Here is a 142,465-nt window from a genome sequence, read left to right as displayed (position 1 = left end):
AGTTTTATTTCATTCAGTTTTTTTTATTAGGTATGTTAGAGCTATCTTTTTTTTTAATTTCCTGGAAAATTATTTATGAGAGGCAGTAATAGTGAATCATCATGCATGAATACTTTTGGGAATTAGCATGCATGCATTTTTTTTCTTTTATTGGTTAACTCAGTATTATTATTATTATTATTATTATTATTATTATATGTACTTATACTGTTACTTTATACTGACGTCACAGGTTTTAGATGTTACTGTTTAAATTTACTTTGAGTAAATTTAAAGTAACTTGCACATTAGGACTTACTGTTAGCCTCCAGCTCACGGTAGGAACAAACGTCACTCTCTTATTTAAAAGGGGGAGATTAGTTTGATTACACAGAAATGAAGACACACCTAAGTAACTGTGGACATTGAACCTTTGGGTTGTGTTCAGAGACGTGTGATCTTTCTTTCAAGGTTTTTCCGCCAGCTGCTTTGTGTGATCAGTAGCTAAACGAGTGAAAGCTAAGCTCCAAAGAAACTGACGGAATTAACTTTTTTAAGTTTGGATGTAGCGGCTGTTACGATGTCGAGAACAAACTTTAGGGCGCGGCTGCAGTCTTCACCTCATCATAAATTATAAAAGTAGAGGATTCCCATGCGTGTGAAATGGCTTTGTTCACAGTTTGTGTCACATCAGTGCATGTTCAACTAGGCAAAACAAAAGCTTTTCAATATTTTAGTGCACAGGGACCAACAGAGTGAAGAGAGACATTATTGTACTGCTGTTCCTGCCTGTCTCGTCCTTTCCTAACTGGCGTCCTGTCCTCTCCCATCCTCTGAAGTACTCTCCTCTTCTCTAAGATTACAGCACCCCCTCTCCATGTCAGACTAACTTTTGCACAGCAAGTATTGACTCACATCCATCCCTCTTCCTCATTTATCATTGCTCTCCATCTGCCCTATGTCATAGGCACCATAAGCTTCAGTGTACAGCCTTTTTTTTCTTGCGCAGTCAACTGAGTTTGAAGCGTGTTAATCAAATTTCCTACAGGTACATCAAGATTTTGGGTCTCAGAGGTCCAGTAAAAATGCAGAACTGTAAAAATGATCAACAGGGGAGGGGCTATTGAACAGATGTGGAAACAGAGATTCTGAGAGTAGATTACAGAATAAGAGAACAGCTTCCCTTCACATTTATTTATATTTCATTCGTATTTGCAGTTAAGCGAGTGGACTTTCCATCAGATCGCCAAATTTTTTTTGTATACTTTCACTGAGTCCATCAGGGGGAAGGTTTCTACATCTCCCTACGATCCACTTTGTGTGCTTGTCCAAGGATTTGTCTGATTAGGCACTGCCTAATTAGGTCTGACTAGGCAAGCTTTTTAGTCACATGCCATCACGCATGAGATATGGTTAAAAGATAGATGGGCAGGACATTAACTGTCAACATGGAGGAACACTGCTGGTGGGACTTTCACTTCTTGGTAGTAGTGAACTCCACCCTGCTTGTCCTGATGGGAGAAAACATTGAAACAATATTTAATTGTTTGTTTTTTGCAAAAGAGTGCAGTTGATCCTTTTGTTAAAGCAATGTCACACCTAAGGATTACAAACTGAGATTCCTTTAAATGCCTCAAAAGGCCACATGGGCGTCATCTTTTGATTGTGGTTTACATTTTTCTGTGTATTATTGGTTAAATATATTTAAATGACACAGTACTAGGCAAGCGTTAAGCAAACTCCTCATTTATTTATGTATTTTTTATTTAATTCAACAACATAATTTTTAGGATATATCTACAGAAGCATCTTTATCTAAATGTACCATGAAGCGAGTCATCACAGGTGCAAAGGAGCAAAGAGGGGTTCTTCAGTTCTTATGAATTAGGTCTTCCCACTGGTTGAATCTTTTCCCCCGCTGATGCAGCAACACTGCACAAAGCTGGAAAAGCAGCTAAAGCAGAGACACGGATAAGTGACAAAACAGCCAAGCGCTCAGATATTAATCGAGACATTTTAACTTTGTCATGAGAACATTTGCAAGCTGCAAGGCGCTCTGCTGATGTTTAGCCTGAGGCTGTGACAGACAGGAGGGGATGTTATGCTATCACAGCGTTTGATCACCGGCATCACGGGAACACAGGTATCAGAGAGAGACTCGTATCTCTCACAGCTGTTCAGATTCTGTCGTGGGGCTTGTTTAGATATTGGTGTAAATGGGATGAGGAAGATTTAACTTTGAAGATATGAGATTAATTTTTTCCCCCCCCCTTCTGATCTCTTTCAAAAGCTGTGCGCTGTGAGTCTGAGCATTTTTTTATTTTTTATTTTTTGCTTTTTTTTTAATGAAATAAATGGTTGAGGAAAATAAATTTGCATGACTCAACAGAAAAAATATTTTCCAGAGCTCTGTGTGTTAATAGGCTTCACAGTACAATTACTTGGCCTGTACATAATGGAAGTGCAATCAATGTATGGATCCTGCCCCCTACTGTCAATGATGGAAATGGCATCTATAATCAATTAGTGGTGACTCAATGTTAGAGGGCTGCAGGCTAACAGCGATTAACAAAAACTTTGCTTTTTGGTGGGGGAGATTTGTTGTCCATTGCCGCCAATTATCTCACATGTTACAACACACTGGGATTTGCTTTCGATATTTTGTTCCTGGTTTATTTTCAGCATGTCTGCTTCATTTTTTCAAGGAGCACAAAGCACAGATAATTTTCTTCAGTTGTAGTATTTTTATTATCAGCTCTTCATTGTTATTTCCTCTTTATCTCATAGAAACCCCCCCACCCTGGAATCAGTGCAGGCCTCATGTTATATGCAGGGAACACAGCAACCTCTTCTGGCCAAAAGTGAACGCAGCAGAGAGTGTGTGCTGAAGCCAGCATATAACAAGTGAGTAACACCTATTATCACTGTTGACAGCAGTACTTGACAAAACTAGGTTTGCAGAAATTATGACGCCTCGGGAAATGAAGTGGCATTTTATTGTCAGTGCCACATTGTTGCCAAACAGTTAAGAGTTTGAAATGGAGCCACTGACTCTAACTGACATCTCATAGGAAATGTTAAAACCCCAGATGCCTGGTATCACATCTCAACAGATAACCGACTAGTAATTTGACTAGAGAAAAATCATATTATTGCCTGGGGAAGCATTAAAAAGTATTCCATGATCAATGTATCTGATTAGTTTGCTTTGACGGTACACTGGTGAGCTAATCAGGCCAAAGGGATCAATAGAGCACTTGACACTCTGTCTTTCATTCCTTCTGTCTTTGGATAACTACAATGTAAATGACTGGGTACTAAAGGAAACCCTACTGGGACGAATACTAAACTCTGCCTGTGCTGCATTGTGCACAGGGGAATCTCTGCAGACACTTAGCCAGTTCTTAATCAGTAGCACGCAAAAAATAGGTCCCTATTACACAGCCCTCTCTGAGTCTCTTATCATCATATTTGTCAGAGCTGCTTTATTCATTTCCAGATCAGTTTCCTCATACTGTAAACTTTCCAGCCTTCATAGCAAATCCTTGAGGTGTGATCCTTATTGTTCCTGATTGGCTCTGAACCTCTTTTTTCCCTCCTTTTCAGGCTCTGTGTTCCCGTTTCTTTCTCTGTGTCAGGCACTGAGAACTACGAGGATACCAGATGCCGTCCCAGCCTATTTGTCTTATCCGTTTTCACAGACAAACTAATTGCTATACAAAAGGTGCTGGCGTGTCCTGTCGAGGGCCCTTGTAAATGCTTTACATCCACCACTCCATTCTGCCTGCCAGTAAACTGGCTAATTATAAAAGGATCACAAAAGAGTGTGATTAGGGATACAGAAGAGGGGGAGGAGGTGCGGTCCCACACCAGTGTAAATGGAGCACCTGAAACTGTTAGCTTAACATTAATGAAACCTCATTTTTGAAGCCGCCCAAACAGAAACTTAAGAGGAGAAAATAAGCGTTTTATTATTGTTGGAACATTGTTTGTTTAGAGGTTCTAGTGCCACCTGTTAATATAAGACACGCACACACACAGGTAGAGCAGATCCTTATTTTTTATTTTTTTCAAACACAGTGTAATAAATTATTTTAACTTAGATTTTTTTTAATGATTTTTCCATCAGTTGAATAAAAAATTCTCAATAAAATGCCATCAAATTCTTTGATTTTTTCAGCAACTATTAAAAAAATATATAATGTATTAAGCAGATCTTTATATACTGTAACACACATTTTTGTATCATGAGTACTTTTACTTGTTATGGAGTACATCTATATTTCAGCTTTTAGTATAATAAGTATATATATATGGATAGGTTTAACTAATGCATTAATGTGTAAGCAGTGATTTGTTGTTGTTTGTTGTTGGATCTTCTTTTATCCTGTTTCAGGTTTTATGAAGTGATGGTAAGTTTTGCTTGAAAAATTAACAATTAAAGAAATATAAGGAATAATATATGCATAAGAAATTTTGCATTTACAAAGCACTATTGGACAATCTTGTTGGCTCTTAATGTGCTTTTTTAAGCCCCCCCAAAAACAGCTGTGCACATGATATGCAGGAGCATTGAAGGCAGTCCAGTAAAATAACACTACTAACTTTGGCTTTAAAGAACAGATTGAAGAAGGATGTTGGGACTCACATGTCAGTAAAGTTCAGTGAATGTCTCACATAGCTGTGCTGATCATGTTAGCATCATCTGTCCACAGACAAAGAGAAATAAACAAGAGCCTAAGCATTCTGCTCAAAACTGCCGTTGTGTTAGTTCCAGCGACTGTAGGTGCCTCCCAGATCCTGCTAAGCCATTAAGAGACACAAAGGCAGAGTCTCGTGGCAAAAACAATGCAGATACATTGTCGCTGCTGGTAATAAAAACCTCTCTATTTGCCAAATGTCAACAGAGCTATGGACAAGCATCAGAAAGATAGTATTTCTTTCTGGGCTATTTTGTTTCATGTTGTGTTGCTGTAGGAATGAAAACATTTTTTCTAATCTGTGGTCATATAAATGCTTTGTCCTGCCTCCAGATTTGTGAAAACGTCTCAAATAATCTGATGTGTTCAAGCATGTGTTTCTGTGTGTGTGTGTCCGTGTGAGCCTGTCTGTGTACAGACCGAGAAAACAGAGAGCCCTTGACTCCCCATCTTGACAAAGTTGGGTAATTAACGACAGAGCCTATTAAAGGGAGAATATTCAGCCAGTGATAAATGGCTTTAATAACAGGCCCATGTTCTCTCTAACAGAGATAGATCCTGCCGCCACAGTCTCCCTGCCCACCAGATAAAACTACCCATACTCCCATCTCACCACCCTCTTCATCTTGCCTTTTCCCATCGGCAGTCTCGCTCTTTTTCTGTTTTCTCTGGCTTTGTGGTTTTTTTCTCACTAACTTTTAAATCATTTTCCCTTCTATCTCAAAGACTTGCATTGCTCTGTCGGACAATGCAGCTTTCCGTGAGCTCTGCTTGCAATTTCAGGCTGAAGCCACGTCAAAGCAATCGTATCAAACAAGCTCAAATGTTTTTCATGTGCGCACAACAGGCATTCTGTGCATCCTCCACATTACGCGAAGCTCTACGATATTTAATAAGCTCAACCAGGTCATCTACCTGCATGCATGTTTGTGTTGCTGCAGTTGCGCTTATGCATGTTTGTCTTGTAAAACATCGTTAGCCTCTTTGTGTAGGGGCCATGCAAATTGGACAGTTAAGAAACGCCAGGGCCGATTTATGTTCCAGTGCAGCCCTTTAACAGGGGCTGTGCTACGGCTTTATGTGTCCTGGTGGGTTTAGGGGCAAGGACTGACCACAGGGGTCACATTCGTCAAAGCCCCCGTATTGTGAGATTGGTCCAGATGTCGGTCCTCATTAGAACAGGCCACGCTGAAAGAGAGGAAATTCAAATGGGTGAGAGTTAAGCACTCCCACTCCCATCCACAAGGCTGAAAATGTGATTGTTGATTGTTTTCTATGCATTTCAGCTCCCTTTAAGTACAGAAAAAATCATTCTTAGCCAAAAATGGATTGTACCAGTTTTGTCTGTTTTATTTGTTCAACTTTTGAGATATATATACCTCTGGATGAACAAAATTTCAATTTCAAAATTGTGTTTCACAGTGCCCCTATTAGTCTGGATGATCCACATACCTCACTCAAACTCCTTTTCCTGCAGAAGTGCTTATGAAAAAATGACAGGGTTTTGTGATTTGCACACTGTAAAGGAAAGATCCTGAAAGACATAGTCTGACATAGAAGTATAAACTATTTGCCATTGAAATGAAATTCAAATATTAAAGCAATTTTTAGGGGAAATGGATGTGTTACAACTTTAAAAATGATCTAAATACTGAGGTTCTGTAAGGTCGAGGGAAAAGAAAAAAATCATTCGGTTTAAAAAAAAAAAATCTTCTTTTTATGTAAAGTAATATCAACATAAGGTCAAGAAGGTATGCATGATGCATGTATAATACTTTTAGACTCACTGGACTCTAAAAGTTTGGCTTCAGGTTTGGGTTGTGTTAAGCACACACTCCTTGTCTCTCTCTTACACACACACACAGATATTACTTGACATGTCCCTCTCCAAAGTCCCCCCTGCGTGTGAAGGGTTCTTCATACAGAGGTTGTAGCATCAGGCACTTTCTATCTCACAGAACTAAAGGCAGCAGGTCCATTAAATACACATGAGAGTCTAATTAGGGCCCCCTTTGTGCAGCTGACTTGGAGGTAGGAGTCATTGGGGAGCAACTGTGCCAGGACCCTGACACCCAGAGAACACACTGTGCAAATTAATAGAGAATGACCAAGGAGTAGCTCTGTGACTGACTGGGACCTCTGCTTCCTTGGAGGCAAAAATGTTCAGAGCTGATTGCTCTCATTAAATTTGTTATAGTGATATAATTATGATAATATGCCTGGGAAATGTGAAGACTCTTAGTGTGTGGTGAGTTTGCGTACCATGGTAAATTTGATATGAATGTTTAATATTTATATGGTCCATGTGACCTTTAAATTAAACCAGGGAGAAAATATTGTCAAACTGTGTGTTTTTAGTTTGTGGCCTCAATTTTACGAACTTTCAGTGGTCATTAAAAAAACAACACGGTATCTTTGTTGTCTCGATGTGACTAATCGTCACCCCCTTTGAACAAAATTAAAATAACTGATCATTTTGCCTATTTGCTCCGAAATTCAAACAGGAAAGGGGATTCAGCTAGCTTTCCTATTATAATTAGGTTGATAATAATGTTGAGTGAGTTATTGCACTTTTGTTATTCAGGGGGAAAGTCTTTCCTCTGCTGTGTCACATGAGATATTGGTGTGGACATAATTCTTATTCTGGCAGCAGCACATTGACTGATATTATTTAAATTACACCTCCTTGGGCTAAGTATTCGGAAATACTTTGCAGATGGGAATTCATCACCAAACGGTGTTGAGAATAAAAGGGACATCGACTCTTGATTACACTGACAAAAATGGCTTTTTTTTCCAAAGGGAAATGACTAATGTTGTTAAGGACAGACGCAGGTTTACTGCACGCTAAACACTGGTTGAATTTAATCTATAGATGATAAATGAAAGGAAATTGAATGTGGCATTCCTGGCACAAAGCAGGAGAATAGGCCCATGATCTCAAAATAAGTGTAACGTGCAAACTACTTGTTTCCAAAGTATTTGCTACCCCTACATCCCTATTTCATTTAAACACCTTTAACAAGTGTAAAAAAAAAAAGAATTTAAGAAATGTTTAGTGAAATTGCCCATAAAAAGCCTCACCTGATTAAATTTGGATGATCTTCCCTTCAATCTTGTCTCTAACTGCACGCCTGCTATATTTCTAAAGCACACCACACCACTACACCAGTCACATCAGTCTCTGCAACCTCTGACTCTATCCTGGGTCAGCCCGACTTTTCCTGCACCTGGAACGTCTCTCTCTCTCTGTGCTGTTGGTATTTTTCCTCTTAACACCAGGACTTGAGACTGCTGTTTTTAAGGCAGAGCCTTATGAGGTCAATTTAAATGACGACCTATACTTGTGCTTAGCTTCTGCTAAAAACCTCTCTGCTAGGTCTCTGTTATCAGTCAGTGCGACTGCCTCCTAGTCTCAATTCTAGTCTAATACCTAACTTTTTCACCAATATGGTGATGATGCCAGTGTTGATCTGGTTCTGACTTGGCGCCTTTTCAGATCCGGCTCAATTTTACTATTTGAGAACCAACTGGGTCATTTACATGCAAAGACAAATTACAGTAGACCGAATCCATTGGTTACAGCTTCAAATCGTTGATGACTTTTTCATTGTAGCACCTCCTGTGGCCAATGATGTCAGTGAGACAGATCGGCTTTTTAGTTTTCTTTGGAAATATATGGAACTACCTGTACATTAGACACTACATTGGTGGAAATGAGGAACTAATAGATCAGTCCATCTCTGATCAGCCTACCTCAGTCTGCCTTCAGGCTCAAGCCCATCAGCTGAACCAGCCTTGCATTCCTCTAGGTTGGCTTCTGGTCCTCACCTGAGCAGGCTATCCCTCATCCCTCTTCAGCAAAACAGCCATGAGCTGCCAACAGAACAAAGGTTTACACCATCCCATGGAGCACCTGAGGGTCATTTCCACTTCACTCTCCAAATCCTCCACAATTTACATATTCTCACTCACATCATGGGGTGACAAGATCCAGCAAAACTTCAAAGACAATGTGGGAAACATTAGTAATGTAATATCTAACTTAAAAGTAAACATATGGAAACAATGGAGGTTACAGGTTTGCCATTTAGTATGTATACAAATGTATTTCATTTGAATTCAACTTTCCAACACTGTTTCTATAGTCAGGGGTCAAAGAAGGCTGAGGGTCAGTGGGACGAGGCCAGTCCCAGCTCCAAGTAACAGGCCCCCCAGCTCCACCCCAGTGGAGCAGCCGACTAACATCTTTCTCCCCGATCTGCCTCCACAGGTCCCGGCAGCGGCAGGCACTGTTTCCAACCCATGGAGGGCCGCACCAGTGCCATGGCAGGATTGTGATGGGAGTGTCCTTTGATGGATGTTGGCCAGGTGTTCTTCATTGCCAGGGCTTCAACACCCTCTTCCTGACCAGGAGGAAAATACAGCGTACCAGAAAGATGCCAACAATATGCATTGTTGGAGTCAGAGTGGGTGGTCAGTTGTGTGCATGGGGACATTCAGCGGCATCCTGTAGTGCTGCTGCAGATAAAGTTTAAGGGAAAAAAACACACAGAGTAAAGGTTGCAGCCCAGCAACGTCAGGAGCTCTTGTACAACAGAGGGACTAGACTTAGGCAACTGCTCCCTTCTTTCATCACAAAATTACTGTTGCTGAGTGGGTGATGTCCACTATGAGGTGGTGCGGTCGGAGAGGGGAGGAGCCACAGCGATATTTCACCTCAGCCTCCTCAAAGCCATAGTAGGCTGCATATGCTGCTGCCTACTTGATGCCGACGTCAACTATTTTCGCTATTACCTCCTGGGTCATTAACCGCATGCTCAGACCACGCCCCGCTGTAGAGGCTCCACCACATTATGTATGGATGCCAACCCCCGGATCAACCTGTGGTATCTGGCTTTGCAGTCCTTTAAGTTGAAGGTAATCCATAGGCCAGGGGCACAGATTGCTGTGGCCAATTTTCTCTCCCACTGGTCGGGGGGTGAGTAGGCTTAGCCGGATGGGTCCCCAGCATCAGTAGAGGTGGAGGTGTGTGGCAGAGGTGTAATCTGCAGCTCCACTGCAGGGAAGGGGTGGTGCAGTGGGGTGGAGGGCCAGTGGAGGCTGGCAGGGCAGCTGAAAGCAATTCATTAATTACGCTCTCCCTATTTTAGTGACGCCAAGACCTGGAGGAAAAAAGAACAGGTGGAGACAGGTGGAAAGCTGTCGGGACGAGGGGCACAAATAATTGTAAATAAAAAACACTGTCACAAGTACGCTGACTGTCTTAGCTCCTCACTGAGGTCACACAGTCCTTCAAAAGTCTCTTTGCAGACTCATTCAGTTGTAAAGCTGCACCTAGCAGATTTACAGCTACATTTGACAAAATCAATCTGCCGCTTAACCTTTAGCCATACTCCAGGCAATGTAGAGTGTTCTTTTGTCTTACACAGGTGTAGCACAGTCAAGTAAAATCCTTTGACTACTGAATGAGAACTTAATGCTGTACCCAACTGGCTGAACCAGCAGTGATTTAGCTTCTGTCCACTGACATATTGAAGGGACTAAATATGAATTTTACATTTTATACTTGTACTTGTATTTCACCTTGGGGAGATGTGTTTTCACTCTGACATTAAGGGTCAATTTTTGATTAGTAATTGCCAAAAAGAAGAGCCATTATAATATGTCACTTATATATTTTTTGCTGAAAAATGATTATGTGTGAAATTACAGTAAATCATGATACCTTTAAAAGGCATTAACCTTCTTTTTTTTTCTTTTTTTTTAGTAAGGAGTGAGAAAGAGAGACTCACCTGACTCACCTGTACAGCTGGCATTGAGTTCTTTGAACTCCAGCAGCCTCCCACACTTCTCTCCACTACGCTACTCTTTTCTCTTCTCCTGCTGTGACAGCTTTGGCCTTTAAGCTCAGCACTGTTATCACATTTTAACAAGCGTGTCATTAACGTTGTCTCGCCGAGCTTTCTGTCGTAGTGACAGACAGCTGTTTTGACACACCCTGCCTCTTGCAGTTGCAGGGCTGACTTACAATAATGCATTACTAAAAATGTCAGTGGCTCCATTTAACTTTATTCGTTTTAAAGCCAGTGGTAAAGGTTTTTATTACCCACTTTATTGAACACCTTACGGTGAGATGGTGCTGTCTAAATTGTATTATACATTATAAACTTCTACAAGTATGTGGCAGCAGCTGCACAGGAATGTAGAGCACACATTTGCTCTTTATGGTACACAGTCCAATGGAAATGACTGTACAGATAATGTGTTTGTTCTTATTCGTGGATCACTGTGCACTCACATATATGACCACGCTGGCCAAATGATAGTCTGCTCTGTTCACCTTTTGAATGCCAATATTTCTTAAGCATGGCTTACCTGAGCATAGAGTTACAGTGCACATTAAGGGATCTTTAACCTCAGATTTCTGGCCAACAAGCAATAATCCAACACCATCTTACTCTTTTCAGTTTCTAATACTGTTCTATAACAGTTCCATTTCTGAAATTACTCTAATGTAATGGTAGGCTGTTAGTTTTTAACATAAAGCTACCATTCTTGCAATATTATAGCCACTTGTGAAGAAGGTTTATGTGTCTAGGCAGTTCTACACTTTTTGATAATACCCGTCCTCAATCTTGTCTGTGTGTTCCTTTATGTAATGTAATTATGAACAGCAGTACCCATCAATGTACCAGCTGTCTCACTACAATATCTCCTTAGTCTGGACTTTCTCACTGACCCTGAAGATGTCGGTATTCTAAAAAAAAAAAATTAAAAACTAATGGTAAAATGGAATCATCAAACAAAATCCTCTTTATAAAAGCCACAAAGCATGCGTCGTCCCATTTCACCAACATATTAAAGATTTTGCTATGGAGCAAACTCCGTTTCTCCAAGTACCCAAAATGAATTACATTGTGGATTATCGTGTAATTATGGATCTTTCGAAAGACTGATAGAACCGGAAAATTGAGTTCTGAATATTTCATAATGCATAGCACCATCTTTGTAGAGGAAATTATTTAGGGATAGCATGCTCATTTGCAGAATGGATAAAGGTTCATTGCGAGTCACTAGAGTGCAGTAATTGGAAAGCTCCTGTGATTCAAAGGAATCATTCAGAGATGAGCATGTCTCCTGGATAGCTGTGTAGTACTCCATTAATCTTCAGTCACACACCCAAAACTATCAGCTACCATCCAAACCTATCAAGCTGTTGGTATATACCATATTTGTGCCGCATATGAATCACAGTTATACAACAAATGTGCACTTTATCCTTTTTTTATCCCTCTGCAGATGAGCTCTGGCGCCCTCCCAACCTCAGCCACCATGAACACAGCAAGGAAACGGTAACTCTTGTAATCTTACATATGACGTTTTTTTGTAAGTCTTTATTTATTTCTTTTTCTTAAGTGTGGATCCTTTTAATGCACAGACAAGTAGAATTATCACAATATCAGCATCACATTACATGAAATATTGTCATCACCAAGGACAGACCAAACAATTTAAGGTTGGATAAACTACTCACTTAGGTGAACACTCTGACTGGGATCTAAAAGGATAATTTTGTCGCCTCTAGAAAACATATGAAGAAATGCCAGCTTTGAAAAATGTCATCTTTAAAAGGCAAATCTAAATGTCAGAGAGATAGATCCTTTACACAAAGAGAGCACTGCCTTCTGGGTAGTACACAGAAAGGCTTGAGAATAATATATTTTTTTCCCCCAGTTGAAATGTACTACAATTACCCATCATCAAGCATATAAAGCAGTACCCTCGCATTCACAGTCTCATAGCCTGGGGTGGAGAGTGGTCACTGTTTGCAACATTAGTCAGGGAAAAAAACAAAAGGAAAAATATGTTTTGCTTTGTCACGAAAAAAATTGACTTTGCTATGTTGTGATGTGAAGTATGTCACTGAGATGTTATGGAATATACTGAATTCATATAATGGACTAGAGGCAGGTAGTGTTAGGTGCTGCAAAGTTTTAAATAGGATGTTAACATAGGCTGGAGGAGGTTTAACAAAAGTTAAACAAAATAAGCTCCAGGCAAGCTTCTAATAATTGACCTCCACCTATCAGTCCTTGTAGTTATGCATTTTCTATCACCTGCCCAGGTTAGGAAGTGGGGATAAAAACTCAAGTAATCAAAGAATATTTTCATTAATTGCAAAAAGACTAAAGGTGAAACTTTTTTCCTCTTCCATTCACCATAAATATGGAAACATACACTGTGCATTCGTATTTTGATCAATGTCAGTGACTGTAGCATCTCCTACCCCATTCTCCCACACTGTGCCTGCTCAGGACACAGTCATATATTTATGATTGCTGATTGGCAGCTGATTTCCAAGCAACAAAGTTAAACTGCAGAAGGAAAACAGGAAAAATAATTAGCGAAACAGCAGCTCAGCCCAATTTAAACCTGATGACACTAGCATAAAGGCAAACTCATAATCTGATCCATAATCAAGCAGAGCACTTTTAATGGGAGCAGGTCACAGTAAAAAGGGGGAGGGAACAACCTCTTTTGCAAACATAACACAACATTTGTCAGGATAGAGGATGAGTTTGAGATAGCGAGAAAATTAATCCCACAATACTTTGTGTAATTTCAAAAAAGGAAAATCATTGTTCTAGTTTTTGAATTTGTTTGATATTTAAACTGTTTGTGATCATTATCATGTATCTGCAGAAACAAAAGTTTTTCACAAGGCCTTCTCTTAAGATTTTTTATGTAGTTTTTGTTTGGTTTGGTTTGGTTTGGTTTGGTTTGGTTTGGTTATTTTTACATCCCACTCCCCTTGTAAGGGTGCCCACAAGGAGAAGTTGCTTACAGCAACATTGCTGTGTGTTTTAAACTATAAATTAAATATTGCATTTTGATACAAAACAGAGAGTGTTGGCTTAAAGTGGTTTACATCTCTGGGCTTAACTGATTCATCAAAGTTTGCAGCTAAAATATTTCATAGTACAGAATTTTCTTTTCTAGTTTTTTCTTCTTCTTTTTTTTAATCTGATGCATGAAAGCCATGTTGTGTTTCTTTTTTCTTTTCTTTGTGTGTATGGTGGGGTGGGGGGGGATCACAGCTCAAGCAAGCAGAGCAGCATGCTTTATTTTAGTTTATATTTTACAAATTGACAAATGTACAAATAGGAAATGAATACCTGACTACATCTTTCTTTGGTCATCAGTTTCAAAGTTGGAAACCATGATTCCTGATACTCCTCAGTGGGAAAATATCTGAAAAGAACTGACTGTCAGTCAATGTAGGTAAGTAGCTGAATGAAGATTTGAAAAAAGGCAGAAGAAGAAGAAATGCATGAAGAAAAGAAAAGTGAGGTGGAAGTGGAGATGAAGACGGGAAAAGACTGGAGTCAAAGACTAAGACGGGAGAGATGGTGATCGAGGCGAAAGAAAGCAAGCCTCTGCTCCGACTGTCCTGGGTCACATGTTTTTATATTAATGGTTGAGGTCTTGTGTCAGGTCAGGGACAGCTAATCTTAACTCTCTTGCTGGAGGGCACCTTCAACCCACGGGGCATCTGGGTATCTCGTCAACCCAACAGTGAACCACCGGGCTCTTCTCTTAGCATGCAAATGAGACAAGAACAAATGTCCCATCACTTCTGGGGCTCCATGTCCCAAAGTGCTTAACACTCTTCCTGTCAACCCCCCACACCCCACCCCACTCCAGCTGCTTCAAAAAGCCCCTCCTGCACATCCTTCACTCTTTTTTTCTCCTCCCTCTGATGTTCTTTAAATGAGCTTCCCAACTCCACTTCTTTCTCACAATTCAATTTTACAAGGCCATTATCCTGGGTGTAATGTGGAGGTTAAATATATCGGGGCAGACATTATGTGAAAATAATTAGTGCTAATGAATAATGCACTCATTCAGCTGATGAAGGATGGTTGTCAGGGTAATGGAGTACAAGGGAGGGGCCCCTCTGACAAATGAAATTAAAATATTTAAACACTGTTTTACGATATTATCAGGCCCTCACACTCTTTCCCTGTTACGCACTTGCTATATGGAGCAGGCGAGCCTCCATGTGACATGATAGTTGTGCCATTACTCACGCACAACATCTGTCTCACCAGAGGCCCAGATACAAGGCCCATGCTTTTGCAGTACCTCACACCACAGCTCATCATCCCTGCCCTGATAATCACGCTGATGGCTTTAGAGATGGCGCTCTTATTGACAGTCGATGTCACCCTGCCAGATTATATTTTCTTCACTTTATTTATTGCCACTGCACTCATTCTGCCTCTTAGGATCTCATTCTGCGCCCATCATGTGACAATGAAGGATGTAGGTTTTAAATCGCCTGGTTTACAGCGCCCTCCCAGTCAATTGGCCTGTTCCAATCAATAATGGTGGACTAAGCACTCTGTGACAGATAAATGGTAAAGCATCAACACAACCATAATGGGTAGATGAAAATATAGGAAAGTGCCTTTGACAGAGGACAGAAAGTGCATGAACTAATAATATATATTGCTTATTTCTTCATGCACCAAACTCTGCTTGATGAACCTTCAAGCACCTATTTCCACCTACACCTACTTCAGCCATTCTAGCACTTTGGTTTACTCTGGTTTCAACATAAAGTCTCTAAGATTGTGGTTAGTAATCCAATATATCAGAGTCGTCAAAGGCTACTCATTTTTGGAGCTGACAGAATGTGGTGTATGTTTAAATAAGACTCCAGCCTATCCCCATTGTTTTGATTTAACCATGCTCCTGTGTAGTGATGAACACATTCCCCTTAAACACAAAAGATCCCTGGTTCAAGACCAGGACAAGACGCAAACCCAATAATATACTCCCATTGCTGGTCCCAAGACCAGAAAAATGGGAGCATTGCATCAGGAAGGGAATATGGTATAGATCAAACTTGCAGATCCACCACTGTGGTGACCCCCTCCAGAACTATAGTAGGTGAAAACAACAGTGGTTGCTGGTGCAACTAATGTCAGTTAGTTGTAATGGAAATGTGAATAGGCTCAGGCTGTACTTGCTGACAGTGACAACACTATCATGCTGATGTGATGGTAGCCCTCTTAATTTATTTTCTTTGTAAGTATGCTAAACATGTAAACATTAAACAATGTAAACATTATGTCAAAGAGTAACAAATTACAGATTAAAATTTGGACCTGAAGATGTTATGAGGATTCGTTCTAAAGAGAGCAGATATATTTGCTGCAAAACTTTAAACCTGTGGGTGCTAAAAGTTGTTATTAAGTTCAACAGTCGAAGTGAATGGGCTTATCTGCGTTCTTGCCTGTGGTCACACGTTCTTGGTATCAACTGAAAAAAAAGATCAAGGATGTAAAAACTCACAGGTTTTCCAAACTGGAAGCTATCAGAACATTGGAGATATCATCAGATCTTCCAGAGACAGATAGATGCCCTGGTCATGCCACACATGACAAGAAGAGCTGATGCTGCTACATTGCAAGCCCCAATCTGAGCAGCAATGAACCTCCTGGGAGTGATGGAAAACTCACCTGCTGATGTGACGGTCCAACGCTCAGCTGGAACATCCACTCGACAAAGGTGTTACTTTCCTGCTGAAACACAGACAGGGAGGAAGCAACTGTTTGCTCCTCCTGTCACACGCCAGCATGCCCTGAGCATAGCATGAGGCAAACTGTGTGTTATAACTGCATGTAGGGTGTGTTTACCTTTAGCTGTGTTTAGTTTTTTCCATTCCCTGTACAACCATGTTTGGTGATGTCTGCCAGGGCTGCCATTTGTCTCTGATTCTTTTTATAACTTTTAAGATCATAATTTCTAGGTGTAGCCAAAGGGTGGAGGGTGGTTTTAGGATATGATCTCTGTTTTTCTCAGATGATGTGGTTTTGTTGGTTTTACACTGGGGCATTTTCCAGCCAAGTGTGGGGTGGATGGGATGAGAATTAGCATCTCCAAGTCTGAAGCTATGGTTCTCTGTTGGCAACGAGTGGAGCACTGATTCAGGGTTCGGAATGAATTGCTGCCCCAAATGAAGTAGTTTAAGTAAGAGTAGTTTAAATAAGTATTACACCTACTGATGATAATACTGCGCTGGTTGGTTGTGGTGAAGAGAGAGCTGAGCATGAATGTGAATCTGGTGATTTAACAGCTGATCTGTGTTCTTGCCCGCCCCTGTGGTCACAGGTTCTGGGTATCAACTGAAAAAAAAGATCAAGGATGCAAGCAGCAGAAATGATTTTTCTCTCAAGGGTGTTGTAAATAGAGGCATTTGGTCATTTAGGAGTCGCTCAGAGTAGAGCCACTACTTCTCCTCATCAAAAGGTGTTTTGGGCATGCAATGGAGGTCCCGGAGCAGACCCAAGTACACGCTGGAGAAATTATATCCCCAAGCTGGCCAGTTGCATATTTATTTCAGTTATTTTATATTTGACTGATATAATCCACGAATCCAAGACAAATAGTGTTTACTGAAATTATTTAAAAAATTGTGATACTTCAATAGACAAAAGCTAAATAAGCTGATAAATAACAATGTAGTTTGTATTTGTAAATCTGAAAGTAATATTACATAAACTGTGCAAAAATACTGGCAGATAATAAAAAAGCTACTTTTTTTTCTTTAGATGACATTAATTACATAAGTAATAAGACTTTAAGTAGAAATAAGGTTTGCTATTATTATTTTGCTGTTATATTTAATTTCATACAGTAAATTATTCTTGGGGTCCCAGGGTACCTCTGTCGGTAGTCCACGTATGTTAACTATGTCGGTAGGATGAGCGTTAACAAATTAAAGGTGGGTCTGTGGCTGAGTAGGAACAACCCACACACCATACCCTGCTACATCTTGCAACTTTCTTTTCTTAACTCTTATTTTGCATTTTGGCACCACATACATTTGACTTGCAAAACAGACCTAATTACAGGGCCTGCAGTATGCAAGCCACACATCAAACATTAAGTTACAGTAGAAGCCTGTGATCCCAGTCACATACTCTCTCCCTCTTTTTTTTTCTTCTGCCCTCCCTTGCCTCTGCACACCAGAAACACTGATTGTAACAGGGACATTAAAGGGGAATTACAGCGAAACAATTTACACTTAATGTAGCAGTCGTATGAACGGGGAAGAAAGATGGACAAAGATATAGCCGTATTAATAATACATGTTTTAATTAAGCAGCTGGGAATGCAAGGAGCAGGATCAAGGGAACAGACAGACAATGAAAGAAGAACTCGAAAGGAGGGAAGCGGTGAGAGAAAGACGGACGAAGAAAAAGAACTGAAAATGAGAGAGCGAATGACAGAGAAAGTGTAAAACAAAGCGGAGCATAAAAAGTAGAGGAGGGAGGAGGATCGGAATATGGTGCTGCGCGTTTCCTGCAAACCGTGATTCATGGGCAGTAAATATGCAAAGCCTGATGGCCATAAGGCAATCAGAGGAGCGCCACTCATCTACATGTTGCACAGTGGGCTATAATCCATCTGAGGGGCAAGGAATAATGATACCAGGAAGCAGGAATAAGAGCAGGGTCTGTTTATTACCTCAGACAGATCCATAATGCATACAGATGTGAGGGAGGCACACAGCTGCCTCTGGCCAGAGAACTCTATTGAAAAGTAGAGACAGTAATATTGTGTTTAGTGTAATGAAAGACAATCTGATTGAAGCACCTATTAAGGCAAATAAGACTGCTGTCGTATGAGGTTTAAGTGCCGGAGCTGTAATGATCACTGACAGGGTGGAGAAGAGCTGGGATGGATACCAAAGGAGAAGGAGGCACCGATCCAACACCTCAAAGGCAACAGCAAGGTCACCAATAAATAACATGGGTAATGCAATATGAATGTGCACTCGTGCAAAGTGAAATGTAAGGTAATAATATGGTCCAAATATGCACATTTAAGACCTTGCTCGCTGTTAAGAGCATACCAGCGCAGATAAAATGTACGACCGGCAATAAAAGTAATTTGAATTCTTTGGTGTCATTGTGTTTACTTTTCTTTATTTGCAAAGACACCCGCACACTCACACGCACTCTCGAACACAAAGGCCTTCTTCCCCATCTCCTCACAGAGGACATTAACACCAGGATCCTAGTGGTGCTAGAGTAAAGTAATAAATTGTGTTGAACATTGATAAACTAATGCAATTACCTGCAGGGCAAGCCAGTCAGCTAATTTAAAGATACCAGGTTTGTTCATGGGGTGGGAGGCACTGAATAGGCCCCAAGGGTGAAAGATGGCGCCTTTATTACATCTGAGAGGTCAGCTTGGTAGCAGTGTATTAGGATTGATCTTTTGATCCCAGCCTGGAACCCACCCCCCCAAAAAAAATGTACCAACCCCATATGGCTGAGGAAAAACACAGCTTATCTGGCGCAAAGGGTTAACTCTGCCAGCCAGGCAGCCTAATTGAGCGCCACACATCTCAGCTACACAGCAGAAACAGGAACCTGGAGGGTCGTAACAAGCCAGGCGTGACTTATTCACATAATAAACCAAGCAGATATCTAAATGAGCCATTGAGCCAGCCAGAGGGAGGGAGGCCATTAGGCCGCGCGGACCATGGGTACATATTTGTATATCTACAATTGCCCAATCATTTGCATATGTGGCTGGCTATAGACAGTGCTCGCACCCAAGGGGCCAATGACACAACATAAAAACTTTGTACTCATTCACAGCATCATAAACAAGTCAGAGACTCATTTGTTTTATCAAAACACGAAATTTACAGGAGACATTAATCGAGATATTTAAAACCATCCTGGCTGCAAAATACAAAGACGCGGTCTTTGTCGGTCTCTGAATGGATATTCTTTCAGTGAGGCCTTACTTCATAGACTGATGTTTCATTTAATGTACCAGTTAAATCTAATCTAACACTCGTGTAACTCTAGTGTTGGTTATCCTCAGATAAAAGCAGACCTAACCTGTGAGGCTCTCAGTAACTTACTGTAAAATTTCCATTTCATTTCTGTTTTTTTACCAAAACACTGTCACATCCTAAACATTCACAGACTGTTTTTTCCACGGGCGTCATACAGTATCTGTGATGTGAATGAATGCAGCATGAGTCAGAGGAGGAGACTGATACCTCTCTGATATCCGTCTGTTAAATATTAGTTGCAGCCAGCAGCTGGTTAACTTCTCATTAAGACTTAAAATCACAGTCGTAGCTCAGCCCGGCTCTATCTAAAGGCAACAAAATCCAACAATTCTGTGAACACCTCAACAGTAAGCTGCTGAAATGCATTACCAATGAGCAAACACAATGACACTGCAAGGGTCATCCTCAAACAGAGCATTTCAATTTTATAATATTAATGAATGGTGGGGATGAATGAATGTTTTTTGTGTAAAAGTACAAATACTGATAATGGTTGGGTGTCAAAGGTATCAGCAGCAAAAGTGCCCTCATGTTCTGGTGGACAGCCATGAACTGATGACACTGCATATAACCAGCAGCTTAGAGCAGCATATGAGTAAATATTGTCCACACTCCAGTGACAGGTACACACAGGCCTCTCATTCACTGTGGAAATATCGGAGTTCAGCAGTGTTACAGTTTTTTGCAAAGAAACTGTTTCTTCATCTGCTGTGAGGGATGACCTGAAGCTTGCCTGATAGGAGGAGCACACACAGATTGTTATGCACTTAGGCACTAAAGTGTAGCAGATGTTATGTGCCCGACTGTTTCTGTTTTGGGTTGAGTTTTTTTTTTTTTCTCACTAGTCTCACTGCTAAATTAAGCTATCCAGTCCTGATTGTGACATCAGAGCCAAACAGTTATGGTCACACAGTTGTATTGTGTGGCTTAAAACTGTGATGGTAACCAATAAATGTACATTTAATTAAAGCTGTGATTAAAATTATTGAGCGATGTCCTTCATTTCAACATTTTGTGTGATTTTTATTTCTTTCAGATAATACTTTTTATGGATTCCTAAATGACAAACACAAAGAAACAGATGTAGAACAGATGTCCAAATTACCAAGCAAATGCAAGACATTCACACATACTTTTTTTTATAAATAATGCAACAAGCTTGTAAAACTGTATTATTCCAATGCATCCACTGTAGAGTGCTAGTAAAAAAAAAAAAAAGTCAGGCAACAAAAGCTGATAACATAACATTTGAATTCTCATTTCCTCTGAAAATCCAATTTATTGCATCACTTTACTGCGTCCTCCTACTCGCCTGTTATGTTGCTTAGTTTAAACAATAACAAAAGGTTATCACTATCATTCTTGGTAATGGGTCAAGGGGTCAGCCTTTAATATGACCTCTGACACATAATTAAATTGCCATCTTTAACCTCAGTTACAGCCTGTCACAGAGCATTGGATTACATGCTGCAAATCACTGTACTGATCAATAGCAGAAGAGAATACAGGGGGCGTGGCCTGCCCTGTCCAGAGGAGTCTGCGCAGAGATTATCTTTAATGAAGTTGAACTGTGCAGTGATCATGTTAATGTGTAGTCTTATTAGATTCTGAATGACGTACTGAAACACACAGTTATCCTTGCAGGGATGAGAAGACTGCAGATAAGGCATCAAAGAGCAACTTGTAGTGTCCAGGCACATGACTAGCTTTCACTTTAGCTGTTAGTCATGCATCTTCTTATGTACTTACCCTTGTGTCTCAGATTTGGCCTCAAAGCATGCACTTCATACAGGTTTTGAAATATGAGTATGATCAGATTTTATTGTGACTGAGAGGCTTTTTCTATTGAAGAAATTAAGAAATTTCCCAGTAGGAGAAGCACAGGTTTAAAAAAATTGATGACAGTGTAACATGAGGGTTCATTATATGGTACTAAATCTCTCTAAGTTATTAGAAAACAGCAAGATGAAGACCTTTCCTCTTGCTACACTTTAACAACACAACCTTGTTTAGACTCCCCATGTAACTTCACTAACCAATGAGCAGCCAGGAAGTCCTACAATTAGGTAAATATGGAAAAATAAACTAAAAATAAGATTCAACACAATTTATTATTACTGATTTAAAATAATATGTGTAAATGTATAAATATCAAACCATTAAATATAAATGTAAATGTGTATATAATTAGCCTTGTAACATGAAAACATGTACATATATAAAATGAAACATAGATTTACTTCTGCGCCTCACAACAGCTTCAGGTGAGGTCAGTTTCAGGGTCCTAGTGCTGCACAGCGTGCTTACAGGGACAAAGTAGGACTATTAGTTAAACTCACATCTCTCTATGTCAAGTTAAAATGTGAAATACATACATACATGCAAACAATATTTTTTTTAAATCACATTTTATTAATTATCATATAATTACATTTAATTTGTATGTTATTAATTAGTTATTGATATGTGGATGACAATGTGTATTTGTCAATAACAAATATTGTGAAATTGAAGAATAACAGGTAATTATCACCCTTGTTTATCCTATATCAATGAGTTGAGATCTTAATAACCAGATCTTAAATAGGCTTGTTGGTATGATGTAACGTAAAGAGTGTATGGAAGAAAAAACACATACATAGGTCTAAATTTACAGAAACAAAGAAACAAAGCAGTTCTGTTTCAGTGAAACCAAAAAGCAAGAGTTCAGCTCCAGGTGTTGCCTTGTTTTCATATCTAAACAGATTAGCTGCAGCACTGCAATCTCAGCACAGTGACTAAAGGATCAGCTCTTTCTGATCTGCGGTTTCGGGGCAGCTGTGTCTTGATTCTGTGTTGTCTGAGAGAGTGATATCTGTAATCTGCAGTCAACAGATGACGTCACGGGGCTTTGTTAAGTCTAATACAGCAATATTTCTGAAAAAAACTGGCACTGATGGAAAGCCATATCTAACAAAAACAAAAGTTTTGTCTTGTCTGTGGCTTCCATCCACAAACCCACTGATTCTACACCAGAACTGCAGCTGCTGTTACAGAAAAAATGAGTCCCCAAACTCAAATAATCCTGAATGACTGTGCTGATTATGATTTAGAGGCTGCTAGTTTTGTTTCAAACTGTGCCTTGCTTTGTGGCCGGGGGCCTTGTGTTGTTTAAAGGGTTGTCGGGGTATAAATACTAAATTAATCATGCTTTGGCTCAACTTGCTAGGGACTGAAATTTGCTTATGGAAGCTCGTGATCGCATAAAATATTAATAGTGTTACAGAGAACTGGCATTGTAGCAATAGGAGCGAGGCGTGTGAAAGCTCAGAGCAGCAATGTCGGGAGGGGTCATAAGTGATTTAAGATCAGAAACACTTTCTACAGATTGCCACCTTAAATTGATAAAGCAACACACAATTAAGTGACCAAAAGATTGCATTAGCACATCCATTAGGATCATTTTTGTACATCTACCAAATTGCCATAGTAGTAATTGGTATTAGCTGGCATGCAGCAGTGTTTTTGTGTTGTAAAAAAGGCAGGAATATTATTCAAATTAATCTGAATACATTACAAGTCACTAATGTGATGCATTTTCCTAGATGATTCATATCTGTGTGACCGACTTCTTGAGGCCCTTAGGGCTTCAAAAAGAAACTACAATCGCTTTCACTGACAGGCAGCTTATCTCCAAGCAAACAAAAGTGGGGCTTTCAACACACATATCTTGTCTTTTTTTAAGTTACACATTCAACCCTATTTTTAACAAAAAAAAGTCAAGGCATTGTGTAAAATGTAAACAAAAAACAGAATGAAGTGACTATTTTATTATTTTAAGTCCATATTTCACTGAAAATAGTACAAAGATAATGTATCAAGTGTTGAGAATTAGAGATGTGCCATTATTGTGGTTGTTGTTTTGGGTTTTTTTTTGTTTGTTTAATTCTTTGCTGATCTATCTGTATCAGAATTTATAAAACCTGATAAATAAAAGAAATGATAAAAAGTAAAGTAGAGATGAGGAAAAACACCCTTCAACAACGTTATGAGTGTTGACATTGCTTAGTTTATCCACCAGAGGGCAGTCAGCAACATCCCTGCTGGCAACACTGTTCCACAAATACAACAACAGGCTAATCTGAGAAGAGGAAAGGAGCAAAGTATATATATAACTACTGTAATAAATGTTAGAGAAATCTGTTACTACTAAACAATTTCCAAATCTGATATTTCGCAAAAAGCTGATTTTTTTTAATTAAGGTGCCAAAATACAATTATCTACTTGCATTCCTGAACAGAAAAAATATGATTACGTGTTATGTTTGATTAATTTCTGACTTCTCTGAGGTGTCCAATGTGGCCACTCAAATTTGGCAATAAAAACTGTTTTGTCAGTAACAGTTTGTTACTGAATTCAAATTATTATATGCCTGAAAAATAACAAGTACATTTTAACAGTTTCTACACAGCTGTTAAATTCTTACATTTATTAACTTTGTCGTGTTACAAGATTTATTAGTAGTAGTAGTAGTATTCTCTAAACGGAAGAATGACCTTGCAGTTGGGTTTCGCTGAACAATTCAAAAGAGAGCATCTAGAATCATATGGAGGAGCATTAGTGCATTAGGCATTGAAAACATGTGAAGGCACCATCAATGCTTCACTTTCTGCTTGTATTTGGTAGTGGGAGATGTGCTCAATGGACATGTCTGTAATCTGTAGGTGTCACATGTTAAAATAATTTGAGGAATTATAAAAGAAGAAGACAAAGGCGCCAAAATGTCAAAAATGAAAACAATGAATATTTGTTTCCACATTTTAAATGTTCTCTCTTAAATGTTATATTTCAATTAGTAATATTATTAATAATATGAGCAATAATGTAATTGACAATATTGTAATTAATTGGAAAGCTTTGCAAATCATTGCCACTGGTTTTGCATTTTGCACATCACAGTAAAAGGATTTTATTTTTCCGTTTCTATATAGGAGAAAGAAAAAAACAAGATGGAGTTTATTCCAAGTTTTGATGCCATTTGTCTCTTTGACACAAATCAGAAAGTAAAATTGTATATAATGGATGACATGGAGGCTGTAAACTTGTTATCCCATATTTTCAGAGCTCACATGGAGCGTATAAATAGACTCTTCCGACTGAGACACAATAGGGAGGCAGGTTCGGACATTTCTGCATGCTGGTCACAGCTGCAGACTGCCTGGGACACAAACTCCAAATTTTCATTCATTCATACAGCTGTTCCATGAAGTGCTATTAAATAACTGTCAGGAAAATCCATGTCAATCAAAGCAGTGACTTCACAAGTTAGATCTACCAGGCCTTGCTTCAAGAACACAAGTGTGCAGGTCAAAGCACAGCTGGTTGTGTTATCAAAGAATACGACTGCATGAGTTTTGGTGGCACCATAGGTAAACGAGGGCAGGAGGAGGCGGAAGCACTCCCATACTGAGAGATCGAGGGATGAGGGAACGTATTTCTGGTGGTGGCACAGGGGGAAAGGGTTTAAATGATGAACAGCAGATATTCTAAGAGAGCAAATCTGATTTCTCACAATTATCTCTGCAAGCCTGACAGGCACCGGGGGTGGCAGAGGAACAATGAACTAGAAAACGCTGATTGGGTTATTTGTCCCATCTCATTCATGGCTGAGGGATTGTGAAGTGCCTCTCTGCAGGTGTAGTGCATGCTACAAACACCGTACAGTAAGCAAAATTCCTGTTAGCCAAACACCGCCACTCACATTCATTGATGTTTAAAATGAAGGGTCTAAGTAAGCACACATTAGCCGTTATTTTCACATCCTTGATGTAGTTTTTAGCTTCCCAACATTTTCTGGCCTTCTTTCATATAATGTGTCTTGTTTTGTGACAGGTCTGTGTAATCCACACAGATTGTGGGTCTGTGTCATCTTGATCAATTAAGCAAGGCCTACCCTGAATAGTTAGGTCTGTAACTGTTTGGTACACCGGCACAGTAGATTTTTCAATCAAAAATCGAGGTAAAGTGGAGCCTTTCAGCTTTGAATCAACTTTTATTAAGTTTTTATACATTGCTTTCATTTTCAGAGGCTCAAAAGCAACTGAACAAAAGATAATAATCCTCAAATATAAGGATTTGTATCAATACTTGAATGAAAATCCTTTGCAGTGAATTACTGCCTGAAGTCTAGAACACATGGGCATCCCCAAATGTCTCACTTAAGATGTTCTGCTAGGCCTGCACAGCTGCAGTTACCTTCAGGCGCTGCTTGTTCGTGAGTGTTTTTGTCATCGGGTTTGTCTTCGCTAACTGTAAAGCATGTTCTTTTGAGTTGGGATCAGGTGACAGACAATGACGATTTTTTTTCCTCTTACAGTATGTTTTAGGTGATTATCCATCTGCACTGTGAAGCACTGATCAGTTTTACAGCATTAGGAAATGTGAGCAGAGGGTAAAGGCCTGTGCATGCCACAGTTCATCCCGCTACTTCTATCAGCGGTTACATCAATAAACACTAGTGACTTGATTCCACCAGCAGCCATACACGCCCATGCAATAAAAATTGCCTTAGTTATTTGATAGATAATGTGGCATGGTTCTTGTATCACTTGTATCATTTTTATCCATTTCATTTATCATGAAATAACAAGGAAACAGGACTCACCCGACCTTTAAACTGCTAGTCAGTCAAGTGTCTAATTTTTTTGTGCCTCTAAAAATGGCTTTGTTAACTTAAAAGTTAACGTAATGCTTTTGCTAAACCCCTAAATTAAAGCAGAAAGTCTGAATGTTATTCACTTTGTTTGATTCAAAGCCCACTGTGGAGGTACACAGTGGCAGAACAGCAAAAAATGTGTCAGCCCAAAAACGAACCCACCAAATTATACGACACTCTCTTATGGCCCACGTTGCTCAAAGACTTTTGGTATTGAGGCTCACCATGAACACTGCCGTGGTTTAAATGGATACCTGCATTTGACTGCTACTATCAGTAACAGGCTCGTCCTTTAACAGAGGCCAAAAAGCACAAAAACCTAAAGTGGAACAGATGACTGCTCTGAAAGTTTTTTGGTACAAGAACAAAATCCAGAATTACATGTAATGTCAACACTAAGCTATTACACAGATTCATAAGGCTGTTTCATCAAAATGATGCATCATTACAGAAAACAAAACTGTTACTTTGTATTCAGTTTTTAAACACAATAATTACTCCAGTTACAAACAGCACAGCAGTGTGCGATGTAAACAAGTTCTCTCAAACTCAAACTTTTCGCATATATCTTAATGTCACACAATAATCAATCCTCAATTCATAAAATATTTCTGTATTTTAATACAGCATCACATTGAGCTTGGCACCAAATAAAGACTGATACAGTCGATACAACATGACAAAATTAGCGTAAAATGTTGACGCTTCTTAGAGAAGGATGTGTTGAAGCTGCAGCACAGTGACAGCTCCTACAAAAAAAAAAAAAAAACATTTTTAGAGATTGAATCAGTTTCTAAATTATCAACATTGCAGTCAAGCTATGCAAAAGACTTTTTTTTTTTTTGCAAAAACAGATATACAGCATGATGTCTGCCTTACCTTTATATGCCATTTGGTGCTACATAGCACTTACCAGTTCCAGTTAAAGCTGTTGAGTTTGTTTGGTTTTTTTAGGAAGTTTGCTCTTAGGTGAAGATGAAGGGCTTTTTTTGTTTTTTGAAATGGTCTTTTTTCAGCTTTTTTTGGCTGCTTTCTTTTTTTTTCCCCACTGCCAATTGTTTTGTTTTGTTTTTTCTTTTGGGAAACGGGGGAGGGATTTTATTTTTTTTTGGGCAGCATGTTTTTAGACCATTTCAATTCTTTATTTTTTTGTACAATCCAAAGTAAAGCAAAGAACTTAGAAGCCAAGCTTTCATACAAATCACTTAAACTCATTCATAAAATATTTACACACAAGCGTTTAAACCAGTCAACCTAACACTATTCTGCAAAAGCTACTGTCATTCGTTTAAATTATAACACAGCTTTTTTTATTTTTAGGAGCTCAAAAAAATGTGTCTTTCAGTGATCAGCTGTCATATGTCCCAACAAACTAATTGTATTCTGTGAACCCAAATAAGAAAGGAAAAAACTGTCTACATTAAGAGCAATAAAAAAAAATCAGCACTGTTGCATCTGGTATACACAATGAAATTCATTAAACTTGTACATGGTTTTTCTGCCAGTTACAGAAATTCTAGGGGAAAAAAACACATCTAGCCAAAGTGAAATGTGTCTTGCTGATTTATAAGCAAGCATTGAAATCTTCTCTAAAGTTCCACTTGTCCTCCACACCAGTGTAACCAGAGGAAGAAAAGAAAACAAACAAACAAAAAAACAGCTGAGTGAGCCTCATCTGCGCCAGGGGCGAGGCTCGTTGTCGTCTTCTTCCTCATCGTCGTCCGCCAGCAGCGCATCATCACTTAGAGACTCTTCTGGGTACTGATAGGACAGAAGAAAAGAAACTGAGATTACTACACGTGCTTAAAAAGTGCAGAAAACTCCACAAGACATCCGTTTCTTTCTAAAAAGGTCCTAAGACAAACTAAATTCTCCATCTGAGAGTAATCAAGGTATGAGGGGTTGTGCGAAATTCACTGGCCAGCACTGTTATTGTGGCTGATCAGTGTGATCAGCCACAATATTAAAACCACAAACAGATAAAGTGAATCAACAATGATCATCTAGTGAAAATGCAATACTCTGATGGGAAACCCTGGGCAGTCGTGTGAGAATACGCAGAAGCGTGACATCTACAACAACATTTTTTCATCCCCAGAAATGTCCAAAATGATGTCAGCTGGGCCGAGGAGTGTTGGTATGGACTGGAAGAAATCCTGATCCACAAATTGACATTGCCATTGAATCTATTGCCAATGTAGCCCAGTGCCATGATGGGTTAAGTATGGGAGAGAGTAGGGGTGATGGGATGCAATATTAAGCAGCTGGTTTTAATATTTTGGCAGATCAGTACAATCCTAGTACAGTTCCTGCATTGATGTGTAAGAGCTCCCCCTTGTGGATGTTAAATACAAGAAACATATTTGATAAGTTTTACTGAGATGAGCACATCTAAAAACGTCCTCACTAAAGAAAATATTTCCAAGTGGATTTAATAGCAGCATGAGGAAGAAATAAGTCTAATGCTCTCCTCGTGACTCATGTGTCAGAAAATCCCCCACACTGAATCAACAGTGCCAACACTAAGGCAAGGTGAGAAACATCCACAAACCTCATCTTCCTCTGGTTCTGCTTCGTCAGCATCCGCAGTAGTGAGAGTGGTGACAGGCTTATGCCAAGCCAGGCGCAAAGTCTGGTTATTAAATTTCACTCCGTGAAGAGCCGCCTGCAGGTGGACAACATAAAGCAGACAGAGGGGGGGCGGGTGTCAACATCAGGCTTAGCTGCTGGTCTTTGTGCCTTATCCTTGCTAATCCAAGGACGAGCCAAAATGCAGAAAAAAATGAAACAGACATTTCACTGTTTGAATGTTAAAGTGCATCACCTGCTCTGCTTCCGCTCTCGTCTTGTACGTGATGACCGCGGACAGGTTACCCTCATCAATCTGGCAATCTTCAATTTCTCCAAATTGCTACAGGATTGGGAAAGCAAAGCATTTTGGTCATTGAACAAACTAATACATCACAACAGTGAGGAAAATGTTCCTAACAAACCAGCAACATGGCCTGCTGTTAACCTACAGCTGGTTTAAAATGCAGAGGAACCAGTGTAGACAGTGTTAAGCCCACTGGAAATTATGAATATGGAATATTTTTTACACCTTATATAACACAGCTATATACTAAACAGAGTGTCAATATTTTTAATATCTTCTCTTAAATGTATAAGAAAATAAGATGATTATCTTTAGATGAGCACTGTATGCTCACCAAATGTAAAACTTTAACATCCTGTCATTTTACACTGTTACACAGCACAGAGGCTGCTATCAAATGTCTGTTTTTTCAGTTTTAGGTTGACTTACAGCAAAGTGTGGTAGCAAATCTATGCGGTCTGTGTCATTGAAACCAGAAATTTTCAGCGCTCTTGGTCGATGATCCACGACTGCGTGCAGCGGCACACCTCTTCCTCGCCCCCTAGAGCCCCTTCCCCGAGCCCTGACGGCACCGCGGCCCCGAGGATGGACACCCCGGCCTCGCCCTGGTGACAGCAGCCCCCGTTTAGCTGCCTGAAAGAAAACAATCAGAGCACATCAGAACACAGCTGGAGTGTTTCATCATTTGAAATTCCAAGAACAAGTCTGCCCTCAAGTGGCTACTGTGCAAGCAGCATTTTTATACATGGTTTCAAGCTTGCCCTCTTTCTTTTTTTAATTCAATACCTCAATTTGCAGCTGGGTATATTTGATCTTCAACAGAGCTGTGTCCTCTCCAGCCTGAGTCTTCTTATACAGATCCAGCTCTGCATCCAGCAGTTCTTTCTGCGCCTGTGAGTGAAAGCAGATTTAATAAAAATAAATGCTGGCCATCAACTAGAATTTTAAATTAAAACAGAAAACAAGCAAATATATCAAGTGTATAGGGTTTGCAATGTCAGGAGAATCTAACAGCAAGAGCAAGTTACAACCATTTTCTGTGATATACTAGAAGAAAAAGGAGAGAAAAAACTCAATCACTGAAATCAAGATCAAATCAATAATAATCCATCAGGTTCTTATCAGTTGGCTTTTGTTTGAACATATCGTGTATTTCTTCTTTTAGTCTTTTAGTCCATACCTGGGCCTTGCTTTTTGCTATCCGCAGTGGGTTGCTGTTGCTTGAGATTAATTTTATCTCCTCTTGCAGTTTGGTGATGCTCTTGGTTAACATGTCCAAAGTTTCCATGATCTTGGCTTTATCCTCTGCCTTCATTGATTTGTTCTTCTCAAGTTTGGATATCAGGAGCTGCGGCAGACATGAGCAGAGAAATACAAGTTTAACATTTGCTGATGTCTCCATATTTGAATAATTACTAAACACTTGAGGTGACAATAAATTTAAAAAAAAAACATAATAATCTTACTCAAAAACATACAAATCTATGCAAATTAACACTGAGCAACAGAAGCCTTTATTCCTTCTGCATCTTACCTTTTGTGTCTCAATGTGCTTCTCCAATATTTCCTGCTTCTTCTTCCTCACATCTTGCTGCAGTTTTAGAGCTTCCTGTGTAATCAAAAATGGGGATTGGATACAGGTTTTTTTTGCTTGACTTATAAATCACTGCCCCTCCAAATTTCCATCCATTTCTCACCTGTTTCTTCTTCAAAGCTTCCTCTGAGGTCCTTTGTGCTGTCTTCAGGACAGCAGGATTGTACACAGTCTTTGTGAGTCCCATGGATGTTGAACACACCTGAAACTGAGAGAAAACAATTACATTTGCAAGAGAAGGAGAACATTTTAAAAGGGACACAAAGACTTCTGAACACAGAGTGGAGACTTACTTTTTCTATTGGAGCTGCTGGTTTTGTACAGAAGCCTAGACGATCCTTCACTGACAGCTTAGTGGGATTCTGCACAGAAGGGGTGTGGGGAGGGGGTCAAAAAGGGGGGAAATGTTTATACAGACCTTGGGCAAATTTTGACAAGTATACGCAACAAAACACATCCTCAGCAAGACCGCCTACACACACCTGTGAGGCTGCACTGAAATCCTGACCGGGCTCTGAATTCTGGGGCAGCATGGGTCCCAGACGGTCTTTGACAGACTGCTTCAGGGAAGTGGCTGGAGGCTGCTGAAAAACAAAGACGGTGTTACAATTGTGAAATGGAAGGCATTTTAACGGATAAATAGGCTGTCCCTCTTCCAGATTTGCCTCCGCTGCATTAATTTTTTTAGACAGCAAAACAAGTTCTTTGTGCTGTGCGTGCAGAAAGGACAGGTATTACAGCCGCCGAGTTTTCTACATTGCAAAAAGAGAGCCAAGAGAAGACAATGTGACACAGTGTCTAGTTCTTGCAAATTATCAAAATATACCCTTAAAGCAGGAAATACATTTCACACCTTAAAAGATTAACATTGGCTGTGAATTTATGGCAGTGTGTTCTTGTTTAAGCTGATGAAGTTAGAGGAACTTGTATTACTGTGAATCTGTAATCACAATGAATCCACTGGTTTGCAAGTGCCTCCTATTTTAAAGAAAATTACAGGAAAAGAAGCTGCTTGTGTAAAGATAGCAGGTTGCAAAAGCGTGTTATGAGAGATGGCTGACTTTAACAGTGGCTACCTGTGACTGTAACTGCTGCTGTAACTGAGACTGGCCCTGGGCATCGTTTCCATCCTCACGAAACCAGTGTACCCTGATGAAACGGTTGTTGAGAACCGCCTCAGTGCTTTGCATGGCCCGCTTTGCCTCATCAGGAGAGGAAAACTGTATCAGTGCCCCCTCGGGGTCACTCTGGTAGGCCACCTGTAAAAATATTTAAAACCATTTTTAAAACAGACAGAGGACAACACATTACAATCTGAAAACCACAGTCACTCAAGGGGATAGCAATGTGTGTGTGATGAGCTGTGGTCAGCTAAGTCACTCGCAAACATCAGCTTCACTCATGACACAGATTTATCTTCAGCTTTAGCTGAACTTACAGAAATATAGCAGCTTAAAGCCAGTATCTGGATATTTGCCTTAACAGTAGCACATAGAAATGCTGAAAGTCAGTTTTCTTGCAAACAAACCTGATAACACAACGAGGGGCTTTATTGGACTCTGAAATGTTAACTCTTTACATCTTGAAAGCCTAGTAGGGTTTTCAAGATGTAGTGAGTGGTTTCCGTTATACTTCAGGCCTCCTTATAAAACAAAATAATTCGGTGTGCATTAGAAGTTAGCGAGGGTAGTTTCTGCCTATTCTGCTTTCAGGAAACGTCTTGACTGATATATACTGAGGTGTCAAAACTTGTCGTTAAGGGTAGAGGGGAAGCTATCAAAAGTCACCTTTATGAGATAAAGAGTTAATTCAACATTATTTGATTCCTAAACGGACACAAGAGCAGTCTGATGGTGTTAGTTCCACCTGATCATCCCAAGAGTCATTATGTTTACCATTCACTGTCCTATCCTTCAAAACCTAAAACTACATAAATGCATTTTGTAAAAGAGTACGCAGTTATTTTTGAAGATACCTTAGCAGTCAATCTATTATTTTGACATGTGATATCTTTATTGATATTGCCGGTCAGATTTATGTTGGACCAGAGTTGTTGCAAATCATGTTACTCAAATAGCTTTATGGCATAATTTTATTCTGCCATAAAATTTCTAAAAGACAACCTAGAAGATTAATCTAAACCACTAGACAAACCATGTGTGACTCTTTAACCTTTTAATACCAGATCCATGCATGCATACTGTTCACACATCAATCACCAACTGAACAGCACCTATGATTGCGCTATACTGTGGTTACACATGTTAATAACCAACGATGATCAAAGCCGGGACATCCATATCCGGGAACTGACCTGCAGGTTGACGATGGTTCCAAACTTGCTGAAATGCTCGTTGAGTTTGCTGATGTTGTTGAGCTCAGGGGGAATTTGCCGAACAAGCAGCTTGGCATTAGGAGCGAACTGAGCCCTTTTGTGGCTGCCCTGGTGGTTGGGTTTGTTAAAGTTGATTCTGAGCAGAGAGGAGAAAATTAACCAATTCACATGTGTCAAATTATATCCCTCTTTACATGTGCTGTTGTTACATTCTATAGAAAAAATACAAACCAAAACAAAGTGTTTCTTACTTGTCAAACCAAGGTTTCTTGGTGGGCAGCCCTCCATCATGAGAGGGAGCGGGTCTCTTCCTCGAATCAGATTCCATGACAATTCTCATACTGTTGTTGGGAATCTTGTCTGCTGGAACAATCACTGACAGGTTAATTTCTGAGACCAACACATGTGGCTCATAAAAGGAGAATACAAGTCTAGAGAAACACTTCTGATTGCAGTAGATGAAATGCATATATAACTGAGGACAGTCTTTTCAAAGTTCAAATGGTTTAAAATACCTCTGTGTGGCTGATCGACCTCCCCCATAGTGAGACCAATCAGGTTGGGTCTCTGGGCATTGACCCGGTGACGATAGATCTGCCTGGAAGTATTGGTGATGCTGGGGGCCTCGGGATTGTACACATCTGTGTCATAGTGATCTGATCAGCAGAGAGAGGATCATTTAGCTCATAAAATACTGGGGTAAAGTACAGCAACCAATTTATAAATCTAAAATTATACAGACTACATAAGAGATTAGAGACATTACCAGAGTTGAAGAGTGGCCCTGAGGGCGGTGGAAGCGAGGAGCGCATCCCAGAGGTGACAATGGTGGGAACGGAGCTGGTGATGGAATTGGGAGGACCATCCATGCCTGCTGGCTGCAGTGGAGGAAGAGGAGGAGGGGGGCCTGTGCCAGATAAAGCAAGAGTTAACATCTTAGATAGCCTTTTTCTGTAGCGATATATCACTTTGTAGTTTTAAGCATAAAGAATTTATTTGATGACTTAAAAAAGTCCCTAAACTTTAAAATTGCTTTAATGCTAATTCAACCTATTAGTACTTTTTAAAACCCTGAATCAAAGTGCCAGAAAAAAAAGAAAATACAGCAATTATTATCTGAATCTCTACCTGCAACGGGTGGGAGGCTAGGTGGAAGGGCACCTGGAGGGGGCACAGGTGGCCGAAGGTTCACAGGTGGTGGGTTCATGAGAGGCGGTGGTGGTGGGAGGCCTGGGGGTGGTGGTGGCTCCACACCTGGAATTGGTGGAGGTTGGAAGGGCAACATACTGGGCAAATTGACATCCTCCACTACAACGGGATCACTTCCGTGATCGAAAGGACACAGATCCCCCTGCATGCAGAATCCCTTTTCTGCAAAAGGAAACAGAGCTATGTAGAACAAGCAAATATACAACGTCCAAGAACAAAACAGATCACATTTAATCTTCTTTTTTTTTTTTAATGTTTAATATCAGCTGTCCTTACCGTCATAGTCACGGCATCGATTTCTCAGTTGAGGGGGAGGCCCCCTGTTGAAAGGGACCCGATCCATAGGGTGCTCGGGACGGAAGTCTGACCAGCTCTCTGTGGTGTTGTTGCTATGATGATGTGTGGGAGCAATGACTGTAATAATGCTGCTCAGTGTTGGCACAGGGAAGTGTGAAGTGGTTGCAGTGGAGACAAGAGCAGCTGGGGTATAACCATCACCACTCTCTGACCTGTCCCCTCGTTCATGATCATACTTCAACTTTCCAGAGTCTCGTTCTAGAGAGAAAAGAAAGGCCACATGGCATTAAATCACTAACACATATACAAAAGTGACAAATCAGACCTGTGCACCAGGTACACAGCTTTTTAGTTTGATCCTTTCCTCTTTAACTGCTCAGCACTGGTAGATCATCATATACAGTGAACTATTCAGGAAATCCTATTGAATTCTTAAGATTAGGTAAATTCATGCCAGAGGAAATACACACCTATACCAAACAAATACATCTCCAGGAAAAATAAGATGTTCTAAGACGCTCATCTGTAATATCAAGTTGGCATGCTCGCACATTTAAAGAAAAATACTGATATTTTTACAACCTGAGTTAATCAAGTTCTTACCTCGACTCCTGCTTCTCGACCGAGTTCTGCTGAGGGACCGGCTCCTGGTGCGATCTCGATCCCTGTCTCTATCACGGTCTCGGATACGGTCTTTGCTCCAGCTCCTGCTTCGGCTACGACTGTAACTGCGGCTGCGGCCTCTTCTGCGATTGTAGCGTTCACGGTAAGAGTCCCTTCTCGGCGGGTTGCGATCATAATCCCTCTTCCTGGAGCGATCGTCTCGCTTACGGTCATCTCCTCTCCTGAAGATATATTTTTTTAAAAAACAATGAGTGAAATGAGTGAAAGAAAAACACATGTTGACATGGTTTTTGTTTTGTTTTTTCTAAATGGGAACAGGCCAACACACACCTGCTATCTCTGCTGTAGCGAGAACTTGATTGTGGGGGACTGTGATTCACGCGTCGTGAAAATTTCTTGTCTCGTTCGTCTTCTCGATTTGCCTGAACAAAAAAAAGGTGCTTATTTAAACTGGTTGCTCATACTGTTTAGCAAGTGTGCATTTAACTGATTTTAATAATCTTTGGGTACTCAGGCTGTTTGAAACTCTTGACATTAAAAGAAGATAACCTCATCTTTCTTCTGCTCTTCTTTCTCAACTTTGATCACAGAGGGTGGCTGCTCAAGCTGTGGGAGGTAGCTTTTGTTGTTAACGGCTTCAAACAGCTTATCCACAAATGGCTGGGTTTCTGGAAAGAAAAAAAAGTCATAGAATAATATTTTAAACCAGAGTCAAATAACATGCAGGATCACATGATAAAAGTAATGGGGCTTGGAAAATAAAGCTTTAATAATTACCTTTCTGAAGAAATACATCCAACTGGTCTATACAAAGGGCTTTAAGTTCCTTTTCACTTTTGTCCTTCTTCACCAACGCAACAACATACTTGGCGAGCGCAGAAGGGTCTGCATCACAGCTGCAATCGTTAAGAAAGAAATCCATATAACACATGAACAAGATTTACTTTTAAAACCAGACAATCTGTGTGTGACAATACGTGTTGGGAGGACACAGTCGTTTATGAAAGCTGCAAAATGCAGGTGAGTTAACAAACTGTATCCACTGAATTTACAATACACCACAAAAGCAGGCAGTAGCTTTGCTGTTGTTGGTAGGAAATGTTATTGGTTCTGGCTCATTTAAAGCTTAAATAACATAAATAAATAACTGGCTCAGTTAGTACTTTGCTTAGCTTTTCTTATAAGTGATACCAGAAATTAAGAGTTAACAACATATTATTTGCAACTCTGTGCTGCCTTGATTTATTACATCTCCTTATCGTTCTCTATAAAGCTGCTTGGTTATGTGACGTGCATTTTTAATGTTACTGAATCAAGTTTGGGGACACAGTGTGACAGTTTTGTTATTTAATCTGGTTATTCCTAGGCTGGCTGTACTGAGGAAAGCAGTTATATAATTATATATTTGACCAGTGGTATTTTGCACATGCAGCAGAGTTTAAGCAAAAGGGACTTAGTGCTGTTGTGCTATATTGTGCTGTAGTGCTATATTAAGGACACTTTTTCGTAGACTAATTATGTTCTAATCATGTCTGTTATATTATAGGACATGGTTAACCACCATATTATCACCACATCATTACCATGTAACAGCTTTTCCTCTTCCTTACCCTTTCAAAGGCGCAACACATTATGTTTACTCGGAGTACATTTTAATTTGGCAACTTTTTTTCACAACCAAAATGAATTTTTACTTCAGTAAAATGTCAATAAAGCAACGGGACCTTTACTGGAGCAAATTTACTCTTTCAAACCCCCATTCATTTAAGTAGTTTGTGTAACTCCGATTAAACTAAATTTACTAAAGCTGTTTGGCTAATGGCTAACCATACTTACATGGGCTCGAGGGTTTCAGACAGCCATGTTTTCAAGGCATCGAGGTTTTCAATGATCATCTTAGATGCAAAGGAGCCTTCCCTCGACCACCGCCACAGTTAAAGCTAATCGGGGCTGATGCTGTTTATCTGTGTAAAAGCACAGCTGACATTAGCTGGTGAAACTAGCAGCTTCAGTGGACAGACTGTGATGCTAAACGTGACGTTAGCTTGACTGCCGCGTTAACGCAGCGTAACGTTGGCTAGACTAGCACACGTCTTTCCAGGCCCCGAGCGTGCTGCACAATCCCGCCACCCTTCTGCTGTGTTTATTATCGAAACGCCGGTGGTGGAGGGAGGTCTGTTGCCTCTCAACGCTGAAGCTGCTAACTCTGAAGTTTACAAGCGATTTCAGTTCGATGAATTAAATAGCATCCGCGCTTAAATTGCTATTTCGTCCCCTCTCACTAGTGGTTACTATGCCATGAATACTATTTACTTCCGGTTGAATTCTCGTTGGAAAAATCGCGAGAGGGCAACTCCGAAAGCAGTGTCTATCACTGCTACGTTATCGACGTAAAAAGTGCGAAATTTCTGCTCATTTAACCGCTGTGTTTTGTTTTCAGTGTGTCCCAAAAGAAAGAAATATGCAATTTATTATTATTCCAAGCTCAGATTCCTTGCATGTGGTTCATTTTCACAACATAGACAATAACAAGTTTCCACTTACTTCTCTCTGCACCCTACCACCACCCCCTACATATTTATATTGCACATGTGGTCCACTAGACTCGTGGGTAGGTGCTGTGTCCCTTCACTCTCTTCTCCTCCTCCATGCCCTGCTGTGTGTGTGGAGTGATGGGGTTGTGTTTGTGTTTCGTCCTTCTGCTCCTGCTTTTTCCACACAAGGTCCCAACATTGTTAGACTACAAGCACCTACACCTCTCCCCTACAATATTCCTACACATTTTTCCCTTCAGTACAGGAAGGCTAGACTCTTTGACAAAGTAAAACCTAATTAGAGTCTGACAGTCAGTTTGAAAATGAGGAGGACACTGGCTATAAGATGGCTGTAACACAGTTGCTAACAAGGGGAGAAATGTGGATAAAAATGGTGAACCAGAATGCCCTCCTTCCCCGAGCATCGAGGCACACCACATTGCTCCCAGTGTTGCACAACCAGGGCCAAGACAAATGACGTTTAGCCTTGTGCAAGACATCACGTCTGATTTTGTGCTTTTCATCTTTGATGCCATACAGAAATTAATCCACATCAGTAAATATACACTGATCTAAGTTATCTTCAACATTCTAGATCTTACATGGACAGGAACACACAGTATACAGGCATCAGATCCAAGACTGTGCAACATATTTAGCAAAACATGTCCCTCATGACATAGCTACACACAAATAGGTTGTTTAATGGACCTGAGTGGTAGATTGACAGAAAGCTGGTGAGTTTATTTTCAGTTCAATTCAACGAAGTAAACATTAATCAGGATCAAAAACCTTGCTTACTTGTTCAAGATTAACATTCCAGGTCATTTACTTTTTTTGTTTTGTTTTGGGGGGGGTTTTCTACCGCCTGTCCCGTTTGGTTCTTTTGCCATCAGAATTATTGCCTGAAGGCCAAGAAAGATGCTCAACAGATTTACTATACCAAGTGGACCATCCCGGCCTTGCCGTATTGGTCCATTTGATTGACCTTTGTTTTTATTGTTTATTTATTTTATTTTATTTTCAGTTGTTACATACGGGACAGACATGACTGGGGGAAAGGAAAGGGAGAAAGAAAGAGAGGGAGGGAGGGAAAGAAAAAAGGTGTGGGGGCAAAAAATACACACACACATATATATATGTATATATATATATATATATGTGTGTGTATATATGTATATATGTGTGTATGTGTGTATATATATATATATATATATATATATATATATATATATATATATATATATATATATATATATATACTTAAGATTGACAGTGCACAGTGTGCTTTGAGGTAGCAGCCAAGAAAGGTGTAGTTTGTGTCTGTGAACACCCGTGTGTACACCTGTGAGCATTGCTGTAATTACATTATATAACTATATTACCCATTTACACAACATTCAACTTGAAAACCTGATTTTCACATGGAGATAGAATGCAAGTAAACAAATAATCTGATATCCTTATCTCTTTTCAACTTTTTTTTAATAACAGTGAATTTAAAAAATTCATGCATGTTCCACCTGTATATGGGCAATGGGTTAAGGATGTCATGTACTATACTCAGCTGGAAAAGATCCGCTACACTGTAAAAGGTTCGGCTCAGAAATTTTATGACATATGGCAACCTTTTCTTACGTACGTTGAAAGTTTAAATCTGGATACTATTGCTTAATGTGGGGGGGGGGGGGGGTATTTTTTTTGTTTTTTCCTTGCTCTCATTCATTTATTTTATTATTTACTTTTTATCTGTAATTCAATTTTATTTTATTTCTTCCTTCTTCCCTGGCTGGGTTTTAGTTACACTGTTCTGGATAGGTAAGTGGGGGGGGGGGGGGGGGGGGGACGGGGACGGTTTGTTAATACTCCTGTAATTGTTGTTAATAAAAAGACCTTGATCAAAAATAAAATTCTTGCATGCAATAGTAATTTGATTAAAGACTACGATTAAAAAGCTCGCAAATACTAGTGGATTAACCATCACAGAAACAAATGATTTTGGTCAGTACTTTTAATTTAGGGCAGCTGTTTGGTTGGGTGGTGGTCTAACAAATTTGTAAAACACTAAACATGTGTGCAAACATGAATACATGGGTGTAGTATATAGAGTCATATGAAGAGTCTAGTTATTAGTCATATCAGTCATACAATGTGAAAATGCAGCTTTTACATGTTCTTTAAAAACTGCAGTGAAAAGCTCAGTTTAATCATTTCTTGTTTTGTTTCTATAAATTAAACAATAAAACTCTGTATATTAAAATATTGCCCAAAACAACAACAACACGGTTTATTGTAATAAATCATTTTATTGTTTCCCAGTTTCACTGGAACTACAAAACAAACAAAAAAAATACAGAGGCAAAAAAGCAGATAAAAATTAAAGTGTTTTTTCTTAATTGCCAACCAGTGAGATTCTTCACGCTGACGCACGCAAACAACTTGCCTCTCTCCTTTCCAATAAACTATACTGTAACATACCTTTTTCCATCTCGAAAACAAACAAAAGCAACAAATGCCAACAATAAAACATATGCTAGTGAGGACTTTCTCACAAATAGCAAACAAACCAAAAATTCTAACCACATTCTTTGATCCAAACCCTGAAAAAACGTAGGCAGTGGATTGATTAATGGAAAATGTGCACTTTCATTCATTGATTGTAGCTCATGAGATAATTCAACTAGTTGCCATGTTTTTAAAAAAAACAACAAAAAAAACGTAATCTATTTTAAACCATTTCTTGTCTGTACTTCAGAAATATACAGTACACAGATTTAAGTCATGTAATGCCTTTTCGGTAAATGAATGCACTTATTCACTAGAAATTAAAGCAAAAAAAAAAAAAAAAATGATGCTAGTTTTAAAGGGAAAAAAAATAACAAAATTTGGTTCGTAACACAGTCTTTGTGTCAAGCTTGTTATAAACAGCTAAGCTAACTTAGCTAAGCTAAGTACATTCACAGCTGCCCTAGCTTAAACTCAGAGGAAACAGAATGTCTACATGCATTAATATTTGTGCCCACATTATATGCATACATGCACAATAGTGTAAGAGGCTACAGTCAGAGTATGTAAAGATTTTTATTGAGATCAGTTTAATTTTTCCATATTTAATTGAATCATGGAAGTAGTTACAATCAAAACACAAAACAAAAAAGTGGATTTTCAGTCCAAATGTTATTCTTACAGCTTATATTTGTCCTGGATTTGCGTCCTAGTCGCTAATGAACACATTTCATTCCTGAGTAAAACCTCATTCTCAGCTCAGAATCTAAAATATAGGAGTGGAGAGTGTGTCTAAAAGCAGAGTGTTTAAAAACTTCCAACAGTACAGCGGACCTCACGGAGAAGAGAGTGCGTCCACTTCCCGGTCGATGAACTGCAGGTGGATGGGGGCACCAGGGCAAAGCAGGCCGTGGGTTTTGGCTTTGACGTCAGCAGTGAGAGGAGAAAGGCAGATGTGGAACTTCTGAATGAGCTGCACAGCGAGCAAAAAGACAAAGAACAGACATCAAATTTTAGTAGTCACATTATCCATGAGCACACTTTTATTTAGAACAATAAAAATAAGAGGATAATCGTTTAAAAAATAAATAAATAAATAAATAACAGAGAATATAAGGTGTGTGTGATAGAGAAGTGAAGGATGAATCATCTTTCGACAAACTCCTCAGTAGTTCTGAGGAAGCGGAGGTCAGACTGAATGATAATGCATTTTTTGTGCTCAATGATGATTCAAATTTTCCACGAGTGGCTTGACAAAGTTTTGCATTATTCTGATTTTGCATCAGTAATTACTATTTGTGTTCAGACTGTCTCAAGACACTTGGAAAATACAATATGGAGCAACAGTATGATACATTAATATTGGTAGTTTAGTTTCATTTCCCCCTGTGCTCTTGTCACAGCACGAGCCTGAGAGCAAGAGAGAAATGCTAAAGACAGCTGGGTTTCTGTAGGTTTAAATAAATTACTTGTAAGATGTTTTTAGGATTATATAAAATGGCATTTAAGATATTTTTCATGGCCTTAAAATGCAAAAAAAAACTAAAATAGAAAAAAAAATGAAAATGTGCAACATATTTATTACTTTCAACAAGCTTCAACCAAGCATTTAATATAGTGCTTTTCCATATCCATCCATATTGTACTTACCAATTAAATTAACATTATTTTACAAAAATATATATTTTTATTATTAAAGAAGACAATACACAAGCTCACATAGGTGTGTTCAGCTAACGTGTTGAGGCTGCATTAGTGGTTATGGGATCTTTGTTTTGTTATTGGTTGCAGTACACATCTTTTCCCACTCAAAAAAATGTAAAGCAAATTCTGAGGCCTGTCAGATTTTAGAGTCTTTGAAATCTTATTGTATTCCAGACTTTTTAAAACCTTTCTGAGAGCCCTGGACATTTTTTAAATGAAAGTGTAGCATCACAAGCAGAGTAATCTCTTACCCTTATGAGAGCTAAATGCATCTCCAGCTCTGCAATTCTCCTCCCAATGCAGCTCCTGATGCCATAGCCAAAGGGAATGGAGCCAAAGTTGTCAACACGATCTGTGGTATCTTTCCGTATCCAGCGATCTGGTTGAAAGTCTAAAGGCTCCGAAAAGTTCTCTTCTTCCAGAGATGTGGAGTAGTGGCATAGGGCCAGCTGAGTCTATTAAAAAAAAGAGAGAGAGAGAGAGAAAGGGGAAGAATGTTGGTTGTGTAATGAAAACAGCTGGGCTATTGTACATGGGTCCATACATGAGGGAGGAACAGAGAAATGCCTGAGTAATGGTGTATCATTTTACATCTGGTTTGACTATAATGTTTTAGCCAATTCTTATTGTCATACTTTCTTGTGCCTATGTCTGCTGTGGAAATGTGACCGTCACACTTACTCCTTTGGGGATGAAATATCCACCAACTACCAAGTCATCCTGGGTAATCCGTCCATTGCCTGGAAGAACTGGAAACAGCCTGATCACAGGGTGGGACATACAAAGACTGTTATTCACACAAAGACTGGTGTACATTGGTATTATAGCAATCTTTTCAAAGTCTTAATCTAGGATAAACATAATACATACTGACCTGAGAGTCTCTTTGACCAGCCCTCTGATGAGTGGCAGGTTAGAGACGTCCTCGGCTGTGGCGACTGCTCCGGGTTCCAGAGTCTTTTTAATTTCTGTGTGGATTTGATGCTGTACATGAGGGTGTCGTGCTAACAGGTAGCAGGCCCATGACAGGGTAAAGGATGTCTAGAACAGAAAATGGTCAATTTAATTTTAAAAATATGCTTACACATTGAGCATTTCATGAATATTGTACTGGTGTTTTTATTTTGGGTTTTTGTATTTGTGACTATATTGTTTCTTTCCTTGATGCTTTGCAGCAGAGTTGACTGCAGTGCAAGCTGATATAAGAGTTTCTATAATGTTGCGTAAGTGCCGAGAAGCAGCAAGGGAATCTGAGGGAGAAGCGGCCCAATTCCAAATGCTGGGCAAATGCTCAAGATCCCTCCACCAGCTGTGCTCCCAGCAATTTTCTCCCGTGTCTTAGACCACTCACCCATCTGATCCATTCTTATCCCACTGTACCTTGATCAAATGACCTCAACTGGCATTATAGCAAGGCGTTTCAAACAATTACAGCAAGAAAAATGAAAATGTGACTGAGATTATTACCAGATTGCACAAACAGAAATCCAATCCAAACAAGTTTAGCCTCGTACTACTTTTAACATTTCCATTGTGTTCTTGGCAAATCCTTCTGTTCATCTCATGTCACAATGGGCTCCTTCTGCTAATGCATTCCAGACTTCTTGCATTTTTGCTTTCCATATTAGCAATGCAACTTGATTTTTATTTCCTCCAGTTCATCCTTTATTGCCAAATCACTCTAATTACTCATGAGTTATCTGATCAGTTGGCCCTACTTCCTGTTTCCGACTTGTATCCACTGACATTTTATTTCAGTGAGCTGGGCGGTTGACCAAATGATATGAAAATGTCATGCGTCACTTTTCCTAAATTTACATCTTTTCATTTGTTTAATGAGGGTCTTCCTTGTTGATCCAGCCCACTCCTTCTCCATCCACCCCCAGTGCATTTTTGACCTCAGCCCTGGTTTTGCCATAACTCTAAAGGCCAATCTAAGGTTAGTGTCTCCCTGTGGACCAACTAATATACCCTCCTTATATACCCTGCCATTCTTTTTCACTGTTCCTTCCCACTGCTCTTGCATTCTCCCCTCCCTCTCCATCAGCACCCTCTTTCCATGCAACCAACATGCTCTTAATCAGCCCCAGCTGGCACAGACACTGGCAACTCCTCAGATGTAGCCTGAGAGGAATCAGATGACAAAGGCTCCAAGCAAAGTTTTCAAAAGGCTGAGGCCTCTCCCCCATCCATTCCCTCCATCTTCCCCTTATTTTCCAACATCCATCTCACACCCTGCTCCCTTGTCTTCCTCAGTATTATGCCATCCACCCCATCCCCCCCCCTTACTCCCACCCAGCCCCTTATTCTCCCCCTGGTCTCACCTCTGCCCACTCTGTGCTATAACTCTGGCTGTGGCTAATGTGACTTGACAGCTCTTGTGTGTACCAACTAAAGGCAAAATGCACCATGGGGTCAGGTAATGGCTGAGCTTAGTGCACCCCCTACCAGGACATGCCTGATTCAACAAGTTCACCAAAACACACACACACCCTTTTATCCCATGGCCCCAAGCTCCACACAAAACGCTCTACCCCGTTATTCTTATTAATATGACAGGACCCCAAACAAATTAGGCAATAACTAGGAACATGTGCACGAGGCGCGCATACAGTTGCAAATGCATGTACACCAACACTACTACAGCGAGGTGGAAAATTAGTGTAAAATCCCTCCTTCCTGTGTCCCAATTTCTATATTCTTTAGCCTGCCAATAAAAGATTATTGTTACCCCTCCACAGTGGTCCATGGATGACATTAAACCCACAGCCTTAATTATTTGCAAGTGCATACAACAAGTTCTAATGTTGAAACATGAACACAATGTCTGCCTTAGTTATAAAAAAAAAAAAAAAAAAAAAAAAAGACAAAAGGCCCCCTGTGCTCACTGAACAGACAGAGACAAATGACAAGAAACTAAATCTGAGTGAGAACGAGTTTGTCAGTGGGAAACTGTAACCCCCCGATACACTACTCTGACGTGACGCTGGCACAGCTTCACAGGCATGGACATGGCGCCAGAAACCCAACCTTTGAAACTCAACACTGACTCTGACACTCACACACACAGATGCAAACACACACACACACGCACGCACGCACACACGCACACACGCACAACTCCCAAACCCTTCCCCTCATACTGAAGCCACACTCACTGCATCTTCACATACATCAAACCCTTCTCTGCACAGTGTTCATCACAACACAGACACACACGCACCGTGTCGACCCCAGCCAGCAGCATCTCTGTTACGTTAGCGTAGATCTCCTCGACGCTCATCTCCCTGGTAACGAGCATGTGTGTGAGCAGTCCCCCCTTCACCTCCTCTCCCTGCTCCAGCTGGGCCTTGATCTCCGAGAGCCTCTTATTGACGTGAACAATGCCTGGGATTAATGAGGGGTAGAGAAGGTGATATCAATGAGAAAAAAAAAAAAATGCGGGTCGTTGTGAAGGAAGGTAGTGAAGGGAAAGCAAGAGAAAAAGGAGTAGGTTATGTAAGAGATGGACCTACATACTCTCACTATCCAATGGTACAGCAGTGGAGATTTAAATGCTAATCAACATCAACATTCCCTTCTATTGAGCACTACCGGTTTCAAGCTCTACTACTTGGCGTTTTAATAAAGAAAGCATTAGCCAAATAGGAAAGCTAAAAAAAAAAAAAACTAGATCTTTCTAAAAGTTCTGGCATCAAGGCAGAACTTGATTAACAGTCTTTGTGGTCACTCTAAAAAGAAATTGAAGTCTTAGACAAGAGTACCACAAGTCTTAGCATAAATTAGGCCTGGATATACTTAGGAAATCTCTCCTTCCTGTGTTCCAGTATCTTTTTTTTTGTAGTAAGAAATTACTGGGTTACCATCTTCTGGACTAAAACACTGTCCAGGCAGTTCAGCAGAGCAGGCAAGTATGAAACTAAACTGTGTCTTCTTTGATCACCATTTCAAGCTATAAACCACTTACTGAATTTGAAAAGACCATCCCAGGACAGACAGAACTCCTCCCATGGTTTGGGGATAATGGGTCGGAGCCACTTGGGGATAGCTCCAGCATACATGGTCATCTTGAAGGAGCTGAACATGAGGTTAAGTGCAGCGATGTAGTCCTGGGTTTTCTGGGGAATCTTATTTTCCAAACATCCTAGTCTGCATTCGTACAAAATAGCGGCCACGCCTGTAAAAACGAAGGTAAGGGAGAGGGAATTTTACCAATCTAAGACATTTAACACTGGCATCCATCAGTGGCTTTGACTTTTCAGTACAGGGCCACTTTAATAACTTTCTATGGAAAAATTGGTGACTAAATTTTAGAGAAGTGAATAACGTGGTTCATAGATTTCTCCCTTGGTTACCTCTTCGTACCAGTTTTTCTGTTATTTCAATTGGTCTCATTGATTTTCTTTCCTGCCATCTACGCTTCACCTGCACTGAGCCACTTATAAAGGGTCGCAGATGCCAACAGACTCGATAAACTGATTCGTAAGGCCAGTAATGTTGTGGGGATGGAGCTGGACTCCCTCAAGGTGGTGTCGGAGAGGCGGATGTTGTCCAAGATAAAGAAAATGTTGGATAACACCTCCCACCCACTCCATGACATGCTGGTCAGTCACAGGAGCACGTTCAGTGAAAGACTGAGATTACCGAAAAGCACCACTGAATGACACAGGAAATCATTCCTGCCTCTGGCCATCTCCCTGTACAACTCATCCACTTAACACACTGTTTACTGCAACAGCTACATCCTTCTTGCACATGTTCTTTTTCAGCTATTTATTAATAAGTGACTTTTATGTATATATATGCCTGTATATATTGTGCTATTCTTAGTTAGTGTATTGTCTGTCTTTGTTAATGTTTGTTTATAATGGAGCACTGTAACAAAAAATAATTTCCCCTAGGGATCAATAAAGTATTCTGATTCTGATAAATCCTTTTTGACCAACTGGTATTTGCTTCACAGCCAATAATCTACAGATTTGGTACCAACCTTCCATGGCATATTTAAAGAAGAGGTCATTCACATTGAGGACAGTTGCTCTATCCGGCTGCTGGGTGCGCAGACTGTAGACCCTCTGGATGAGGTCATCCACCACGCTGTTTACATCATCAGAGAAGACTGCGACATCACGGGGTCGCATGATGAGCTGCCTGAGCACACTCCGCATCTTCAGCCAGTCTTCTCCCTCACTGGAAAACAAGATACAAAATGATTGTTAAATTCCCTTGTATTCACTTATTTGACTCATTCAGAGACATATTTGGGGGGGGGGGGGGGGGGGGGGGGAGAGATTCTCATTTTGAATATTAAGGGATGTTGCTGTTGGAAAAACTGCACGTTCAGATGCTTTTTGGATGCTAAAGTGGACTGCTGAGTAGTAAACGCAAGTGTGAAATGATTCTGGACATTTAGGAGATACATTAAGGGACGGGTAATGGAAATCTTATCAACACATCTGCTCAGATCAAGGTATTATTTCCTGAGGTTGCCAAAATTCATGGTTTGAACACTGAAGGGGACTCACGCTGAGATGAGCCCAGTGGCCCGTCCTCTCATGTCTCTGTACTCCTTCCAGGAATCCATGTTAGCCCTCTGAGGGGCCACCCCCTCTGCCCTCAGCACCTGAGCCACCATGTCACGATCTGCAATGGAGACCACCAGCTGGGGCCCAAAACGAGACTTGAAGATCTTTCCATACTTCTTCTGGTGCTCCAACTAGAAAGCAACAGTGACAATCAGGATTTCTAGAGATATTTGTAAATTACTTTACTAATAAATTTCAGCACTGAATTTATTTTACTGCTCTCCTGTCATAACGTAATGATAAGTACGTCCTTATTTATTGTTCTGATTATTTTGAAGACCTTTTTTGTATAATAATGTTAATGTGTAGCAGCACGATTCAAATAATAAAAAAAATAAAACCAAGTTGCAGATGCTATTGAAGAAGACTGCCAGTGTTCACATCAACTTAAAAAATGTTTTAATGATCTAAATTTAGAAACGATTACGTAACCTCGAGCATATTTCACTACCAACAATTAACCTAGAAAGACACCTTAAGAAATGATGATCCTTTTGTACTCGTCGCCATGGATTTTGTCACGCTGGCAGGCGCTTATTGTGCCCAATTTGCATAGGCTACGTTTCAAAACGCTCGGTAAAAACTGCATATGCTGCATCTGAAAGACGACACTTAATTAAGCTTTCATTTATGCTGCCGCGGTTGTGCAGTTTGCGGAGGTATTCTGCCCACGGACAGCGCGGGGTTCCGAACAAACGTAAACATGCTCCCCTGACCTCCAAAATCACAGCTGCACGGTGCTGGACATGGAGGACGCGGGCTGAATGGGGAATAAGAGAAACGCGAGTATAATAATAATAATAATAATAATAATAATAATAATAATAATAATAATAATAATGAAATAAAAGCAAAGTAAAAACAAAATCCAGCATGAAAAGTGGATTATGTTTCACTTCAGCTCTTTTTGAGTTAAAACTATCCCATCACTTTTCTCTGGGTCAGGCCGATGGACCGACCGGTCGTGCCACACATTTTTTCAGACTGCCCCCATCTGCGGGCAGAGTCTCTCTTACGGTAGACGGACAGTCTGAAGCTGACCACGGTCTGCCAATGGAATGCCAGCGCGCTTCGACTCGCGACCACGACTGAACCATAATTTACCCCGTATTATTTCAAACAAATGGGGGGCAAATTATGGTTGGCAGTAATGGGGGGCGGGTTAGCTCATCACATCTCAGTAGGACGATTACAAAACTCTCGCCTTGTACCGGAAGGTCGACCAGTGACCGGACTCCTGGTGCGCTACATTGCCATTTTACGCATAGGTGACAAATTTGGCTGAGCACTGAGAGTACGAAAACAAGACATTTTTTATTTATTTTTTAACCTATGAAAAAAAATGAAGCATAAGATTGAGCACCATTACCTGAATTTCATGGATTCTGCCAAACCCGTCCTTCCAAAAGAACTCGATCAAGTTGGACAGGGTGTTCGGTCCGGGCATGTCGTTCAGGGTCTTGATTTGAGTTTTCTCGCTGACCTCCTCCGGTTTGATCATCCTGTTGGGCATGGTCTCTTCTTCTGTTGCAGAGATCCCCAAAGCCTCGCTGGCTGCTGACTTGTGTAAGGAACGCACAACGTAGAACAGCTGCTTATTCAACTGGTCGCTCTGAAAGTTCTTCCAGCATATCTTCGTGAAATTATTCAAGACTGCCATTGTTGAGATGCTTTTTTCCGCCTTTGCGTGACCGAGAACTATGTATGATAAAAAAAACTTTTGCAAAGTCTTTTTTTGTAACTTCACATCTGCAGAAACTGTACGCTCCTGGCTCGTGCAAACACAACACTCCCTGTGTGGTAGTGAAATGTTAGATAGGGACAGTATCGTGGATCGCTTTTAAATAGTTGCTTGTACAACCTCAGAAGAAGAGGATTGGACGATCGCCTCAAAAGAAGGGAGGGATAACTCTTTATTCGGAAATGGGCGCAGTACAACGTGCTAAAAGTTCGTTACATCACACCAATCAATCATCCTCTGTGACTGCGCACACCGCCTCCCCCCCCAGCGCAAGGGTGTGCGCGTCACTCAGCCCCCCCCCCCCCCCCCCCCCCACACACACACACACACACACACACACGCAAAATAATGTGATAGAAGCCACATGATTGCAGAAAATTCGTCTCAAATAAAGAATAAACCTCACGTACTGCTGATGTAAGCGCATGAGAGAGCCCCACAAATCACCAGCTGTTTACAAAAGTGTAAGCGCTTTGTCTTCAAGTCCAGAAGTTGTATTTAAAACAAGGAAAAATATGAGAAACTTTATATAACTTTGTGCAGACAGATTGCAAAAGTTGGACTTTACAGAGGCATGAGATTTATAGGTGTTTTTGCATTTGAAACCTGCAGGCAGGCTAAACCTTACAGAGAACACAAATGGTATATGAGTGCCAGGTGGCACTTGAGCAAATGGAAACATTTGATTAGTTCTCAGAGAATTTAAATGTTTAAAAACTTAGGCGCAACACTTATTTATGCAGACTGTCCCTGCAATCACACGAGTTTCAGAATGAAGGATATAAATCTGTAGGCTTTGTATCTTGATGTTGTCTACGTGTGTGATTAATGTATAACAGTCAGATGGCCCATCCTCAGTTTTCTCAAGAGACACGTGGATTCCAGTCTATCTAATTACTTTTCACTCTCTCCAAGCCAATAAGCCTTGGGTCAGCGGAGGTCACAAAACGGCGATTAAGACCATGCCAAAAACACAGCCATTCAAGGCACACGTGTCCTGTGCTCCAGCAGAGGTTGGGTGGGCAGAGGTGGATATTTTCCCACAGTCGCTCCTTTCGCAGCTTAGACAAGGCATCAGGCTCTAGATGTTCTTTTTGGAATATCTTCAAGTCACCAACAAAGAATTACCCCCCTCCTCTCCATGCCTGGCTTTTATCCAAATTGAGTTTTTTTTATTCCCTTTATTCATTCACAGAAGAAATCCTGGGGACATTGCTACACAATCATGAGTTAGTCAGGTTAAATAATGTCTTCTGTAGCAAGTGGGTGCTATCGTGACCATTAATTGCTGCCAGAAGAGTATTCACTGGATTTCTTTAGGTTTACTAACTGATTTTGCATATTGTCCCGCTTCGTTTTGTGACAACTTTGTCTGTTGTACAACACTGTGTATATTACTGCTAGTCTAAGGAGAATAAAAGTCCAAAAATATTCATTTTACAAAACATATTTAATAACATTTTACAGAATGAACTGACATAAAACATATCAGTGTGGTTGGCTCTCAGGAGCAGCTTTATACACATTCTAGTCAACTTTACAAAAAGCTATGCTGTTAACCAGCATATGAGAATTAGCTATAAAATAACAAACGTGTCCTCATGCAGGTCAAAGCAGCATTAGTCTAATTTTTTACCATTAGATAACCTGTCTTATCCAACAGTAAATAAGATGGTTTATTCATTTAGATGCCAAAAGAGTAAGAGCTGATCTTTTGCTGCTTACAAAGCTAATATGATTTATACGTCATATGCAAGTAGCCATCAACTCTCATCCAATTTACAGACATCGAAAAGCTTTACCACTTAGTGACAGATTATCCCCGATCATTGCTCCATTCAGACGCGATGGAGTTCAGCTGGGCTTCAAACCTGCTCTTTAATGCATACTTCAATGCCCCAGTTTTGTCTTACTGCCCATTACAGCACAGAACGTTTTTAGGTATCAAGGTGTCAAGCACGTAGATCTACTTTCTGAAGCGCTTGAACAGTGGATGAACGTTTTTGCCCGCCGCAAGGGCTTTGCTGCTTCTGCTCTGATATTCCATGTAGATGGTGTCATCTGCTCCAGACATGGAGCTCATGGTGCCGGTTCGCCTTGAGAACTGATCAGGAAACAGAGAAAGAAGAAGTGAGAGTAATGAAATGTACAAAATATGCAAGTTACCATCAGCAGGGGTGGGGAGCACAGAGTAACTCATGACATTGTCATTATCTTTTTTTTGCACTAAGATATTATAGTACAGCAAATCGATGAGCATTACAGCAATACAATATACAACAATATTTGTGTAGGGAAGAGGGGGTGGTGAACTTTCATTAACCTTCATTTGGTAGGCCCATAAGGAGCGATTTCAAAGTGACTCTGCAGTGTCAATATTTTGTTGACCCTCCAAACATCCATTCTCTACAAATGTCTTAACAGCTGGTGAAAGTCCTCACCTGAGGTCGTGCGCCCACCTCCCCTGCCACCACCTCCTCCTCGGCATCCATGTCAGAAGCAGCGAGGACCTTCTGAAGCAGCTGCTGTTGCTCATCTCTGGTGGAGAACATCAAGTCCTCTTCCTCCATACCTGCCAGCTTTGTGATTACCTGTCACAGAGGAGGAAGATCACCACTTAGAAATCCTATTCGCACATGAACAAGACTGAAAGGTGTGTCATGAATGAAATAAACATCATTAACACGGGTGGGAGGGTGTGATAACAGTTAAGGGACTGATTTTCCACTTTACTGTGAACCTTACAGCTGTTGTAAGACTTTGCAGGCACTTTGTTATCCAAATACAATTCAATGAATGTGCCTCTAAAGTCAGAGAAGCAGTCTTTTCTCTTGTTCTTTCTTTGTTTTGTCCCTGTAAACAAACCTACGCTTGACTGCTGCCAGAATTGCTTAAAGGTCTTGATTTTCAGTGTGTGTCTTGGAATTCTTCTCACAACATATGCTACCAGACAGACAGGAAACAATGAAACCAAATTCTTTAAAATATGTAACATCAGGCTCAAACTTGTTTGGGCAAACTATAATCGAAGCTGCTACTTTGACAAAACAAAATGAAACTGGGACATTCAGATTTTGTTCCATAAGTCAAAAATCTTCATTCATATAAGTTTAACTGTACAATACTCAAATGAGATTTTCCACTTTGCACATATCCAGTCAGATAACAGTTTACATCCATTTTTGTTCAGACTAGACCATGGTATCATGATTTTGTCTCCTTAAACTGGATAAGCAGGAGAAAATGGTTGGATAAGGGGATATTTGTGCCGAAGTTTGTTAAAATGGTCAAAATATGATCCATGAAATGTTTAGCAAATGTGTTTTCTGACGCCACACAAATTATGTTAACCACAAAATTCTTTGAGATGTTCAAGAGACAGGGATGGACATACCCTAATGGACCCTCTCGCAATCGGGTGGCTTTCCTATGTTTTGTTAGGCATAGCAGCTTTTTAGAAGACATCATGATTCATTCAATATTTATTTATGTTTTAGCAGCCAGTTATGCATGCCCTTCCCCATAAGCCCCAGATCTTTGAAGGCCATGGCTTAAGAGGATAGAGAAGAGTGATCACTGAAGAAGGTTTTAGTAGGTTAAGTCTTTCAGTGAGATGGGTAAAATCAAATTACAGGGATTTAAACACTTAACTACTTATTCGTGAGAGCTGTAGTTTTGACTATGCTTGGTCAAAGAATTCAAATTGATATCAGGATATGGAAATAAAACTCAAGGCTTAATATATTTCAGAAACAGTTGGACTCACTAGATTCAGGAATCAGGTTTTTAAAAGTTAAGTGGCATAAACATTTACCAGCTGTGAGCGTTCATCCTCGCTGTAAACTATCCTTCAAGCTATAACAGTAAACTTCAACAGGTATGGGTCATGGCCTTCATGAAAGAAATGTGCACTATGACCATGGTTATAATTAATGATGCACAAATCATATGAGACCGTGTTGAGGAGTTAACAGCACACCTTAAAGCTGTATCCCTGGTCCACGAGAAACCTCTGCCTCTTGGTGGAGTAAGCCATTTCCTGGGTATCCTGGGACACCAGTGAATAGAAGTATGCATTGTACTCTTCTGCCACCATTCCTAAAATGGCAGACAGGGACATTGAAATAAGTGATTTTGCTCACAGACACTGGAAGACAAAACGGTTAGATAAGCAAACAGACCTTTTTTGGCTCTTAAGACTCTCCCAAGCCTCTGGGCCTCCTGTCTGCGTGATCCACCATGGGACGAGATCTGGATCAGCACATTGGCTTCTGGCAAGTCAAACGAAGTGTCTCCAACCTGCAGAAGAATTCGCAAACGTGCAATTTCACCACTCTGTCACAGTACCAGCATGCATTTACTGTGTAATAAAAGGCAAAATCAAAGTGAGATTTCTCTCACACAAAGACCAAACGCAATGTGAATTATGTGTCAAAATACTTTTTGTAGCTATTGTTCTTACATATCGTATGGAGAGAAGATTACTGATTATTGCCTTCCTCAGGTAATTACCATTACCCAAGCTTCCAAATGTTTATACGATTGGTTTTAAAAACTGGAAAAAAATTTCGAAAAACCGATTTACTAATTTTTTCCATTTTTCTATGAGCCATGTGCTCACAGAAAGACTGAAAGACGTTTAATCCCCTGAAGCTCAAGCACACTTGGCTTATGCAGTAGGACAATAATTCCAAACACACCAGCAGGTCCACCTCTGAGTGGGTCAAACAAACAAAAAAACAAAATGAAGATTTTAAAGTGGCCTAGTCAAAATCCTAACTGAAATCCTATTGAGATGCTTTGGCTGGACCTTAAACAGACCATTCATACTCAAAAACCCTCCAGTGTGACTGAATTAAAACAATTCTGCAAAGAAGAGTGGGATAAAATCCTCCACGTGAAATATTCATTGCCAGTTATCGCAAATGCTTAATTGCAATTTTTTGTGCCAAGGGTGGCAAAGCCAGTTATTAGGTTTAGGGGGTAATTACCTTGCCCTGTGTAAAAAAAGTAAAATAGCTTTCCTTCCTTTAATAAATGAAATCATAACTCAAAAACTGCTTTTTTTATTTACTCAAGTAACTTTTATCTGATATTAAAATTTGCTTGATAATCTGAAACATGTAAGAAACCAGTAAGGGGGCAAATGCTTTTTCACAGCCATGTAGACTGACTGCTTTACCTTTGAGATGAAAATGGTGTTGATCTTGGGGTTGTGTTTGAAGTTCTGTAAAATCTGCATTCGCTCCCCCTGAGAGGTCGGACCGTAGATGTAAGGCCTTGGGGAGAAAGTGAAAATTTGTTAAAACAATTACAACCTGAAACACAGAAGGAGCTTCTCTTTTTGTCAGTAACTTACTTGTTGAGACGAATGGCATATTCCTTCAAGGCAAACACGTTATCAGCAAACACAATGATTTTGTCATTCCGTCGCTCATGGAAGCGAATGAGAAACTGGCAAGCACGGAACTTATTGGGGTTCATTGTGTAAAGCAGGATCCGCTTCTTCGTCTTGATGGCAACGTACTCTCTGTAAAACTCCGGCGACATCGGGCACCACACCTGAAGAACAGGCATGCCAGTCATATTGATGATGATACTCAAAGCATACTGTAACATGAATACACTTAAAGGCTTTGCTTTTACATGTGAAGCTGCCTTAACACATTTTGTTTTGAATTTGACGAGTGACATCATAATCAACAGTGACAACTAACATCAATCAATGTGTGGGGGAATAGATGTGCAAATTTGCACATCTTAAGCGCATCATAAAGTTGCAATATAATTAAATACAAAAAAGACACTGTTGTTACCATCTTAAATTGAACTTTACCAGAAATAATAGTTTTATTAGTTTGTATGATGAAATGATTTATTAATCACTTTAGATTTTTTTTGCTTTATCAGTTACCTAATGATAATTAAAATGAATTTTGAATTACATCGGCCAGTTCTAAAAGATCATCAGTGTAAGCCTTCTGACACGAGACCAGAACCACAATGTATATGTCCATAATATCACATTAGGGATTCATCTATTAAGCGAACGCAGAAAAAAAAAGCTGCTTATTTATTAAATCTATTTTATAATCTAATATCTTATTTCTACTGTTATACTGCAAGACTCACCTCTGCACACTGGACTTTAGCAATGTAGCCATTGTTCTGCAGTTCCATCCAGTTGGCCTCGTATAGCTTAGGCCCAATTAGGAAATTGAGGTCCACAATCTTATCATCCTCTCTGACCAATGTGGCAGTGAGGCCAAGTTTGCAGTGGGCCTGGACTATAGTCAGGACACGACGAAACATCCTTGCTACAGGCAAAGAAAGTTTTAAGTTAGGATGAAGACTAATCGCGCCAAAATATTCTGTCTGGTTCACTGCATGTAAAAGAAATACTTATAAATATACGGATATATTTAGGATAACACAAAAAACAAAAACAACTCACCAGGGATAGTGTGAACTTCATCCAGTATGATGAGTCCCCACTCTTGGCTCCGCATCCACTCCATGACCCTTTCAGCTTCCCAGGAGCGCTTGGTGGTGTGACCCAGCATAGAGTAGGTGCTGATAGCCACAGAGCAACCGATAGGCTTGTCCTTCGCATCAGAAGTGAAGCGGCAGATCTGAGAGTCATCAATAGTGGACCACATCTTGAACTGGGACTTCCACTGCTCCACAGATACAGAGGAATTACCCAGCACCAGGCAGCGTTTGCGCACCGTGCAGGCCGCTGTCACCCCGACCAGGGATTTACCCGCTCCTGTAAAACAAAGGTTTTACAGGATGAAAGGTTTGATGAAATGAAAAGATATACTCTAAAAGACACTTGAGACTACTACAACACTGGAATTAAAATTAACGGCTTTATATATATTATACTAAACATTCTGTCCTTTATGACTACAGTAAATCCACTGTCTCACCACATGGCAGCACGATGACTCCTGAGCGGGCGCGACCGTTTCCAAACATTTTGCGCAGACTCTTTTCCTGATAGGGCCTCAACACAGCCGTGGGCTTAAGGTCTATGTTGATGTCGGGGTTGACTGTGTCATTGCGGAAGTCGTACTCTGCCAGGAGGGGGTACTCCAGCTGAATACAACGCTTCTGCAGCTCTTCAATCATCTCCTGCACCACAATAAAAAAAGAACAGAGTAGAGTTTAGTGTGGGGATTTAAAATATTTCACTGGCTTTTTAAAGAAATGATCTTACTTTGTTTAAATGAAACATAAGCTTTTATTGATCAAGGGAAAAGCAGTTCCCAAACTTCGCCCTGTTTTATAACCTAATGATTGACTTACTTCTGATGATTTGGGGACCAATAGCAAAAATTAAAACAGCAACACTGTTGCAAGAAAATAAGTTTAAATCTGTATGTTTACAAGCTTTAAATATGGGCCAGCAATAATATTAAGTATGTGGCAGTGTTACAGGGGAAAAAAAAATAATCAGGTGTGTACCTGGCGAATTTCAAAGGACACAGTCTGAGTCTCCTCTTCCTCCTCTTCTTCTTTATCCATCTGCTCATAGTAGCTGAAGATGTCCTCAGGGACCTGCTGGGTTGAGGTTTCCCCATCGCTGGGCTGCTGTGAGCTGGAAGTGCCTTCTTTTTCTTGAACAGACTTAGAAATCTGTCAGAAAGAGTAACTTAAATTCAAATATGTGATTGATCATAGAAACTTTCTTTTTATTAAACATATGAATATAAAAGAACAGTCTTTTTTATTACTGCTATTTTACACATTAGTTTGAGCTGAAAAAAATGTTCATTTGCACACCGCTGACTTGCTGTGGATGACTTCAGTAATGAGCTCAGCATCTGTTCCATCTGCAGCGCGGAGACGACATTCACGGATCACGTTGTCTTGCAGAAGTCGCTGGATCACATCAGGGAAGGCACTCTCAACAAAATACCTGAGCGTGGATTGCAATCGGAGCTTATGAAAAGTGCTAAGAGCGCTACTGATGCAAAGCGTGAAGAAACCATTTTTAAAATTACCTATTGTGCTTGAGCACCAGCTTGACTTTGCCGTAGCTCACTGTGCAGAGCTGAGAAGAAGAGAGAGATCAGATTTGCAAATCACGACAAAAAACAGTGCTTTCAGCAATGTTCAGCCTTCGGCAATATTCCTCAAAACACCAAATACTCCCAGTCAGACCTTTATGAACTGCACGATTCCATCAGGTACAGATGTCTTGCTGAGCTTCTGCAGGTACTCCACAATATCAGAGGTCTGGAGCCCCACACTGACAGCTGCATATAAGGAGTAGGCAGTTAGCTTGTACTCATGGATATGGTTAGGTCTGCATACTGGCTCTGCAATGGCCACCAAGAAATCCTGGGCATATTTATACACTGGAGAAAATGCTTCCAGAAAGATGTGTCCATCTGGAGCCTGCAGGAGAGGAAAGAAACGGAAAAAACAAGATGAGAGAGAACTACAAAGATACATCTCGCACATAAAAGTGGAAGGACACCAAAGCTTTTTAATTTTAAGTGAGGAAATCAACAACCCAAGCACATCTTACCACCCAGAGCGGACGTGAGGAGTGATCATTTTTTAACAGCATCTGAGCACGGTAATCTTTGGCTCCATATTCATCTAGTTTTGTACTAGACTCGTCCACTTGTTTTCCTGCAGCAGCAGGTATGGCCTCTTGAGACTCGCTCCCCACCGCCTCTTCTTCATCATCTTCTTCCTCATAGAAACGCTTCTTGGACTTTTTCTCTGTTTCCCAAAAGATACAAACATGAGTATGCAACTATTCTTAGTCATAAAAAAAGGTTCACAAACGATCAGGCTGAAATAGGGGTGAATGTAACGATATGAGAACTGAGACAGAAAGTGTGGTTGCAGACGTGCTAATGTACTAGCTTCTATATCCTTGATCTAATGGTCTTTATCTGGAACTGTTAACCTTTACAAAAACACAGAATAATTACTGGAAATGTTCAGAGTCCAAGAAGAAAGGTACAATGCTTCTTATCACTCAGTTAGCTAGCTTAATGGCTAATTATATAGGTCAAAACACAGGATTAGCAACGTACCCCGATCTCCTTTGTCCTTTTTACCCATTTTAACCGCTTTTAAATGGGTAATAGCTCAAACTAAACCCGATATGACTGCATAACAACCAAATATCCTCCCGAAATTCTAAGACAAACTGACCGGTGTGGGTCAGGCTGCTGGTGTTGCGCGTCAAAACTCCTGCAGAAAACACTTCCGGTTTGAAATGTCAAAATAAAATCCTCTTTGTACAGTTAAAAAAACAACTTGAGAAATTAACTGTTTTTTAGATGATATGAAAGATTTTTTAATATGTATTCTGAGATTTCTTGATGTCTCATTTTCTGTGTTTGTTCTTTTGTTTTATTTTGTTTGTTTGCAGGGATGTTACACAAAAAACACAATGTTGACTCAGTATTGAACGACACAATTAAAAACAATCTAGAAACGTTTTTTGATATCGAATAAATGACAGAAACGTTGATGTATTTCTGATTTATGTCCTCTCTAGGTTGATACCAATAAATTATTAATTAATTATTTTTTTTTTTTTAAAGCTAGCCACTCCGTGTTTACTTCCTCGTTCAAAGGTCAATCTGATTCTTACGGGTTTCCTCAATCTGTTGGAAGGTATCTGTCTGAGTTAACCAGAAATTGCTGCAGCTACGTGACTGATTTATTAACCAGAGTTGAATATGTCGTCTGATAAACTAATTGGACCCGCTTTACCGCCGACGTTTAGAAAGGAGAGCCCTGAAGACTATGATTATGAAGACGAATGTAAGTGAAACTATATATTTACCACTCGTTTACTTTGACTCCTGCATTCGTAGTGTTTTTGTCCGATTGTTTTTTTTTTATTGCGGTCTTTAGTTTTTCTTCTTTAAACTCTGCAGTGGTTGGCCCTGCTTTACCTCCCGGTTATAAACGGGGAGAACCGTCGAGCTCCTCTGATGAGAGTGAGCAGGAGGTAGCGGTGAAAAGAGTCAAAACAGGACACGCTGGTGAAGACAGAGCCGCAGAGTGGGTTCCCTGCTGAATTACAGCTCAAATACAGGAAATGTCTTGATAAACAAAACACTGACATATGTCTTCTGAACAGGGTGAGCACAGAAGACGATGATGGTTTCTTTGGACCAGCTCTGCCGCCTGGATTCAAGAAACGTCCGAGTTCACCAGATGTGTGAGCAAATTTATCCTATAAATTAAATCCTATAAAGACAAAAAACGGAGTGGAAGCTGAGGATCATTATGAAAACTGTAACTTTACTTTGTTCTCTCAGGCCGCCTGTGCTGGGACCGGCTCTACCTCCTGGGTTTCGCAGAGCACAACATGAAGACAATGATGGTGAAGATGCAGACAGTTGTCCAGGGCCTGCCTTGCCTCCAGGCTACCAAGCCGAACCCTCCAGCAGCGAAGGAGAAGATGAGGATGTAATTGGACCAATGCCGGCCAACGGGCCAATTCAGGACACTATGGCTCAGGACATTGAGCGTAGAGCACAAAGAATGAAAGAGAAGCTGACAGGAGACGTAAGCCCTAATCCCAGACACTATACACTGTACGGTTCAATCAGCTTAATCCATGCATAAAAAGCGACAGAAAGACTAACAGTATTTTAAGGTGTTAGGATTTCTTCTTTCTCTGATCACCCTTTTAAAGTTTTAGCTGTTTTTTTTCTTTGTGTGTGCATGTCAACAGGATGCTCCTGAGGTGCTGACCAGAGAAACATGGATGACTGAGCTCCCGCCAGAACTGCAGCATATTGGCTTGGGGGCTCGAACTTTTAAGAAAAGGTCAGGTCCCGAAAATGCTGACCGCTCAATTTGGACGGATACACCAGCAGACAGGGAGCGCAAAGCCAGGGTATTTAATGAAAACAGGTTTACTTTTTATTTGTTACATATTTTTGCCTCTATCTCATTTGTCTGTTGGTCTTTACCAATAGGAACGTCTTGAGGGAAAGAAGAAGGGTGAAGCAGAGAAAGACAGTGTCCCACATGTTTCTCACAAAGACTTGGAAATGGCAGAGAAAGTGTCCAAGTATAATGTAAGTGGTTGTACTTCATTTTTCACATCTCTTAAATGTTCCCGTTTAGCAGAGTGTGCATTTTTGTTCACATTAAGTTCAGGACTAAAATTTCTGTACATGTCACTAATTATTAGGAGTCTAAACGTGCGGAGACTCTGATGAGCCTTCACACAAAGAAGATGAAGGAGAAGGCGAAGGAGAAAGCTGACCAGCCAGTCGAGAGGAGACCATTCGATCGTGACGCAGACCTGCAAGTGAACCGCTTTGATGAAGCGCAGAAGCAGCGGCTGCTGAAGAAGTCTCAGGAGCTGAACACACGGTTCTCCCACAGCAAGGAGCGAATGTTCCTCTAACACACTGAAAATGTCAAAAATGTGTAAAAATACATTTTCCTTTAGACTTCATAGAGTATGGTCTAAGCTTTGTTGGTCTATGAAACTGGAGTTTAACACACAATAGTTTGTGTAAATGACAGGACGCCATTGTTATAACAGATGTTTTAAAGTCATTCAATCTGTTATAAAACAGCAGCTATTTGAGCTTTTAGAGTTATAGAATAAATGAAAAAAATTAAAATGTTTTTCCTGCAGAACGTCAGCTTATATTTTTAGATTGGACCGTGTTTGTACAGGTAACATCCAGATCAATCACATGTCTCTTGGTAAATTTAGCTGCTATGAATGGTGTCAGATCGAATGTCATTTTCAGTTTTGGTGTGCTGAAATTTTGTGTAAAACTCAGACTTTGTACTTAGGGATAGTAAAGGAGAGATGAGAAACAGTTTAGCCTAAGTGTTTATGTGTGGTTATAATTAAAATGGGGGATAGTGCAGCATAATACTGGGTTAGATAATGTTTTATTTAATGCCATTATACAGATATCTTCAGTCTTTTTTGGACTACCTATTAAAGAGAGAAAAATACTTTCTCGCCAAGATTTAACTCGATTCAAAGTACTTCATTTTTTTGGGGCTCCTTAAATATTTTTCTGTGTGTTTTTTTTTGTTTGTTTGTTTGTTTGTTTTAAATGCAAAAAGTGAACATTTTAAACCTAACTGACATTTTGGCATCTAGACATAAAAGGCTCAAATCCTTACATTAATGCACTCTACATATGTGATTGATTCTTTGTAAGCTTTTTCTGAAACTCCTGTAAAATGTGTTGTACTGCTATTGCAACTTTAAACTGTATATTAAACTTGTAAACTTTTATAAACTACAAACTTTTACAAAAACACTTTCTTGGCATGTTGTGTTTCTTTAACACACCTATTTTTAGTAACCAGCATTTAAGTCATACGCCGTAGTGATGGTTGTAAAAATTGCGACTCTCCAGAGTCGCTATATATGCATATTTCATTTACGCATGCGTTTGGCGGTTGCATTGATCGAGATCCCAGTCATCATTTTAAAATATTTCAAGCAGAATGCAGGCGTGTGGCTCGTTAAAGTACGTATACACTCTCTGTAATAACATTAGGTAAGTGGATGTAAGGAGAACGACTAATTTAACCAGCTAAGGCTAATGTTGCTTTCAATTTGCTTCAGATGGCTGAGCTGAGAGTGACGTCACTGCTGAGTTGAGCGTGATCCAGCGTTAAAGTTCGAAAAGCATGAAAACAGGATTTGTTTGACTTAGCCAGGTTAAGCCATTCATGTATTACTACAGTGTTTGCATCTTGCGGTTCTACGGTGTCATATAACTTGACAGGTTCAAGGCCTATTAACTTCTCATTAGTGATCGTGATTGACTACAGCTGGTAGTTTCTCTTAGCATATAAAGGATTTGTTTGACAGCACTTATTGGATTGACCAATACTCAGAATAATCAGACAGTCCAAGGAACTCTGTCAAGCTCCAAAGAGGAGAATTGTAGATTTACAAGTAGGAACCGTTTCTAAATACCTACAGATTCCAAGATCATCAGTTCAAAAGGCACACAGCTAGAGGCTGCTCGGTGTCAATCAGCTCTCTGAAATTATTTCTCTGCCTTCTCTGATGCGACCCAACTCTGCCAACATTAGCTCAAACTGCCTCATTGACATCCTGAAATAAGAAAGCAGTTGTGATGCAGCTTCAACTTCTGGATCAAACCATGAAAATCTCCCTGCTGCTGCCTTTTAATGAAAACTGGATGAACCAGCAATCTCAGTTTCTTCCTTTTCTTGTTTAGAAACATCAGGACCACATCAGAAAACATCAGGAATTTTGTGTTGTCTCTTTGCAATGCGTTAGGTGTGTAATGGCCTTTTTTTTCCGGATATGTAACCATAGTGCCAAGGTCTGGAAGAAAACTGTCACACTCATGTGAGCAGAAATTGGTTAGGATGCTTAGGAAGAACCATGGAGCCACCAAGTCTCAAGGCTGCCACCCCCTATCACATGCTTTCTCTAGATCCACAAAAACACAGCACAGCTCATTCTGACCTTCTCTTTATTTGTCCATCATCAACTCTCGAAGCAAACAGTGCATCTGATCATGTTAAACAGTTAGGATGGCCACTGTCCTCTCTCCTAGACAGCACCACAGGTTTGGCGTTAGGGCCAAACACCTTTCCACTCTTCATCCTCTTCATAGCTGCCCTCGCTTTCTCCTTATTAATCATCTGCACTTCCTGATTCACTATCTTCCTTACATACTCTTTCTCTGATTTTCTTAATTGATGAGCTCCTCAAAAGACTTATTTCATTTTCTCAGCACACTCCCTTCATTTGTTAATACATATCCATCTTATTTCAGTCTCTACCCTTTACCATCCTAACCTGCTGTACATCCTTTCCAGCTCAAGTGCTCTGTCTAGACATTCAATACAAGTCTGTTCTTTCTCTTTCCTTACTATCCAGGTTCACATGCAACTCACTATACAAGTGTTTTCCTGTGCCATCTCTTGCTTTTCTTGCATACACATTTGTCCATAAAAAAGGGGGAAAAAAAGAAAAAAGTTCAAAAGAAAAAGCAAAAGAAAAGCAAAATATGTGTATTGTAATTTTTCACAAAAGACCAATAGACCATCAAAAACTTAATAAAAAAATGGGGAAAATTGGATAGTTTATACTTATGTTTCAGACCAAATTACCCATTGACCTCAAGTGGGTTGGTCAGGGATAGCCAGCTGGCCAGATGTGGCCAGCGAGTTATACAATACACAGCTCCAGTCTAAAGTGTAATACAGATGACTATTATTATTATCATTGTTATTATTAAAGTGTTTTATACAGCCAATGCTTCTAGTACAAGGAAACTGGCTGGCAGCCTGACAATTGCATTATTGTTCAGAGTCACGGTTATAAAGATGTAAACTTTTTATTTTGTTACTTTTTCCCCCTTGTTTTTATTTGTATTCTTAGCTGTCAATTCATCTGTGACATATTTGCTGTCTCAGTCTTTGCACTGACTACTGATTTATCATAAAAGCTATATACAAAAAACTGTCTAATGGGGATTTCGGTTAATTTAATCAGCATGTCATGCAGCTGGTTTACTTGCTATAGGACAGGAGAAGTTAGAGGGAAACCCGCTAGCGAGCCGTTAGGTTCACAGAGTCTGTCTACCCAGTGACGGAGTTTTTACCTAAACCTGCATCCTCAAAAATGCCCAGTTTTGTACCTGACGTGACTACTTTTTTTCCCGCAGCACCAGGTATGGTCTCTTGATACTAAGCTCTCACCATTTCATAGTCTTCTTCCTCTTAGAAACACTACTTGGACTTCTTCATAAAAGCCATTAAAAGTTGACAAAAACCATCATATTTACGGAAGTATATGTAAATGTAATTATAAAACAATGGAAGTACAAAGTGTGGCTGCAACCATGCTAATATACTAGGTTCTACATCCTTGAACAATTGTACTCTTTAACTAGGGTTGTTACCCTTCACAAAAGCATTGGATAACTATTGGAATTGTTCAGAGTCTGAGAGAAAGAAAGGTTGATTGTTTCTCATTGCCACTGCATTAGCTAGCTAAATACCTATCTAGGTAACTATCTAGGTCAAATCATGATCTTGTTTGCCCTTTTTACCCATTTGAAAAGCCTTTAAATGGGTAATAACTCAAAACAAGCCCCATATGTCGGGACCAGCCCTGCCACCAGGATTTAAGTACCTGAGTTCCTATCCTATAAAGGTTTCCCAGTGAATGAGGAAAAATAAGTGAAAATATTAAGTTGAGGATAATTGTAACTATAAATTGTAACTTTATTTTTTTCTCTCAGGTCACCTTTGCTGGGACCTGCTCTTCCTCCTGGGTTTTGCTGTGGAGCGTGAAAACATTGGTGGTGAGGTTACCAGGCTGAGCCCTTTAGCAGTGAGTGAGAGGATGAGGGTGGATGTGAGTGGACCCATGCTGGCAAAAGGTCAATTCAGGACACCTTGGCTCAGGACTTTGAGCACACAACAAAAAGGATGAAAGAGAAGGTGAAAGGAGAGGTGAGTCCTAATCCCAGATAATTTACACTGTACAGTCTCATTAGTTTAACCCTTACAGGTTCAACCTGCCAACACCCTGCATTAAAAAGGACAGGGATACTTTAACAGTTTTTTTTTTAAGTTTCTAGGGTGTCTTCTTTCTTTGAATGCCTTTTATTGAAGGTTTATTTCCTTCTTCGTTTTAGTGGGGGTTTTGTGTTAACAGGATGCTCCTGAGGTACCTCATTCCTGAGCTCATACCAGAACTGCAGCATATTGGCTTGGGGCCTTGGACCTTTAAGAAGAGGCAAAGTCCACAAAACACTGATTGCTCTATTTGGATGGATACACCGCAGACATGAAGTGCAAGGCCAGGGTATTTAGAAATAACAGATTTAGTCTGTGTAATTGGGGTGGCTGTGGCTCAGGTGGTAGAGCAGATCAGCTACTGACTGGAAGGTTGGTGGTTCGGTCCTTGGCTTCCCCAGTCTGCATGCCAAGTATCCAGTTGCTCTCCGATGTGTCCATCGGAGTGTGAATGTGTGTGAATGCTTAGATTGCACTTAAGTATAGAAGGAAGTGCTTGTATGAGTGGGTGTGAATGAGGCATGTTGAATACAGCGCTTTGAGTACTCCGGGAGAGTAGAAAAGCGCTATATAAGAATCAGTCCATTTACCATTTTGTTGGTCTTTACCAAGAGAAATGGCTTGAGAGAAAGCAAAAGGGTGAAGCAGAGAAAGACAGTATCTCGCGTTTTTCAAAAAGTGTCCAAGTATAATGCAAGTGGTTATTATTTCATGTCTCTTAGTTATTCACATTTAGCACAGTGTGCATTTTTGTTCACATTAATCATGACTAAAGTTTCTGTGTGTTTTCCTAATTACTAGGAGTCAAAACATATCTGATGAGCCTTAACACAAAGAAGGTGAAGGAGAAGGAAGTTAAGAAAAGACTGTTTCATGTGATGCAGACCTGCAAACGAAGAATCTCAAGAACACAAGGTTTTCCCACAAAATGGAGCAAAAGTTCCTCCAACACACTGAAAATGTAGAAAAAAAACATTGTGTGACTTTATTAAGTTCATTTTCCATCAGACTCAATACCATATTTGTTATTAAGTCTTCTAAAACCAGCTCTGCCTGTGGTTTGACAGAGCAAAATATAAAGACAACAGTGGTGAAGATGGAGGGCATGCCCTAGCTCCAGGCTCCCATGCTTAGCCTTCCATTAGTGAGGAATGGGATGATAATGTGATTGGACCCATGCCAGCGAAAGAGTCGCTTCAATCAGGACACTGTGACTCGTGACAGGTGACTTTCTTCCTGATGGCCCTCAGCACGCAAGAGCCACAGGACTCTAGACTTTGAGCATGTACTGTACAATGTATTACATGGTTTATATTTAAACAGGTCTTTGCTGGTCACTGAAACTGGACTTTGACACACAATAGTTTGTGTCAGTGACTGGACAACATGTTACAAAAGATATTTTAAAGTCATTTAAACAGTTATAAAGCAGCACCCTTCAGAGCTTTCATTTTATTCTTTTATTTTTCTTGCAGCACATCAGCTTATATTTTCACACTGGACCATGTTTGTACAGGTAACATCTAGATCAACCACATATGTCTTGCTAAATTTAGTCAATATAAATAGTGTCAGATCGAATGTCATTTTCAGTTTTTGTGTGCTGAATTTTTGTGTAAAACTCAGACTTTGTACTTAGGGATAGTAAAGGAGAGACGAGAAACAATTTAGTTTTTATGTGTGGGGTTAACGTTTCAATTTTAATTGAGGTTTCACTAATTAGATTAATGGCATAAAAACCTATAAAACTTGCATTAATGTTCCCTTTGTACACCTGATTTGACTTTATGCTAAGCTTTTTCTGAAAATTGCTGTAAAATGCATTATTATATAAAAAGTATTTGCTTTTAAGTTGACTAAACTGAAAAAAAAACCTGTCATTGTGTTGTAATTTTTTAACAACTCTTTTTTTTAGTAGTGGCTAAGCGTAGTGAAGGCAGTAGTAGTAACGAATGTGGACCTTCAGAGTCGCCATACTGCCATATTTCATGTACGCATGCGTGTGGCGGTTGCCCTGCTAGAGTTTTAACAGTCATCATTTTAAAATATGTCAGAAAAAGGAGAGGTGGATTTGACCGGTGCCAAACAAAATACAGGCGTGTGGCTCGTTAAGGTACTTATACACTTTTTGTAATAACCTTAGTTAATGGGATGTACGGTGAGTTACTAATTTAAACACGGCTAAAGCTTACGGTCTGGTAGCTTAGCATCTGCTGCTAAGTTATCTAACGCTGGCTAAGTTTATCATCTGTAAGCTAGCTCAGTTAAACTGGCATAGTACAATATTTTGGGAGCAGAACACACTATAAACAACTGATTTAATTAGATGCTATCACTTAGTCTTTACAGTCTTGGTAAACAACACCCCTAGTTAGAATAATAGCAGTGCAAACAGTGACGGGATGTACATTGGACAAAATCTTAAGATGTACACAACTAGTTTAGCGATTTAGACCAAAGTATGTGACAAAACTGCAAAAGTAACAGTTTCTTTTTAATAGTGGGAAAGGAGTGTAATAATGTTTATTACTTATATTTTGTGCATGTGGACAGTTTAATTTAAATAATGTTTGTTCTTCCAGGTGCCCAAATACCTTTCTCAACAATGGGCAAAAGCGACAGGCAGAGGAGAAGTCGGAAAGCTCCGGATCTGCAAGTATGTGAAGTAACTGAGCATTAATAAAAGTAGTAGAAGCCAACCTGCAAAGTTTCTTATGTGTGTCATGTGACAAGGGAGGAGAGGGAATGGGAACTGAGTCTATGTTGATCAATGGTAGGGGTTAGCTAAGGCTAACTACATGTTTAATAGAAACACTATATTGGTCATATGCCGTACATTTTAAATATTTTTTAAAAGGCCCCTCAATTGCATTTTCTTTTCTTGTTTTTATTTCCAAGGAAAGGAAATCAAGGAAAACCAGAGGTAAGGATTGCTCTGCATCCCAGTACTCTGACATACAGGAATGGGCTGTTTTAGTAAGAGCCAAAACATTAAATAATCTTCATGTGCTCACAGGTTGTTGCTCAATGTATTCGTAATTGGGGAAACAAAATATATAGTTTGAATTTCAATTATTGTATTTAATTGTAGGGTGTTTAAGGATAGAGATGGATATCTACTACCAAGTGAAGGGAGTGTGTTGAGAAGATGGAAGGAGTATTTTGAGGAGCTCATCATTTAAGAAAATCAGAAACAGAAGAGGATGGAGAGAGGACAGTTAATCATTTGGAAAGTACAGAGGATTAGTAAGGAGTAAGTAAGGACAGCTTTGAAGAGGGTGAAGAGTGGAAAAGTAGTTGGTCTTGAGCTATGGAAATGTCTAGAAGAGAAGGCAGTGTACTTTTTGACTAGATTATTTAACACAGTCTTAGAGAGAGAGAATATGCCTGAGGACTGGAGAAGAAGTGTAATAATAATTATTTTGAACAACAAGGGTGATGTGCAGAGCTGTAGCAATACCATAAAAATATGGGGAAAAGTATTTGAAGCTAGGTTAAGAAGACAAGTGATGATCCATGAGCAACAATATGGTTCTGTGCAGAAGTTATCTTTGCTTTGAGTGTGTCGATGGAGAAGTATAGAGAAGGTCAGAAGGAGGGTACCTGATAGGTTTCCAAGAGAGAAACTGTGGTACTTTATGAGGAAGTCAAGATGTGACAGGGAAGTGGTGCAGGACATGTATGAGTAGGGCAGGGCAATATAGCCAAAAATATTTATCACGATATACATTTTAAAATTTGCAATGACAATATAACTGACGATATAATTGACACGAGACAAAGTACTTTACAACTCCACAACTTTATTAGTGCAAAAAAACCCAAACATCAGTGTATTTTCACTTAAACAAGCAGCTGTTTTTTATGTGCATTTAAGCTATATAAAAACTTTAACAGTGCAAATGCAAATTCCTTACTGACAGTTTAACCAAAAGGCATTTCCAGTGGAAATTGGGTGATATATCCTGAGCATAACCGTGTATAATATCCACAAAACTTAAACAGAGGTCATACACACACAATACGGTAATATTATGTTGAAGCACAGTACGTATCACTCCGCGAGGCTCCTGACTATAGTAGCCGTATTTAGGGATGGGTATTGATAAGATTTTCACGATTCCGATTCCATTTTCGATTCTGTTTAACGATTCGATTCTCTTATCGATTCTTTTTTTTAAAAAAAAGGAGAACACTATGGTCGATTAGCTTAGAACTTTGTTTTACATCTTCTCTTTGAACAAGATAGAAATTTAGGAGTAACATGGCCTTACAAACCCAACAGTGAGATCTTAAAAGATCCACAGCCTATGGCTCTTCAATGGGGTGTCACAGGGTCCCCAGGAAAAAAAATTGTAAATGTAAAACAATAAAATAAATATTCTTCTGTAGCAATAACAAAGTATAACATAAATTATTCTGTAGCAATTACACAAGAATATCCAGTAATGTCCCTGCCTACAATTAAACACATTCACTTACCGAAAATCGGGGGCATCTGCTGTGGCAAATGGGTGCAAGCCTTTTACCACAAACTTAGTCACTGCTCGGTGACATTCGTCTATCCTGGCCTGAAAGGAGACGCTAACGGTAGACTGCAGCGAGAACTGCCAGCGAGCGCCAGCCAGACTCTGTCTGTCTCTCTCATCATGGTCACCTAAATGCAGCGCACAGTAATGGCAGGTTTTGTAATAAGGCAGATCGCGCTAACATAATATGCACTGTTAGTTGATTATTTACCTGCCGCATTAACGGGAGAGGACGTGCAAACGTTACCGCTGCTGCTGGTTGAGCTTCACGAGTCCAGAGCGGAATTAAAAACGCGACATTCATTTAAGGTTATCGCGTGTTTTGTGAGCAAATGCTTTTGCATATTCGTAGTGTTTCCTCCCTTAAATGAAATATCTACTTTGCAAGTATTGCAAGTTGCCCTGTTGCCCATTAAGCGGTGCGGCTTCGTAGCTTACGAAAGTCGTACTAAAACATTTTTTGACAGATTTTTGAGTGCCGTGTACCACATAAAATCAGTTCGAGGTCAGTAAGCACAACCGCAACCGCTTGCATGCTCTACCAAAATTTGTGCTGTGGTGTGTATCTGACAGACGAAAGCCAAACTAGTTCCACACCACTGAAGTTGCACCATTTTTACAAACCAATTCTGGTTCATCTGTTTCATTCAACGATCCGCTTTCGCCCTTCTCATTCGCCGTCGCCGCCATGTGTGTATGAAAACAAAGGGACTGTGCATGCGCGTTTTACCCTCTATCACGATATTTCATTTTCTTATCATTGCCTAACATTATACCTGTATTACCGTGAACGTTATGATATGGCCCAGCCCTGTGTATGAGGGCAGTGTTCAGGTGTGTGGTAGGAGTGACGGATGGTCTAAGCACGGGGATGTGATTGCATTGTCTCTGAGCCCCCCCTTTTTTTTTTGATGTGATTATGAACAGGTTGACAGATGAGCTCAGGCAGGAGTCTCTTTGGACTATGACATTTTGATCTGCAATGAGAGTAGAAAACAGGCAGAATAGAGCCTGGAGAAGTGAAGCTGTGCACTGGAGAGAAGAGGAAAGAAAGTCAATAGAAGCATCATTGAATATGTGTGTGTGAATGATAGGGTGACAGATGTAACAGTGAAAATCCAAGGTGTATAGGTAGTGATAAGTTTAAATACTTAGGGTACACCATGCAAAGCAGTGAACAAAAGAGAGATTAAGAACAGTTAGTAGGTGGAAATGAATTTACAAGATTATAGCGACGTTCTATGACGTATGGTTTTAGAGACGGTGGAACTGTCAAAAAGACAGGAGGTGGCAGAGTTAAAAATGTTCACATTTTCATTGGGAGGATTGGAAATGAGTGTATCAGATCCAGTTTTATTGTCATATCACAGATTCAAGTAAAAGTTGGTGAAAAAGTTTATATTGCAGAGCTCTAGCTTAGCAGATCATAATAAAAGAAACACAATACGATCCAATGTTTTCTATATGTGCAAACAAAAAATAAAAGAGCATATGTCTGGCAACAGAATAATAATAATATTAATAAATCATAAATAAATAGAACCTTCATAATTTGTTCAGCAGCCTGATAGCGATTGGACAATGTCTCTTTTGCATCCAAGTTCATGAGACTGAGGATCCATTTATAGTGTTTTCCAGGCCAGGAGTTCTTACAGGTTTGAACAGGTTGTGGTTAGGGTGGTGACTTGTCTTTAATGATCCATTGGGGTCAGGCAGTGCATTGGTGCTCATATATCTCCTGGAGGGAGGAAACTCAACTTCCATCATCACTCTCTGATGGGTGTCATATTCCTCTATGGTGCAGTTTCCATACCAGATGATACAGCAGGATGATTTCAGTGGAGCTGCTTTACAAAGACCTGAGATTGCTGGGGCTGGAGGTTGTATAGTGATTATAAGGCCTTCCTCACCATGTTTTTGATGTGTAATTGCAGATTGTGTTTACCACACTACCTTTGTTTCTTTTGGAGTTGGTTATAGTTTGTAGGCCTTGTCATGTTCCTCTTGTTTGCCCACTGTTGAACAGACTAAGAATGTCAAGCTGATGCGCCTCTGGACATCAGCTTGACTGGTTCTGATATCATCAGCCTGAAAGGCAGTGTTGCTGGCAGTGCTGCCTGAACCTTTTATTAAGCTAGGGATACTGGAGGGGATAGGTTTGGACAAGCTTCTTTGAAACAATGTCATTAATGCAAATTACTGGAATAATGTACCTGGAAACTGCATTTCTTGTACTCGGTGGCATCACTTCTGTGAGCTCTGTTAACTACCTTATAAATGGCAACTAGATCCCAAGTGTGTAAATCTGTCCTGCTGCTAAAAAGAAAAAAATAATGTGATTGACTATTTACAGGTGTCTTTCACTTTGAATGAAGAGCTGACTGTGATTGACGGTATAGAGGATAAGACGGTGTCTGCACCACGTGAACACCCGTTCACCATGCAGTCAGTGGGAGGTCAGACATTGGCAGTCTTCACAGAGACTTCATCAGGTGACTTTCTGTTTTCATCTACCACTACTTTTTCTCTGCTTTCAACCTCTTTGCTGCAAGATGAGCTTGACCTAATTGCAATATCAGTTTTCTGTGTTAACTAATACCTCATTAGAATCACAGGTAAGTTGTGATTGGGAGATGGAGACATTTTGCTACTCGTTGTACAGTTTGCTGTCTTCATGCAGTTTTCCCATTGCTTACCCTTTTTTGTCTTTGTGTGATCTGAACTTTTTGTAGACTTTTCCTAGAGTGTCACATTGTCCACAGTCCTAACAGTGGGTACTCACAAGAAGTGTGCTCTACATCGTGGATTAGTGGACACTCAGTGGAAAACAGAAGAGTCTTTTGTCTTTATCTAGTTTAATTTGTGTTTGTCTCTACGTGTTTCAGCGTTTGATCGTCTGTCATTTGCTGGGGGTTGACATTTTCAGTTCACTGCCAATCAACACAGACAATTTGGGAATCATTTAACATAGCAGGGACGCTTATCAACACAAATCATTGCTGAATTTGGAGTTGATTTAATTTGTGCATGGGATTGTTTGGCTCAGTTTGAATTTCATCAGTCTTTTTTGTTCTTTCATTATAATTAGGTTTTCAATTTTTGCATAATTAATTACTTTGCTATGGATGCCGGTGATCTTGAGCTGCAGTGGTTACTTTGGGACAGCATATTATATGTCTGTGTGTGCATTTTAGGGCTGCACAATTTAAATGGTTCATTGAGCGAGGCATTAAGTTTGAAGAACTTAGACGTGATCAAGAAGACAGCTGCAAAAGCAGTGAGAGGAAGTCATGAGGTTGTAAAATCTAAACATTTTAGTAGATCAACAGAAAAGATGAGAAGTGACTGTGCCTAATTGGAGAAAAGTGTATTGTTTAAATTAGAAAAGTAGTTTGGTAATATTTTCTTATATTTAGTTTCAAATGAGATGCATTTGTGCAGCCCTGCTATGCATGTGTATCAGTGGTGGGACAGGGCATCCGTGCTCCCTTGTTGTGCGGCCATGCTTGCTTTGCTCACGCGCACGCATTTGTACTTTCCAGAGATCGTGCCGAGAAGCTTTGTGTAATTAAAAACCATTTTTGGTGTGCGACTAAACCCTGGGTGTGGTTCTTACTGTTCGATCCCTTCCATCCCTCGTATTTTTCATGTTCACCATCCCTCCCTCCCTTCCTGTAGGCCAGTCAGAAGAGAGATCTGATGGCAGCAGCTCAGGTTCGGGGGCAGGGACAGGCCCAGGTGAGTCCTCCGTTTCCCTAGCAAGTGACAAAGTTGCACAAAGCAGCTCATGAAGTCAATGAAGTGATTTAGGAATCAGACTCCCGGGTTTATTTTTCTCGTCAAGTGAAATTTTTGGTATCACAGTAAAAAGCCATTTACATGCTTTGGAGAATGCCGCTGAGCGTAGTGACAATTGCAATGTCTGTCCAGTTGTTGTATTTTTGGCAGTTATTTGACCTGTGTGTGTGTGATAGTGTGTATATCTGCATAATCATTCGCCCTTCATTCACCCTTCAAAACTACTTGTAAATGTAGCCAATTTTAATAACTTTATTAATTTAAAAAAAAAACTTCATAGTGTCAGTTTTCTATAGCACATTTCACTCGTTACTCAAACTCAGTGTTATAAGATATCTTTATTGCCATTGCACAGTCATACATAGTACAATAGTACAATGAAACTGGAAAATCACCATATCAATTTATCACCATAAAAGATAAAAACCTGTGTAGAGCTACAGTACCTTAAGGCAATGAATATAACAAAATGTTACAAATAAAATAAAACAGAAGTTAGCACACAGTTATTAAGTGTAAAGCATGATTTAGACTTCTGGAAGAAATCTACGTAGTAACTTACAACGTAGCAGAAAACTCCTCTTAACCCTACACTGCAACTCAGTTGTGGCAGGCTGTGTTTACCTGACATGCGGCGTAGGGATAAAAGGAATTTCCAGTTGCTTTATAAGTTACAACCTAGATTTCCTGCAGACGCATAATTCAAATTCATGAGCCTGAGAATCAAAAGGGTTTTTTGTTTTTAATGTAAACCATTGTTATTACAGTTAAGTGAATTTAAAAACTAAATCTAGATAGGGAAAAATTATTTTAGTTAACTGAAATAAAAAATAAACTTTTGGAGGAAAAAAAATAAAACTAACTGAAATTATTTTGTGAGTCTTGTCTAACAAACTATTAAAGACTAAACTAAAAGAGATTTCAAACAATAAAAAGTTAAGTGAAAAAAGAAAATCCATTCAGGAAACTAAACTGTACTTAAAACAAAAAGTCAAAATGAAATAAAAATAAAAACAAATTTGAAAATAACAACTATAAATGTGCACATGGTGGTACCTGACTTTGGGTGAACAGACAGCTTGGTCCGAAGAATAAGACCTCAGTAATACGACTTCAGCACATTTAGATGTAATTCTGAGAATAGTTTAAAGATCTGCACGTGGTGACCTGAGAGGTCTAATCCGGTTATAGACACTTGAGAGCTTTATTAACTGTAAGAAGGGTTTTAAAGATAATTCTGATTGTGATGGAGCTTATTGTCACCATGTAAATGCAAAAGCTCATATGTGAGTGGATTGATGTGGTGCAAAACAAACCTGTCTGATTCAGTGATTATTTACAGTACAGATGTGTGCATTTTTCTGACTAAAGCAGTAAGTGAAGAACTATTCTGAGCCTTGGTGAACAATTTAAAAACAGTGTTTTTGTAGAACTACAAGCACAAGAAATGTGGTGATTTAACAAGAATTAAGTGTGGCCAAAACACGTGTGCATGTATAAATTCTAATATTTACTAATTAGAAGTGGCAGAGGTTTTTGGTACTGGAAGCTTTTTGTTTTTAGTCTGTAGTTTGAGGAATTTTGAGTAAGAGTGGTTGAGCAGCAGGTCTTGTGCACATAAATAGTCTGTGGAGAACACAAGATTATTAGCTTCTTCTGCATTTGCATTAGAAAACGGTACGTGCTGGCTACACTGAAAGCCGCTGCCGCGCAGGGCTGAGGTATCAAATATCTAATGGGTTCCTAGAAAACCAGAAAGGAGTTTTGTTAACACTTAAGCTAGGATTATACTCTCTGCATCCACAAGTCACTTTGTTTTGGTTTGGTTTGTTTTCTTTTGGGGGGGTTCATGTCCACAAACAATGGCATTATGCTGGATTCTACTCTGATTCTAGTTTCTCATACAGCACCTAGCAAAGGAGAACACTTTGATCATTGTTATTATTTTTCTTTCTTGTTTCTAAACTGTTTCCACTTATTCATTTACAGCATTTGTTTCTATCCCTTCTCTCTTAAAAATATGCCGTAAGTGCAGTGGTGCACATGGACTAAAAGTCTGTATCAAGTTTTTTAATTAGCTGCATTCTCTTTCAGATAAAATAACCTTGGAGGGAGTGGTAGTGCAGAGAGCAGAATGCAGGCCTGCTGTCAGTGAAAGCTATATGAGGCTGAAGAGGTGAGCATTTAACACTTAAAGTTACATGAAATAGCTTGGATCGTCTTGTATCAGAATGTCTTTATACTGCATGCATGTGGATGTTTTACTAGAAATTCATGTATATTTGTTTCATCTATATTTTATACTTACCAGGTAAAGTACTTCTCCCTGTCTCTCTAACAGGTTACAAATTGAAGAGTCCTCCAAACCGGCCAGGCTGTCTCAACAGTTGGATAAAGCTGTTACCAACAACTATAAACCTGTGGCCAACCACGATTACAATGTAAGAAACCCTACAGAGAAATCTGTTCTTTTATTATTACACTCACTTTTTTCATTTTTCATGTTAGATTTAGTTCACGCAAGAGACACAGTTAACTGACATCTGGCCAAGAATTTTCTTGTTACATTTTACTGCCTTAGTATGTTCTTAGTTGTTTTTGACCACATGCTCTACAGGATTCACACACAAGGTGACCACACGTCCCACTTCACATAGGACTTCCCAGCACGATTATTTCATGCCCTATTAAATATGCATATTTCATCAGTGCCCCATATTTTTGATTTCTAATTATAAACAAAAATACAAGTGACTCTGACTAAACTTAAAGGCAGACAGAGGCAAACAAACAGCTGCAGACACACTCTCTGCTACAATACAAGTCAACAAGCATTGTTTCGACATAGAATATAAAAGATGTGTTATTTTTCACTTTGTGTGACTCTTACTGTCTAAATCCCTTCAGAACGCATTAAGCAGAACTTCATCTGATAACCAGTTTATCTGTTCATGTACTTTTGGTATTTCCTCTTGGTTCTAGACAGCTTAAGTTGCTTTTCAGAGTAATGAATTTAGCATCAATTAATTAATCCCTTGAGATCTAATGAAGCACTTAAGAGATATTGTACAGTATTTTCTTATTGAATGTATATAGAAGTTGAGCTGTTGCTATGGGGGGCTAACTTTGAATTCTCAACAAGCAAATTTGCCAAGTCCCACACCTGATCCGTTTAGATGATACATGGTCTTTTCGATAGCCCAGAGTATTATCAGTCACCCATGAGCAGTAATTAGATAATAGATAATTGGTGTTTAGCTGACTTCTGCCTGTTTTTGCTGCAGCGTGAGTATGAGAGGAAGAAGAAGGAGGAGGGCAAGAGAGCCCGAGCTGACAAGCAGCAAGTGTTGGACATGTTGTTTTCTGCTTTTGAGAAGCATCAGTACTACAACATCAAAGACTTAGTGGATATCACCAAGCAGCCTGTGGTAAGACTTGAGAGCTTGGTTATAACTCATTTGAAACAGTACTATTGGTCCAAAAAGTTACATTTAGATTTAATTCTCAAGAGTATTATCTCATATTGTTTGTTTTTCTTCTCAGATTTACTTGAAGGAAATCCTGCGTGATATTGGCATCTACAACGTGAAGGGAACACACAAGAACACCTGGGAGCTCAGGCCAGAATACAGGCATTACCAAGGCGAGGAAAAGACTGATGAATAGTTTTTGGATCCAAAGGTCAATACATGCTTTCCACTCAGAGGAGGGATTTCCTCTTAGATCAGAGCTTGGTTTGACCTGGTTTCTGTACATCAGGTCTGAAGATGCACTGGACGATGAGGTGGAGTTTTGCAGTCCCATCTCATTCTGTAGGAACAAAAATAAAGGGCACTATGGAGAAATCAGAGGTTAGGCATTGAAGTATGCACCACCTTTTTCTGATGTGGTTCCCTTTCACAGCTTGAGTGCGCTCATTAGTGTTTTAAGAAGTAAAAGATCTATGACTTGAGGTTGAAAGCAGTGGATAATGTTTTTAAGTGTTTTGTATATCCAGAAATATGGGGTTTAATGTGGAGAGGACAAAATTTTAGAAGAGGAACAGTGTTACTATTGGTATAGGTTCCACTCAGATTTTTGTGACGTTTCTTTTACAAGTCCGTTTTGGGGTTTTTTGTTTTTTCTTCAATGAAACATGGCTCATCAGTTTTCCACACCACAACAAATTGGATCCACAATTTATTGTGATCTTTACTCCAGGTGTCTTCTTATAACCCACCTTTTGTATTATTTTAGGTTGTTTTATATTTGGTCACTTATGCAATAAAGTTTTTTTTTCAATAGAAAACTTATTTTTTAATCATATTTTCATAGCATCCAGCTTAATACTTGATACAAGAACAAAAGCATAAATGTGAAACCACAGTGACGGCAAATCAGCATTGACCCACCACAGCCACCCAGTGTGGTCTTCTACTGTTGTAGCCTGTCTGCTTAAAAATTCAGCATGCTGTACATTCAGAGATTCTCTGGTTACAACAAGTGACTCTTTCAGTTACTGTTGTCTTCCTATCACTTCTAAGTAGTCTGGCCATTTTCCTGACATCAACAAGATGTCAGACCTGTAAATCCTAGATATGGTTGTGGAGAATCATCCCACTGGACCAGCAGTTTCACTTAAAAAAAAAGAAAAAGAAAAAAACAACTTTACATGATGTTTGAATTTCAGTAGGTAATCTGCATACCTAAATGGCTCGACTCATTTTGCGATTGGCTGGTGTAAAAAAAAAAAATAAATAAATAATAATAATAATAATAAAATAAATAATTTAACAAGAAGGCAATATGAGCAGAGAGTACAAACATATTGAGGGATTGGCTGCGTTAGTTCAGTGAGTTATTTGTAAAGAAAATAATTTTCACTAGCAGTCAAAAACTAACATGTACACTTATGTCTGCATTTTTATTCTAAATACTAACAGAATTATAGCAGAAGTGCTATACTTCAGTGTGGACTACTATAAAAATAATTCAGTACATTTATATAAAACTGGTAATAGGTGGTCAGTTTGTGATATTACTCATTACTGACATTGACTACCCATATTGAAATTTATTCCCCAGTGACAGGTGGTACCTGCCTTTGGGAATGGCTGTAGTTCAGCTATATGGCAGTGCAGCCACCAGTCTAGTATTTTGAAAGAGCCAACTATAGTTACAATAATCCAAGAAAAATTCTTAATTGTCACTTTACAGTGACTTACTGATGCACAGTTTTCTGTATTATTGTAGGGTCTTTACAGTATGAAGCCCCATGAGGCAGGAGTTGTAAAGTGTTGAATACTTTCCCACAGACTTAAACTTTTACATTCACAAAAGTACTCATGAAAATACGGTTGAATAATTTTATTTAAATAAAAAATAATAATTAAAAAAAGTCAGGTTTATACAACACAAATCCTGGTGGCAGATGAAGACCTGCTATAAATACAGCACTGACACCACAACATGACAATTACAAAACTTGCTCTTCAGTTTCTTTGGCAACAGAGAAAGTGAAGATGTCCCACTGGGCCAAGCTCCATTTGCTTTTTACAATGCATCCCACCCATTATCTGTAAGAAGGGGTAAAATATTAAATAAAAATATTAGAAAATGTAAACATCCAACTGTATAAAAATATCAGCGATCCTGCAATAAACCATTTAAAGTAAGATCTCATCAATGCCTTCAGTCAACAGTGACCACCACGGTCTGTCTAGAAACCACTACCCTGTAAATCTGTCTTGAAAGCATGTGCAGGTATTAATATATTTAGTGGGTGAATACTTAAAGCTGTTAAGTCACACCACGTATCCCCATGTGAACCCAACCTTTGACCATTCCTAACAAGCTTAAAATGTATTCCTCTATTCAATCTGTGCTGCTATAAAAATGAAGCAGTCAGAAAGCGCGAGGAAGGCTCAGTTTAGCATCTCTATGCAAACCCAGAAGCCAAAGAAGTCTGCTCCAGGTCTATCAGTGGATGCAAATTCATGTACAACCCCAGTTAAAACATTTTAAGCGCTCACCAGCATTCTCGGCTTCTGTCCACAGCTCGTCAGCCTCTAGCAGCTCTGGTTTTATTACCCCGTGCTTTATACTAATCCTTCATACTTCTGAGGAAAAAAAAAAATTTATACATGATACAGTCTCTTTACAAGAATATGTAATGAAGGTTTTTGTGTGCTGGCATGTTAAAATAAACAGTTTATCCTCCCTTCTTCAATCTGAGACGCCATGGAAAAAGAGCGATCAGAAAGCGCAGGGACATTTAATATTACATCTAAATGTTATAACCCAGGAACTCACAGCAGAGAGCCCAGGCTGTCAAAGATGTGGTCTGAGGACAGGCTTGGTCACTTTACTAAACAGTAGCAAAGTTGTTACAATGTAAACTCAATACATACATGTTCGCACACTGCTTGTCAGCTGTCGTCTCAGGTCATGTAATAACACAGCTACTGGCATCAATAGTGCATCATGCTGAAACACATCAGTCATCCGCAGCTGGCTCATACAGGTATTCATCCAGCGGGATGATCTGCTTTAAAAGTGCAAAAGATACGTTAAAAAAACGCTTTAACACTTAATCAAGGTCAGAACAGGTTTAGCCGATTTGCGCATGGAAAATGTTAGTTACAAAGCTCGTGTTTGCATTAACATGAGCTAACTAGCAATAATGGAGCACATCCGGTGCTATGCTAAATCTGGTATCGTTAACGAGTATCCATTAACCCTTCTTAAAATCAGCTCTCTCTCATGGCACGAGGCATCTCGGCATTATATTTAGCCCCGTGTTACTGCTCATTTCGCTCACTTAGCCGTTAGTCTGCGGTAAAACTAAGAAGCCGGGATTATTTTGAACAAAATATTTTCTAACTCGTGACACAAAATGGCTCAAGCTCATTTTACACGTGTCCGTTGATTCACCATAAAACTCAACAGGCGTCATTAACTTAGCTTTCTTTAACTCGACAGGACGCCTGAATATACTTACAGCAGGTCATGTCGGGTAAGGTGAATGAACCGCCGAGGTTACGCATTATAAAGTTCACAAAAACGCCCTTCACTTGCTGCAACACACGAGAGGACAGGCAGCGAAAGGACTGCTCCGAGGTTATCGTCCGGATTATAAAGGATGCCGGTGGCGGCTCATTGTCGCCCCCTTGAGGCCAGTTAGGAACTTGTAATTTGCGCTGTCGTCCCCTGGTGTTCAAAATGGGTCACGGCATGTATTTACCGTAATGTCCGAGTGCGCTGCTTTGATATTCACTCCAGCTTCCTTAGAAAATTACACGAAGTTAGGCTACTCTTAAAATAATTATCAAAAACTAATTTAAATGAGTTTGAGCACAAACTATTATTAGCTGGTGTAGTATGAGAGATATAGATTACAGCGAATAAGAAAAAATAAATAAAAAATGGCCCTTTCATTAAGTTCAAACATCAAAATGGGATAAAGACACAAAAAAACATAAAAGGATAGGATAAGGATATATCAAATGCATAGACCGATTTCCATCAAATGTGGAACACAGGGCCAACGCGCATGTGCAAGACGACCCCCTTCTCCCATCATTTTCTGGAGGTGAAACACTTCTTAATTGGACTCCGCGAGTTTAAATGCTCCTCCATCAGCTTCCTGTGGATATATGTGAGGACATGGAGGCATCAAAGAAGACTTAAGAGCAGGTAATCTGAGACTTAATTTTAGGATGCTAATTTTTTTCATATCTAGCTTACTATAATAATTCGTGCAAACTATTTGTTAAAGACTAGATATATAGATCATGGTATTAAAATAAAAACACAATTTAAATGTGGCAGCTGAATTAAGAACTAACAGCGGGGGTAATGTTGTCTGAATAATGTGCCCCTAATTCAAATGAACATTTAACTTTTTTTCCCTTCCACAGTCAGTAGACGGTGAAGCAACAGCCCAGCTATGTTCAGAGCAGTTTTTGGAAACAAGAGAGATGGAGGAGGAAAACGAGGGGAGAAAAAGAGCCAGAGGCACTCAGGTAGAAACAAAACCACTGGAAGTACCAGTGAAGCAAAAATGAGGCATGCATGCTGAACAAAATAATATTGCAACTTTTAGCAGATATTTTTTTTAACTGAATGCCCCTTTTGTTTGGGGGTCACAATACTGTAAATGGAAAATGTATGTTATGTTGTGCACACTCAGTCTGGTGTTATTTGATGGTAATATTCAGGTTCTCTCTTCTCTTGGGTGATTTAAGTAGAGTCATTTCAATTAGCCTAATTCATCAGTGTGTTCCGTCCTTCACACAGTGTCCCGGTGCTTGAATTTAAAGTGTGTCAGACGAAGTTAGAGTGGGTTAAGCAAACATCCTGACCTACTAAACACACGTTGAACACCAGAAGAATTTGTGAGTCCAGCAGATGTATCTGTGCACTTGGCATGAGGCTGTTGTGTCTCCTGTACAGAAGTTCAGTGTTCTTTAGGATTCTCTGTCGCAGATGAAATGAAGCTGTTTGTATTTTTATTTTATTTTTTAAAAACAGTGTACACTTGTCAACTCGCTGCAGTAAAGATGTGATTCCAGAGTGTGTTGCGGAGATACGTAAACATAAGTAGAGCTGGGTATTAGAGCAACCATGTTGCCCATCAATATTTGATAGTGTGCTCCACTGGGTAGAAAGAACAGAGAGGCTGATAGAGAACTGTGTCAGTCTCATTAAAATGATAAAGTGTGTTTACAGTACACTGGCTCTTCTCTGATCATTTGCAGAGAGATGCCACTTTCTGCCTCCTTCTTTAAAGCTTGCCATTAAAAGGCAATGATCATTCCACACTTTCAGGGATTATGCAACAGCATAATAGATGAATTCATAGATTAGGCAATGCAGTTGTGACTACTTATTTGGCTAGTGGTAAAACACACTCATTCAAAGAAGAAGGTAGTAAATGGCTTAATTTTGCTACAGGGCAAACTATGGCAATGATATATAATCAGTATATAAGTGAGTCTCTCTAATCACATGGCTTTGGGAATTATAATGTCTCTTTAAAGGCTGTAATAAGAGTGGATATGAAAATGATTGAAGTATTAAGAGATAATAACTGTAGCCAGTTTAATGAGCGTGATCCCAATTCTTTAAATAGATGATCCGGCAATGCCAACTTTCCATTACCTCACTGGGAAATATGCCTGGAGACACGATGTGTTTGCTGTGTCGCAGCCTTCTGTGAGACATATTTAATAGGCTTATCCTCTTCTTGTGATATCCTAGATCTACTGTAACTGCACTAACTCTGCTTTTACCTCAACACCTGCCCACCTCTGTCTTCTCTCTACACCCGCCTATGCGTTCCACGCAGGTGATGAGGTGTATGCCCACAGCACCTTGCAGAGAGGCAGCGGCCAGCGCGCCTCTCACTTCCAGGACCGCGACGGCGGCTGCACCAAAAGCTCGGCAAAACAGAAGAGACTGACCAAGGGCGTGTCCATTTCTTTGCCCTCCTCCCCTCTTCTCCCTCACCAGGCCGACATCGTTCCCACCCAGTCGTGCAGCAAGTTCCCAGGTGGGTTCACTTGAGATGATCCAAACAAAAGCGTGGTTTGGATGTGCTGTATGTAACTGAGAGTGACAAGGAGGTGTGCGTCAGGGACTAGCTGCAAAAATAACAGCATGCTTTCACGGGTTTGCCTTGATTAGCGGGGATCGTCTGTGCGTTCAGCTGTTCCATACATGTGACAGAAAATCCAAGTGCACACAGACCGTACCTCTAGGGCTCAAAAGCATGTTGACAGATTGTCAGAGTAAATAATTAAGTGAGATAACTTAAGGCAAGAAACCTCAATTAGGTGGGTCATTTTTGAAATATTGTACTATTTTGGATCAATGTGTAAGATATTAAGTCACATTTTTGGTCACGATGAAAGAGAAAACAAACCAACCATTAATTTGAGGCCAGCTTATTATCATATGCATCACATCTACTGTTGGCATGACAAACAAAACGTGTTTTTACTTATTCAAACAACTGTGAATTGGGGCACACGTTAGCCGACAGACTGAAATCCATTTCACGTGATCTGTGTTTGATTGTTGCAGAAAAGCATTTTCTCTTGATTCCCATATTTCCTGTCAATCTGTCTCATCAAAGCTTCAATAAACCAAAAATGACAAAAAGTGCAGAAGCAGAATCACCTAACGTGCCCAAGAATGACAGTTATGTGATAAAGAAACTACGTCCTCTTTGAATTTGAAGGTTTTACGTATCAGGATATCCTTTTAAAAATGACCTTGTCGTTAGCAGATTATAAAATAATTTACACGCAGCAGCAACATGTGTTACACTGTGTATTTATTTTTATATAACAAAAACTGAGCCAGAGTGCAGGAGCAGTGTGTGAAAAACTAAGTAAACCCCATGATTCAGTAGCTTGTAAAACCACTTCTACAAGCAATAACTTGAAGTAATCATTTTTGGTATGACTTTATCAGGCTCTAACATTGTTGGAGCAATTTTGTCCCACTCTTCTTTACAGCATTGTTTCAGTTCATTGAGGTTTGTGAGCATTTACTTACAGACAGCTCTCTTAAGGTCCTGCTGCAGTATTTCAGTTTGGTTGCAGACTGGGCTTTGACTGGGGCATTTCATCATCTCGATTCTTTTCTTTTTTAAGCCATTCTGTTGGAGATTTGTTGCTGGGCTTGGGATCATTGTCCTGTTGCATGAACCAGTTTCAGTTTTAGCTGTCAGAATGGTTTCACATTTGACTCTTGAATACTTTGGCGTACAGAGGAGTTCATGGTCAATGACTGCAAGGCGTCCAAGTCCTGTGGTTGCATAGCAAGCCCAAATCATCACCGCTCCACCACCGTGCTTCACAGTTGCTATGAGGTGTTTGTACTGATATGCTGTGTTTGGTTTTCTCCAAACGTGGTGCTGTGATTCATCTCCATGTTGGTCTTATCTGTACAAAGGACATTGTTCCAGAAGTCCTGTGATTTGTTCATATGTAACTTTGTAAACCTAATCTATGCTGACATGTGCTTTCTCCTGTAGACCCTTCCCAACAAGTCATGCTTATTTAATCATTTTCTAATTGTACTGTCATGAACTTTAACATGCCACCTGAGGCATGTAGAGTCTGAGATCATGCAGTACTCATTTTCTCTGAGTGAATTTGTCAGGGATGTCCACTCCTGGAAAGACTGTCCTGCATGTTTTCCACTAGTGGTGTTCGGTGTAGTATAATCGACTTGAAGGGCATTTATTTAAGTGCATTTGATAGCAGCACCCCCTGCTAACAGATGCACTTCCTATGGAAGCACTAAAGGTCTCCTTCACAAGACTGCTACTGTGTTTTTGCCTTAGTTTATGTTACATAAATAATGACATATTGTAATATTTATGTGATGTTGTTCTTCTGAGAATGTATTCATCTACTTTACTTTCTTCTCATGATATGTAAAACCTTAGAATGTAAAAAAGGTGTAGTTACTTTTTACGGATTTACTTATTCAATGTCATTAAAGTTACACTGTGTTAATAAAAAACTGTGATTTATATTAAGGTACCACTTAACTACCTATAAAATGCTAATGCTCAGTGTATGCAAACTGGTACTTTCAAATTTTCTTTATTGTTTTTGAAAGTTGAGTTGTAGGTCACAAAGCAACCTGCTTTTATATACTGGTTAATGTCAGGTTTAAGGTGAGCAACTCTGTACGTACAGCATTCTTCATAGTAGGTCAATCAAAAGAAATATTAGAGCACAAATTCTATAGTATCTTATACTGAAATTTCCTTGATTTGCATATTCTTTTGTATTTTAAAGCTTATAAATACATGGAACAAGGAGTAAATATTTTCAGTAGTAATTATCTTAAAAAAAACCTTCATGTTCTGCGATATTTTCCATATATGAATCCATCTAAATTTGCTGCATGAAAGAAAGTTAACTTTACATTTACTGACCTTAGAGGGAACACCAGGTGGCAGTGTGCTGCAGTAAGTACAGCCATTCAAAAAAAAGGTGCTATTGCATTTCATTACATGCAGCACTGCCTTGTTTTCCCACCCGAGCAAATATGAGATTGAAAATTGCAGTAAGTGAAAAAATATATCTAAATCTATATTAGAGTGTCATGGCTTTTGTTTCTTTGGCGATCAAATATTGAACAGTATGTTAGACTTCCGAGTGTTTCCGAGTTGATTCGCATGCGTGATTCAAACACTAAGAAGCCTTGAGTATTAAAAAAAAACATGTCAGTGTATGCAAACATCTCATCCTCAAATGGGCTCCAGTGCTGAAGAATCTGCACCTCAAAAAACCCTGAGATGTTGCATAAAGTGAGACACACCCACACACATCAGAGTGCACCGCTGTCCCTACCACACACACACACACACACACACACACACACACACACACACACACACACACACACACACACACACACACACACACACACACACATATACATTTGTGGTGTTAATATATTATAGATATCCGCCCACAGTCCAGTGAATGTTGCACTGTTTGTATTCATGGCTTACACTGTATACATTCTTCTTTATACTCATGGGACACAATTCAAATTCTGCACCACAGATCTCATCTGAGGAGGCTTAATTTCTCTCTCTGTGTGTGTCTCTCTCTCGCCCTCCCTCTCTCTCACTTTCTTTCATATCCCTCCCTACCTCCACCCTCAATCCCTCCCCCCTCCCACCCTGCCTGCTCTCCCTCCCTCCCTCTCCCTTCTGCCTCTTTGCTGTGGCCAAAGGACGGGTAAGGAGGCTGGAGTATGTGGATGGCTCTTCCAGCGCAAGAGAGCCACTCGTCTTTGCCTCATGCCGTGGCAAGGCAGACCACAGAGGTGAGAACGGGAGCGTGTGGGCGTGGGTATAGCATCGTCGTGTGTGTTTTGTTTTTTTGGCAGGTGTTGATCAGTGGAGCTGAATGAGAATAGGGCTATAGGTGAGAGAGAATGAATGAGAAAGAGATTCAAGAGAAAATGAGGGCAGGTTAATTACATCTAAAAGGCTTTGCTGAGTTTTTTTCCTCTGTCAGATGTATATAAGGACAGTGGTGCCTGTGTCATTTTCATGGGATGGCTGAGAGTGGATTTGTTTTATCCCAGTTTCTCTTGAGTCGTCGCCCTGACTTCTTTCTATGTTGCTTTACACAATTAAGGTTAGCAATAATGGTGTAAACACTGACCTCTCTGCCAGCTTTCTCTGTGTTTCTGGCCAGAGGGCTACCCTTGGGCTAAACAGATTTCACGAGGCATCTTCCATCCTGGTTGCCAGGCACCTCTCAGCTTCCCGTTTCCAATGGCAACTGCTAGGTGGTTTGATGAATAGAACTGGACATTCGGTGTGTCCTCATGTTACTCCAGATTGGATCGCAGTGCACTGCTGACTAAATGCAAAGTTTTCCCTCCTCCCCCCTCGCTGAAATACACATCCTGCCCAAATCTTCAGCAGATGCCCAAGCTGTGAAAAGAGTACCAACAAAGGCTACACTAAGGAAGGCTGTAACTGGGGCACCTTCCAAAACAAAACAAAACAAAACAAAAAGCAGACAAAAAAAAAACACACTTGATTCTCAGAACTGACCCTTTTCCTCTCAGGGTTTGACTTGTGTTTTGTACACAATTTGTTTGTCTGTAAGAGTGATGTAGTGTCTTTAAAGCGTGAGAGTGAGCCAGAAAGAGAACGACTGAGTGGACTGAATGTGATGTCTAAACGAAAAGATGTTTGCGAGGAGGAGTGAGCTGTTCCTGTAATCCGTGATGTCCTGTCATCCTGTTTATATGCCTACTCAATATGCATGTTACTCAGCTGATAACAGCACACAGATGAGGTGCGAGAATGAACGAATGTATCGCTCGTCCGGGTAAAGCGCAGAGACGTGAAAACTGTTTACTTGCTGAAGTAAGCATGGACCTTAAAGGAGCAGGGGTTGGAGGTCAGAGCATAGGGGAGCCTTAAACAGTGATAAATGAATGCTGCACATGGCCTTTGTCAGCCAGTCTCTAGGAACGACATTGGAGGCAGAGCCGAGGCACTCCTTCTTTCTGCTCCAGAGTCGACGCCGAGCTCATTGAAATTCACAACCCGTCTCTTAACCGAGAGCACCTGGCAGGCGTGAGCACGGGCAAACTCACAACCTCACACAACCTCTCGCTGCTGCTGCGTCAACCCGGGGACTGGAAAGCCACTGTCTGTGCATCCGTAATCAGTGCAGCTGGGGCTGCGCTGACCTGTGGATGCATACATTTCTTGCAGTCCACTGCCTGATGCTGCTGGGTGGGAAGCTCTAAAAGGGAGCTGTGCTCAATCTGCAGCATCGGTTTGTCGGTGGCTTCATTTGGCCCGCTGTGTTTTTTCATGCTTGTTAATCCCTGTGTCCTGAATGTGTGTATGCTCCAGACCTCCACGTGGAGCCACAGCCTGGCTCCTCCCTCTCTAACCAGGAACTAATGACCAGACTATGCTTCTTATTGGGAGAAACAACGCCCGGTACTGCTAGCTCTCCTATGGAGGACAGGAGGGAAAAGAAGGTAAGGCCACATATTGATTAACTGGCCCCATACTGCCATGGCATAGAAAAGGAGAATGGATGGTTTAAAAGAAAAACAACCTTTCGATTGCCCTCACGATCTTCTTTAAACATTTAAATCAAGCTTATTAAAGATAATTAGACTGCATTTTAAAATGCAGTTGCGCAAAACTCATTGTGTACTGTGTGAGTGTGTGCTTTGAGCACTCAAATCACTCTGTATGTATTTTGCATCATTATTAATTGCTTTGCCATGTGTCCGCATGGCTTTTATACTCAGTGGCTGATTAGTTTAAGCTCTCTGTATAAAGAGTTATTGTTTATGCGAATGTCTTTCAATCTTTATGCCTTTGCATGCTTCAGCCATGGCCCATTTTCGCAGCCTCATTCCACCACCTGAGCTCCAGATTCAGTCAGTTTCACAGAGATAGCAAAGCTCATATGAGGAATGTGGGTTGTCCTGGCTAAGATAGATGAGGCTTTGGTATAAAGGGAATAACAGTGAGCTGTTTAAACTCTGCTGCCTTGTCTCCATACATTCTCTGTGTTGCAGAAAGGTTGCATCAGTAATGAAGAGACCTGAAATGCACGTGATCAAATGAAAGGATAAAAGACTCCTTTTTGTTTTTTGTGCCCGTCTTTTAAAAAAATGTGAATTCAAACATTTTTCAATTCTTGCTCCCTTAATTGGTAAATGCTATGAATTTTTATATGATGTAGACATGTATTTTTAAAGACCAGTGGAGAAACTCAATAGATTAAAACCATTCATTAAAATGTACGAGTTAGAACCAAGATCCCTTTGACAACCTAAAGAAAAACGTCACAGTCTTTCTTATATAATGTAACTCACCGCAGTGCTGCTGTAGTGATGTGCACTTGCTATTATGTGTGTATATGTGTTTCTGTTCTCTCAAAAGGTGAGTTTAAAAGTTGAAGGCCTTATTATTGATGGGTATGATAGAAGATTTGTTTTTATTATTGCATCCATTTTTTTCCAGCCTGGCTCTTAGCTTTTTTTTTGCACTATTAACCCCTTAATGTCTAATGTATCATATTTTATACATTTTATACAGATTTCTTACTTCTGCATCATAAATATGATTTTTTTTTTTTCCTAACGGGAAAACTTAAATTCCACGATATGTTTTTAAATGATAAACTGCAGAAAAATGCTGAATGTAACAAATATATTACAAATTAAAACTCCCATATTTAAGGTTTAATTAACACTCAATTTAAAAAAAATAAAATAGAAATTTCTGGCAAGTATTTCATGGTGCAGGCTTTAAAGGGTTAAATACTTACTTCCCGTGTTATAGTTATTGCATTGGCAAGTATGCGAAGTCAGGTCTGAGTATCTTGAATTTACTCATCAGAGGTGAAATAGCCGGAAACTGACTTAAAAAAAAGCTGCGTGTTCGAAAAGCGCGTATAATACTTGCCTTTTTCGATTCCCTATTTCCCTACTTAAAATGTAGGTGTGCCGTTTTAATCAGTAACATCGTTTAGACTGATGCCGTGATTTTTTTGCACTTTTTTGTCTTTCCTCTGTGTGGTACATCGCAAAAAACCCCAGAGCGTGGTAAATTCTAAATGTCTGCAGTGATTGATTTTAGTTTTGACGACAGCCAGTCATCTTTAGAAAAAAGAAAAACTGGGAAATGACAGCAAGGATGAAAATAACTGGAATTATCTTTTCAATTCCCATCTGCATGCACGCTCAAACATATTCACTCACTATTGCAAATAACGCTGCGCAAGAAGGCCAACAGTGTCACGAGGAGTGAAGTGCTGTTAAAAGGTTTGAAATTGGCACTGCTAATTTACTCCACTTTCAACATAGAGCAATTTCACTTAAACACGCTCAAATATTGTTCCACAGAGCCTTTTTTCCACCTTTATGTATGGCTTAACTTTTTCTAACCCTTTCTCTTCTCTGTTTTTTTTTTTTTCCCAGTATGATTCCTCTGCTCAGGGGGGGAGTCCCAGCTCCACCCTGACCTGCAGCACAGCCTCACCCTGCTCAGAGAGCCCCTCGTCCACCCTGAGCACCAGTGCGGGAGGCCAGTCTTTGCCCCAGCCTTTACCCTTACCTTCTCCCCACTGTGGCTCTAGCAGCAGTCCCAGTGGAACCCTCTCTAGCCCTGCATCCAGCCCAGCCCCTTGCCCTCCTTGTGGACTCATGACTGGGAGCAGTCCAGGGCCTCCATCTCAAAGCCCCACCTCAACGTTGGAGAGCAAGGATAGTGGAATTATAGGTGAGAGCTGCTGCTGCTCTGTCTCCAGATGGTATCTGTTCATATTACATGACTTCAAATTGTGGGGTTTTTTTTCTTTTTCTTCTTCTTCTTCTTTTTTTTTTTTTTTTTTTTTTACCACATAGTGACGCACGTCCAACACAGATGCCTAGTCGTGCATCATCAGAAGTTTAAAAAAAAAAGAGTTAGCTAAACAAACATGGGATATAATATGGAATCGGGAAATGAAATATGACTCTTCTGGTGTTTGCCACACCTTCCTACACTCTCAAAGTTAGGGAGATGCAACATCACTATCTATGTAAAATGTGCACCTCTACCCCACAGCCAGTTTCTCTGTTTGTGCCACTTCAGCCTTCAGGCTTCAGCTCCCTCCTGTCAAAACTGGGACACTGCTGTCTTTGTTGCTTACGGGTCTGATTCTCCCAAAATAGGACACTTTTTTTCTCTTTAAATAGAGTTTGTATTTATAGTTGAACACAAAAAGGTAGAGGGCTCATCAAGTACAATGAAACTTATTGATTGATGACTTGTGAGTAAAAAAAAAAGGGTGTATTTCATTGTAGATTGAGTAAATGTGTTTTTGATGATGTTGAAGCTATTGCTTAACTTTTTGTCTTTAGTCATTTATGGGGATGTGCATATAAGCAGTCACATGCCAGATGTTGTTGTTTTTTTTCTTTTCTTGGCTCTGTTAACCATATTTTTCTTTCCGCTGCTCAGCAACAATCACTAGTTCTTCTGAGAATGAGGAGCGCAGCACCTCCACTGAGGGTCTGGGTAAGGACGAAGGCCCAGAGGGAAGCGGCGGCGTAATGGGCCATACAAATGAGGACCGCCATCCCAGGCCAACCAGGGACAATCTCACAGCCCAGCCAGATGAGGCCTTACCTAGAATGGACATCATGGAGCCCAGAACTCCACCAGCACCGAAACGGCCCCTCCCACAGCACCACTTGCACAGCACCTCCTCTCTTGCGCTGCCCCGTCCAAACTCAGTGGCAGGTACCCAGGTTCTCGTTCTTTCTTATTCTGCGAATTAAGAAGCGGTTATGACTTTTTAGAGAGATTTGGGATTGTGCACCTTCTCAGCTGCTGATGGATTAATACGTTTCATATCTCCCAGTTTCATATGAAGCTGGCTGTCTATTAGCCAAGCTAAGGGAATCTTAAGGGAATACAGTTTGGCTAATTACTGCGTATTTCCTAGGGTCTTGCCGTCACCTCTAAGTTGCTAGTCAACCAACAAACATTCCAGGAAGTTAATTTTCCCGGCCAAGAAATAGTCCCACTCATTACCCCCAACACGCATAAAAGCAAAGCGTGCCATTTTTACACCTCCATTCTTGCACACATTAAACAAATGATTCATAATTAGTGAGCTAGTGAGTGAGTTGTTAAAAGATGCCATTATACTGTAGATGAAGTGGGCTAATGAGAGTATGAATATGGCAGCTGTGACCCGAGTGATTAATTAATGGACTGATTAATATTGACTGAATAGCATATTGATTAAGTTGATTGTTAACTTGATACTCTCAAACTGTTCATGCAATGCAGTAGAAGCATAATTTAGAAAATGCCTGTGATGCAGAACTGAACTTCACTGCACCGTGTGCTGGTGCTCCACTTACCACGGAGGCTGGATACACACAGTGAGCAGTACCAGTTAAAAGTCCTGGGAGGCCTCTAGTTGTCATAAAAATACCCCCCTCCCTCTATAGTCACGATCTTTGCTAATGCATGAGGCTCTTTTTCTTCCTTTAGATGTCAGTTCATTTGTAGTGGGAGCAAAAGAAGAGATTCCCTAAGGAGTGGATTCACAGTAACGCCTGCCAGTTTCTTCTGTCAGCTGGTGCTTTCATTTAGACACTCTTGATGAAATTCAGTATCAAGATGAAACAAGCTGCATGTAGCGGTTAGGATTTGACTTCATCTTCATGAACGATTAGACATAGAGGAGCAGGATGAATATATTTATATATGATATACATAATAAGACAAGAAAAAATGAAATCTAAAACTTAAAATTTAGGTGTTTAACGGAGCATTAGTGTCAAACTGTAGACAGATGCAACTTGTGATAAAGATAAACTTGTGCTCCGGTTAGATTCAGATAAAAAACATTGAATTGCATTTTGTCATTCAGCCACAAGTCATTTTTATGGAAATGTTCCTCACAGCTTTATTATTAACCACCAGTTATACATGAATCCATATTTACATGATAGCATCGCACAGTTGCTTCAGATTTGTTGGCTGCACATCCATGATGTGAATACCCCGTTCCACCAAATCCCAAAGGTGCACTATTGGAGTGAGATCTGTTGACTGTGGAGGCCATTTGAGTCCAGTGAACTCACTCTTATGTTCAAGAAACCAGTTTGAGATGATTGAAGCTTTGTAACATGGCTTGCTATCCTGCTGGAAGCAGCAATCAGTAGATGGGCACACTACGGTCATAAAGGGATGAACATGCTCGGCAACAACACTCAGATAGGCTGTGGTGCTGAAGGATGGTACTAAGGGGCCCAAAGTGTGTCAGGAAAATATCACCCACACCATTTCACCACCATCAACAGCAGCTTGACCCCCTTAACAAGGAAGGATTCAGGCTTTGTGCTTATGCCAAATTGTGACCCTGGCTTCTGAATGGCTTCTATGGTGGTAGCAGTAATCAGAACTCATCAGACCACGCACCATTTTTATAATCTTCTATTGTCCAGTTTTGGTGAGTCTGTGTGACTTTATTTCTCTCTATTATTGTAGGGTCTTTACATTACAATATAAAGCACCTTGCGAATACTGTTGGTGTGGTTTGGCTTTATATAAATAAAGTTGTAGCCTCAGTTCTGTTCTTAGCTGACCAGAGTAGCACCTGGTGTGGCCTTCTGCTGCTGCTGCTGATGTGTTGTGCATTAAGATATGCTCTTCTGCATACCTCAGTTGTAACAACTAGGTATTTGAGTTACTGTAGCCTTCCCATCAGCTTGAAGGCGATTCTGCCATTACCCCTGGCATAAAGAGGACACCTGAAAACCAGTTGCAAACCAGTGTAAATCCTAGAGATGGTCATGTGGGAAAATTCAAGTAGATCAGCAGATTCTGAAACACTCAGACCAACAGCAATGCCACATGTAGAGGCACTTAAATCACTTTTCTTACTCATTCTCATGGTCAGTTTAAACTTCAGCAGGTCATCTTGACCACATCAACGTGATTACATGCCCCGACTTGCTGCCATGTGATTGGCTAATTAGATTTGTGTCTAAACAAGCATTTGAACAGGTGTACCTAGCTGGAGAATGTGTAGATTTGAAGAAGTATAATAGCTAAGAAATTAACAAAGTTGCCAGTGTTGTAGCATGAGCATAAATGTATGCAGCTCTCTTTCATTTTAGAGAACACTCTTACATTGATCTTGCTACTTTATGATGTTAAAGGTCAATCAATTCAGACAAGAGACTCCTAGAAAACAGCTAGAAGCATCAAACTTTAGATCATGGGTTGGATTATATCCACAACTGGTTATAAATTTGTCCTCATCGCATCACAGAGTTTACTGTAAACATCTATTCTGTGAAACTGTAGAGAAGTGTGTGTGTGTGTGAGGCAAGTCAATATGCATTTGTGATCTTTAGAGAGGTCTCATTGTCTAACTCTGGCAAGTGAACACATGGAAACTGTCTGCTTTAGACTTTCTGAAGTTTATGGAGCCGTGTTAGTACTGTAATGTGGACCTAAGGAGCAGCTTTGGGGCTTGTTCTGTAATTTGATTAGTTTTCAGCAGCGTAAATGGGAGTCTCATGTCAAAAGTTTGAAATTTGTTCAGTCTCCAAATCATTCATGCTTAAAAAAAAGCTGAGTAACTCACAAACACAAGAGACATCTGTAGACGAAAACAGAAATTGTATCTTTTCTGTGCCCATGCACGTCTGGCCTGTGCACCACTGAAAGTGATATCTAAATGCTGCTAGGTCTGACCCTACCTCTGTGGTTTCTGCTCATTCAGACATGATGATAAAGTTAATGGATAGTAGTGCATGACTGATGGAAGCTACAAAAAATGTAAGATGCATTGTATGTAATGAATATGAAGTCCATCCATTAGTGTATGCAAAGCAGCAAGATTTAGTTGTGGCAGAGCATCACGTAGCAAAGAAATGAAAAGAATATGTAGATTACAGTCTGGGCATATATAATCAGATCTATTCCAGTGCAGATGCTAATGTTTAATTGTGCAATTAGTCCATACATAATTTAAAGTCCAAACCAGAGCTAAACTTTATCACCATTTGTGACCATCTATCTGTTCCTATTAATGTGATCGTAGAGAGAATTTGCAGAATGGATGAATGAAGTAACTTCTCACACTTTCCAAAGATAAATGCTGATTCTTAGAAGCAGGAGGGCAGGCTAGATTCAATAAGAGTTGGCTGCTTCATTAATCTTCTGGTGGACTGAAACTGGCGCCATTTTGGTGGGCAGCGCTGCGCAGTGTGGTGGCTGTCGGCGCAGTGAGTGCCTAAAGTAGTTTGCGTTTTTGTTGCAAAATCAGACACTAAAGATGTATGAGTGAATTAGCTGCATCAACTACTTGTGCCTTCAGCAAATTTCCCAGGTACCTGTCTCTTCTTAACACATAGTCCATGCTTTTAAATGTGGTTTAAGATGCTTCAGTGGCAGTGGATCAGAGTTCTTTGTTATGTGAGAGATTAATACTACTGGCTAACAAGGATACTGGAGCATCATGGTTACGATAACAGAACAGTACAGGACGTTTTCTGTAGCTAGCGGGATACTAGGAGAGTACATCCTGTGCTGAGGATAGTGCCTTACTTTACTGTTGTTTTTTTCTTCTTTTTTTGGAGAGTGATCCAGATCCCCACTTTAAAGACTTCTTCTTCTGCCAGTGTGCTGCCTCTCTGCTGAGCTTTCTAATATGCAGCCTGGTAGCTTTTGCTTAATGTTGCAGTGAGCAGGCAGTTAGCTTAGTTTGGCCAAAAGAGTGGAAACAAGGAGAAACAGCTTGTATGGCTCTTTCAAAAATGAGACTATTTACAGCATCGTGGTTCATACTTGAGGTTGATCGTTTTCAGCACCATACTAAATCCTCTCTGACTGTGTAAGTTCTTCCTTCCCTTCCCCCCTCCTTGCCATGTGGGTGGTATTGGAGAGTACATTTGCCTGTGGTTCTGGGTCAGGTTTGTTAGCTGGACACGTTTTTACAAATTTGGCAAAGAATCAAGGTCTGATTGCAAAACTGAGTAACATAAGTGTTTAAATTAGCTGCTTAGAATGATATTAAAACTCCAGATCATTTTTTGTTTTTTACCTTTTATTTTTGTTGAGAAAAAAAATAAAATTTTCACACAATTATCTTTTGGGATCTCCAAAAGTTGATTCTGTTCATCTGGACGTAGCGTTTTGTGGGAGAAACGTTTCGTCACTCATCAAAGTGACTTCTTCAGTCTCAGCTGACTGCAGGTTTCCAAAAGATATCTTTTGGGAGTTAATAAAACTCTTAATCTGGCAAAAAAAAAACCAAACAAACAAAATGGTATATGATGTTTGTGTAATTTATCTAAAAAAAAAAAGAGTGTAAAAAGAACGGTTCACTTTTGTATTATGGGTTAGATGATGGTCTTCACCAAGAAATAGTCGAGCACATGACTCACTATAAATCTATTACATTTTATGAAATAGATCGTGCTTTGTAATGGCACCCAGCACACTTCTTCCCTTCCTGTTCATAAAAGTCTTGTCTTGCTGGGCAATGAGGGTCCATAAATTGGATTCAGACATCATGCTCTGCCTCTGAAACAATCTTTACTTAAATATGACCGTTTCAAAAATTCATATTGGGAAAATGAGAGAGAATGCCGTAACAGATTTAACATTAACAGAAACTTGGTCTTTCTAAGAAGCTGAATTTGAATTTGGTGCATGGTGTCATACCTGGGGAATGTCACACTGAAGTTGGATGAAAATGAGTTTTTTCAAGTATTCAAGCTTTAATATCAGTGAAACCAGTAACCTGATTTGAACCGTTTTAAAGAATGTTATGTTGCTTGAATATGAGAACCTGTACATAAAGTATCAGTCCCCTACCTGCAAAACTGGACTTCCTACAGACCCCCAATAATCTCTCAGAGATCAGAGATCCAAATATTTTATCCAGATATTTTAGGGACTTCAAGCATCCATCATTCTGTGTTAACTTCAGCTGCACTCATGAGAATCCATATTCACAGAGCCACAGTACCTAAAAGATTTGAAGGACCTATCTGAAGCAGTTTTCCAGATAATGGAATTTTTCAAATAGCCCCTGAAAAAATGACGCCAGAAAAACATCCAAAACCAGCTCTGCCTTCATCTCTTGAAATCCTTTGTTTTTTTGAGAAAACTAATGAGAGGAGGGACCTGAAATCTTTTCTTAAAAACTACTAACATGTGCATCTTTACCCTGGATGTTTTTTTCCAGGAAAATCTGTAAGATCACTTGGGAGGCATTTGACGAACACACATAGAATGACTCATTTACATTTTCAATTAGAGAGCTTCAGAGATGCTAGTAGTCTGCTTTAGTTACTGTTAAAAAAAACAACATTAAAAAAACCTGAAAAAACAAAGGAAAACAACTGGCTTGGCTGTGTTCAGTCATTGTGATGATCTAACTAGCTGTGGATCTTGGGCGGTTGGACCAAAAATGGGTGTCGTAGCACAGCTAAGGATCACCTGCATGTCATTCAGATTTTCACTCTATGTGTTTATCCATGTCTTTGCATTTAATCAATAGTTATTATTAATCTCTGGCTATCTTCCACAATTTTGTCATGTCTTCCTCACCCTCAACAAGCAAATGGCTCCCCCTCCCTGAGCCTGGTTCTGCAGGAGGATTCTTCCTGTTAAAGGGGAGTTTTTCCTTCCCACTTTTGCCAAGTGCTTGCTCATCTGATTGTTGTTGTTGTTGTTTTTATTATTATTGTAGGGGTCTTTACCTTACAAGACAAAGCACCTTGAGGCGACTGCTGCTGATTTGGCGCTATATAAATAAAAGCAATTTGAATTGAAATATCAGTCTTAAGTTTGTCATGTCCATGGCCAAGTTACATCAAGAATTTGTGACTTTATAATTTTCTGACACACTTGATATCAGAGGAAAATCCTGTGAAAATAATTTAAACCCGGCATGATATTTCCTTCACAGATTTATTTTATTTTCTGCCAGAAAGCAATTACGAGTAGCGATACCTTTAAGGTTGAAAAGGCTTTTAAACAGGTTCTAATGAGCTGCTTGTGATGAAATTGTGTAAGTAATGCCATCAGGGATACTGGAGGCTTGACCTTTAAAGTGATGAAGGATCAAAGGGGGCTATAATCAGCTAGACTTTCATCAACAGGGAACATATAGATGGTCAGTGAGTGTGAGATAGGTTGACCTGTCAAACCGTCCAAGAGTTTCTGTGTCAAACTGGCTGAAAAACATGTTTTAACTCTTTAACTGTGTCCCCTCAGCCATTTGGCCTGGTTGTCTTTAGCCAGCAGTCTTTCTCATCCCACTCCCACACCTCCTTCACACTGTTTTGCTGCAGACTGTGCTCCATCCTCTCGCTGTGGATGTTCTTTCAATCCTCAGTTTTCGCCACTTGTGTTCTTGCTTGATATTTACAGTCATTTTATGCATGTTCTTTGTCCTGAAAGCTCCCTCCCGCTTCTGCAATATCTCATGCTGTACTCTTTCACAGTATACTAACGGCTCATCCCCCACACAACTTTCTTTTATCCTAATTGCAGAGTTCACACCGCGATTGATATTTGTTGATCCAGAGAAGCCCATCATTGTTTACTAGGGAGTCCAATGAACAGGTTATATGTGTTTTTGATGAGCCTGTAAATTAGAATATCAACAGGCCTCGGCAGCTTTCACCCACACTCGCTCGCTCACTCTGCTGCTGCAGGCTGATGGACACATGTAGAGATAGTAAACGTGTCAGAAAGGGATCTGATCAGCCAAGTGTGAGCTGTATCTACTGGAGTATTTTCAAAGAAGCAAACTCAGTGTGTCTTTCTCGCTGTTCCACAGAAAGCAAAGCGAGCGATGGTGCGGCAGAATGATATGCAGTAATGCAAGATGCAAATATATTTTACATTGTGTGGCTCATGTCTGAGTGTAGAGAAGTTTTTGATTTGTTGTGTTGAAGGATGCTGCAGCCAGGATCTTCAGGATGTGATTAAAACTTCTGCTTTAAAGCCTGTCAGCCCATAACAGTGCAGATCTATGCTGATATGCTTTCTCACATGCTCTGAGATTACCAGTGATTTCTTTTAATGTCATTACACGATTATAGGAAGTTACTGTCTTGCCCACTGCCTAATTTATTGGTCTGTGTACAGTGTGCAACGTGACTTGAGCCTTTTTTCATCCCTCTCCAAAGGGATTAGAGACAGCAGTAATGCCAGATTTTCAGATTTTACAGAGGACTTTTTTTATTTACCAATAACAAAGAGCAATGAATGAATGACATGAACCTGTCTGCTACTCATTGAAAATAAACTCTTAAAATAACAATGGATTCATTTCCCAAGCCATGCAGTTTTTCGTTGTAAAATATATATGCTATTTATTCCTCCAATAGCAGACAATACAATAATATAAATAGGAGCAAAAAAAATATTGCATAGAAACAATATTGGAAGATGGAAAAGGTCGAGCACAAGCACTCATGCCTGCAGTGGCTGTAATCTAGTTGATTTCCTGTCTGGATTTGTGAGTCACTTGGATTAAACGGCCTGATGTTAAAAGGGGAAAATAGAAATAGGAAGAGCTCGAGATTAGACTGGAACAGATTCTTCACTTTTTTCTCTCCAGCTGCTCTAAAAACAGACAAAAACCAGGCTTTACACTGCACTATTTTAATTTTTTTTTTAATTAAGCAACATTAAGTGAGTTACAGAAATGTGCAATTAATTATTAAGTTATGCAATTTATAAGGACAAAATATTTTCAAGTATGTGAAACGCTTACTTGCCTAGATGTAGTTTGAAAGTGAAATTATTTACAGGGACAGGACAGCAGACGCTAATAACTATTTGCTTTTGCTGGCACTCGAATACGTTAGTATTGTTTTGAGATGCGAGACAGATTTTGCTGTTTTGTTTTTTGCTTTAATTGCAAAATCCACCCCAAGTGACTTTATTTTCATGAGATTAATCATTCTTATGATCCTTTGTGAGGGTCTGTAACAGTTCTTGCACTGTAAGAGACCCTCACATAACTTAAAGGATGCGAGGGTCTTTCACAGTCCAAGTAATGCAAATGTCATATTCAGGTGGTTTATGTAAATCTGTGTGCTGATGTTCATGCAGATACTGCACTGTAAGGGCATGCTTCGTCCAAACTATCTCCAAGTGGACCAAAAAGTAGCATAATTAGAACAAGTCAAAGTCCCTGATGTCTGCAGCTGTGTGCATATGCAAGGCAGTATATGCAGGACACTACCAGCGAAAACATCTCATATATATGCTGAAACGTGTAGGGATGTTAAGAATTATTCTTTCCTTAAATCCATCAGAAACCGCCAAGCTGCTTAATGAACTCGGTTGTGACTTACAGTCGGGTTCATTTGGCAGCTCTCGAACAGAACTGCTTCACTGACAATAAGAGGTAAGAGGTAATGGACTGTTGTGTCAGATTGCATTACAGTGTGCTAGGTCTTCTATTTCTCTTGTTTCTCTGTTAATAATGCATAGTGATGTATCACAAATACACTGCTTATGTGGAAAACCAAATTTAAGGAACTGCAAAGCGCATACTTTCTTGTGTTTCACAGTGGACTAAAGACTAAATTTCTCAGAAACTGCAGATGCCTTGCTGACCTGTAAACTCAGTGGTGTGAGTAGGTGGATGGATAGGCGAATGTAGGAGTAAAGAACTCTATCTGTTTTGTTATTTGCCCTTCGGTACAACACGTTCTCAATTGTATGTGTCATGTTGGCTTTTATGTGGCTTATTTGGTCATTAGAGGAATGCGTGTAATCCTGTTATTGACAGCTGATACATTTTTGCATTACAGCCGGCGATGTGTTTCTACTGATTATCACAAATTTGGTGTCCTGACGCGTGAGACACTATGAAACATTTGGTCATTTCAGACTCATGTCAGCTTGATATTACAGGATGTGAGAAGAGCTGTTTTCTTCTCTTCTCTCTTTTCTCCTCAAGGTCACTGAGCACGTATCATTAACAGCAAAAATTGTTTATATTTCCTGTCTCCATGGATACAGTAATTGACTGGAGTTTCTGCAGTATGCATGTGCATCTTTACTGGATCTCTCTTTCTCTCGCTGAATTCATCCGCCTCCCATTCTCTCTTTACAGCAACAAGCTCCACTCGACTAGAGGATTTGGGTTATCTGGACAGTCAAAGGGCTACTGGGCACAGAGGCTCTGTTCGCAAACACAACACATCTGGACGCACAAGTGATGACTCCAAAGGTATTTTGTGAGCAAGTACAACTGCATGCAGCATGTAGCCACCATAGGCTGCTACTGCATACCACTGGGTTGTGTGTAGCCCTGGCTTTTGAATCCAGGAGTGGCCATATTTAGAGAAGGAGGAGAGTGGAGTCATCAAGTAATGCTAGCCAGATTAACAAGGTGCCTCTATAGACTAAAGACACACTACTTGCTAAGTAACATGTAAATAAAGTCCTAGAAATTTAATGACCATAATTCAAGCAACTTCTTAGGTGTCTATTTAGTATGTTTAACCACAAGCAGTTCATATTATTTGTCAGATTATAGCTATAATATTTACCCAAAATACGCTCCAACGCCACAAATGTAGTGAAAATGTCCCTGACTTCAGTTAACTACAGGGATGGCTTGAGGGATGGCTTGAGGCCTAGAACCGGCCTGTCACCGGCCTAGCCCATTAAGGCATAAAATTAATAAATATAAGTAGATAAGAGAAAAATTAGATGCACACGATAAATTTGTACCAGGCTTTAACGCCCCAGGTTACTGCCTGTAACATCCTTAAGGTCTTTTAAATGATCTCTTTGGACATTGGCTGCTTTTTCAGTCATTTTCAGTACAGTCCTTGCACCTGACCATTTTCAGAGGAATGTTTCTTGTTTGCTAAGCCACTTAAGACTAAACCATGAGTCACTCAAGCATAAAAGGCACCTAACTGCAGAGATAAACCAGTGCTTTCTCTGCACATCACAGACAACTTAGCAAAAAAAAACAATTTAATATCTTTAGGCACTTTGTTACCAGCAGCCTGTCACAAAACCACATCATTTGTCCACATTTTGTTGAAATCCAAATCCAAATTCGACTTTTTTGGTTCAAATTGTTGTTAGTATATACAGAGGAGGTCAGGAGAGAGGCTCTGTCATGGTTTGGGAATGCATTTCAGTAAGTGGTCTTGGAGATCTTACCAAAACTGATTGAATTATGAATGCATAAAAAGCGACATTAGAATTTGCTCCATCATGTAATACGTTGTGGAAAGCATCTGATTGGCAATGACTTCATTTTTCAGTAATGATAAATGATCCTAAACACACTCCCAATGCAGTAAAAGTATACCTGAATAGAAAAACATACAATTAAGCATTATCAGTCATGGATTGGCCTCCCCAGACCCTGGGCCTCAATATTATTGAAGCATTGTGGCAGAGAATTGAAAAAAATGAAGCCTTACTTCGATTGTTTTCTCTCTATCCAGGGCGATTGGTACCATTCAAACAAGCTGACATCATGCTAAAACCGCTTCTATTTGAAGTTCCCGGCATCACCACGGAAACACCTTTCGTTGGCCGGGATTGGCTCTTCACACGTCTGGAGGAGGTCCTTAGAAAAACACGCAGCTGTGAGGGACGCGGTGCTGTCATTGTGGGTAACGCAGGATCTGGAAAGACCGCCGTCATCTGGAGGCTAGTGACGCTCAGCTGTCACGGCATGCGTACATCACTGGGAGGTCCCAGCATCCCTCACAGCCCCGGCTCCTCCCCTAAGTGTAAGAGTTTTCCTTTTTTCAAAAAAAATTCAGAGCACTGTAATTTGTTTTTGTATGCATCTGCAAGGACTGGCATAATTCATACAGTATCCAGTACAGTCTAGTAAAAGTGCATTTTTTTTTATTATATATGTATGTATGAAATTTAAGGAAACATCACTTTTTGAGGAGTTGGTAACTAGGTCAAACACTCTTCTTTCAAGTTCTCCCCTGAGGTTTCTCTGCTGATTGCAGTTGTGTAAGGGGAGTGAGGTTGTTGTTTTCCTGCTTTCATGAGTGGCACAGCTCTTTTATCTGAGGAGAGGAAAAAAGAAAAAGATTTTGCACATAAATCCGTGTTACACACTGTGACATGCACATTGTTTTTGAATAAACTATGTCACTCTGTGCGATATAAAAATGTCCATATAGGCACCTTTTGACTGATTTCAGGCTTTTCTGTTGTACGATAAGAAGCATTGTTAAAATTACAGGCTGAGAAAACAGAGCAGTGTAAAAAAAAAAAAAAAGCAGTGTAGCATTCATTTTTCAGCACAGTTGCATTATTTATCCATATCTGCATTGTATGTTGTCATTTTAATTTAGCTTTAAGACAGAGTTAGTTAGCATGAGCTCAGAGAAATGCAGGCTTTGCTCAGTGCCAAAGTTTCCAGTCTATCTTATGCGCTAATGAATTGCAGCAGTTTAACTGTGTTTCTTTATAGGCTCGTGACATTTCTTTGCTTACACCTGAGAGTTTGTTGTTGTTGTTGTTGCTCTTCATGGTGTGCAGGTGGGGATAGGCAGGGAAAAGCAGCCTCCAAGCAGCCGGCTGATTCCCATCCCAACCAGGGCACCGTTTCAGGCACAAGCGATAGCACACCACCGAGGAAGGAGGCTGTCAGATCCCTGGCTGCCAGGGTAACTCAAAACACACACGAATGCACTTCTAGTACTTCTGTATGTGTGAAGATCCTCAGTTACAAATGTTCCCTCATAGTCCATATTCTAACCTGAAAACAATAGCTCCACACTCCAGGAGTGTGCATTTTTGCTCTCTGGGGGAGTCGGATGACAAGATTGATGCCACTGTCTAACTATAAAGACGCTGAAGCATAAAAGAGTGGGAAAAAGGGGGAAATGCATAGTCCCAAAAACTGCCACCATCTCTCTCTGGTACCTTTGATCCACATGAAAATGTACACGTCACAGTTCATTTCTTTACCAGGTTCATGTGCTATACTGTACAGCCCTATGGCAGACCGCCAACCAGTCCAGGGTGTTGTAGTGCGACTGTGACAGCTTGAACAGGCTCCCGCCTCCCCACAGCGCTGAATAAGACTGGTTATTCGTTGCATAATTGTGATTTTTAATTTTTATGTGTTAAAAAAAAAAAAATATATATATATATATATATATATATATATATATATATATATATATATATATATATATATATGTATATATATATATATATATATATATATATATGTATATATTAATTCAGCAAAATGAGCTCAAATGTGTCATATTCAGCAAACGGGTTTGAGACTTGTATCAGTCTTTTCGTCTACCTGCAAGAATACAGGTTCACATTGACACTTGAACCACCAAAACTACTGGCTTGATGCCATCCCCAAGTATTAACTTAAACCTAATTTTAATGTTGGAGGGACCTATAGTTTACCCAGTTTAAATGTGCACCGTTTTACTCCCCTAGTTCCCCTAATCTCACTGTCTCTATCCAGTAAAGGCAAAAAGCCACAAACCGTACATTTAAATAGACATAAAATTAATTTCAACCCAAATGTTATCCACCAAACAAAACATTCTGATGTTCACTCCTGACAATGATAGGAGATTGCATGCACATATAGCTGAAGAACACACTCATTTATAGCTATTTATCCTGTTGCTGAGCAGACTGCTATGACTCACCTGCAGGAGAAAATTACATTTACATCTCAGGGATGCCTTTAGATATATATTATTTTGTCATGGTGCTTTTGGTAGCCCAGTTTTTTCTTGTTGTTGTTGTTTTGTTGTCACTAGATTTGTAAGTATGGTAATATAATGCAACATCTCACACAGTCCTACGGAGAGCTATGACTGTAAAACAGCCCTTCATAAAAAAGATTGAAGCGATAAACACAGAGCTGCATTGTTCCTCTTTTTTTTTAAAGAGCTTTGAAGCTGCACATTTGTGACACAAAATTTTAATGTCAGACTGTTCTCTCTGTTTTTTTGAACACGCGCAGAACATGCTGCTGACTGCATCACATAGATGACATGGAAGCTTCTAAATTTACTAACTTGGCCTCAATAAGAGTTTCCATGGGAACTAGTCAGACTACTTGTGATGGTGAAGATGTTTGCTCAAAAGTAAAATCATTGGTAGCATTATATGTAAACCACTCATAGCCTAGACTGGCACCTTAACAAGATTGCACATGTTTATACTTCAGCAAAACAGTTACCATATATCTGCTGTTTTTTTTAAAGTCACCTTTATTATTAGTGATAAAATGAATACTTCTTTTTTTTTTTTTTACAGTATTTAGTGTGTTTTAGAGAAACTATTTCATAACTCAGCCACCTTTAGGATTTCTGAATACATTTATGTGTGTTTATATTTAATTATATTGTGTGCTTATAGTCTTTGATGCATTTTTGTCTCCCTGTTGCAGATGAGGGGATAATACAGTCTGAATACACTGAACAGCATCTGAATCTGTGCTGTAGTGTCGTTTCCTTTACCACAAATTGCACGTCAGTCAGTTTTGACAAAGTTTAAAGAAAACTGCACCACTTTTCTTTGACTGAGTCGGAATTCAGCCAAAGTGAAAATCATAGATGGACATGCCCAGACTCAGCAGACTCTACTCTTTACACGCCTGAAGGGTAGATGTACATACATTTGTTCTGAAATCACAAAGAAAAGACACTTGTTTTAATTTCACATCACGGCTCGTATTCATCACATTTAGTTTTATTTCTTTAGTTTCAAAATATTTAAGATTATTGTTTTCTGCATAGGAATTGACTTTTTATGATTGCAATTAACCAAAATGCAAGAAATGAATAAATAAATGCATAAGTAATAATCTTACTATACAGTAAGTATCTTACTATATCAATCTGGATGAAACTTGCTATATAAACTGCCTGTGGTACCAGGATTATCAACATCTATATAGCTTTGAAGATTTTTTTATATAACACTCACAATTTTTATAAATTATTTAAATTATGTGTGTGTGTACGTTGGTCTTTGTAAACACATTTTGCTAAAGTATTTTTAGTGCAGTGGCACTGGGGATGTTGTCATGCACATAAGTGTTCATCAAGCAGTGACACTAATAGTGCCTGTAATTGATTACTTGGTCTCATACAGTGAAAATGTAGCTTGCAAAGAAGAAGAGCAATAAATGTGTTTTTATTATTTATTTGTTTGTTTATGAACAGCTGTTTTTGCCATTTCACCATATACAATGATTTAATGAAGAGCAACAGAATAACATGATAAATTAACATACATGTCTTTGTTTTCATACATAAGCAAAGCGAACAAGTGTGAACTATACGGTAATAATAATGTAGGTTACAGTTATATATAAATATATTTTTAAGTACAGATACAAAATGAATCCCTGCTTGCGTGTTCATCTTTTCTTCAAAGTTTTCTGTGTAATGGATATTTCTGGGCTGAGGAGCCTATGGGCCACAGGTGTATAGCCCCCAGCCAATAACAGCATGCAGGGTGTGAGGACATGGTGACCGGGTTAAATTGCTGTTTCTATGTCTTCTCTCTCTTGTTCTATTTATCTGTATGGGGGAAATATGCTCTTGCTCTATTCTTGCAAAAAATAACCACTTCTGCTCTCTGTTTCTCATTCAGCCAATTTTGAATACAGTGTATAACCAGTAACCCACAACTAATGCATATTACACAGATAGTGTACAGAAACTGACAAGATGCCTCAGAAGTGACAAAAATGGCCAGGAGAGCTTTTTGGAAGGTTTTTAATAGTGCAAAAATCTTGAGATCTGAAGTTTTTCTTTGGAGTAATATTTTTGAAAGTTCTAGGAGAAAAGGCTGAGGTTTGCCAAATTACACAAGAACGGGACTGAGTATAGTCATTTTCAGTCATGACATTTTTGGTTCAGTAGAAGCATATCTGGATAAAAACAAACAAACAAACAAAAACAAAAAAAACAGTGGGACACAGTCAGTCATGGATTGGCCTCCCCAGAGCTCAGACCATAACACTCTAAAAGCAGTGTGGGATCATCTTGACAGAGGAGAGAACAAAAGGCAAAATAATCCAAAAGAGAGCTTTGAATTTCCTTCAGGAATACTCCAGAACTATTCCTGAAGACTACTTAAAGAAATGGCAAGAGAGAGCCTAAGATTTCAGGCAGTGTTGAAGAATAAAGGTGGTCATGCCAAATATTGACTTTCACGCTATCAGGGAATACTCCAGTTTCCCTGATAGCTGTATTTCCATGTCTGCACATTTCAATAAATCAGTGCACCTATTTCGCATTTAGCAAGATATAAGAAAGAAATGAGGGGTGGCTGAAGACTACTTTTTTTTTACAGTACTTATTTTTTTCATTAAAACAAGAACCAGCTGTCATCTACGGTTCCATCTCATGTTTTGGCTCTGTGCACTTCTACTTCAGCTGCAGATATTGTTTGTGAGATAAACAGATACAGATTGCAGCATTTGTGACTTTTCACCTGCTTCTCCCTCCTTCCAGGTGGTCGCCTACCATTTCTGTCAGGCGGACAACACATACACGTGCCTGGTGCCGGAGTTTGTGCACAGTGTCGCCGCCCTGCTGGCCAGAGCGCCACAGCTCGCCCCATACAGGGAGCTGCTAATACAAGAGCCTCACCTACAAAACACACTGAGCTTACGTTCCTGCGTTCAAGACCCCATTGCTGCCTTCCGAAAGGGTGTCCTAGAGCCCGTAGCCAGCCTGCGCAAGGGTAATTACACACACACGCACACACTCTAAGATAAATGGGATTTAAACATTAAAAGACATTTTAAAGATTAAAATAGCTTCCGTTTCAGGGTGGGCTGTTAATGACTCCATGATGGGCTCATTGATGATTTTTCCTAGTTAAGGTCAACGATTTGAAACACTGTAGAGTGTGTAACAGATTCTTGGTCATTTGCATAGGAAAGTGGGAGGATGTTATTTTGTCTTTGTGATTTGGGATTCCAAGGTCACAAAATACTTAGAAGAGGCTTTGAATGTTAGGGTTAGGGTTTCTCGTGGTACAATCAATCAGATAGATGGATGTGTTATTATGGCCGGGCCCTCCATGCAGTCTGAGTAGAGAAGTGTTTTTCTTGTTTTCTTTTTCTTTTTTTTTTTTGGTCTGCTCCATCTCTATAAACCAGGTTGGAAAAATGGAGAGCACTTGTGTGAATGTGAGTGTACTAGACCTAAAAGCCTTGCAGATCTTTTTTTTCTTTTTTTTGACAGCTTAGGTGATGCAAAATATGATGGATAAGTCCTGTTTCAAGCTAATAAACAACAATGGCCTCTGACCCCCCTTTCAGTAGAAAATAATCAGTATAGGCAGGTGGTAATTTTCTCAGCATATCCTGTGCTGCAAAACCAGGATGCACCAGTCTTCTTCATACGCAGCATAAATCTTTCTTAGAGTTTGTATGTTGTGCAAAGTTAATGAAATATTTATATATGTATTTGTATGTATTATTCCTCGTAACTCGTTCTGTGAAGCACTTTGGCATACCTGTGGTTTTTTAAATGTGCTATATAAATAAAATTGTATTGTAATTGTATTGTATATAGACACTGTTTTATTATTTACTCTCTCTTTTTTATGTGTGTAATCAGAACGGAGGCTACCTGAAGAAGACTACATCATTTTGGTTGACAGTCTAAATGAGGCTGAATTTCATAAGCCAGACTACGGGGACACCATAGCCACCTTCATCACCAAAATAATTCCCAAATTCCCCCACTGGCTTAAGTTGGTGGTCACAGTCAGGACAGGCCTCGTGGTGAGTGAGAATATTTATGTCTAAAACACAGCACATGTCACACATTTTCCAACTTATCTCAGGTGGGGTGGCTGTAGCTCAGGAGGTAGAGCAGGTCATCAGGCTGGGGTCTACCACACCAGGCAAAACCCCAGGTGTGCAAAGATGCCCCTGAGACAATCAGCACATAACAGCAGGGTACAAGATGCTAGCAGGCAGGGTATACATGGAATGCCATAACCAAGTGGCCGGCATAGTATACAGGAACGTCTGTGGTGAGTATGGCCTGGAAAGTAAAAATGGGATGCGCGTCCTAAAGTGGTTGAGAATGACCGAGCTGAGATCCTGTGGGACTTCCAGATAAAGACGGACAAACTGGTGATGGTTAACCAACCGGATATAGTAACGATGGACAAGCAGAGGAAGACGGTTGTAGTGATTGATGTAGCTATACTGAGTGAAGGCAACATCAGGAAGAAGCAAGATAAGTAGCTTGAGAAATGCCGAGGGCTGAGAGAGGAGCTTGAGAAGTTTGGAGGGTGAAGGCAGCAGTGGTCCCAGCGCTCGGGACAGTGACCCCTAAACTGTGCAAGAGGCTCTAGAGATCCCAGGAACGACATCCGAGATCTCTGTCCAAAATAACACAGTCCTAGGAACAACAAAGATACTACGCAGAACCCTGAAGCTCCCACGCCTGTGGTAGAGGACACAAGCTTGAAGGATAAATAGTGGGGAAAAAGTGGGAAATTCTTTTTTTAAACAAGAATATTCTCAGAGGTCTTAAATGTTTAGTGACTCACGACTTACTGCTTAGTTCAAAACAATACTCTGGCAGTATTAAATGACCACAAGCCAAGAAAGTTTGGCAGGGCCTGGCTATCAGACATCTGTGTTTCTCTCCTTGGCCCCACCCGCTCAGTGATTAGGATGATATCATGCATATAAAAATAGTTTTTTAAGAGTATCACAGTTGGCTGAGATGAATAGGCAATATATCTATATCTATATGTATACATATATATTATATATTGGGTTGTCCATTTTCTCATTCTATTTTTTTATTGTGGAATAATATGTGTGTGTCTTTGGATGAGAGGGTCAAGAGAGACTGCAATTTACACAATTAATCCTGTTTCTAATAAGACTCTGAGATCATAAATAAAGTGACAAGTACCATAATTTTCCCATAGTTTACTATGCAAGTGGACCATTAGAAATAATGCAGCATGAGGAACATCTGCTTTGGCTTCACTTTTCAAACCTGGAGGCTACATTCATTTTTTAAAAATATCCAATCTATGGTGATACCACTGGAACCAGTTTAATTAATATTTAAATGGGTGTACCTCACTATTCATCAAGCTTTAGCTGAAAAAAGGCTTCATCCTTCTTGATCACTCCGTGAGGACTTCTGATAACATGGATGAAAGTATATTTATAGACATTTACCAGATACTGTATAATTGCTAAATCTTACTGTGAAGTATCACAGCTGCTGTTTCTGAAAAACAGATGTTGCTTTTGAATAATTTAAAACTTATTTTTGAATACTTCAAATACAGTTCCATGTGTCTCGTTTGTAGCAGGATGTTTTGTGTGTTTTACTTGTTACTGATCAGGCGAGAACTCTTTAACTTTAACTAGGCAGAAATCTCCTAACCTATGCAAATCGAACTATTTATATATCTGGCAGTGTGAGTTATTTTCTGGGTGAACTAACTTTTTAGATTTCACCTTGGCTCACACTACGCAAATGACAGAGGTATTACCAAATCCTGCTTCTTTTGTGTTTGCTCCCTGTACACACTGTGTAGTTTGATGTTGTGCTTTCACTGCATTTAGTATAGACAGTGTGACGTTTGGCACGGTCGGTCTCTCCCGTCTGATGTATTTTCTCAATCCGGTTGGTAATCCCACCAAACAGCGGACGCATCTGTCCAATGCCAAAGCCAAGCCTCCAAATGCTGCGAGGATTATGCCTTGAATGGATGGTAATACTACTGGGAGTCTGCTGGGAGTCTGGAGCTTGACAGCCAGCCAGTCGGTTGCATAATTGGATTAGTGTTTGGGAATACACAAAACACATTCGGGGTCATTTTCTTCATGATTCACTGAAAGTCAGTGAGCATTAAATATCAAAAGTTAGGGATGAACAGTACCGCTGTTAATTCCGCTCCTGCGGTGTCCACACTTCCTACATGGATCATGATTCTCCTCTCTTTTTACCACTTCAGCCATTTCACAGGAAGAGCTCGCTCTTGTATGACGACCTGGATATTTCGCAGTGAAGTGTTGTGAAGGGGTTAAGTGAAGCACTGTCCGCGATCACATGTCCGCTGCTTGTCGTTGAACCAAAATGTCAGTGATGGTTAATGAGGAACTGAGCTGCAATAACATGGATTTTTTTCTTTTCTTTTCTTTTTTTTTTTGATCAGTCATAGCTGGTTTTGGCCGGTGTTGAGCAGCTGAGGATGGCAAGCAAGGAGATGAAATGCGAATCTGAGAGATGCCTGTGAGCAATGTTGGAGCTTGAGTCATTGTCACAGTATTTACTGTACTGTATCCCATGGCTCTGCGTGAGTCAGAGGCAACAGCATCTGAGGAATGGGTCCTGATTTTGGTGCTTTAAATGTGTCCTTTGCTAATACACCTCAGACTGCAGCTCTTTAACTGTTGAATTGTGCCTTTGTGTGGTATCATTTTCTACAGCAGATCAGCAGTAATTTAACTGTTTCTTCTCCTGCAGGATATCACCACCCTCCTTCCGTTCTCTGGTATTTCGCTGGACATCCTGCCAGACAGCAGCGATCTGGGAGCCGACCTGAGTGACTACATCCATCACCGGGTCAGCAGCAGCACCCAGATTGCCGCTAATGTCACCACGCCAACAGGTTCTGCCCCTGATCCTCTGCTCCTGAGCAAATTCAGCAGCCATCTGTCAACACGGAGCCACGGCTCCATCCTCTATCTTCAGCTGACCCTGGATCTGTTCCACAAAGGCCATCTGGCACTGAAGGGAGGAAACTACCTGGTCGTGCCTGTCTCCCTGTCAGAGGTCAGACATGTAGAGCATTGATTTCTAAAAATGCTGGTGCTGCATTGTTTGAAACGTCTTACTGAAAGGTACCTGGAAGCTCTACTAATGTGAGAGTGCAGAACAGCAAAGCACTGGACAAGCATAAATAGCCAAAGCGTGCGCCGAAGTAGTTCACATTAGCCTAAAGTAATGGATAAATCTCCCTGTAAATCAAATAGGAAATAAACATTAGCTGCTCTAAAAGTTCTGCTTTACAGCTTATCAGTGCATACACAGGGGTAGGGTTTGTGGTGAATACTCTCTTCCACATTATCTTTAGACTAATAGAAACTCTAATATGATGGTGGCCACCTTGCCAGTCTGTCGTGAAATCACTCGCTTCTCTCAGGGTGCAAAAAGCATTTCTTGTTGCTGGAAACCTAGCCAGCTAGCCGTCTGGTGAGCAGGGAGAAATGTCTCAGCAAGTCCTGTAGAGTGGAAGTGAAAGTGTCTTAGACCTGCATACTTCTTAATGGTCTGTAGGGGCCGACCCTTTTTTCAAAAAGACTTCCATTTGTATAAAAATCTGTCAACAAACAATCCTTGGTTCCTTTGCTCTGGGACTTGGGATTGGTATTGTTTAGATTTTAGTGGTACTGCTTTGGTACTTCCAATTAATAACAAAATTAAAAAGATATCAGATCAGAGATAATTTTCTCATGTATCATCTGTCCAGGATGCTCAAAAAAACGGAAAAATTACATTTGATGTATTCCATCCATCCAAAACAAATGAAGTCTATATTAGCGTATTCAGTATGCAAGAATTAAAAACCTCCACCTTGAACAGATGTTCAGCACTTTTTCTGACAACATTTACTGTGCTGTAATATTACTTTGACTGCAGCCTCCAAATCATTGAAACTGAAATTGGGAATTAAGAGCAAAAAATCAGATGATGTTTTGACCATCTCAGACTTAATTCACTCACCCATAGCAGTCAGTTATTTGAAACCCAGTGACCTGCGTTCATATTTTAGATGAGATACCCAGTCATTTAGATATTTATCTGTGTGCGTCAGACTGCTAGCATAACATACCTGAAGCAATGACAGATAAACCATAAACTGTATTTTTTAATCTGCGTGTGATGGACTTCTGCTAAATCTTTCAGTGGACTGCTCGTGCTTTTGCCTTTACAAGAAAAAGACCTGTTGGATTTGTGGCCATGAGCAGTTTCAGAATCAAATCTAGCCAAGCGCAATCACACACCTTTGAGTGTTTAATTCTCTCTGCCATTTTCACAAAGAGTGAGGATGCCCCTTGCACAGAGCCTCCAAGACACACACAGAGAACTCTCTTCTAGATAGAAAATAAATGCATCATATCTTCATCAGTAACACGGGGGGGGTGGTCAAACAAAATTTCTGCAGTACCAACAATAACATGAGAGCTCAGTGATTTTTCAGTCTTTAATAATTTAGCCCCGGGGCCAGTTTGGTACCTATGCCTATTAGTGACCATGGCAAACACTTTTCCAGGGGCACTGATGGAACAACAGGCAAGGCAGGCAACTGCTTGGGGGTCCCAAGCCAGTTGGGAGGGGGCCCCTAAGGACCTGACAAACTTTAAACTACAGCAGCGGCAATGTGCAGAATTTCCCCTGACAGTGGTGGAGGCCTGACCACTTAGGGCACACCTGGATCTGCTGACTCCTGTTGATCCTGCTTAGGTCTAACTTTAGTAGAGTAGGTCTTTGGATCTGGAGGGCATAGAACAGCCAAGACACATAATTACCATTGGTACAATAAGACCTCTTACATTTCATTATTATTATTATTTTTTTTAAACTGTTGGTGTCATAAATAAGATAACAGTGATGATCACTGGTTGGTGGTGTCTCCTGTGAATTTCTGCCTACAGCCCCAACAGACTCTAAAGTAGCCGCTGCACTTTATAATAGAGGGCTCAGTCGCTAGCATCAAGTTATCGTGAAGTTCATCATGTAAATTATGGTCAGAAATGAAGGTGAACCAGAGTCCACCTCTTTCCCTAACGATTTGTAAATGGCAAGTCATTAGCTAATGAACTAATGACTCAGCTCATTGGCTAATAACACGCATTGTGTAGTCTGATTTCAACTGTAAAGGTGGTGATGGAGAAAAGCTCATCTCAAGCCTTCACAGCTACACTTTACTAACCAATGTTTGATGTCATTGCATCTACAGCCATCTTTCATATACAGTCTATGGTCAGTCCGCTTTGCTAAATTCGTGTCAGGATTATTTGGGATCTTTAGAAAATGTTCTCCCCTTTAAAGGGCTCTAAAAAGTCTGACACTGTAGAATCAGCCAGCATCCGTCACTCCAGCTGGTGTAGTTTGTTAAATTATGCATGACAGAAAAGGTTGTGAACCACAGATGTGGAATAATGTGCGTGTCACTGAGTTATCAGTTCAATAAAGAGGTAATTTGCAATTTTTTAATCTTCCAGAGTTAAAAAGACATATTTTACCTGAAGTGCATTGTTGGAAATGTTCTCCTCCTCCACATTTGGGCGAGTTCACAGTCTAGCACTTAACAGTTATCAGTCATCCTGGTGAGCTGTCTGTCGTGAAATGGCATCTCGCTCCAGGCTGAAGTAATAATCACTCCTCATAAAATCTACACACAATTAAGGTACACGGGCAACAACATTCAGGGATGTTTTTCAGGAGGAAGAGGAAACGGTACCCGCACGCTGCTCAAATCAATAAACGTGACAGAAGGCTGAAACTTCATAAAAAGTGCCAAAAATAGCTCTCGGTGACTGAAGTAAAATGACATTTTATTGTTACATAATCATCGGTGTAAAGTCAGGCAACGGATGACTTAGAAATGCAATTACACAAAGATTGGATGATGCCAAAAAAAGGAAGCATAAATGTGAGGTAAGGATGTGTAGGCCAAGGTAGCCCATATGGAAAAGAAATAGTAAAAACTTATATGATTTACTCATGAAAGTGGCCACTTTCTCATTACTTTCATATATTGTTTTAGTAAGTATCCAAAACATACAAGTTTCATTATATAATTTTTCAAGGGATCTTATATCTGTTTTCACTCTTTTATGCTTTTCATACAAGTTTCACACAAGACAGATACAAACTTTATAAGATTTATATATATCTTTTCCATATGGGACTGGACGGCAACAGTTATACACAGAAACAACTGGAGTGCCCGATGAATCTAATAACAACAATAATAATAATAATAATAAGCTCTTGAAATACACTGTACTTTTAGCTTATTTTACCTTTGACTCACACTTACATGTGTTTTCACCATCATGATGTTGCGTGCAATCCTCCGACCGGCTTATTAATAGGTGCAAGATGGCATCGAATCCAGTACTGCGAAATTACAGAAGCTGTCATGCTGACTAGCTTTGCAGAAGATGTTTATGTTGGTCCTGATAATGTGATTAATATTTACCATAAACCCACCACACAAACATCCAAAGCACATCAAAGCGCTACCTGCCAGCTACATTTTGCCGAACAGTGTTGACGCAGTGTTAGCGGATTATATATTTTTAAATTGTTTATTGTTTCATTATTTTAATGTAAAGTAAAGAAAATCCACTGCAAATTATTAACAGCATGTGCTGTCTGTTAGGTGTACCTGCTGATGTGTCGTGTGAGCTTTCCGGATAAAGAGCTCTTTGAACGGGTGCTTCCGGTGCTAAATGTGGCACTGGCGTCTCTGCACCCACTGGCTGATGAGCAAATGTTCAGAGCACTGAACGCAGGCAGTGTCAAGGGGGAGCTGGAGTGGAAGGACTTCCAGCAGAGATTAGACAGCCTGGCTGGGTTCATGGTAAGATTCTTGATATGGTGGCGTGACGGCGTCCGTAATGAGTCAAACTTTTGTCTGGTTTGAATAATGTGTGAATAAAATCCAGTGACATATAAGAAGAACTGGTTGGACGCTAAGGGAATCGTTTAAGAAATGTAACTATCACTTGTGTTCGTAGGTGAGACGCAGAGACGGCACACGGATGCTGTGTCATCCCTCCTTTAGAGAGTGGTTGGTTTGGCGAGCTGATGGAGAAAGCAGCGACTTTCTCTGTGACCCCAGGTGAGCCTAAAAAGGTCGTGCAGCAGAGGATTCTTAAGATTCATATATAACAAAATCAGTTTAAAATTTAAAAAATTCAGCTCATTAAACAAATGTTATTATTAGACAACCTGAGTAAATACAAAATGCAGTTTTTAAATTATGATTTTATTAAGTGGAAAAAAAACTATCCAAACCCACCTGACCATATGTGAAAAAGTAATTTTCCCTCTTGTTAAATCATGGATTAACTGTAATTACCCACATTTTGTAGAAAACTAAATTAAATTTTACTAGCCACACCCAGGCCTGATTACCGGAAGACCTGTTGAGTCAAGAAATCACTTAAATAGAACCTGTATGACAAAGCGAAGCAGGCTAAAAGATCTCAAAAAGCAACAAGTTCATGCCACAATCTCACAAAACAGCTGAGAAACAAAATCCCCGATCTCTTATCAGTCTGGAAACGGGTTACAAAGTCGTTCTAAGGCTTTGGGACTCCAGTGAACCACAGTGAGAGCCATTATCCACAAATGGAGAAAAATTGGAACAGTGCTGAATTTAAAATCATTAAAAAATTGCATTTTGTATTTCCTTGGGTTATTTTTGCTAATAAATAATAATAATAATAATAATAAAATTTGTTTGATGATCTGAAACATGTAAGTTTGATAAATATGCAAAAAATAACAAATCAGGAAGGGGCAAATGCTTTCTCACGGCACCGTAGATTTATTTGATTAGAACTTTTGGTAATGTATCCTGTTTCTTATTTGTAAATCGCACAGGAGCGGCCACGCTCTCCTGGCATTCATGTTCTCCAGACAGGAGGGAAAGCTCAACAGGCAGCAGACTATGGAACTGGGGCACCACATCCTCAAGGCTCACATATTCAAGGTAATAGGAAATGTGATACTATGTATATAACTTGTTAAGTAGGTTTATGAGCGTAACTGATGATTCCAAAAGCTTCACATAAACAAGGTCCCATACTTTACTGTGTTTAGCTGCATGGAAACACATGAGTAAGAGTGAACCCAGGTTCCTACAGTCACCCACGCACATTAGCACTACTCATAAACATAAACATCAACAGTGAATATTGAACTGTTTTATGTGTGTGAGCTGCACTCTGCTGCGTTATCCCGAGGGGCGATTCGAATTTTCCATCAGAAAAAAGTTTTTAACTCTCTGCATCTCTCTGCCTGCGCCTCTGTCACACACACTTACAGGGTCTGAGTAAGAAGACAGGTGTGTCCTCCAGCGTTCTGCAGGCCATGTGGGTAAACTGCAGCACCGACAGTTTGTCTGCTGCACTGGCCTCCCTGCGAAACCTATATACACCTAATATCAAGGTGACACACTGCAGTGCTCTATATTTAAATGTTCTCTTTAATTCAAACATATATATATATATATATATATATAAAAATATATTTTAATACAAACTTATAACTCGGAACTTCTTTTTATTTTGCAGGTGAGTCGTCTGTTAATGCTCGGTGGCGCTAGCGTGACCTGGTGTACGGAGGTGATAGGACATGCTCCCATCCTGGCTGTGCATGCCCACCTGGGTCATGTAGAGATGGTCGCTCTGCTGCTTGAAATGGGCGCTCCTGTAGATGGTACCACCGACAGCGGCATGACGCCCCTGTGTCTGGCTGCCGCCGCGGGACACGCCGACATCGTCAGCCTGCTCTGCAAGAAAGGGAGCAAGGTCAGTGTCACTTCTGTGCCGAGATGAAGACGGACAACTGTGGGCTGGGAGGGCGTAACGGGCATAATTACCGTGAATAAATCAGATTTTAATCTGTGACAGAACACTCTGCCTCTCAGTATCTCTACATCACTGATGTCCGGAACCGCTCCAGTTTTACATTCACCACAGCTCCGGGATCTATTCTAGGAGAAGGATGACACACAGTATATTGGGCTGATCTAGGCCAGCGTATTACAGGCACTGGCCAGGGTCAGTGTTTTAAGTCCTTCTGCGTATCCCTCTGCGCCAGGTGAGCCATGCTGATAAGAGCGGCCAGTGCGCGCTGGTCCACGCCGGGCTGAAGGGCCATGTAGAAATCATCAACATCCTGCTGGGCCAGGATTGGGGAGAGGAGATTCCCACTGACCCACAGCAGCACCACAGCGGTGAGACTGTGACTGGAAAAACACAGGCGGCACAGCAGGCAGCTACAGCGGCAGCCGGCGTGGGGCACACACAGGTATGTATCAGATCAAGGTCCCAATGACAGAAACATTTTTAAAATTGCTGAAATTCGTCTCTATGTGGAACGTGGTGCCTGTCCTTGGCTGATGCAGAGGATTCATTAGATGTGGTTTGTTATTTTCTGTTCAAGGTCTGCGGGTGCTTTGCTCTGTTTTGTGTGCAGCAAGCCAGCAATAGAAGACTGTAAATTGTGTTTTCCTGCAGGTGGTGAAAAGCTTGCTGGACTTGAAAGATGAACAGCTGGCGGTGCAGATGGACGCTCACGACTCACTCTGGGGAGAAACGGGTGCATTTCTGCTACCACTCAGATAAATTTAGCTTTCTCACCTCTTTCTGTCAATCACTGTGGTTCTAGAGTCATGCTCAAGGGCTTCGGGGTTGCATTTCATGCACATTTCAGCTCTGTGCAGGGGACACACAATAAACTTACCTGTACGTCAGGGGGGCTGCAGGAGCTCATCGTAACAATATCCATTAGCTGCTTTTAGTAGTATGATTAATTTTTTTTAAGATGCTCTGGTTGATATCAAAAAGCGGATTTGATTGTAAATCATATTTGTTTTTTGGCATAAATGGAGCATCACATTTATCGTCAGATTATCTTATGTCCAGTCGTATTCGTAAAATCTAAAAGCAGCTGCTATTCAATTGTAATACTTTTACCTCTGTCATGGATGTGATAGTGCAGCTTGCAGAATTCTGTTAAGTCCATTTCCTGAAAGCATGTCAGACACACGGCCTGTTTCTGTGCCTACAGCACCATTATGCTATAATTCTATTACACAGTCCCCTGCAGGACTGAAGCAGCAAAATAAGGAAGCACAAAGTACCCTTGTGAACATTCACCTTTGTGTGTGTGCACTGCTCTGGCTTTGTTTTATGTTTAGTGTTGGGATGATCAGATTAGAGTCCATTAGCAAAGGCAAAGTGGTCATTCGAGGTACATGTTAAAGTCTAATTATTGAACCAAGGATTTCCACTTGTTTGGGGAGTGAGTGATGCATATCACATTTTTCAAATCTTCTTTTTAAAGGGGACCCCCTATTCTACTTTCAAACTTTAACATTTTAGAAAAAAAACACTAAAACTTTATTTATCTTTGATGTGGGTGCAGTGGTCAGCACTGCCACTTTGCAGCAGGAAGGCTGTGGGTTAGAACTGGCCTTGGCGTGTGACAAAACCCCAACAATCATGAGCGAGTACTTTAGCGACCATGGGAAGGATAAACTCCCTTTTAACAGTAAGAAACCTCCAGTAGATCTAGTCTCCTCCAGCTTCCTCCCACAGCCCAAAATATGCTTAATGGACTAATTGGTGGTTCTGAATTAGCCATAGATATGGATGAGTGAGTGTGTGGTTGTCTGTCTCTCTGTGCTGGCACTGTGACCGACCACCAAAAATGCAAGATAGGCTTCAAGCCCCACACAAGAAAATGGATGGATCCAAATAAAGCTGTGTGTCTGAGAGTATCATATTAGGGATATCCCTGCTCCCCCAGTTAAATCATAGATAGCCTAGGTAGGCAAAAACTGAATCCTGAGCTTTCAGCCCATAACTTAAAATCTTTGCCATGTTTAACACGAGCATCCACCATTGTAACAGTGCAGAAAATAAAGCAAATCTTAATAGGTCCCCTTTAAGAAGAATATTTTCACCTGTTCACTTTAGTTTGTATTGAAAACAGCAGTTCCACTGATCCCGCTGCTCCATTGTGCAGCTCCACAAATTCGTCTTAAACAAAGGCAGCTGCACAGCGAGGGGGTTTGTTGTTTTTTTTCTTTGACTCATATGGCAATAACTCCTCCTTAAACACAGTGTTATATAATAGATTTGTCCACTGAAGCATGTGGACACATTAAACAGAATGTCATTTATCAAGGGTACTTGGAGAATATACCAGTACAGCATCAATACCGTGCCTCCGTCCCCAGCAGCTCAATTAGCTGAGGGACTGAGGGAAAAAATGGTCAGTGCCCACAGTTTGTCAGAATAACACTGGCTGATTAGGGTGGGGTGCAGATTGTTTGGTGTGTAAGTCATCATTAGAAATAACTGTATGGTGCTTGCTTTATTTTTTTTTATTATATTGTGTAACAGAAAGCGTGTTTCTCAGATATCTACATTTAAAAGCAGAAAAGTGTTAGAATCATACAGATTATGGAAATAACAGGCCTCTTTTTTTGTCTCCTTTCTGTTTCTCACTTCGGCTTCTACTTCTCTCCTAAATGTGTCAATTACATATTCTTCTCTTCGCCTCCTCATCTCTATGCCGACCCTCTGTCAGTGCTCAGTGCAGCAGCAGGGAGAGGGAGGCTCGAGATGTGCGCGTTCCTCCTGGAGCGGGGGGCAGGGCTCGAGGAAGCGAACCGCAGAGGAATGGTCCCTCTGCTTAGTGCTACCAAACATGGACACACACAGGTGAGGAGGTTCTTCTCCTTACCAGTTCTGTCTTCTATTTTTTCAATTTTTAAAATTATTTATTTTTTGGATAACTCCCCTCACTTTCCCAGGTTGCCGAGCTGCTACTGAAGCAAGGTGCAGACATCAACGCCACTGATAAGCAGGGACGCTCTGCGCTGATACTGGCCACCTCTGAGGGCCACGCAAGCACGGTTGAACTCCTGCTGTCAAAGGGTGAGAGTAAGCACCTTTCACAGTGAGATCCAAGTTTGTTTGAAGTGTATATATATGAACTGGAGAGCAATACTTTTATTGTTTGTGGTCCCAGGTGCTTCTCTGTCCTCTGCTGATCAGGAGGGGCTGACTGCACTTAGCTGGGCCTGCATGAAGGGCCAGAAAGGTGCAGTGCAGGTTCTGGTGGAGGCAGGAGCTGACCTGAACCATCCAGACAGACAGGGGCGGACTCCGCTTGACCTAGCTGCCCTTAACGGGGATGCAGATACAGTGGGTTTAATGCTTATTGACAATATTCTACAAAACATGCAATTAAAAGATGATTAGCAACACACAACACATAATTGTAATAAATTGTAGATAAATGTCACAATTACTATAATAACCATAACAATCTTCATGCGGCGCTCTGCACAGGACCTCAGATTTCCACAACAGTTCATGCAGTCAGCCTTCAATCCAAGCATTTTGGCTTTGATTTGTTCCGCTGATGAGCAGGAGAGTAATCAAAGACTTTAATAATCAACAGTTTTCCAAAGTCAGCAGCAGAGAGCTCGTCTGCTAATTTAGTGAGGCTTACTGCTCATAATCAATGAGACTATTTAAAAATCAGCATTTCATCGCTGAAGTAATTAATTTAAATATAAATATGTTTATATTTTTCAATGAATGTTCAGGTGCATTGCCTGGTGGAAAATGGAGCGGTGCTGGAGAGAGCTGACAACAGTTCCAGAGTTTCGGATAGAGCCACTGGCTGCCAGAACCCGGCGCTGGTGGCATCGCTGCTTAAGAAGGGATCCAAAATGGGTATGAACCTTTTTTTTGTTTAAACTTTAGCAGGCCTGCAGTAAAGGCCACATCTTAAAAAAAAAAAAAAAAGGTTTTGAAACTTGTAGGTTTATCTGAGTGCAGTGGTTTACAAATTCACTTAAAGAGCAAATTATCCCTGGTTTGATTTCAGGAGGAGACACAAAGAAATGTTTAATAACTGTACAAAGTAAATGGTGTGCAAAATATAATTTTCAAGCTCATATGCAGCCCTGCATTATACGCAGATTTATTATATGAAAAGTAAAGCTGCACAAGTATTCCTTAAACTACACAAAGGTGATCATGTGATAGAAATTTGTGGAAAAAAACAATTTTAACTTATTATTTAATTAGTTAGTTAAAATCCTAGTAGTAAGTAGTTTGCTGCTTTAGAGATTATATATTCAAATATATTTAAAGAACCTGAATCTAAATTAAATTTGCACATTTGAATTGATGCTTTTCAGAATCATGACTTGATATTATTGTATTATTATTATTGATTTGTTGATGCATATATCTCTTTATTGTTGCAGCTGGTGGTAGTTTAATTACTTATATGTCGCTCACTAGTTTAAACTGTAACAATGCAATTACTTTGCAAAATAATAAGCAAGTAAAGCTTAGTATGGAGTAAAAAAAACATAATGATTGGACTCAAAATGTAGTGGATTAAAGCAGTATAGCATAGAAATATTTCAATATAGTACAAGTACAGTAAACCTGAGTAAAATCATAAACAATCATATTTCAGGGGGACTGGTGCAATCCCCTGCTCCCCCTCTAGAAACGCCTCTGGTCCTGACCCCTTGTAAACAAGGGAGCAGCTGAAAGTAGCTTTATAGAGTAGTTGGAAAAAAGGAAGAAATCTCTTGAATTTAAAACTTGGTAGAACCTCCTTTAGCAGGAACAACCTCCACCAGGGGATTCCTGCAGGGATTTATGATAAACCAAACCAGGCTATATTTTCCAAGAAGAGCAGACTTAAGCGTTTATAATTAACCACATTTTGCTTGCCTTTATTTTGAGGGAGCGATTTAATCGCAGAGGTTCACTTACCTAGTATAGTCTATACTGTAAATGTTTTGCACTGTGTGCAATGAAAACACGAAAAGCACAACTTTATATGTGTTTGCTTTGTTAGGAGCAAGGCAGTGAAGATGCATAGGTACCCATAGCGTTCCAGACTTTACCCATTCATCATCGTCTTTCTCTTCTCCTGTCACTGAAGTCTGCCACACTGATTGATTACAGGCTCCTGATTCAGTTTCACGTCTGCGTCTCAAGCAGTCTTACACCTCTGAAGGGTCAAAATTGAAAGAGTTTTGAACCAAAACAGAAAGTGGGGTTATCTGAGTAACGGCTTCAAACACAAGTTGTTTCTTTTTCCTGTGGGATTAACCTTGCAGTCATGTCTTTAGACTGTGACCCACACAGGTCACAGTCTAAAGGCATGGAGGAAATACCCAAACCTCACACCTAAAAGGTCAACACCGACCAGGCCTTCTTGCTGCCATGAAACTAAAGAATAAAATACATTTTCCTGCGTCTTTGAGGCATAAGCAATCAGGCAAAAAAAAAAAAAACTAAAAGAAATTTAATAAGCACAAACAAATGTTGCGTTACTGTAATAAGAAGAGCATTTGGAGTAGAGCGAATATTGCACGATCATCAGGATCCCTTAAATCAGTTCAATTTAGTTTATGTCTGAACCACATTTGTCTCAAGGCAATGTGGTGTGCCCTGACTTATTTCTTTTTAGAGAAGAGCTACTTCATTCAAAAGGAAATTATTTATCAGTCCCACACATTATGAAAAAAATGTGAGATTTCCTTCCAAACAGTTATGAATGAAGTATTCGAGAACCAAAAAGGCTGTGATAAGACACAAACACCCGACAGGATAGCAGTGGTTCAGAGGAAGAGGTAACTCCTCCTACATGGCCCTAACCTAGTCACCTAGTTGAGGTTTTTTTTTTTTTTAAAGCAACGTATGAAGACCAGGCCCCAGATCCAGTTGCCATGACAACTTTGCTCCCATCATTGCTCCTCTTCAAAACTAATTATTGTACAACAATTTTTCTTCACTAATTGCGGCACGACATCTAACATAGCATAAAGTTGAATCAACGCGTCTCAGGCTAAGCCCATCACTCAAAGTGTGCTCGTATTCGCCTTAAACCAATCAATGGCTCTTTACGGCTAGATAGATCTTTGATTACTGCCACACACGAGCAGTTTTACATCCACTTGTCTAACTCCCTTCTCACCTCTCTCTCTCCATCCCTGGTTGCTCCCCGTTATCAAACAAAAGGCTACAGAACGGCTCCACATGATCGATCAGGTACCCGACATATGTGACATATTTAACATCCAAAGAACAAGAGATAAGGTGAGGCAGGATAATACAAAAAGTTTTTGTACCCCTCCATCAGGTCATGCTACGTGGGCTATGGCTTCCTCCAAACCAGACATTCTCCTCATCCTGCTGCAGAAGCTGATGGAGGAAGGGAACTTACTTTACAAGGTGCGGTATGGCGAATGTTACATGTGGTGGGAAAACGATTAGTTGTCAGTAACCCCCTTTGAGTTTTTCTTATCTTTCACAGAAGGGACGTATGAAAGAAGCAGGCCAGCGTTATCAGTATGCCCTGAGGAAACTACCACGTGAGGGGCAAGGAGAGGAGCTGAAAGGCTTGAAAGACCTGCGAGTCTCCCTCTATCTAAACCTTTCACGGTGCCGCAGGAAAACCAACGTAAGACTCACAGCTGTACCAAACCACTTCTGCACTATTTAACATCTGCAGGTTTATTGGACACCTAGGGAATGTCAGTTAGGGCGGGCGAGGCAAGATACACGGTTTCCCAAGATGTATTATTTATCCGTATCAACATAAAAAGAACATGTCTCCGCTGGTATAGTGCAATGTAAAGATATAGCTGCTTTTCAGATCTAATTTCAGGCCTCCCTGGTAAACAGAATGTACTTGTAAGACCTGGAAGCAGGTGGTGACATAATGAATAACTGTGTGCCGTTAGTGCGGAGATAGATGTGTGTGTGGCCCGCAGCCAGGGCTGGAACCCACCCTGGTGATGACAGACGTCCTAACAGACTGTGTAAAAATGCCATCCTTAGGGTCAGTGTGGCCGATGAATAATGGAGCAGATAATGTGATGTGATAAGGTCACTCTCTCTGGCAGGCTGAGTCCACTCTCTTTCCTTCTCCGTGGCTCTGCAGGGGGTTTATTTACAGTGGCCGCACTAACGCGCTGGCTAAAATCCACATATTACAGCTGAACGCAGGCAGTAGGGGCCAGCAGGGAGACTACATGATACCGTCATTAAACATTCAACAGCGACGCTCACAATCTCACATTCAAGGCTGTCGTTTTGACCTCACTCTGAAGGACAGAATCACAGTGTGTTGGTGTCATTAAATATTCACCTGAGAGTGATGATGGGAGCAGTAAAAACCAGCAGGAAAGGCAAGCCGCTCTCCTTCTGCTCCTGGTCAATAAAAATGATTGCAGCGCGAGTTCTGTTTCATTAAACAGGCTTTGATCCTCAGCTCCATATAATGAAGCGGCAAACAAACAGTATTGTTCTTTTTTTATTACTGGAATGGCCTCAAATTATTTCTGCAGAGCCGACACTCTCCAGGCTAGGCACTTAGAAACGCAGCTGATCATACAGTGGGGTTTATTTGTTGCTGCACGTCACAGCGTCACATTTAATTTGAAATACAAACAGCGCGTGTCACTAAATGCATTTTTCTGCAGGATTTTGGCATAGCTGAGGAGTTTGCAACAAAAGCCCTGGAACTGAAACCAAGGTCTTATGAAGCCTTTTACGCCAGAGCCCGGGCCAAGAGGAGTAGCAGGTACAACAATATTCAAGTATACTTCGAGCCGAATCCTTTTGCTTAGAGGAAATTCTTGCGAGAAAAGGACCGCGTCCTCTCTGTATTTTTAAAAAGTTCCTTTTGTTCGTTTTCTCGGTCCTCCCCAGGCAGTTTGCTGCAGCGCTGGCAGATCTCCACGAAGCAGCACGACTCTGCCCGTCCAACCGGGAGATCCGACGCCTGCTGGCACGAGTAGAGGAGGAATGTAAGCATCATCAGAAGCTTTCCAGCAACAACTCGGCACAGGGTTACAACAGGGACCCTCACACCCACCATCATCAAGCCACAGAGGAGGAAACGGACGTCTTTTCACAGGGAAGTCTGGAAAGGCACATCCCAGCAGAGCAGGCCGATGCGGAGAAGGAAGAAGAAAAGGAAGATGGCGAGGAGGTGAGCCTGCAGTGTGGGAAAAGTCCTGAATTTTGGCCTCTGAATCCATACGCTCCGAACAGGACTCTCCCCGGAGCTGTGGCCTTTGGATTAGGAGATCAGTCGCCGAGCTTTCATCAAGAGGAATATGTACAGAACCAGCTGTTTGTGGACATGCCCGAGCCAGTTCCTGCTGTTAACAGGCAACTCCAGAGCCAGGGCAGCAGGACTCATCACCAGTGCCACTCCCTCCAGTCAGGGAGCAGAATTGGGGGCAGGCCTCTGTCTCTGTGCGGTCCTTCTAGTCCTTTGCCAGGTAGACACATCTCCACCTCTCTGAGGCCTGCACCTGTTATGGGTATCGACATCAGCCCTGGATCCTGTGAACACTCTGGGCTCAGTCCTACTGAGCACTATCACCCTATGTCCCCCAACAGCTCCTCCCCACCTGGACCTCTGCAGATGTACCAGCCGCGCTCCTCCAGCTTCTCCAGGGGCTCTGACAGGCTCTCTACCCACTCTGTGGCTCTGGATGGCCTGGCGCTCGCTTTAGGTGCTGGTATGGAGGTTAGGCGGGAGGGTGGTGGAGCAGGAACAACAGGCTCAAGGGGCTCCAGCTCCAGTCAGGCCTCCAGTGGGAACCTGTCAGATGGGGGCAGGCAGCAGGCACCAGATGCCCCGTGCCCCATCAAGAGCAGCGGTAGCTTCAAGACAAAACCTGAGTTAAAGCCCCGGCCCTTTATGGGGGTCATGGACAAAGCGGTGCGAGTCAGCCAGCAGGCCTCTGGCCTGAGCCGGCAGGGAGGAGGGGTGGAGAGCTTCAGCATGTCCGTGATGGAGTTCCAAGGGCTGAACAATGAGTTCAAACACGCATCATTCCAGGAGCAGCACTCTGTGAGCCACAGCAACAGCCAGCAGCAGGGCCGTGAGTTTGGAGACCGGCTGCACCAGCGAGAGGGCAGAGGTACCACATCCTCCCAGCTACGCTTCCCCGAGGGGAGGCACAGACAGGCGAGCCTGACGAGAGACAACCCAGCTCTGCACATGGCTCCCATAAAGCCCAAACGCTCTTTTATAGAATCCAACGTCTGAGCGTAGTTTCTCAAAGCACAGGAGCAGGCTGGTTTTTTTCAACAAGCTATGTCCCACACTAGGTAGCAAGGGAGACGGGCGTGAGAGCGGCTCCCTTCCCTGAGCCTGTTTTGTAGATTTATGCTGCTGCACTGCATTTACAATCTAGAACCAGTGTTCAACTCAGGCTACTACGCTTTTGCTTACATGTATACAGCTAGTGTATTCAAGAAGACCAGACATACCTTAAGTAGGGATTTAAAATTTAAAAAAAGAGTAGTCTATTGTCTCAACTTTTAATTCATAATATCAAATATAGAAAACTGAGAAAGCTTTGTGCACGAATATACGAAACCTCACGCTGTTTGTTGCAGGATATGACCATTTCTATTGTGAAGTGTCTTTTAAAAAACATTTATATTTGTACGGTGTACACTATATTTGCAGATTATCTATTTCCCTGTAAGTGGTTATCTGTTAGCATTACAGGCTTCAGAACGGATTACTTCGTGTACCCGAGATCCTTTTTCTTGGTGCATTTGACTAGAAAAACAAACAAAAAAAAGGCACTGTACATGACATTGTTGGACAGCTTCTTGTCATAATCTTACAAGTGACTGCTTCAGTATTCACAGTAAATGTTATTTATTTTTGCATAGCAGAGAAAATATTCATATGAAGTGTTTATTGGTTTATTCAGACTTGAGAAAGAGCTTTTACAGAATGTGGGATAAAGAGAGAAAACAGAAACTTAAGACTTAATATATGTTCATAGTTGTCATATACACTTTTCAGAGTCATACTATGGATTACAGAATATTACCACATTAATATTGTGGTATAATAAAATATTCATGGATGACTACATTTCTACAGCTCATTCTTTCATTTTACTCTATAAAATGTTGCTTAAAGCTTCCGGGTGTGCGGGTGGGAGAAAGGCCTTTCACAGTACCTTTCACATAACTCGCCTAAATTGACATTAAAACGAGCCTTTGAAGTAAACTTCGTTGTTTAAAACTGTGGATGTTGTGTTTTCATATAAACCAAGAATGAGGGAACATTTTTGCTTCATAAACTGCAGCGACTGATGCTGTTAAAAGAAGAGGGAAGCATGCCCCAACTTTACCTTTTCCAAGCATCAAAGTTTAAAGACATGCTATCATCATATGGTTTTAATGATTTGAAATTGTTCTGAAATGATAAAAAGCATCCTTTTTTGGAAAAGGGTTGTAATAAACATCGATATAAAACACGGACTATCTTTCTCCAGTCTGGACTTGAGCATTTCGGGTCTCACCATCTTGACTTTTCTGAACCACAATTTCTCGTGTGAGGAGTGGAAATGAGTTAGAAACTGCCAAATACCACACAAATGAGCATCATCTTGTATTCAGCAAGACTTTAAACTAGTGACTGAGTTTATAAAGTCATCAGGAAGATGTTTACTGAGCCCATAAACGAAGAGAGCAGAAGGATAGATTTCTAACAGGCTTCTTATGAATTTCGCTTCTTTGTGCAACCAGAGCAGTCGCCCCCTGCTGGCTAATAGAAAGAATGCAGGTGAAAGGCACTTCCACATTGGCGTCGCTGTTCCAACACAGCAGCTATGTTCATCTTTCACATACAGCCTAAGGTAATCAACAAGGTTACAGCAATCTAAATAAAATACACTGTAGATTCTTCTGATCTAAAGTTAGTGCAAATAGTGTTTTTCACCTTCAATTACACTCATCAGGAGACTCTCTAATCTCAAAGGTCTTATTAATGCCAGCCCTGCATCCTTTTACTTCCCTTCACCTTGTTTATCTGTGTTAACAAGATCTTTGTTTGTATATATATATATATATATATATATATATATATATATATATATATATATATATATATATATATATATATATATATATATATATATATATATATATATATATATATATATATATATATATATATATATATAATGCTAATCAGTTTCACATAATAACAAAATAGTCACCTATTTGTAAAGTGAGGTTAGGGGAATCATTAAAAGCAATGCAGGCAAATAGTTTTCCCCATTCTTCACTGATCAAAAATCAAAGCAGGGATTTCACAGGAAGGACCAAATATAATCCTAAATATGAGGAAACTGAAAACATAATCCAGCCTAAAAGTGACATATTTGCTGCAGCTAAAGCTAGTTGAATTTGAGTGAATAGCTAAGTGCATTCTTCAAAACTCTGGATGCTCATGCTGGTCTTTTTCCCCCTCTGTGTGATAGCAGGCAGCTGATTGTTGATTCGGGTTGGTCGTTTAAAATCTGGGTAACTATCAGGCACACCTTTTCCTGAAACCGTGCTGTGGGCATTTATCTGAGCACTGCGTTCTGCTTCTCTACACTTCAGTGAAAAATCATTAGCACGCCAGCTCAGAGATCCACAGATGTCTAGTGGCTGGTCTTCCAGCGACCAATAGCCATCTTCAGGGTGTGGTTAGGGGTGAGCAGAGTCGTCAGCAAGGGGAGGTTGGTCATGGGGCTGGAGCGGTTTTTGGTACTAATCCAGCTCTCAATGGCCTCTTTTTCATACGAGTAGCCATCTGTTTGGGGTGGAAAAAACTGTGTAAACAACACAAACAAGCACAAAGTAATGATGAAGCACACGATCAATGATCTCAGCTCACCGGCAGCAATAACTGGCTCCTTCATCAGTTCTCTGGTGATTGGACACAGGAACTCATCGGGAATGCCTAAACACACTGAATCACTCTTCAGCTCCTCCACCTTCCTCAGGAGTTTACTGCGCAGGCCGACTGACTCTACAGACACACATCAGCCACAGAACAGAGGCGCATAAAGACTCGGTGTGCAGTGATTCAAAGAAAGAAAGAAAGAAAAAAGGAAAAGGAAAATAGCTGAGCATCAAGTGGAACAAGCTGAACTGACCCAAACACTGACAATAATATCAACACGATGAAGCCTCTGAGCATTTGTTATTCGTGTCTTTAGCACTTTGCGCTCTCGGGTGACAAATGTGAGCGTGGGTGAGGGTGGTGGGACCAGACCATGTCTGCTGTCTGTCCAATTCAAAGATAAATGCTCAGCAGCTACCCGGGGGCCAATTTTACTTTGAAAAAAAAATAAAATAAAATAATCACGCAGAAATTATAGTTCACAAATAAACGATCTCATAAACAATGCCTTAACTGCAAATGAACACAAAAGACTTTAAACATTGTGTGCTTTCCTCTCAAAGAGGCATTGATTTCACTCTCAGCTTTGAAAAACGCGTCAGGGCGCTCCGTCTCTGTCTCTCTCTGTCATTGTAGCAGATAAAACAGACTACTACTCTAACACTCTTCTCCAAGTTAGTTCTGGTTACAAGCAAGGTGGGATTCACGCAGCGTTACTAAAAACAGAACAATGTGAACGCGAGCTGCCACGGCGAGGAGTGATTGACAGCGACTGTGGGATGAAAATGACGGCACGGCAATGCAACAAACATTTGCTGACAACTACGTGACGAACACAGGCCTAGCTGGTAGACTGACATCGACAACATAACGCTCCGACTTTGCCGAGCGGTTTCACTTGATGGTGAAAGGGGGGAGGAAAAAAAACAAAAGCGTCTGATCAACTAAAAATAATACATTCAGACAGACTTGGAAATAACCAATAGGGCTTAGGTATAAATCCACTTTATACCTTATGGGGAATTCTGTTTTGATGATTGGGTTATGTAACTGATGAAGCGCTCCAGATTAAACGTCCAAACCGCTAAGGTCCCTAAAGCTTAGTGGTTTCCCAGTGCAGCCTAATATTACATAATCTTGCTGAGTAAACCCCCCACCCCACCCCCCTCCCCATCAGCACCCATTCCTTCACCCTTACTTTGATTTAATATGCCATCTTTTATCCATGTAAATAGGTGCAAAAATCCTAATCCGCACGCGGCCGTGCTCATTCTCACAAGAGACCCGGCGTGTAATGCTCATAAGACTGGGCTTTTATCCTTCTGTTCTGGACAAAAAGGAAAGCATTAGGACTGTGGGAAAAGGAGGGAGTGGGGAAGCGGCGCCGCTCTCGCTGAGCAGCGTGTGATGCTCGTCTTCCTCACCGACGTGCAGCTCTGACGCCAGTGTTTCCTTGGTGAGGCTGAGCAGCTCTGTCCCATCTATGTTATTGGCCTTAAATCTGTCCACCAATCCCTCGAGGCCTTCCTCCAGCAGCCACTCTGACACATCATCCTCCGACCAATCGCTGACCAGCAGCTTCGATCGGCCTCCCGAGGCTCTCCCTGAGAGGGTGAGTCAAAGCACGACGGTCAGTCCTAGACAGCTTTTGAAAAATGGACACATATTCTCCATGCAAGGTGAACCTGGAGTCCGGCTGACTGCTTATTGATCGTGAGGCTGTGGCTGTTACAGCGATATAAATAAATGTTTGAAAGATTAATGTGAAACCAAACGTGAATAGTATGATTAGGACAAAAACAATCGCAGGCTTTCGTGCACATTTTGTCTCAGGACTGGAGTATTTTTGTATAGAATATCTGCAACACATAATACAGTAAAGCTGTCTTCTCACCTTTGATTGAAGTCTGAGCAGATTCTTCTGCAAGACAAACAAAAGAAAGAAAAAGAACCGTAAACATGAGAAATGCAATGAAATCTTTGGGCCAACTGCAAACATGTGAGAGTGGCGAGTGATCAAGGAAACGAGGGCGACCGTGAAACCAACATCTGTGCCCTTCCCTAGGAGACGAAGCTGTTTTAATATGTAAAATCTTAACACACACAAAAAAAAGAGCCAATGATGCTCTCGAGCTGAAACACCGTTATTAAAGGTTATACTGATTCGTACTCAACAGAGAATATATAGGTTATAAGGTCTTTAAAAAATCCTCTGTTTTTCAGAGCTGGCAAAAAAGGAGCAATAAAAGCTGGCCTGTTACTGCTGAGTGTTGCTTGCTGTTGTACTCAGTCTGCTGTTGTTGTTGTTAAAGTGACATAAAAAATGTGTCCAAACAAGAAAAAACAAAAAAGATAGAAAGAAAACCAACCAGGCAACAGCTTCCCGCCTTTCCGTTGGACGGGGAGGTGCAGTAAGGAAGAAAGACAAAAACAGATTACAGGAACATTTTTGCAACTCATCAAAACATAGATGTGACTCTTCTAAAGTGATGCATGTGGGTTTTTTTCCCTCCCTACCGTTTCCACTGCAACCATCCTCCAGCCTCCAGATGTTTACGGTCTTATCCATAGATCCTGTTGCAATAAGCGATGAGGTCGGAGAGAAGGCGCACGCTGTCACGTACCTGCAGCAGAGGATAACCACCTGAATGTTGCTTCTATTAACAATACAGGTATAATTTCTCTATATGATAATAATAACAGACTGACAGAGAAAGATGTTCAAACAGATTTACCAGGCAAACAGCTTATGCATGATTCACCGACAACAATTATGCCAATAACACAATCACATCGATGTCAATGGGCGGGATGACATTTTCAACATCAATGCAATCATTTCCAAGAATCATACACGAACGTAATGATTACCTTGGATTTCAAATTACTCCAGCAGCTTGATAATTTTTTTATTTTCTACTACTTTTTTTAATTAAATTACACATACACATACTACTATGCATTAATAATTCTGAAGGAAATTCACAAAGTTTTACCTTATTTTACAGTACATGTAAAAAGAAAAATGAAAAATAAGATGTTGAGTGAACCTTTGTTATACAAGCACACAAACAGAGTCTATTAAAATCAGTAATTCAGAAGTCAAAGTGGAAAGAACCACATCTCAGTCCTGCTAAGCAGCTCGATGACTTAAAGGGAATCTTTGATGCCAGTTTCCAACTGCATGTTTGTTTGTTTTTAATACCTGGACTTGCCTAGAGTAGCTTTGCATGATTCACAGTTCAGAATAATCCCGATTAATCTTACACTGGGGCTTGGTGCACTGTCTGAAACAAACCGTTTTAGCTCCTTTTCTTTCACTTTAAGGAAACTTTCTTCTGAATGTCTGCTTGGGGGAGGAGCTTGATAAGAGATCAGAGATAAGAGAAAGGGGGGTTGTGTACTTGTTGGGGTTTCTTTTCTTTACTTTACAATATAAAGCACCTTGGTGACTGTTGTTGTGATTTGGCCCTCTAATAAGGAAAATTAACTGAATTGAAGACATGAGCACATTCATGCTCTCTGACCTCATGCAAAAGCAAAGAGTAGGAAAAAGAAACCTCTCTGAAATTGAGTGATTAGGCTGAAGCCTAGTTTGAGCTGACAGGGATTACTTGGACACATCCTCGCCTCATTATCTGGAACTTTGACTCTTTAATATGAGCATCGACTATTCTAACAGGAAATAAGACAAAGCATAATAGGTCTGCTTGAAGCTTTAAAACTGCAGTTGCTTCCTAGATGGCCAAAAGTTTTTTTAATTCTGGCTTGATGCTACATATGTCACAGTGATAAAAATGCTCTCCATCAGGACCAATTCAGTGAAGGCTTACCATGCTGAAAGCTGCACTGAGCATCTCAATAAGGATTAAAATCAAATTCTCAGCGGATTCAGTAAAGTCAAGGCAGCGTTAATGAGTCCAATCTCTCTCGAACCTAAGCTGGATTGCTGAGAAATGATGATCCACAAAAGCTAGCTGGCTTCACACAAATATCTCTACGATTAAAAGAGCTAAAATAGAGGCACGCACTAACCCGGCCTAAGAGACTCTCACAACGTTGTATCATCAGTTTGTCTAACTCAAAGCAGTTTCCTGAAGACATTTTGTCAAGTAATGAAAAAACTTCTTCCCCATTTATCCACTTTTCCTCAACTTGCCGCTTGCTTCCTCTTCAGTTAGTGATTTTCCAAAACGACTTTCATTCGCCCCGCTGAAAGGAGTCTGCTGCCTTTCAGACACAGGTGGCTGGATGGACGTATAAATAGCATGCAAGTGTGATCGTTCAGCTGTGGTTTTTGCGTGGGTGGGAGGGACAGAGTGAGAGTAGTCTTACCTTTTTCTAAAAAAAAAACCCCACAAGTTTAGGGACAACAATGCAACACAACCCGTTTTAATCATGTAGATCACATCATGGGCGGAGTTTCAGCTGTCGCTTTCCCCACAAACATGGGACTTAATGAGTTTTGAATTTTGTGTATTATTTTATACAGACGTGTTGTTCACCAGCAGGGGCGGAGCAGGGTGGTGGCCACGGGCAGACTTGACACCTGGTTGTGCACCAGTTAGGGGGCAAAAACATACTGGAAGAGATTTAGATCCAGTACCTACTATTTCTAGTAGAATATTCTTGCAGAACCCTAGCTACGCCTAACCCTGTTTTAGTGAAAAAAAGAAAAGAAGTCAATAGTTTTTGATGTGCGTTATCTACTGATGGCCAACAGTCACATATTCTGATTAGAGATTAGAGTCAGAATACTTGTCAACAATGATGACTTGGAGCCCAAACACCTGTTAAAGATGTAGATTTGGTAATAATTTAAAGGTTACATGAAAATATTATTATGAATCTGGCTGTCTCTACATAACTGACTGCCACGGAGAAACCCTATAGACCTCTTTCATCGCTCAGCCACACTAGAGTAAAAACAAGATGGAAACCTCCATGCAACTAAAAAAGAAAAAGAAAATGTTGGTTACCTGGTGACTGCACTCAACTGTTTACTGTCTGAGACTGTTTGCAAGTAGTTGTGGCAAATGTCTGGTCATCCAGAGAATGAGTGTCCAACACCCTTAACTTCTGCTGACCACTTTTGATCATAAAGCGACTGCACAGGTGGCAGACTGACTCCAAACACTTTCGAATAAGTACAGTTTAATTCATAAAAACAACCAGATTGGCAACACGTTGCAATCAGGCTAAATCAGTCTGTGCTCATGACCACAACTCATCTGCAACAGGTCTCTCTGCAAAAACAACCACTTGGCTATTTGCCAAGTGGTTGTATTCTGGTTTTATTCCTATATAAAAGCAACATGGCTAACTGCCTATGTCATTTCCATCAGTTACATCAGCGTTCTGCAGCAACTACATCACTGTTTATGGAGAAATTTACGAATTTCTGCAAGGAGAAATTAAAATCAAGAGCTCAGGTCTGTATAAAACAACAGCGAGTAATATAGACAAAATCAATAGTGCAAAAATGATCACAGTAACTTCAATTATTTTATCATTAGCTTTAACTTTAGCTATTTTAAATATTCAAAATCTTATATTGTGGCCAATTTTGTACGCTGTAATTTCTAGTTTTATCAGACATATCAATTTAAGAATACAGAAAGACAGAATCAAATCACGAACTAAACAGAAAAGAATTCTGCGTGGCAAGTTGGGAGAAAATTTCAGTATCGTCTTTGTGGAACAAAGTCGTGCTTACACTCAGTGTGAAAATCCAGCAAACAAAGCCTCACCACGTCAGTGAAAATCAATGTTTACCTTTCGTGCTGTTTCAGCCTGTAAAGCAAAACTGCATTCTCCTGCAGACAATGTGAGCAAAAAACAAAACATGAGCTCTCTGTATTCAATCCAGACGGATATATTTTAAAATACAATTTAAGCTAATGCCGCTTGGTAAATCAGAATAAGAGGAGAAGTGCTTACAGCATCATAAATTGTGACTGTTTTGTCCACAGAGCTGAAAGACATAAAAATATGAAATTTAAAAAAAAGAAAAAGAAAAATGATTACAACCACCTAAAAAACATTTGTATTGCTTAACTGTAAAATGCAGCACAGTAGGCTGGACTCAAATTTGTGTTCACCCATTGAGAAATAGAGCAATCTATGTCTCCCTCTAGTGTTTGCTCCGAAGTACTGCACTGTTATATTTGTGCAGAGGTGGCCTACTTACACATGCAGGAAAACAATCTATATTTCAAAGCAGACTCTTGATCTCAAATAGATCAAGACACGGATGCTGAGGTATTTCAGATCAAGCGAGGGGTGTCAAATATAGATTTAGCTTGAAACTGTGAGGGAATCAGGCTGGCTAGAAATCGTGTAAATGTGCTGCATGTTTTCGCCTATCAAATACAATTTGAGTACAGTTTATATAGCAGCTACCCTCACAGTGTACCAGATTTAATTAATCTCATTATTTTGAGAGAGTGGTGCATTAGGCCAACTCCAAAATCATAAAATAAGTCCTCGAAATCATTTAATATGCAATAATTTCCCAAAGTAAAGAAGAGCAAGTATTATTAATTTAATTATTAAACACAATTAGACAGCAGATGCTTTGAAAAGTAAAGTTAAGCTCTTACCCAGACACAAGTAGCTGCCCATCTGAGGAGTACGCACAGGAAAGGACGGGAGCTGATTGGCCAGTTAACGTGTGCAGGAGCTTCATCTTATACGCTGCAGAAGATAAATCACATTTGTACAAAGATCAAAATACACAGCAGGCTGGACTGTTTTCAGTTTAAGGATTAGATGGTAACATCCAGAAATAAAGGTGGAAAGAGTCTCTTTAAGGTAAAAAAGAAAGAAAGGTGGGGGAGTGAAGTACAAACAGTTAATCTGCAGTTAATTTTAATAACAGCATAAAAAAAACCTGGTAGCTCGTTTGGACTTGCAGCACCAGTGATTTAAAAAATCGTTGTGCCTCTGGGAAATACTACACATCAGACTCTGAACTATTGTGAGTGCACACTGAGAGGCTACAGTTTCACCACAGTGCAGACTTCAATGGGTCACATGACAACATGATAGTCAAATTCTGCTTTAAATGGTATTACTGTGACAGCTGTTTAGCATCCATGGAGTCTGGCATGTAGGAACAGAGGACGTGATGACAAATCCAGGTTTGCAATGTTAGCTGATATGCAAAGAGGTCGTAAAAAATAACAACAGAAAGGGATCAAATGAGAGAAGATATACGGAGAGAGGGAGAGCCGCACACCACTCTACCTCCAGAGCTCAACTTGTTTATGGCCCATATCTTCAGCAGGCTGTCCTGTCCACAAGACGCCACGCGAAACTGCACAACTTGACCGCCTGAAAGACAAAAACAAAAACAATAAAATGGAAAGAGAGTCTCAGTCTCTCACAAAGAAAATTACTAATAAACAATCAGTCCAAGTCCAAACAGAGCAGCTGTCTACTGATCACACCACCGATGGCATTTTAATCAAACAGCATTGCAGTAATTTGACCTTGTGTACTTTCTTGTGACTCTTCTACAAGGGATAATTGATGTGAGCCGTTGGAAAAAGACTGTTTTTGGATCTTTTGTTTTAACTAAAGCTTCTGGATTTCGAAGTTAGAGGCCTAAATGAGGACCCAACCTAACACTTGTTTGTATTTACTGTGCCGTTCTTTAACTGACCTTCAGCAAATATTTTGGCCCAAACTGGCTTTAACCTGAAAAGATGCCTGACGTCTGCATGTTTTATGTAAAACCTAATTGGTGGACTAGTGAAAGGTTGAGATCACTAAAAAAAAAATGTTATCTGCATTTTATTTAGTGATTTATTTATTTATTTGTGATCAATAAAATGGTTGTGTCACATCTATTATCGGTGTCTCTTTATTCACATAAAAAATTTAAATCTGAAGAATCCAGTTTGATTTGAAAAAATACTAAATATGCAGGAATTGTATGTGTCCAATGTGTAAGGGCCTTTATTCCCAGAGGCTGCTGTAAAACACCCTGATGCACAGCAACAGTTCTCACCGCTGAGGATGCTCGGAGCGAAGGTACAGCAGGAGACGCCCAGGTCGTGGGCATTCTTCTCTGTGTGGAGCTGGTTCATGCACAGGTCCCACAAACGCAGGTCTCCGTATGTGGAGCCAGTCATAAACATCTGACTGCAGGGGCTGAAGGAGCAGGCTACCATTGTTGTGTCATTCACTGCCCCGGTCCTTCACAACCACAACCGACAGCAGCTGCATGAGCAATTTATTTTTCACTTCAGGGCTATTATCATTGTTCCCATTTATTAACACATGAAAACTGATAGTGACAGGAGGCCAGTGCAAACACTGGTGCAGACTCCTGTTTACATTTATATTCCACCTCATTTTTGTCATTATAATAAAAACTACAGACCTGTATAATGTTGAGAAGTCTTAATGTTAAGAACATCTTTAAATTTACCATCAGCTGATAACACAATAGCTTATAATAAACAACAATTATTTTAATTCTCAACTAATCTTCCATGTAATCTTGCTATCAAAAGTCAGAAAATTGTGGAAATGCTTGTCACGAATTTTTTTTGTGTGACATTTAAAGTCACACTGCAAGATAGAGGCTTCCTAGAATTTAAGAAACTCCAGACAGGGAAAGTTCCCTTGTTTTCCCCTTAAATAATTTAGCTTCAGAGATACTCGGTTAACAATTTTACCTTCGCAGCTGTCTGGAGGGAAAATCCCAAAGAGCCAAAGTGCCATCAGATGCACCAGAAACCAAGTGGAGAGAGTCAGGAGAGAAAGCGCAGATCCTGACAGGGCTGCGGCCAGGATGCTCCAGCACAGCCTCGATCTCACCCGAGACCATAGACCAGATCACCGTGGTCGCATCTGTGGAGCACGAAGCCAGGAACTGACCACAGGCGCTGAAGCAGCAGCAGTGGACACTGTAGCCGTGACCCGTCAGCGGCGAAAAAGGCAGCTCGGAGAAATCACGGGCGTCGTATATCCTGAGGGTTTTGTCCCCAGAACATGTGGCTAACAGCTTGGCCGAGTAGGCGCACCAGTTGACATCGTCTTGATGGTGTTGTAAAGTGCAGATAAGGGACGTCATCTGGAGAGCTGGACCTGAAGATGTCACAGATGGATTAAGAAAATAAAAAGCATAATTTTTTTTAAAAAAAGTGTATTTAAATCCAAAACCACGGGATAAACAAACACATATCAGACCAGTTTTGATCAGTTTCATCTTTAAATTTGACAACCCTTTTCCACCCATCAGTACTTAAACAACTAGAGAATTAACAGATTATTTCACAATTATAAAATGCAACGTTGGCCTTTTTTTTTTTTTACACTTTTTTAAAAATGTAAAATACTGAAAAACTCCATTTTACATTTAGTTCCCAATCCGATGGCTTTACACATCCCATTATTATTTTATTTGAAGTTGGGCTCAATTTACTTACATTTTTGTTTCATTAAAATTGACAACAAAAAAACGACAACAGGAAAAATGTGTATACTTCTGCAAAGCAAAGTAACATCCTCTGTCATGTGGACAGCCAAGTTCTTGTTCCTATCTCACTTTTTACAACACAGCTGGATACACACTGAAAGTTTAAACCACCTGAACCCGTTTTCTAGCATCATCTGTAAAGCTAGCAGGATGCTGCTGATGCTGTAGTGACTGTAAGATCCGAGCTAACTGCGCTTCAGAGCCGTAAAAACAGCGTCAAACTTCATGTCAAAAATCAAACATTAGTCAGCCAGTCTGTGGCCAAAACTGCCTAACAAGCAAACCCAGGCTACAAATGTTAAGAAATCTGGTTGTAATGTAACGTGTAACGTCTCCTCACCTTTCCCAGTCGAGATGTCTCTTCTCTTCGGAGTTGTTTACTTCCTCGTCAATCACCTGACCATGACGTAATGCGGCCGCGTCACCCTTTACTGTATCGTAACTTTGTAGACAGGACTCTAATAATTAAAGGCCTAAAGCTTGCTTCGCAGTCTTTAACGAACAGCCGTATATTAAATGTTTTATTAAAAATAAATAAATAAATAAATAAATAAATAAATAATAATGATAATAATAATAAAATATCACAAATATAAAAAAAAATAGGAAGCAAAGTTTCCAATCTCACACAATGTACTTTAAATGAATCCAGGTTTGAATCTATCTATCTATCTATCTATCTATCTATCTACTTTTTTTTTTTTTTTTTTACAAAAGAAAAGCACATATGCAGTACCCAGCGGTGGTGACTTTGATATATGATGTGAGAAGAGTGACGCTTGTTAGTGTGCATATACAGCGGAGCTCGTGTTACTTCATTCCATTCAAGGATATCTCTTTGGCTTGATAAACTCTTGGCGTGCTTTTGCAGTACGCTTTCTGTCATTATCCATTTGCACCGGGGAAGCGCTGTCTGAACAGTTTTGCAGCATTTGGCTGAATCTGAGCAGAGAGTAGAGCCCTGTACACTTCACATTTCATCCTGCTGCTTCTATCGGCAGTCACATCAGCAGTGTAGCCATGCCATAACATTGCCTACAGCCTGTTTGACAGATAATGTGGTATGCTTCACATCATGAGTGGTTTCTCACATTCTCCATATCTTTCTCTTCCCAAGTTAATCTTGGCTTCATAGCGCTCTTTTAGAAGTTTCCGGCCTTCAAGAATGAAAACATCCTCTAGGCATTATAGACTTCCACAATGATAATCTTACCTCATGGAAAGTGTTCTTCACTTGTTTTGATGTTGTAAAGAGTTTCTTCTTAACCTAAGGAAAGAATTCTGTAATCACCCACTGTAGCCATTTCCAATGATCATTCAGGTCTTTTGGTGTTGTTGAGCTGGTCAGCACATTTAGTCTTTTTAAGAATGAAGCAGCTAGTGGGTTTGTTTTTTTTCTACCTCGACTGGTTTATATTTGTTATTCAGCCTAATTATGGTCTGAACCTCAAATTGAGAGTTTCAGTGAACAACCACCAAATGCAAATTTAAAATTTTGAATCAGTTCTAGATCTTTTATCTGTTTAATTTGTCCTCAAAATAAATAAATATTAAAAAAAGAAAGAAAAAAAGAAAAGGAGGGAATGGATACCAGTCAATTGCTCAATTACTTTTGAGCATGTGACAATGAAGGCTTGTGTATAAAAATGGCTGTAATTACGCAGCACTTCATGTAAAAACCTTTGTACAACCTTTTGAATTAAAGCTGAAAGCCACATCTGGAGTTTGGTAATGTACAGAGGTAAAACTACAAAACATATGTCATTAACAACATGCTTATGGACCTAACTGTATGCATCTAAACTGTGTAGTGCCTCAGGCTATACATACCGTAGCGTGCGGCAGGGTTCATGATTAATATTTTCCCTACAAGAATAAAATGTATAGAAACCCTGGGAATAGGCACTTGCTAAACTTGCACGTGCCAGCTGTGTATGGCACACTTAACTTTCTTTTTTATTATCTGTCTTCATTTTATGATCTGCCACTTGATGAGACACATAAGGATCTGCTCTTTCTGGATTTTATTGTTAATTTACAGATGTTAAGTTGAATTCATTTTTGAGACACCGTTTCTGAGATCCTTGAAAAATGTATGTTTCAGAGCAGCTTCTCAGGATCCTGAAAACATTTTACAGTCTGGTCATGAAAGAGGCATTTAACATGATGTAAAGTACAATTGCAGATATTTAGCTAAAAGCACAAACAAAATAAATTTCTCTTTAATCCGGTCACACGTGCAACTTTACATATGACTCGCACTTTGACAGAATAAAGAGTTAAACCGCACTTCTACAGCTGCAGGTCAGACTTGAAATGAAACCAGTTTGAGTCACTTACGTTGAAAAACATCCTTTTAATAGGTCCGTGCCACACACTAGTGAAAAATAAAGCTCCTACAAAAGAATGATACTTTTATTCCACAATATCTTAAATAAAGTAACTTCAAGTACTTTTGACTTGGGTACAAAAAAATCTAGCTGCCTCCATCAGGCCACAACACACAGCAAGGTTCAACACAGTGGTTAAAAATGGCCTTAGGTCCTTGTATTGTGGCAGATTGTGAGGAAATGTATTATGGAAGCATAACTGAATGCTTGTTGTTCCTTTTTTTTCTCTTTTTAGTTATTATTATTTATGGGGAGGAATGATTTCTGTGTCACTGTCCAACTTTGGAGGCCTTGTTGGATTGAAATCATATAAAAAAATAATTATCATAAAGAATGAAAACTAAAAACAATAACATCCCCTACATGCCCCTGTTGGAAGGGTAGGCACTACCAAGATTAAGGATACCACAGTGTTTGCAGAGGATATGTATATACTGTACAAACAATATTTATGATAATGTTTTCATCACGTTCACTAAAATAGAATGCTACAATCATTCTAAGGCATAAACAATATCTTAATATTCTTAAACAATTTTTACACATTGTTCCAAACAAGACATAATATAGACATTAATAAACAGTATATACACATGAATCACCATAGCCTAACTGTTCCTCTGCAGTTACTGTAAATAAATGCAGTTTTACAGATCGAACAATTGAATACAGTCCTCCGATGCCCCAAAGCACTGAACAGTGTAAACAGCTCTTTTTTTTCTTTTTTTCTTTTCTTTTTTTTTTTGTCTTGGCTTTGTTTGATATTTGGGAGAGAGAGAGAGAGAGAAAAATTATAACACAATAACACATTCCTTTTCAGAAGTCAAAGCAGTTCGGCTGATTCCTCCTTTTTCATAGAAAATGAAGTGGACCTTGATTCATAAATAATTATTACAAAATTAAATACATTCACTATAATACGATTAAATAACAAACGAACAAAAAAACCCAAATAAACAAAAAAAAAACTATTTACAAGTAGTGGAAAGTATTCTAGCGCAGACACATCAGTGACATTTTTGAGGATTCATTCAGTGCAGTGTTCTGAGACAGGGAATGGTATTGCACTATGACACCCCATTTCTCTGGGACTCTTTGGGGCTTTTATCCCTGTTGTAATAAATCCAGCGCACCTAAACAACTTTTTATTTTTCAAGGTGACACCTCTCCTAAGCACACCACAGGTTCCTTATTAAGGAGTTGGCTTCTTCTTCTACCATCCTGCAAAGCCACGTTCTCCATCACAAAATAAAAAGTAACACCTGGTGCTCCGGTACAAAAAGTTGAATGGGTGTATTGGGGAAGAGTCTGAACAGACTTTTTTTTTTTTTAATGTTAAGTGTTTTTTTTTGTTTGTTTTAGTTTGTTTGTTTCAGAAGCTCAGTCCAGCGCTTCTCAAAGAACTTCCTCATGTTATGACCAGCTCGACCAATGTCTGAATTGTCTTCATTGAATTTTTCACAGTTATCAAAGACCAAGTTGACATCGATGATGAACGTCTCCAGGTTTTGATACCTGAAATTAAAAAAAAAGACATATTCAGGTTAGAGAGAACAGCAGACACATCACATAATTTCTTGAAAAAACAAAACAAAACTGAAAACACTGGTCTTGCTTTAACTTCTGTGCGAGGCTTTTAGCAGAAAAAAGAACCAAGAGAAGCGATGGGAACTCACTGGCTGCTCACAAGCTTCTCACGTATGGTGGAGAAGTCCATCGGTTTCTTGATGACCTTCCTGTAGCCAGGCACCGATTTCAGGTTGACAGGTGTGAGAAAAGGCCATGCATCCTGATGCCGCTCCAACTCAGCAAGGAGTACTCTGTAGGA

At 40.1% G+C, this 142,465-nt stretch overlaps 8 protein-coding genes, 1 long non-coding RNA gene and 1 other non-coding gene across 30 annotated transcripts in view; 3 read left to right on the top strand and 7 right to left on the bottom strand.

Moving 5' to 3' along the window:
- Positions 1-27,360: 27,360 nt before the first annotated feature.
- rbm26 (RNA binding motif protein 26) lies at positions 27,361-37,511 on the bottom strand. 4 transcript variants are annotated; one of them, XM_063473892.1, is made up of 22 exons: positions 37,035-37,511; positions 35,976-36,094; positions 35,748-35,866; positions 35,529-35,620; positions 35,178-35,419; positions 34,554-34,832; positions 34,197-34,439; positions 33,835-33,975; positions 33,584-33,724; positions 33,320-33,431; positions 33,048-33,204; positions 31,810-31,992; positions 31,216-31,317; positions 31,027-31,095; positions 30,837-30,941; positions 30,674-30,748; positions 30,320-30,487; positions 29,926-30,030; positions 29,569-29,772; positions 29,089-29,175; positions 28,816-28,929; positions 27,361-28,025 (listed from the first exon to the last, which is right to left on the bottom strand). In XM_063473892.1, exons 1-22 carry the CDS (start codon positions 37,091-37,093, stop codon positions 27,936-27,938), a joined length of 3,006 nt encoding a protein of 1,001 aa, XP_063329962.1. In that variant the 5' UTR covers positions 37,094-37,511; the 3' UTR covers positions 27,361-27,935. The 4 variants fall into 4 exon arrangements, with proteins under 4 accessions (XP_063329962.1, XP_063329980.1, XP_063329970.1 ...); XM_063473910.1 differs by having other exon boundaries at positions 31,216-31,314; XM_063473900.1 differs by having other exon boundaries at positions 33,320-33,428.
- A 2,507-nt stretch (positions 37,512-40,018) lies between these two features.
- Positions 40,019-49,349, bottom strand: LOC134627620 (cytochrome P450 27C1). The gene is made up of 9 exons (XM_063473878.1): positions 48,896-49,349; positions 47,467-47,657; positions 46,932-47,131; positions 45,909-46,118; positions 45,165-45,328; positions 42,816-42,982; positions 42,623-42,701; positions 42,193-42,396; positions 40,019-41,210 (listed from the first exon to the last, which is right to left on the bottom strand). Exons 1-9 carry the CDS (start codon positions 49,184-49,186, stop codon positions 41,073-41,075), a joined length of 1,644 nt encoding a protein of 547 aa, XP_063329948.1. The 5' UTR covers positions 49,187-49,349; the 3' UTR covers positions 40,019-41,072.
- A 1,349-nt stretch (positions 49,350-50,698) lies between these two features.
- Positions 50,699-59,653, bottom strand: ercc3 (excision repair cross-complementation group 3). 3 transcript variants are annotated; one of them, XM_063473854.1, is made up of 15 exons: positions 59,556-59,653; positions 57,807-58,006; positions 57,437-57,673; positions 57,277-57,326; positions 57,056-57,191; positions 56,738-56,908; positions 56,200-56,404; positions 55,722-56,036; positions 55,400-55,584; positions 54,627-54,829; positions 54,450-54,546; positions 53,449-53,566; positions 53,247-53,365; positions 51,709-51,858; positions 50,699-51,371 (listed from the first exon to the last, which is right to left on the bottom strand). In XM_063473854.1, exons 2-15 carry the CDS (start codon positions 57,846-57,848, stop codon positions 51,234-51,236), a joined length of 2,166 nt encoding a protein of 721 aa, XP_063329924.1. In that variant the 5' UTR covers positions 57,849-58,006; positions 59,556-59,653; the 3' UTR covers positions 50,699-51,233. The 3 variants fall into 3 exon arrangements, with proteins under 3 accessions (XP_063329924.1, XP_063329915.1, XP_063329905.1); XM_063473845.1 differs by lacking the exon at positions 59,556-59,653 and adding an exon at positions 58,448-58,506; XM_063473835.1 differs by lacking the exon at positions 59,556-59,653 and adding an exon at positions 58,327-58,491.
- gpalpp1 (GPALPP motifs containing 1) lies at positions 58,886-61,531 on the top strand. Its single transcript, XM_063473866.1, has 7 exons — positions 58,886-59,065; positions 59,182-59,308; positions 59,388-59,468; positions 59,569-59,818; positions 59,988-60,152; positions 60,235-60,336; positions 60,453-61,531. Exons 1-7 carry the CDS (start codon positions 58,981-58,983, stop codon positions 60,669-60,671), a joined length of 1,029 nt encoding a protein of 342 aa, XP_063329936.1. The 5' UTR covers positions 58,886-58,980; the 3' UTR covers positions 60,672-61,531.
- Positions 61,532-66,796: 5,265 nt separating this feature from the next.
- On the top strand, positions 66,797-77,417 carry LOC134627578 (general transcription factor IIF subunit 2-like). 2 transcript variants are annotated; one of them, XM_063473803.1, is made up of 9 exons: positions 66,797-66,923; positions 67,393-67,466; positions 67,709-67,733; positions 71,693-71,831; positions 73,018-73,077; positions 75,232-75,313; positions 75,479-75,578; positions 76,422-76,565; positions 76,681-77,417. In XM_063473803.1, exons 1-9 carry the CDS (start codon positions 66,858-66,860, stop codon positions 76,801-76,803), a joined length of 813 nt encoding a protein of 270 aa, XP_063329873.1. In that variant the 5' UTR covers positions 66,797-66,857; the 3' UTR covers positions 76,804-77,417. The 2 variants fall into 2 exon arrangements, with proteins under 2 accessions (XP_063329873.1, XP_063329881.1); XM_063473811.1 differs by lacking the exon at positions 73,018-73,077 and having other exon boundaries at positions 76,681-77,416.
- A 1,051-nt stretch (positions 77,418-78,468) lies between these two features.
- Positions 78,469-80,250, bottom strand: LOC134627588 (uncharacterized). 2 transcript variants are annotated; one of them, XR_010093923.1, is made up of 4 exons: positions 80,117-80,250; positions 79,527-79,663; positions 79,149-79,235; positions 78,469-78,692 (listed from the first exon to the last, which is right to left on the bottom strand). It is a non-coding gene; the product is annotated as an uncharacterized LOC134627588 (long non-coding RNA). The 2 variants fall into 2 exon arrangements; XR_010093921.1 differs by having other exon boundaries at positions 79,527-79,660.
- On the bottom strand, positions 78,975-79,108 carry LOC134633339 (small nucleolar RNA SNORA31). The gene has a single exon (XR_010094716.1). It is a non-coding gene; the product is annotated as a small nucleolar RNA SNORA31 (small nucleolar RNA).
- A 5,632-nt stretch (positions 80,251-85,882) lies between the features above and the next one.
- Positions 85,883-127,907, top strand: LOC134627572 (protein TANC1-like). Its single transcript, XM_063473790.1, has 26 exons — positions 85,883-85,977; positions 87,536-87,666; positions 89,626-89,926; positions 90,650-90,931; positions 100,308-100,424; positions 101,665-101,955; positions 102,728-102,855; positions 106,699-106,930; positions 107,815-107,981; positions 110,707-111,015; positions 114,635-114,835; positions 114,993-115,096; positions 115,864-115,972; positions 116,308-116,430; positions 116,556-116,792; positions 117,085-117,294; positions 117,504-117,585; positions 119,584-119,717; positions 119,810-119,933; positions 120,028-120,203; positions 120,611-120,740; positions 123,057-123,086; positions 123,178-123,269; positions 123,352-123,498; positions 124,523-124,623; positions 124,752-127,907. The coding sequence occupies exons 2-26, from the start codon at positions 87,586-87,588 to the stop codon at positions 126,103-126,105; spliced, it is 5,262 nt and encodes a 1,753-aa protein (XP_063329860.1). The 5' UTR covers positions 85,883-85,977; positions 87,536-87,585; the 3' UTR covers positions 126,106-127,907.
- Positions 127,908-128,053: 146 nt separating this feature from the next.
- Positions 128,054-138,646, bottom strand: wdsub1 (WD repeat, sterile alpha motif and U-box domain containing 1). 2 transcript variants are annotated; one of them, XM_063473766.1, is made up of 13 exons: positions 138,588-138,646; positions 137,445-137,856; positions 136,772-136,959; positions 136,006-136,092; positions 135,360-135,453; positions 134,698-134,731; positions 134,533-134,573; positions 131,275-131,381; positions 131,127-131,144; positions 130,652-130,678; positions 130,182-130,361; positions 128,749-128,883; positions 128,054-128,664 (listed from the first exon to the last, which is right to left on the bottom strand). In XM_063473766.1, the coding sequence occupies exons 2-13, from the start codon at positions 137,840-137,842 to the stop codon at positions 128,513-128,515; spliced, it is 1,461 nt and encodes a 486-aa protein (XP_063329836.1). In that variant the 5' UTR covers positions 137,843-137,856; positions 138,588-138,646; the 3' UTR covers positions 128,054-128,512. The 2 variants fall into 2 exon arrangements, with proteins under 2 accessions (XP_063329836.1, XP_063329846.1); XM_063473776.1 differs by lacking the exon at positions 131,127-131,144.
- A 1,937-nt stretch (positions 138,647-140,583) lies between these two features.
- Positions 140,584-142,465, bottom strand: part of baz2ba (bromodomain adjacent to zinc finger domain, 2Ba) — a 68,068-nt gene continuing 66,186 nt past the window's right edge. For all 13 annotated transcript variants that reach the window (XM_063473641.1, XM_063473650.1, XM_063473685.1 and 10 more), the window contains 2 exons: positions 142,314-142,457; positions 140,584-142,152 (listed from right to left, as the gene is read on the bottom strand). In XM_063473641.1, the coding sequence (XP_063329711.1) occupies positions 141,996-142,152; positions 142,314-142,457 (301 nt within the window). In that variant the 3' untranslated portion in view covers positions 140,584-141,995. The remainder of the gene's footprint in view (positions 142,153-142,313; positions 142,458-142,465) is intronic.

This window comes from Pelmatolapia mariae, linkage group LG1 (assembly GCF_036321145.2).
Source record: "Pelmatolapia mariae isolate MD_Pm_ZW linkage group LG1, Pm_UMD_F_2, whole genome shotgun sequence".
In the NCBI taxonomy this organism is placed as follows: Eukaryota; Metazoa; Chordata; class Actinopteri; order Cichliformes; family Cichlidae; genus Pelmatolapia; species Pelmatolapia mariae.
This window is presented reverse-complemented; position numbering and strand designations above follow the sequence as displayed.

Coding starts and splice junctions, on each gene's coding strand:
- rbm26 (XM_063473892.1), bottom strand. CDS start 37,093: ATGATCATTGAAAACCTCGATGCCTTGAAAACATGGCTGTCTGAAACC. Junction 29,176..29,568: donor ATTTGCTACCACACTTTGCT/GTAAGTCAACCT, acceptor CCAATCCTGTAG/CAATTTGGAGAAATTGAAGA. Junction 28,026..28,815: donor CAGAACCAGAGGAAGATGAG/GTTTGTGGATGT, acceptor CTGTCCTATCAG/TACCCAGAAGAGTCTCTAAG.
- LOC134627620 (XM_063473878.1), bottom strand. CDS start 49,186: ATGGCAGTCTTGAATAATTTCACGAAGATATGCTGGAAGAACTTTCAG. Junction 47,132..47,466: donor GCCACTGGGCTCATCTCAGC/GTGAGTCCCCTT, acceptor CTTGTTTTCCAG/TGAGGGAGAAGACTGGCTGA. Junction 42,397..42,622: donor GATATTTCATCCCCAAAGGA/GTAAGTGTGACG, acceptor TTTTTTTAATAG/ACTCAGCTGGCCCTATGCCA.
- ercc3 (XM_063473835.1), bottom strand. CDS start 58,354: ATGGGTAAAAAGGACAAAGGAGATCGGG. Junction 57,192..57,276: donor CTGGTGCTCAAGCACAATAG/GTAATTTTAAAA, acceptor ATCCACGCTCAG/GTATTTTGTTGAGAGTGCCT. Junction 56,037..56,199: donor AGTCATCGTGCTGCCATGTG/GTGAGACAGTGG, acceptor TTTGTTTTACAG/GAGCGGGTAAATCCCTGGTC.
- gpalpp1 (XM_063473866.1), top strand. CDS start 58,981: ATGTCGTCTGATAAACTAATTGGACCCGCTTTACCGCCGACGTTTAGA. Junction 59,309..59,387: donor GGTGAAGACAGAGCCGCAGA/GTGGGTTCCCTG, acceptor TCTTCTGAACAG/GGTGAGCACAGAAGACGATG. Junction 60,153..60,234: donor ACAGGGAGCGCAAAGCCAGG/GTATTTAATGAA, acceptor CTTTACCAATAG/GAACGTCTTGAGGGAAAGAA.
- LOC134627578 (XM_063473803.1), top strand. CDS start 66,858: ATGTCAGAAAAAGGAGAGGTGGATTTGACCGGTGCCAAACAAAATACA. Junction 67,467..67,708: donor GGAAAGCTCCGGATCTGCAA/GTATGTGAAGTA, acceptor TTTATTTCCAAG/GAAAGGAAATCAAGGAAAAC. Junction 73,078..75,231: donor GGGGGCAGGGACAGGCCCAG/GTGAGTCCTCCG, acceptor ATTCTCTTTCAG/ATAAAATAACCTTGGAGGGA.
- LOC134627572 (XM_063473790.1), top strand. CDS start 87,586: ATGACCAGACTATGCTTCTTATTGGGAGAAACAACGCCCGGTACTGCT. Junction 100,425..101,664: donor CACAAGTGATGACTCCAAAG/GTATTTTGTGAG, acceptor CTCTCTATCCAG/GGCGATTGGTACCATTCAAA. Junction 115,973..116,307: donor TCAAGGCTCACATATTCAAG/GTAATAGGAAAT, acceptor ACACACTTACAG/GGTCTGAGTAAGAAGACAGG.
- wdsub1 (XM_063473766.1), bottom strand. CDS start 137,842: ATGACGTCCCTTATCTGCACTTTACAACACCATCAAGACGATGTCAAC. Junction 130,362..130,651: donor TGCTCAGACTTCAATCAAAG/GTGAGAAGACAG, acceptor TCACCCTCTCAG/GGAGAGCCTCGGGAGGCCGA. Junction 128,665..128,748: donor GGAGCCAGTTATTGCTGCCG/GTGAGCTGAGAT, acceptor CACCCCAAACAG/ATGGCTACTCGTATGAAAAA.